At 27.3% G+C, this 122,640-nt stretch overlaps 2 protein-coding genes across 6 annotated transcripts; both read left to right on the top strand.

The window, feature by feature from the left end:
• The first annotated feature begins 1,708 nt into the window (after nt 1-1,708).
• On the top strand, nt 1,709-101,058 carry LOC119670135 (rho GTPase-activating protein 26). Of its 5 annotated transcripts, XM_038080275.1 has the most exons (13): nt 1,709-1,961; nt 3,504-3,945; nt 77,395-77,552; nt 77,616-77,786; nt 95,119-95,334; nt 95,398-95,469; nt 95,545-95,596; nt 97,782-98,095; nt 98,163-98,493; nt 98,575-98,680; nt 98,740-100,026; nt 100,098-100,177; nt 100,868-101,058. In XM_038080275.1, exons 2-13 carry the CDS (start codon nt 3,645-3,647, stop codon nt 100,966-100,968), a joined length of 3,189 nt encoding a protein of 1,062 aa, XP_037936203.1. In that variant the 5' UTR covers nt 1,709-1,961; nt 3,504-3,644; the 3' UTR covers nt 100,969-101,058. The 5 variants fall into 5 exon arrangements, with proteins under 5 accessions (XP_037936203.1, XP_037936201.1, XP_037936199.1 ...); XM_038080273.1 differs by lacking the exon at nt 1,709-1,961 and having other exon boundaries at nt 3,445-3,945; nt 95,548-95,596; nt 97,809-98,095; XM_038080271.1 differs by lacking the exon at nt 1,709-1,961 and having other exon boundaries at nt 3,445-3,945; nt 95,548-95,596.
• Nucleotides 101,059-104,878: 3,820 nt separating this feature from the next.
• LOC119670133 (glutamine synthetase 1, mitochondrial-like) lies at nt 104,879-106,403 on the top strand. Its single transcript, XM_038080269.1, has one exon. The coding sequence runs from the start codon at nt 105,030-105,032 to the stop codon at nt 106,239-106,241; it is 1,212 nt and encodes a 403-aa protein (XP_037936197.1). The 5' UTR covers nt 104,879-105,029; the 3' UTR covers nt 106,242-106,403.
• Nucleotides 106,404-122,640: the final 16,237 nt, after the last annotated feature.

Below are 122,640 nucleotides of genomic sequence, written 5' to 3'. Positions count from 1 at the left end.
ATTAAATTATTTAACTTCAGTATAAGTAACAACAACTATCTGATACAGTCTAACTGTTAGTTAAGTTTCTATATAGCGAGCTTACTTAAATCTTCCACCTTTAACCTGAGATCTTACATGGGAAGATTATGATACATTTGGGATTTTAATGTTAATATTTTATTGTTTTAATATTCTATTTTTCCATTAAACAGTATTACTTATTTTCTGTTTCCAAAATTAACTTATATAAAACATATTTGTGTTTGAGATTTCCAATAAAACTTTTGCTATCAATATATAGTCTGCTCCTTACCATTACATGTCAAATATAATGTCATTTAAATATTCTTTACGGAATATCGCACAGTAGTGAATCCTTTGAGATCATGATCAATAACTTAATAGCACATAGGTGATAATATCTCGACTATACTTGGATCAATACACGTCTTCAAACTTCAAGGGTTTGAGATAATTTAAATGCTTGTTACTATATAAAACTAATAAAATAATGACGAAAATAGGAAAAATAGTCATTCAAACCCAAAGTTACCCAAACCAATTCTGTCTGTAACTAAATATATGAGATAAGTTTTACTTTAATATATGTATATTGAAAAACGGAATTTAGTGAATTATTTCACATTATAATAGGGTATAAAATTGATCTTAAGGTTGAAATGAAATGCAACCTTTTGAAAATTGGAAAATTTGGTTTTGAAACCCTTACTTTTTATTATAAGCAATTAAATAAATCTTTCCGCTATATCTCACATAAAAATATAAAAAAATTGGTTAAAAAAATTTCAGAATACTGCTAGTGATTTATTTATGGCAAAGTTAGTATGAAGGTTGCTGTCTATTTCATCCTTAAGTAGGAAATAGTGTATAAGAACTTAATTATTTTTTATTTAAAATATAATTGATACTGCTTGGTGATATCTATAAAAAAAAATTTGGTTTTCTGTTTTTATCCTTTTATATTAAGGAAAGATCTCTCTTATTAAGACAGAAAACAAGAATGGTATTATTATTATTATAACACTAGTTAATGTATAGTACTTATAAAGTATTACATATAAATTTTATATATACTAAACCCACAATTTGGATCTCTATCATTGGACATTTTAATCTTAAACTATTATTGTTAAAATTATTATTATCAAAAAAATAATAATTGTATTTTCTTGAAGTTCTATATTAAATTAGTGTTGATTTCATATAATTTTGTCTTATAAATTAATATTAAAAACTATTTGTATATGTATGTATATGTAATTCACAATTCTATTAGCTATGTGAATAATTTTCTAAGGCATTTGAAATTTTTATGTTTTACAACACTGTTTTACTGAGAGCATCGCAAAATTGAGAGAAAACATTCAAAACACCCTTCGCTGCAATAATATTGTGTAATTCCTGAGCTTGAATCATTGCCAATTTTGTGTTTAAATTTACATTTGTTGAAAATACGTTACAGTCATACAAATATTTGAACTATAGAGTAAAAAGGTATTAATTCTTTTATTAACTATTTTGTAATATATAGTTTTTATGTAAAAATAAATAGATTCAAAGCTATGTTCTTTTACTCTTATATATAATATAATTGTGTTCATATTTAAATATTGAACTAAATGTTACCGTGTGTTGCGGTAACTCTAACAACAAAATACCAATACACAACACAAACAACTTCAGTTTCTTTGTTGTCATTCCGCTTGTTGGTTCAGTTGGTGGCGGTAGTTTGTTGCGCGCCGGTATTTTCTCAAGTGTTGTGATAGTAAAATAATTCGAGCGGTTAACATAAGTAGAAAATGTATTAATTGCTTGCAAATATATTTAAAAACGAACAAAACAAAGCAGAAATACTGATTGAAATAAAACTATTAGTGGAAAAATATATAATTTGCCTATTACGGTAGCTCCAGCAACAATTTGTAAACAAATATGTTGATGACGAGCTAGCTGAGAGGGTAATAGAATAAAACAATTTTTACTATTTTAAAAGGTTTTAAATAAAACAGTTAAAGAAATGTAAAAAATATATATTTTATATCAAGAGTTTATAATAAAAAGATAGTTTAATTTTTAAATGTTTGCAAAAATTTAGTGATAAGTAGTGCATAAAAGAATTTGCGAAATTCGTTTCTTGTAAAGTAATCACTCCCTTTTAATAACTCTGGCATATTTTTTATAATTGCCTTAAATCATTTTTTATATTGTTTTTTTGTTTTTTGAATAAATTCCAGTTTTTTAACAATTTCGCTTATGTCGTTTTTCTTCATTTGCTTGCTTATCACAAAATGTCACGAAAAATGTTATATTCTGCATCACTTTCTTACGCCCGAGCTTAAGATCATTTTAATACCAAGATCACCTTTAAAAAGTGTGTGTGTATCTCTTTTGCACTATTTATTTTTCATTACAGCAGCAACAACAACAACAATAAAAGTAACAAGTAACAAAAAAGGCAATAAAAATTGCACATATTTTTGGTTTTCTCTCCCTATAAAGTCCAGATAAATTCCAATACGCCGTCTAATGAATTCGTGTTTAGTGTTTTATCTTAAATTATTAAATTTGTGTTTAGATAATTTAATATATTTGAGTTGCAAAAATATATGAGATGTAAATAGTGGCAAAAGTGTACAAAAGTTCTTAAATGCTTTGTGTTGTAAAAATGTTTTAATTAATTTTCATTTAGTTTTAGAATTGTTTTAAGTTTTATTAATCAGAAATTTGTGTCGCTTTTTTTATTTCAGTTTTATATTTGCATATCATTTTTTTTGTACTTAAAAAAGTGTGAAATTGGCTAAAATAAATTCAAAAATGGTGTGAAACGCCAGTTGAAAAATTCCATAATTGCGAATGCGCAACGACGTTCCGGTAGTGTGAGTGGAATAGCATGATCGCTTATATTGTATGTTGTAAGCTAACTAAAGAGAGTGAAAAGTAAGCAAAAATGCGAGTGGCACAAAACTGAACATAACAAAAAAAAAACATAATAAAAATAAAAAAAATTTGAAAAAAAATCTAACAAGAATGTGCGGTTAAAATCTTACTAAGCAAAACAAACCGAAAAACAAGTTCCATCTTTTTTTGTTTTGTTGTTTTTATTTTTTTTGTTTTATTTAACAAAAAGGAAATTCCAAAGGAATTTTTTTTTTTTTTGACTTGCTATTGCTGCAGTTAAACCAAATAAACAAAATCACGTCCACGAAGAAGTAAAAGAAACTATAAAAAATTTCATCAAGTGCCAACCAAATTGTCCAATTTGCTTTGAATTTTTTGTTAGTCTAAGAATATTTAATAATATTTAATAATAAAAAAAAAGTTTTTGAAAAAAATGAAATTTATTTATATTTAAACAAATTTATTTTTGATAAATAATAAAATTTTTGGTTTTTTAAATTTGTTGTACATATGTGCAAAATTAATTTCGTAAATTCTATTACACATAAAAATTAAAAAAAGTTTTTATTTCCTATCGAAAAATCCTTCTTTAAATTATGAAGAATAATCATGCGAAATACACCAACAACACTAACAATAATGATGAAAAAATTAATAATAATAATTTAAATTACTTCAAATCAAAACAATACAACAAAAACATAAACAGCAACAAAGTGAGCAAAACATTGAATAAACTTTATATGAACAACAATTACAACAGTAGCATTGCCTTGAATAATAATAATCCTCATCCTCACTCGTTCAAATACAATAGCAACAGCAGCAAGGGAAATATCAGAAAGCAAATCAAGAGCCGCATAAGGATGGGCGGCACAAAGGTTGAACGTCGCGGTCTCGAACCCTTAGAGTTCGAAGAGTGCATTGTTGATAGTCCAGAATTTCGTGATAATTTAAACCGTCACGAAAAGGAACTAGATCACACTAGTCATCAAATTAAACGCATCATAAAGGAAGTTAAAGATTTAATGGGAGCCGCAAAAGGTAAGTCGAAGTCGAGTATAAATAAATTTAATTCGAATAAAATTTAAAATATTACAATATGTATAATTTCAAATAAATATTCTTTAATATTTAAATTTCATAGATAATATTGTTTTTTGACAACATCTATCTCGGAATATGAATATTGAAAATATACCAGACTTCCCATTCGATTATTTTCGTTTCTTAGACCAAGCAAGCATCTTCTTAATTTATGTGATTTTGTTAGTAAACGTCCTGTATACAATACAAATAAAATTTATTTTTTTGTTTTGTCAGATTTACTTCAAAAATTTATAATTGCATTGATACTTATTACTTTTTTTGGAAATTTACCATAATATTTTTACACGTCCCGCAGTAGCCGGTAGTTTTTTTGCTGTTCTTCTTCTTATTGCTCTTGTCATTTATACATTTAAGTTGAGTTGAGATCATCTGTTGCTGTAGAATTCTTATTGATATAGCGAATTTTAGTGAAGGACATTGAGTGACAAAACAGCAAAATTCATTGCAAAATCGGTTTTCGCTTTTTAGTATGTATTTTTTCTAGTTGTTCAATACTTTTTTTAATAAAATGAATTATAATCACTTAAATTTCATATGCGTAGTCCGAATATATGTATATATCATGCTCGTTATTTTTTGAATGAAACATAACTTATGGTCAATATTAATATGTAATTTCGTTTTAATTTTTGAATTAAATATCAAAGTTAACTGAGAAAATAATTTAGTATTTTTTTTTTGTTTTATATATTTAATTTTAATATTTTAATTTTAGTATTTTTTAATTTTAATTTAGTAGTATAAAAAAAATTAGTTTTAACAAAAATAATAAAATATGAAATAATAAAAAACAAAAACGTAAAAAAATATTTTTTTTTTAAATATTACAGTAGAAGCTCACAAATCATAACAACTTGGTTTTTCGGGTAGTTCGAATTTGCGAAAAGTTCTAATTTCTGAACATTTTTTATTTCTATAAAAAATTAACAAAAAATTAACACTCTACATAAACACTTTATTTTACAGTTGAAATCAATCCTTATTAAGTGTTTTTCTATAAAATGTTTTTTAAATTTAGTCAAATTTTTTACAATAATATCATTACGGAGAGTTAAAAGATTGGTCATGTGATCTGCATGAAATGAGTTATTCTTTTTGCACCAATTTATTAAGATAATGATGCATTCAATCTCTTTAGAATGAGACACATTTGGTGTGGGATTGGGAACGTCATCTTCAATGAAACTCATATTCAGATTCGTTTTGAACTTGCATTTTTGAATGCGTTTTATTTAAGTGCGCATTTTGGGAATTCCCCGCTTTATAAAACTTAAAAAAAAAGTAAGGAGAACTCGATCAAAAATTAGAACCAAAAGTTCTAATTTTAGAGCTTTTGATGTATACAATGTATTAAAATTTTTTGGTTCTAATTTCTGGACAATTCGAATTTGTGAGAGTTCTAATTTGTGAGCTCCTACTGTGGTAACTAATTTTAACAATTGAATTTTAATTAATTAATTAAATTATATTTATTATATATTAATTATAATTAATTACATATTAAATTATAATAATTAATTATATTATTTGTTATAAAAAAATTATATATGTGTATATTTTTAACTTGCTGACTATTCTCCAAATGCGAAACCTTTATACTTGATGCTCTCACCACTTAAAATTGTTCTTGATACATATTGTACTTTTAATAAATTTCCTACTATTTACTTTAATTTTTTTAGGATTTCGTTTGTCAAGTGTTTTGACTTGACAATATTTTCATTGTCAGTTTCTTTGCTTGCTGCCTGCATTAGTCATAATTCAGCTTCTTATATATTGAATTACAAAATCCATCTTATACCAACAATGTCAAGCTAACACAGCTAAGCAACAACAACAAGTAGAAGACTAACGCTAATTCCAAAAGCTTTAAAAAAAAAACAAAAAAAACAAGTCAAAGAAAAATATAAAAACCAAAAAGTATAAAAAAGAACTGAATAAGAAATGGTTTAACTGGCAGCCTCAAGAATTATTTTTTCTAAACAATTACAATTTGCCTGACTTGGCGGTTACAAATAACAAAAACAGAAACTAAGAAAAAAAAACAAAAACATCAATAATAGCAGCAACGGCAGCAGCAACAATGACTACAATAACAACTACAAAACAAACATAATAATCATAACTTTAGGCCAACATAAAATAGCAATAGCAACAACTACAATTACCAAACACAAACACCAATACAAAGACAAAGACGAAGACAAAAACAACAAGTGGTTGGCATTGACGGACACACATTACTTTCGATATTAAAAGACAATGCATTCATTATGAAGCCTGATTCACTTGCTGCTGCTGCAGAGCTTTTTTGCAGTTTGTGTTGTGTGCTAATAAGAACAACAAGAATATCAATACCAACAATAAAGAGAATAACAATAACAACAAAAGAGTGCACTTTAAAAATAGCAAAACATTTTATATGCTTTTATACCAATCTTACACTTGTTGGACAAGCAACTAGCTGGCATGCTACCTTCGTCTACTGTTTCAAGTGTTTCAGAATTTATTAGCTACTGCGTGCATATGTGTCGCTATTTAGCACTATGGTAACGCAAAGGCCCTGCTTGTTTTGCTTGGTTTGCTTGCTTGCTTGCTTGCTTGCACCCTATATTCCACATGCTGCAGTTCTTTGACATATTGCTTATTGTAGTTTTAAATCCAAAATGTTTTCACATGTGTTATGCAGTAAACACTGTTGCCACAGCTACACTGTGTAATTGAGCACTGCTTGTGTTTTTTTTTCTGTTGCTTTTTATGCAAGCACAATTCTTCTGCTACTTCTGATTGTTATTATTGTTGTTATTTGCTTTTGTTGTTGCCGTTTTAGTTGGTTTTCCTCTGTGATATTTGTTTTTGTGTTAATTTTATACCGCACAGCTGCTTCGATGTTGTTTTTTTTTTTGTTTGTATATTTTTTTTTTTAAGTTCTCAAGCTGGAAAATATATTTGAACGTTTGCAGCCGTGCCATTGTCTTTAGTTGATCAACGTCAACTAGCGCTGCCACTGCTGATATTTCAATTGCCTTCATTATCGAAAACGTTTCTGTTGCAAGCGTTGCCGCTTAATTTGTTTCTGCTTTTGCTACTGTTAAATTTTATTGCTGCATTTAGTAATTTTCTTGTTTCTTCTTGAAATTAAACGTATTTGAATTTTTTTTTTATTCACGATACCCTTTATTTGTGTTTCTAAAAGGTATATAAAGTTTATCATGATGTTTGGGAAATTTATAAATTATATAAGCATTTCCGGTGGTTGTTGCTCAGTAGAGAGGATTCTTTTTTGGGATGTCTTATGAGAAGAAGGTTAGGCCTGGTAAACTTATTTACTTACTTAGTTGGGCATTACAGGCGTTATTCGTCCTTGGCCGTGTTTATTACTCTTCGCCACCCATGCCGATCAATGTTTTGCTGGCGTCAGTTGATAGTACCGAATACCTTCATATCGTTAGTCACCTGTTACTTCCATGGGGTACCGATTTAAATACCTTTCTAGCCGGAGAACTTTCTTACATTCACACGACAACTAAATCACTGAAGTTTTATGCCCTTAACTATGCCAATACGGCGGTATAATGCGGCACCATAGATCTTCCAAAGAATTTTTTTTCTCGAATGCTCCTAATCTCTTCACGGTTGGTTAATGTCTTAATTTCTGCACTGTACAGTGAGACAAACACGATAAGAAACTTGTAGATTATAACATAGAGGGATTTATATCCCAATTGCCTATTAGACTGAAGTAACATTTGTTAGCAAGAGGGATTTGTTGACTTCATTATTGGTTTATGACGCTGATTCCCAAGTAAATTGGAATTCGTTTTGAATTCTCCATATTACTGTCATTAGTGATATGGCTCTAAGAGGTCTTCTCTATAAAATCAGCTTTGTTGATTACTGCAGTTCTTTTGGGAATCCTTCTGGTCTGCGTATGAGACCATACCACGCTAATTCGTGGTATAATAACGGCCCATTATTTAAGCTGAAGTGGGCTTTTGGGTCGCCATTCCAAGTTAACGTAACTAAGCTCTCTATTAAGTGAATTAAATTATTTTTTTTTTGATTGCGAAATGCTTAATTGGTATAATTTTTACAGAGAAGAAAACATTGTGTACTTGGCTGTGTTCGTATAAGCGTAATAACTTCTTTGGTATATGGAACCTGGTTTTTCTTATGGAAATCCATGAAATCTCGTTCTTGGAAGTAATAAGTCTTTACTTACAGCTCGTTTTTCAGTTTCCGTTGCTTGATAATTATCGATGTATCTAGTTGTGTAGCCTAGTATGTTTCGGTGTGATGCTGATTTCATTTAATTTGAGCTTTAACTTGCTAAAAGATTTCTGTCACATATGAAGTTTGTTAAAACGGTGTATTTTGTAGTTGTGTTCTGTGTGGGGAATATAACAATAGCTTAAGGCTTATCGCCCAAATATAGTGCTATTCCATTGTTAAGTTTATATTTTTTTGTCTGTAAGGGATATTAATAATTATAATTAAAATAAATATGTAATCAGTGTTGCCACCAGTTCCAAAGCTATAGCATTTTGAAGTTGGTAACAGTTCAATTGGGAAACTTTGTATCAGTAGAGGTAGCGGAATAATTTTCAAAAACTTAATAAAAAGTGAAAAAATTGATTGATATAAATTAATAAATTACAATTTTAAAATGTTTGTTTTAACTCTGTTGTAACTGTTGATTTGTCGGCTTTCTGTACTTTAATTATCTGCTGTGTATATGAATTACACTTTGATATAATTAATTATTTTTTTTTTAAATGCTGTTTACATGTAGATTCAATAATAAACACATTAGGTGTATTGATGATTGATGTTTCTATAGGTGCACGAATATAATTCGTGTCTTTTAACACTGACAATAAATAAAATCTAATTAAATAAATAATCTATCTTACTTCAGATCGCAGTTGTAAATCAAATAAATTGAAATAGAAATGTGTTGAGAAAAGAAATAAATGAACGCTACGAACCTAGAACTGGGGCAGCCATAAGATTACTCATAAAATGCATTACATCAGCATTAAGGCAAACAAACCTTTTTTCCACTTTACGGGTAACTTGCATACAAAATACATACAAATAGCAAGTGCAATGTTTAATTTAGATAAGAGACTGCTAAAGTCCATAACGACTACGGTTTCAACCCCGGCATTCGTTTACAAATTATTTTCTTATAAATGATAAATAAAAACTACACTTTTATATTATTAAAAAAATATTCTTTTTAAAAAGTATTTATAAAACATTGAAAATAAAACAATTTCAAGTATAGTTCAGTTCACTAGAAGATTGATAAGAATATTTTAAGCTGAAGTACTTACAGTCATTCATACGTGTGTAGTCATGCATTTACGCGTATCTTACAAATACTTGCACAAGGAACGACTCAACACTTCATTCGTTCCATGACAAATTTTAATTTTTAAATAAATAGCAAAAGATACTTTATCAGCGGGGATAATGTGGTTTTGTTTTTTATTTGTGCAACATTTACTTTTATTTCTGTCTTTTCGCTTTTAGATTTGAAAAGCAAAGCTGATAAGATAAAGTCATTTTATCAGCTTAGTACGGACTTTTTCTTCTTCTGTTACTTTGATAATTTTTTGCAAGGTGTAAATAACTAAGGTCATGTAGGTAGCAATTAAATAAATATTAAAATTTTTTACGATTAAAAACCTTTAAATAAATAATTTTTTTAAATTCGTTGTTAAATGCAAATATGCGATTTGTTTCATTTCCACTAAATTTTAAATCGAATATAGTTGAATTATTAGTTTTGAAATTCCACATTAGCATTTGTTGCTTTCGAAATATTTTGCATATGCGATGTCAGGTGGAAATATTGTAGATACTCGTAACTATGAATAATTGTTGGGTACGCTTTCCGCATATAAATTCCAAATAACTTATTCGTGTATAATCAATTTTTGTTTTCCTAAGATATTTGTTAAGTAAACAAGTTGGTTCAACAGCAACAGTAACAGAAAGACAAACAAATATTTTCAATGATACCAGACACTAGCAATAGCAACAAGTGAAGTTTTTTTCAAAAAAACTAAACATGAATCCATTAGCACATTTTTGCGAATCATAATAAACAAATAAAATGGGGAAAAAATCTGGTAAAAATATACCAAAACAAATTCCATAATATTGATAATAAATTGTCCGAAGAAAAATAATTTTTCATATTTATTCAAACTTTTTAGCTATATATTTTCTATTAAATTTTACTCTTCATTTCATTTTACTATAAAAAACGTTATTGACATTAGCGAAATAACACAAAAGATATTAAATACGTAGTAATTTTACATATACTGCGGGTCTTCAACTTTTTCTATTAATAATTGATTTTTTATAACAAATTTTCTTTTTATTGAATAACAAATCAAATTTTCGTATAAAATTTTATAGAAGAAAGTGTTTCCAATAAAAGCTAATAAAAAAATTAACTAATTGAATTTTCCGTAAACTGGAGTTTTAAGCACAAAGAAAAATATGCAGTTTGTGGTTCAGGGATTGTCATCAAAGAGCACGGTTTTGTAACTATTATATGGTTGTGGCCATGACAGTGACAAAGCTCCAAAAACTGGAGTTTTGAGCACAAAGAAAAATATGCAGATTGATAATGTATGGTATAAAGTGGTAATAAATACATATATTAAATATAATAAATACATATGTTAAGTATAATATATAAGTACAATATATACGATAGAACAAAGAGGTTGACTCAATGATTCTCAAGGTGATTCGAAATATAGAGTATTATAAAAAATATTACACCTTTAATTATTTAACAAGAAGGGACCTGCAGCCAGATAAAAAAATATATTTAAAACCATTTTAATAAACAAATCGAAAAATAAATTTAAAAAACATTTTATAACATAAATACATTTACATAAATCATTATCCGTATATATGTAGAGGACTTTATATAAAAAAAAAACTTTTTATAAATAAATAAAACTACTAATAAACCTTTTCAAAAATACAGAAACATTTAAAAAAATAAGTGAACTCACAATTAGTCTAAATTATCCGATTAGTTCAGATAATCGATCAGAAAAATTTACAAATCCCTCAGTCAACATATGTTTGACGTTGTAGTATTTCCAATTCTTTAATTTCGGGAGATCATGCTTGCAAAAATAACTTAATAACATTATAAATGTTCTGTAAAGGATTATGGTATTCCTATGAATAGTAAACTTTATAGTTGAGTTAATTGGTCAGAAAAGTATACTAATAGCTCAGCTTTTGTAGTATAAAAATATCACAAAAGGTATCCACAGTAAAATAAGCAAAAAGCACTACATAACATATCTTTACATTGTTAGAAACCAGTAACTTGTAAGCTGGTAAAATGAATTGGATAAGATCATTTTCATTACCTAATATATGTGAAATAAGCATTTATTTATTATTATTTTAAACCTTGTTTGATAATAAAATTTCTTGAAATCATCCTATCAAAAATTGTAGGTAATAAATTCAATAGTTCAGTTCCATTGTGGAGCCACGTCTTCTAGTAATTGTAAGAACTAACCAGTTTAAATTCAAATATAGAATTATTTTATGTAATATAAATACTAGGCAGGAATACTAAAATTTTTTTAAAGATTTTTTAACAATTTAAAATTAACTGAAAGCTGCTGAGCAAAAAACTGTAAAAAATTTTGAAATTTAAGATATTATTTGGGTTAGTAACTATAATTTTTTTGAATGATATATAAAGATATTTTAAATACTTTATTCTGTAAATTGATTAGAAGTTATGAGAATAGAATATATCCTTTTTTTAGGGTATTTTTTTATATTTACTATATCCTTTAATGTTTTACCAGAAAAAACCGAAATATATACACATAGCTGATCAAGACGGTACATAATTTCTGTTGGAAAATTTTTTGTATCTGAAACCAGTGAGAATATTTTAAAATAATACAAAATAAAATTTTCTTGCAAGCTTGATTTTAATTACCAAAATCAGAAAAAAATGAGCTATCATTCTTATTTACACTCCCTGTTGGCATACTATGTGAGAGAAAGCTCTTTTATGTAAGAAAAAGGTTTTTAAATATTTTAAATAGTATGGTCCAATTCTATATTTATTCTATGACATAAACTTTTTAGGAACAACATTTTTTATTGAGGGAAAAAATGTTTTTTGTACATTGTAAAGGACAGTATCGTTATACTATTATTTATTACTTCTATAAAAAATAGCAAGTAATCAAAAAAGGATTTTTTAAAATTGTGGAGATGTTGTTTAATCAGCATTTTTAGTTGCCTAATGGTACCGAATTCCTTAGTAGAGCTTTCTAACTACATGAATCAATTATCTCTTTTAGACGAAAAATCAATGCCAAAAAGGTTTTAGTTAAAACTAACTTCTTTGGATCACTGACCGAGTCCAATTTTAAAGTGCTTAAAAACAGAAAATCTATATATTATCTTCTTATTTCTAGCGATATTTTTTTACAGTATTACTTATGTTCTTTGAAGATCTCCATATAAATAATATGCATTTTATAAAAAACGCAATTAATAAGAGTAACCTTGCATATGACTATAATCATAATCTTAAACCTTGTTTATTGTTTATGGTATAATGCAGTCAACAGATTAAAGTGGTTTTTGCTACATTTAAATTTTTATGTAAGAACTGTAAGATACTTTAATTAATTAGCATTTCGGATCATTCAAAGGAAAATACTATGTGTTGTATTGCACAAATTAGTGGAAATTACAAGCCGCCAAGTGAACAAACAAACGAAACAACAAACCAGTTTTAAAATAAATAATGCTGGCTTGGCTATATTATTGCAGTGCATATAAAGATTAAAAATCGAAAACATAATTAAAATTATAAAAATTAATATTCTATAAAATTGCTGTCGACATCATAAAAAACTGGACTCACCAGCTAAACATTGATTGATCGATCGATCGTCTGATAATTTAGTACTTTTTGGAATTGTCTTAATCAACGCATTAAGCAATATTATCTGTAATCATCCATTAGGTAAAATTACATATTATATAAATGCAAATATATAAATATAACATGCATATATATAATTAAAAATTTGTGTATACATATGCGTTTATATAAGAAAATATAATGAACAGAAAAGATGAAGACTTCATCAAAAATATCAACTTAAAAATTGCTGGTCTCAATAATTTCGTTTGAACTCGAACTCGGTTTCAAATATCGGGCAGTCCATTTGTGGTACATAAATAAAAATTGATAAGTTGAATTTGTAGTGCAAAGCAAATATTTTTAACATACAAACCCAGAAAGAAATAATTTTAACATTTCATGCAAACCGAAGTGGCGCTTCAAGTCTAAACATGGAGTGCTAAAGATAGAAATTGAAAAGTAGCAATTTTTTTATTAAAAAAATAGGCAAATAAAGCTTCCCATATAGTTATGTTTGTTATATACTGTCAAATTTATTTAAACAATTTGTTCGTTATATTTTTCTATTTTGCAAATTAAGAGCAATAAACTCATTCTAAAAATTATTTACTCAAAATATTTATACGTTACGGTTAACATAGAGTGAATCCGTAGATACATTTCCTCTCTACACTTGCTGGTTCTTCATAAATTTTAAGTTTGGCTTAACGCCAATGTTGTGTAAAATTATAAAAAGTACCTGGTTTTTACGTATAACTTCACTGAACCATTACACACAATGAATAAATAATAAATCTAATTTAAATAATTTGAATTTGTGCCAAAATAAATCTATTAAAATTATGATCTAATATAGAAATATTTTATAGTTGTTGATAAGCAACTACCAACTTTATTTTTACTATTTATTATTAAGAAAATTTATTTTGTTCTATTTTATTTGTAAGAAATACTTCATGGTCTTATGAAGACGTCGTACTTATCTCTAATTTGTTAACTATAATATTTTTAGTTTGTTTCATACCCAAAAAAGATTTTGAGAATGTTGAAAACAAAATAATATTATTTTGTTTGTTATCATTTCCAACTTAATTGTTTATAATTTTTGCGATCGACCTTCAAATAGTTTTTTTGTTAAACGAAAATATGTTAAAAATTTAATTTATTTCGCATTATGATTTTTTTTTTCTTAAAATTTAGTTTGTTTTCTTTTTGTGTATGAGAAATTTAAGACAATAATAACTATGATACATTGTTTTAAGTCGCATGTTCCATTAGTGACTTGATTTACTTTGGCGCTACTAAGACTGTGAATCAGTTACTTTAAATTATATAAATATTTTTAGTAAGTTATTTGAATTGCTTATAAACACAATTTAAATGTTTTATATATATATATAGTAATATTACATTATTCATATCATATATTATACATTTGATATATTATTTTGCGTGTTGCTAGACAAGTAAACTATAAGCAAGTTCCACACATTTACTGAAAATTGACGAATTTGGAGTTGTGCCTCTTTTGAAGAGGCTGTGCGATATATCACCCAGTTTTAGAATCGTATCTACAGAACAGATGTTTTAAAGTCAAATGTAAATCTCTGTCATTTACTTCTACTTATTTCTTAATAGACGCTGGCGTACCACAAAGAAGTCTTCTTGGCTCTGCCATGTATGTACTTTACACATATGATATCCGAATAAGTAAGTCAGTTGTCATTACAACGCTTCCCGATGGTACCACAATTTTATGCCGAAACAAATACGTTGTGTTAGCTTCAAACCAATTTCAATCTCACTTATTTGGAGAAAAGGTTATCAAAATGACGAATTAAAATTAATGAAGTAAAATGTAGAGACATCATTTTTACATTAAATCGGAGTATATCTCCAACAATTTTACTAAATAACATTCACATACCACAAGCAAATAATATAACGTACTTAGGTATTCACCTAGACAGTCGACTCAGTTGGCGTAAACACATTGTAGCGAAAAATCTACAAATGAAGCTCCAAACTTCTAAGAAGTAGTATTGGCTCATTAATAACAAATACTTCCTGTGCCTAGAGTATAAAGTATTCTTGTCTAACAGCTTCATGTACAGCTATTTCAAAGTATCCAAAGTGCTTAGTCAAAACTATTTACACCATGATATATAAGGAATGAAAGCATCTACCAAGATCTACAAATTCCTTTGCTTAAAGGTGAATTTGACAATATAAGAAACAAATACAATGAGAGGTTGACAGAAAATGTTAACTCTTTAGCTAAGAATCTCACACTTCTACCTACTACCTATTATTTCCCGTCTAAAAAAAGCTAAACGTCCAGCCCACTCTTTACTTAGTGATCTGATAAAGCTGAGTTGTTTTCTTAATAAAACACCTAAAATTCATTCCAATGAAATTTAACTCATTGATTCAAGTGAGGTCCGTAATATAAGGTTTACTTATTTTATTTTATATTATACAATGTATAATTAAAACAAAAATTTTAATATTATATCATTAGTGACTTTCAAACTCATTGTGAGAGTAGATACAATAAATAAATTTATAGGTATTAAAAAAAAAAATATTCAAATAATGTATTATATATATGATAATCTTATTACGTTATTATTATTTATATACGAGGATGGTGAAATGCATTGATGACATATTATTTCAAGATAAGGAAAATATCATTGAAATTCTTTAAAGCAAATGTAAGCATTATTAGTGAATGCAATCACGATTGCAAGTTATTAAATTGCAATAACGTTTAGAAGCGAATAATTTTCAAATACTGAATAATACAAAAGTATTATTCTATAACATAGCAAAAGAAATTACTAATTAGATATTTTTTCTTTCTACTATTAACCTTTTATACTAATTATAAGGAAATTTTGTTTTAATTATAAAAATGTTTTAAACATTGCAGGATACATGAATATCAAAAAAACGAATAGATTTTAAATGAGGGAATGATCTAATATTTCTTTTGCAATCAAATTAAATAGTAAATGGATATTTAAGTATTTTTAATATAATTTAAAAACGTTTTAAAAATGTTGGTTGTTAGTCTTTAAATTCACTAAAATTCATACTATAAAATTTGCATAAAGATTTAAATCTATCAATATAAATTTATTAAAAAATTATTTGATTTTGTTACTTCATTGTTTTGTGGTCTGTTGATAATTATTACTACTATATTTTTTGATCTTTAGATCAAAGTTTTTAACTGAGATGTATATTTCTTAATAATCAATTTTAATTATTAATTTTTTGTTTATTTTTAAATATATCCGACTACCTACTGATGGTAGTAGCCTTCCTCAGAGTAGTAATAAGAAAATAATTGATCTAGCTCATACTTAATATTATCAAAAAGTTGTTGGGGTGGTTTAAAAATTACTTACTCATTTTTATATATAATACTAGGCTTCAGATTTCTTTAGCACATTTACGTATTAAATTGTTTCTAAATCATATAAAAATTACTAAATAAATTAAATTAAAATAATTAATTAAATTGAAAAATATTAAACGGTGTTTAGATTAGGTAAGTCACTTTATTAGGTTACAATTATTATAAATATCAATGAAAATCAAGTCAAAAGGTAAATTATATTACAGTAACAATTATTATTAATTAGAATAATTAAAATTGTTTTGTAGAATTTCTAAATATCTTCACTATTTCACTTTCAATTTTTTATTTTAGAAAAAGATACTTAGGTAAAAGGTTATCAATATTTCTATTTTGTAAATATTAAAATATAAATGACCAATTTTAATCATTTTCATATCTTGAAGTCATCTTGAAATATATGTATATAATAAATATATATTTTACTATATAGCTGGCATTCATATCTTGAGGTGATTTCGTGCTAGTATCTGTGCTTTTATATTGAATAATGTGAAAGTAAGACAACTAAGGATATTATTTTAATTTATTTATTTGCCTTTTTTTTTGTTTTGAAAATAATAAAATTTTAATAACAGTTTAGGCTTTTATTGTCCCATCTTAACCACATCCATATCTTAGTATTTCAAAAATTTATTGATTTTCATTGGTTTTCTGTTAATAATTTCTTAACTTTCTTACATTTTGTTATATTTAGTGTAAGTATTAGAAGATAATTACAAAATCTTATGGTTAATAATTCGTGCAAGTATAAAAAACATATACCATAAAATTTTTCTATTTTATTGCTTACTTTTATCGTTAATATTAGTGTGCGGTATATAATCATCAACAATATTTTATATACCGTAAAAGTCAATATTAAATTGAAGTGTTTTTAATGTTTTGATTGACGTCATTATTCACATAAAAAAATTTAAAATAATACTCGTAAAGCACAAGCTATTATTAATTTTGTGCTTTTTTTATAGTTTATTTGATAATAATGACAAACAAATAGTTATACATATTAATAATAAATTAATCAAAGCGGTACTTTAGGTTTTATAGACCTTCATTTACTCTGGAATTATGTATTAAATGTGGACCTACTAAAATCCAACAGTATTAGTGTAGTTTCCAAGTATTTTACATTTACATTGTGAAATTTTTTTTGAAAATTTCATGCATTTGATAAAACCACAAAAAAATAATATGCAAAATAAAAATATATAAATTATTTTTTATTTAAAAAAATATTTTGTAATTTATTTAAAAATAAAATATTTGTAATTATACAATTTTTGTGTAAAAATTAAATAAATTGAACATTTAACACAGTTAAAAAAGTGTATTTTTTTTTATATATTTTAAAAAACATTTTTATAAACTTTTGTGTTGAATAAACGTCCTAAGCCCGGTAAAAATATAAAAAACTAATTAAATATCGGTCTTAACACCAATTTACTATTATATGTTATTGTTAATTATATTATTTAATTTTATTAATATTAAGGTTAATGCAACTATATTGTAGAATGTAGTAATATACCTTATAGACAACACGATTTAAATAATATGAGAATTATAATTATTAAAATATTAGTATCTATTTTAATGCATATTATTTATTAAATTTTATCTCCATGAAATATAAGAATGATTGAATAATAATAAAAATCATCTACGTTTAGTAAAGAGATATATTATACAATATCTAGAGAGAGAACATAAATATGTTATTGTTTCAAAACGAGACGAGTGTGACTAATAAGTATGAAAAACTAATAACAATAAATTACAGATGAATAAAAGACAAACAATTTATTACATATATAGCACTTTATGAAATTTGGTACTTAACAAATATTTCAGAATTCTTTTCTAGACAAAAAATGTGCTACTGTACGGGTACGTTTTAGGTTACAATGAACATATAACTTATGTTAAATATTTCACATTTTCCAGTCGTCGGTCCAATGAAGATAAGATCAAATATTTTGAATAACTATAAGTATAAAATCATGTTAACACGCAGGTTAATTTAATTATATTACTACTTGTAGATATATTACTTATAGAAGATAAGATTTAAATAAAATAAGAATTGTAATTTTTAAAATATAAGAATTGAACTTAGTACCATTAATCCATTATTAATAAATGGATCGTTAAAATGAATAAGTTATAACCAAAACCAAAATTTAAAATAAAAGTTTTAAGTATTATTACACCTTATATATATGTTGACGGAAACACATTTTATGTCTGTTAATATTAATTTTAATTTAACTTAGTTAATTTAATTTTAATTTACTAATTTTTATATAATTAATGAAAAGTAAATATGTAATATTAATTGATAATTTATTGTTAATAATCTTGAATAATATTTTTTATTGTTAATCTCATTTCCAAATCATATTAAAATTGATTGGATTTAGCATAAATATAGTAATATGCAGTATTTTAATATAATTTATTACTGTTACAATAACATTGCTTTTTCCGTATTTATAATTATTAGAAATTGTAACACATATAGTTTATTGAATTAAAGTTCAAGAGGTTAAATTAATTACCGCTTTGTAACTATATAAGCTTTTTAACAAAAGATCATGAGGTCTTTTCTGTAAGAAATTTTCATTTTACTTATTTCTATCATCATAAACAAACTTATTAATTAAATTATGCAATGTTTAGATATATAGATATGTCAGTTTAAATTAATTAAATTTTTCAAAAGCTAAAACAAATTAAATAATGTTTCTGCTTTAAGCTTAATAGATCAAATTTAATTATAATAATTAATCTTATTTTTTTGTGCATGTTATATTTAGTTATATTTAGATCTAGCGCACATTAGCCGCAAAACGGATCCCGGTACTGCAACCCTACCGCTTGAGATATTGCGATATACATTAGATCAGTGTTTCTTAACTTTTTTTGTGCTACGTTCCACCTAAGAAGTTTCGTTGTTTTATAGCCCGTATGGTTTTTTTGTGTTTTTAAAACAAGCAGTTCATATAACCTATCTTCCTGAACTGGTAGTTGTCGTTAGTAACTTATGGTATAGTTTTGCCATGATAAATATTCATGGAACAGAACATAATTTTGATAATTGTTTATCATTTTTAATTGCCTTCTGAATAAAAATAGTCCAAGGACTCAGTCAAATTGTTCACCTAGAGAGTATGGGTACAATTTTGGGAAACATTATTTTCTATCATATTGTACACACTTTTTATTGGTAACACCTAGTACAGTCATTCAGGCGTTTGAAGGATGTAGTTTGAATTGCATCGAATCGAGTGTTTTGTGCCGCAGACCTAATATTATGCAAACAAATAGATCCTGCTGAAAACGTTACATAAAATAAATATTCTACATGTAGCCTTTCACAGACTCATACTTAAACTTAACCTGTGATTAAGCTATAGAAGCTATAGATTTTCAATTTTTAATTTCAAAATTTTGTTACAATAATCACCCTTAATTCTCATTTTATTGCGTGTGTGATCTTCAAACCTGCTTCATAGTTCAACATTGATATAGTCATTTCTTACTGTAGACAGATATTGGCGTGTCAACTGTTCACGTACTAAGTTGTCAGAGTCTTTTCGTAACTGAAAAGTGAGATACTGAGATTTATGTTAGATAAGCTATAAATAATATGTTACATTGTTATAATATATTTTGTCAACGTCCCTTGTTAGATACTTTTCTGTATATATATCTGCATTGCATTATCATTAGTCGTAAAGTTTTCTTTCAGAGTAGCGGAAAAAATACTCACAACTTACGAAAGAAATAATGTGAAGCAACCACAATTCTCTTAAAATCTTCAGAGTTAGGTTTTACTCGTAAAATTTTTACGTCTTAAGTTTTAGTGCAACCAAATTCAAAAATCAGTGAAAATTCACTGGAAATATGTTGTAAAATTCCAGTCATATGTTAAAATCATATAAGCATTTTATTTGCCAATAAATTCAAATACATAAAGAAATAAATTAATTTATATATATAAGATAAAAATGCTTACCATTGCTCTTCTAATATTCATTATTTATTTCTTTTATTTAAATTAATTGTTTTTCAGAGTTTATAATTTTAATATTTTATATTGAATTTAACATATTAAAAAAGTGATGCCAATTTGTTTTAACCAGACTTAATGTTGTTTTTTTATAACTCTGAAAGAAAAAATTAAGGCTATTATTGCTATTAGTACTACTATATCTCGTCAAAGGTGTTTGTTAGTTTTTTTTCTTTGTATAATATATATCTGTTTCATCATTATTCATGTTTGAGCTTTGACATCATCCTAATTTAATTTTATAAAAAGTAGACAAATAGTACCAGAAATTTGCTATGGATGTCCCATATAATATTTTTATTTTGTTAATATGTATTAACTTATTAATGAAAAATATTTTCTCACAATATATCTATTATTAATCGCATTTGCTCTCCTCAAATAATTTAAATTCTGAACAACGAATTTATTTATAATGTAAAAAAATCAATAAAAAATTATATTAAAAATTCACAAATTAAATATTCTATGCAGTCGTGTTAAAGGCGCCTTTAAAAATAAATTTCACCTTCTTGGTTAGTTTTGTCAACTAAAAATGGTAAAAGTTCAGTTCTATAATGTTTTCTCCACATTTGGCGCGTTCAGCATATAAATCATTAGTTTGTTTTTCTAAATTAAAATTTTTTTCTTATATACTTTAGATTATTTTTATACATAATAATTTGCATAGTATCGCAAGTTCATCAAAATAACAAATGAGCAAAATAACAAACTTAATTATGCATCGCCGATAGTCAATACACCTTGCTTTACCTTATTTACTTTCATACCCCACTAAGAGCTTACACTGCCATACTTTGCCTTATCAAAATAATGGCATTGTAAGTCTGTCTTGTATGGTTTAGTGGCATGAAGAAAAATACTCAGATACATAGATACATAGATAGGTAGATAGATAGATAGACTCATACGCATTATTGTTTGATGTTTTTTTACGCCAATATGGTTTTGCAGCAATGTTTTGCTTTGTGCTTTGGCCAATCGCTCTTAATCAACCTTTACGAATGACCCAATTTGGAAACCACCATTCGCGCACTTGCCTCTTTGTTAACAAAGTGCGTCCAAGTCCAAACGCAGCGGCTTCAAATTGCCCATGTATGATGTCGGTGCGCAATCGAAAGTTAATTTAACCAAAAAAGCGAAAAATTAAAAGTTGAAATTAAATATAAATTAAATACTTTTTGCAGTGTAAACTAATTTTGTACAGCAATTTTATTTAAGCTTATTTGGTGAATTTGAATTTACTTTAATGCTTTTTTGTATTAATGAGTTTTCGTTTATTATTGAACTTTTTTTTTTAATTAACTGAAATGGTTTAAATATTATTTAATTTATGTTTAGTTATAAATGCTGTTCATATATGTATATATATAACTACTTTGTATGGTAAAAGTGCTGTTGGCAGATTAAAGATCGATAAGTTATTTAACTGATAATGGTTTTTAATTTTATATTTAAATTTTATTTTTATTATAGATAATTTACTTTTACTTTTTTATTTATTTTTGTTTACTTATACAAAGATTTATATATTTTTCTTGAGTTACTGTTTTGGTTAATTTTTATAATTAAAAATTAACCTTTCAAATTGATTTAAATTAGGAAATGATTTACAATTAACATAAAATTTCTACCAACTTGTGTTAATGTTTATATTAAAGTTTTAACTAATTTAATCAGTTTTATGGAATTGTATCTGATATTCACAAGTCAACATCAACATTGAAGTTGTGATATGTAAATATGGATGTATGAGATACACGTTTTGACTAAAAATTTTAGAGAACAAAGTGTTAAGACAGATGATTTGGAAAAGAACTGTCCAAGTGAACTCACAAATAGTTTAATAAACTGTGCCGACTATCTAGAAATAAAAAAAACAACTGAAACTCTTTTTACAAACTATAGGGTTAAGGATTAGTAATACAATAATCACAACCTAACTCTATGATTTTAAGATAAAAGAAAGTTGTAATACATAATGAAGTTTTATTTTTAAAAAATTCAAAATAGCTGACTTTTAATATCGTTTGGTGAAAACTTAAGATGCCTAAATCATTAGTCCATAGAGCTATTATATTCGGCTCTAAAGTCCTACATTGATAGATAAATCGTTTTTTATCGTATTTAATTTTCGTTTTAATGGCAATATTCTAAAATATAATATTTTAATATTAGAAATTTGAAATTTAACCTAGAAAGGAGATTCAGAATATAGGTTAATAAATAGTGCATACACCAAGAAAATGCGGCAAAAAAGTGGAGGTCTCTGCATGTAGATGTAAAATCACAACAGTATGGCCTAAAATATCAACATAAAAAAGAACTTTCCCGAAGTAATGTGAAATTGCGAAGGAGAATAAGGCTTACCGAAGGGGGCGTGTTTTACTTAATATATTATATATTAATGTGATAGAGTCGGGCACACCATTCTGACGAAAGTGGTTTGATAGTGTATAAAACATTACACATCCTCACCACCAAAAAAAATCTTTATTTATTAAAAATTAAAATTAGCTAATAAATAAAGTTAATTATTAAATAAATAATGTTAATTATTAAAAAAGAATGTTAATTATTGAATAAATAACATTAAATATTAATTAATAATTGTTTATTATTGTTTATTTAATGTTAATTATTAACTAATGAAAGTTAATTATTGATTACTTTATATTAATTTTTAATTTATTAATTAAAGGAAATTAGTACAGATTAATTAAAAAATAGTATTAAGCATTAAATATACATAATATTTATTATTAATTAATTAAGGTAAGTTAATGCTATTGATTAATTAATGTTAATTATTAATTTATCATTGCTAATAATTAATTAATTAATATATATGATTATTATTCCTCTTCTTATTATTATTCCTGTAAACGTTACATTTTAAATTTTGTGCTTTAACATCAAAAATAAATGTATTATTATATTGTACAAGTAATAAGGAATAAAACCCTTTTTCTATTAAAATACAAATTAAATAAATTTAATTATAGTAGTGAACTATAACAACAAAAATCTTTTTTATATTATTTCAAATTTGTGAATTTTTGGTGAACATATAGCTATTTTGACTGTTGCCAAATACCCATCATCAGTGGTCTTGGAAATATTTATTACATTTAATTATTATATATATTTATATTTATATATATAAAATAATTATAATTTTTTATATATAAAATAATTATATAATTATTTATTTTTTTTAAAGCTGCAAGTACCAAGAGTTGAACTTTTGTTGTTGTAGTTCACTATTTTTCGAAACCTCTCTATCAAATACAATAGTTTCTATTAAGTAAAATAGTTACTACCATTATAACTGACGTTAAATTATAATTTAAGTTCATTTTATAAAATATAAAATACTTGTATCAGTTATTTGTACGATTAATTTATCTCTTTTTACTTAAACATGGTTTGATTCCAAGACAACAAATTTAACTAGCATATAAGAAGTTCTAGAATAGTCAATAGTTCTTTTTTATTAACACTAAATTGTATTTCAAAAAATGTTTTTTTTTAATTTTAACTATAATGAACTCATATGCCTTCATAAAAAGTAATATGTGGTTAATCTATAAATTAACATACAGAGTATCTGGACCTATTTTTTGAAATTTTATTATTACATTTTTACAGTCTAGATAAACTAAATGATTTTTTATGATTTAATGTTTATTACTAAATCCATCGCGTATAAAATCAAGAATTTCACTTTGAATATATATCTTCTCTTAATGCTTTAATAAAACAACTTTTATTGTAAATGACCGTTGAGTAGTGTATATTATCGATTGCACGTCAATAAATTTTACTTTCAATTAATTGCCTCGATAGCATGTTGATTAGAGCATTTGAGTTCCGATCAATTAATTGTTGCTTTTAACGTCATTTTCGATTGTCTCTCGCATTGACGTCCATAGCTTATGTCGTGTCAACTTAACTGATCTCAATACAGAGTCTGTGTTGTCTTCTCAGTAACTATAATTAATTATCTGCAGAAGAAAAACTTTAAACGATTTTAATGTTTATAAACATTTTCAACAGCAAAAAAAAAGAACAAAAATAAATTAATAAAAAATTTATATTGTATAAGCAATTAAAAAAGTAATAAAATTTGTTGGAAAAATTCGTAAAATTCGTAAAATCTAATCGGTGAAGTAGAAAAACGTATCTATAGACGAAACGTGAAAGTGACAAATACAATAAAACAACAATAAAAACAATGCTATTTTTTTTTAACAATACTACGATGTGACCACAATCAAGCCACCATGTGATGGTTTATTTAAGCCATTTACACATTGAATTAGCCGTAAAGTTTATATGAAAACACAAGCTCAAAGCTAAAAGAGAAATTACTAATCGAAACTTCTGCGAAAGCATTTTCCCCTGCTCCCTAAATATGCTTATTGATCATTATTAAAGCCGTGTTTTTGTTTCCTCTATGAATCGTAAGTCACGTTACTCATAGCCGCTATATCGCCGGCTACAAGTCAATCTTGAAAACCAAGTTTATAAATAAACTACAAAAAAAGCTAAGAAAAAAAAAACTAAAATGAAATCAAAATTAAAGACAAAATAAAATGAGATGAGCGAAGAAGAAAGAAGAAAAGCAAATGTCCAAAGAAATAAACTTAATTGACAAACGCATAACGTCAATGTCCGATTGGCGTTAACTTACCGATTTACGCCATCGCATTGTCTGTCTTCACTACCAACATCTTCAACGTAAAAATTAAAAATGCAGATACTTACATACCTATAAGTAGTAGATACTTATAAATATACTTTTATAAATTGTGTCTTTAGCAGAAGAAAACATTAAAAAGATATATAAAAAAGAAATTATTTAAGAGATAAAAGAAATTACCTCGACGAGCAGTAGACGAAAACGCGTCTTTGTTGTCACTGCAGCTTGAAAGACACTTTCAAAGTCTGTAGTCTTTAGTCTGCGCGCCGCTTTGGTGTATAAGAAATATGTGACCACGTCTGCAGGCCACGAGGTCTTCAGAGCCTTTTTGGTGACCTCTCCTCTCTTTTTTGTTGTACGTAAAATAATAATATGTATTTTCTTCTTTGTTCGTTGATAATAATATATATAAAACGATAAATAAATTATAATGTTTAATAATACAACAACAATTTAAGCTTTGATTTTGTTGCGTTTTTAGCTGATGCGGCATTAATTTTTGATAGTTTTTTTTTCATTTAAAAATGCTGGGTTCAATGCACCTCGTCTACAAACAATAAATTTTCCAGTAAGTTTTATTTTATGCTTATATGCGTATATGTGTTATATAAATTTAATTATTTGAATTACGATTTGCAATTACTTAATACCACAAATTTTATGTTTCAATGATTTAATGTTAGTTTTTATGAATAATTGTTTCAAAGTTTTAATTGTGTTACTTTTGGCTATGTGCTTTTTTAAGTGAAGTTTAGAGTTCAAGGAAACTGAAAATTGATTTTTGTATTGTTTATTAAATAGTTATATCTAAAGTTAGTAACATCAAACTTATCTAAATTAAGTATTTAAATTATCTGAGTGCAAATGCAAAACAAAATTAATAAAATATTAATTGTTTTCAAAGGATGTCATTAATGAAAGCTCTTGTGGTATTACTAAGAAGTATTAGTCGCTTAAGAGGATTGAAAAGTCTTCAGCTCGTAGTGTCTTACAGATCCAAAAAAAATCAAAAGTGTGTTAGTGCAAGTATATACGGTTTTAGTATATTGTATTTATTTTAAAATATTCATACAATTTTTTTGAGCACTATAAAATTTTTGAAGCATAGATAATAACCGTAAATATAGTCACATATATGACACTATGAACTCCTTAACGACAACTGCTGACTAGTTCATCTTCTAGTGTCAAACACCACAAAAATAATTCAATAATAAGATTGATAACAAATCACAAAATATTTATGTATTATGTCCTAGTTCACAGAAGAAAAAAAATTGAGTAAAGTTAGAAAATTTTGAATCTGTCTCTAATATTTGATAGTATAATGGCAGAACTGGTTAAGATCGGTTAAAGAGATTGATAAATTTCAAAAACATAAAATGATGAAATCTCAACACAAGAATTGTAATATTATCCTAAAACTATAAAACTCACGTTTTCGCTTGATTGTTACGACTATAACACAATGTTTGGTGGTCTTTACATGCCAACCTTGATTGCATTCTATTACTTCTAGATAAGATTCACATTCATCATTTGCAAAAAAAATTTAGAGTACTGCACTTTTCTGATCAGAATACTCTTTCTTCCAACTTTCATGGTATCTTCAGGGTAAATTTCGAAAAACTAGTTTACCTTTGCAGCGAAAATACTAAATTAATTTTAATTTATTATTATTAAAGTCATTAAAGAATGACTAGTTTTTTAATTTACTAGCAATATAATAGAACTTATGATCGACCGTTACCTTAATGACCAGCCAATCTGGTGTATCTATTTAATTAATAAACTTAATCACAAATATCTTTACTTATAGTTCTCCATAGTTCTTCATAGATCTTATTTTAGTTTAATTAATGTTTGATAAAATTAAACAAAACCCACTGGTTTCTTGACATATCGTCTGGAGATTACAATTAAAATTTGACATTTTCTTAAATTGCTTTTAGATCAGTGTTTCTAGTTTCCAGTCTTACTAGTTTGCGCCCTTATCATTATTGGTCCGTTGAATATTGTATTTGCGTATTTAACGCCTTCATTTTTTTTTTGAGAAGAGTTTAGTACCGGTCCTTATAAAATACATTGAAGTGAATATCTTACCAGTGCTTGACAAAAACATATTGAATTTTTTCCCAGCTCATAGTACATTTAAAGTTAAGAGTCACTGTTTTAATTAATACTACAAATAATTCGCAATTTATGATTTAATTACAGTTTTTAGATGACCTGTATAAAAGTTGTGTATTTTAAGTCTATTATTGTCATAAAGTGATTTATGTTTTTGTAATTTATTTGTAACCTATTAAATCGTTATTGTGCTTTTACTTTTGACTCTTAAATATTGTGGAAATGAAATGCTAAGAAATTAATTAAATTTGTTTGAAAAAAACTTTAGATGTGTATAATGAGAAAATAAATATATGTAAAAAATTCAATATAATTAAATAAATATGAATCCTACCTATAATGTTAGTTCCCATACAAACGTATAAGTTTATAGAAATGAAAAATATTGGTTGTTTGTTTCATTCTGAGTAAGGGTTGCCAAATTTTAAAATTTTTTGTTAATCATAATTTAATTTTAATTTTTTTTAACTTTTATTGTATATAATGACTTTCTTATAATTAGCTCAGTATTATAGATTTTTTTTTTCATTAAATCAGTTCCTCCATGTATTTTCAGAAGTCAAATTCTTCGCTATAATTTTTATATAGCGTACTTTATTTTTAAAGACCGGCACCTTTTAAGTTACAGAATAGTTTAAGTTGTTCTAGTAACATACTACCATAAATATTAACCGACTTTTTGTTTGTCAATCTGGCCGCTCCATCCTGTTATTAAATTTAAACTTTTAACGAACTTTTGATTTTAAGCTGCTAAATTACGACATATGCCAACTTTTTTTTGTTTTTTGTTTATATATTATCGCTATTATTGCTAATTTTGCTTTGTTATTTAATTTTTTATTTTTTTATTTGTATTTAAATGTTATTTTTTAACTTACTTCATAACTCATTTTTAACAATAATGGTTGATTTTTTTTTTAATATATTTTTTCGAAGTGACTCAGGCATTGGTTTATAGTTATCGTTAAATTGAAAATGTTTTGGATACAAGTTCCTAGAATTAAATCATAGAATTTTTTCATAGTATATTTTTTTGTAAAATAAATTTTTTTTATGTTTGCAGTAAATTTGTGCTTCGTTTTGTTTGAAATGAATCAGCTGTATTTTGAAATATTTAATGTTTAATCTTTGAAGATTAAAAGTAAGCTTTTAATTTGTTGAATTTTTTAAGCAGGTAAAAAAGCTAAGGCTTCTTCTTATGTGAAAACTCTTATAATTACTTATAACAAAAATATTCCAAAATATCGCATAAGCTCACGTACAAAACGATATTAGGCGCTTTAAAATAATGTATTTTTTATATTAATGTACCTTTTTTCGTATTAATATCAATATGGTGATAATGGAAAAACGTGATCAAAATAAATAAAACCATAAGAAATAAAGAAAAAAAGTATTGAAATGAAATATATTACTTTGAAAGAATAATTGATAAGGTTAATGACATAAATGGATAGACGTCAATGACAAAATCTCGCTAAAAAAATAATTAATACAAACTTCACTTTGGCATTAACTCTTAGATGATTATAAATAAATTTTCAAGTAAGAAAGTATTTTATAATTATTTCTTGATTTTCTTTACATTAAAGAATCTTATAGTAATAACAAACTATTTCTATATAAAACATAGATTGGTTCATTTTTTATTAAATGGTTGATTAAAATGTTTAATAAACTGTTTAATAAATTGTTTATTAAATAATTTACCAAATTATTTATTAAATTGTTTAATAAATTGTTAAATAAATTATTTATTAGATTGTTTATAAAATTGTTTATTAAACTGTTTAATAAATTGTTTATTAAATTGTTTAATGAATTCTTTATTAAATTGTTTAATATATTGTTTAATAAATTGTATATTAAATTTTTTATAATTTTTATAATCTATTTGATTATAAAATATTGTAAAAACAATTTTTATTTTTTAATTATTTTACATTTTGAACATAAAAATATTATCTATCTGACAATTTCCGTTTAACAACTTCAATGCACGATTTCAATTATTTTTTTATTTTTTTTTTATATATAAATTTTTGCAATTAATTTGCTAACTATTTGTATTAGCGGAAAATGTTTGTAGGTAAGATACAGTAGCAGAGAGTCTGCAATTTACTTACGAGTATTTCGCACAATAGTGTTTCCTTGTGTAAAAACTTAAGGCTAGCATCGAGTCTAAGATTACTACAACCTCAGCTAAAATATAATTTAACGTATTTGTAAGTTTGTTTCATAAGTTGCACTTGTTAGCCATTCAATGCTTAATATGACAAGTTTAAATTTTCTATCCCTCCTCTTATTACTTCAACCACCTCTTCTGTCAGTCTGGTCTGGCCCAGTCTGGTTTATTTACTTGATAAGACCAAGTCTAAGTCTCACGATTTTTGGTTGCGTTCACACTTAAGTTGTTTCAAAGGCGTTTTACTGTCATTGCTAGTTTTGGCACCAACTAACAACAAGTTCAGGATAAAGTTGTAGTTTCTTTCATGTTAGTTATTTAAATTCAATACGCTTTTTTTTTTGTGCAATAAAAAGAGACTTTGGATTTCTGCACAAATCACCTTAAAGTATTTATTAAAATTTGTACTTAATTGTATGACTTGCGTGACACAGCAGGAGTTTTCAGGAAGTGCGGTTCGGTAGTTTATGTAGAAAGTGGTATAGTATTGATTGAAAAATTGTTTAAACTCAAATAAATATCTTCGACAGATTGACAAGTAAAATATGATGTGTATGCCTTCATAAATGTATATCACCTTAATTTTTATACGACCTAATATTAATTATTTATATATTTTATACTCATATAAAACTATTAATATTTTCTCTATTTTCTGTTACAATATAACACTAAAATTATAATGTATTTCAAATATAACGTAAACATGTTCCTTTCTTCCTGGATTTAAAAACCATAAAAATTTTATTATTTATGTAAATTAAAAACTACAATTTATTAAAATATGTATAACATAAATCATATTTTGAAATTTTATTACCTATTTGAAAAAAGTCTTTAAAATAACTGTTACAGTAAATTTAAAAAGTAATTAGTTTCGTGTAGTTTAGTGTTCAAATTAAAATATATAGTATAACTAGACAATACTTTTGTTATAGTTTTAAAAAACAATACTGGTTATTGAAATATTAAAAACTTTTTTAACAGTCAAAACGTTGATATGCCGATACAAGATATTTTTTTTTTTCAATTATACCTATACATTATCGAATCTTTGTAAATTGAATTAACAATAAGTTATATAAAGTGTTAAAAACTAGGTGAGGATACACCTTTTAAACAGATAATGATTTAAGATATTAATCAAAGATTAAACATGGGTTAAGCAGCAGTTTTCTACTAAGATGAAATGCCGGGTTAGTGATAAGGTGTTGTCTGGCTTCGATGCTTGTGTTTTGTAATCTTTGCAGTTTTTCTATATTTGAGTTGCACGTAGTTCCACAAAGCTCTACACCATATATCCAAATTGGTTTAATCATGGCTTTCTTTATACAGCAATTCTCTCTCTCTCCCTCGTTCTGTCTCTCTCTGTCTTTTTATTTTAGGGAATAGGTACAGACTTGGGATTCTTATTGTGTTTTGATCATATTAGCCTTCTAATAAGATAAATGCCTAAGGATTTAACTTTATTGCATTGAGGAATACGGACATTGTTTAACTTAACTGGAGGGCATGTGTGTTTTCGTAGACTGAATGTTATATGTACGTTTTTCGCGTTATTTTGTCTAGCCAGGTTTAAAGAAGGTTAAGATGTGTTGGTTGAGAATAAAGGATATTTCTTTAAGTAGAGAATGACAATATTATCTGCAAAATCGAGACCAGTTTCTATAGATGTTCTATAGTAGTTTCTATATAATGGAAGATATGTAGTGTTGATTGAATAAATAAGTGGTCCAAGGACGCTTCCTTGATGAACCGCAGCAACAATTTCATATTCACTGGTAATAAATGAATTATGCTTAACGTTAAATTTATGGTTAGTCAAATATGTTTTTTCAAGTTTATATACGTTTGTTGGAAAGCACATTTTTGATCTTGTATAAAAGGCCTTCATACTAGACATTATTAAAAGCCTTGGATACGTCTAAGAAAACACTTCCACAGTATTTCTTATCTCAAAAATCGTACATAATTTCTTTTGTTATTCTCTGTACTTACTCTGTTATACCATGTTCTTTGCTGAACCTAGATTGATGGTTCGTTATGATGTTACGGTTTAAAGAATCAGTGGGGATTTATGTTTCTATAAAAATTCATCTATTTTAAAAAAGTATTCAGCATAGTAAAAAAAGATTGAGAAACACATAGATATATAGATAGATAGATATATGCTTTTGTACTTAATACAGCTCTCAAAACTTTAAAGCATAACCTTAAAACCACGAAAATCCATTTTCCTAGGAAAGCACTAGTAAAGATAAACCTTTTCGCGAGATATGTAAATGTAACAACTACACTATTCCAAAATACACCTATCACATTAGTCAGGTTAATGCTAAGACTAATCAAAAGCACTCAAAGTGCCTGTACACTGTTTAGAAGAAGACAACCTTTTTCTGTCAGTTTAAAATGGAATGTTATTAGTCCTTGATTTATTTTGTTATTTAGAGTGATTTAAGTAACAAAATAATTTTTCTGCAGGTCTGTAACAATAAATAACACTTTAATCAATCATTACACATCGGAGTTAATTCATAGTTAGTTGACTAGTCTATGCACTGATTTTGAGTCATCAGTATAGACTTTAGTATTCTAGTAAATATGAACGTGTACATTTTTTATATATATAAAATAATAATTTGACTTTATGTAAAGAGCCAGAAAACTATAAGACCAATAGAAAAATACTCTGCTTGGGATTATTGAAAAGCACTTTCGCTATCACTGGTAAGATTTTCGTAGGTATATGCAAAAACATTTGGTCGAAATGCACAGAAAATTACATTTTTTTAAGACATGGTTTAGCAAAGAGTAAAGATATTACTAGAATCATATGACAGCGAAACTGGCCTGACCTTATTGGTGTTAGTATATTAACAGCTGCCTCTTTATACACTGTAACAAATTTCTATGGAGTTTCACTTTCAAAATAGTAAAAGACAATTGGTAAAGATTTTCATAAAATTAAGTCATGCTTAATTATATGTAATTTCTGAATACTTCGTATTAAAACTTTGTACTTTCATTGATTTTTGAAAAACATCTAAAATATTAAGTGTTATGAGCAGAAATATACCATAACTTAAGTTGTAAATTTTAATTTTTACATAAAAAAAAATTGTGTATATAATACTTAATTTAAAGCCTGAAGGTGTAAATAATGATTAATTTTAATATTTATTTAATAACAATTTTTACAGTATACCTTACATAATTTTTAGAATTGCTAACACGCTTCATAGATAATTTCACGTAGTTAACCTCTTAATACTAATAAATATATATATATATATATATTATTAATATACTTAGTAAAATATTAAATTGCATTTGTCTGAAATATAGTATTTTAAAAATAAGTAGATAAGAAATTTAAGTATTTGCATTTACTAAATAATTTGATAAAATTTATGAACATTTGTATAATACATATAACAATATGTTAACGAATTAATGTAAGAATAAATACAATAATATATTAAAATTTATAAGAAAATAAATATAAAACTATGTTAACAAAACAAATAAGCTGGTCGGAGTTTCAAGGTGCATGGGAGAGAACTTCAACTATGAACAGACCCATTTTGATCAGCACGGTATCTAACATATTTACATGAGTGCTCAAATCGATTTGAGTAATTTTTTTTTCCAGAATTTTAAATAGTTAAGGATTACGTTGTCAAACATTTTCTGAATACCTAAAAATATTCAAATAATGCCTAATACAAGTAACTTGAAGTGATACATACACCTTCTTCACGCCAGATGACAAGTTTATTATTTTTTTAATTTTTATTTATATTAGAATTTGCAATATTCAAATCTAATATCTCTAAAACTCAGCTATATATACTCGTATAGCGTTATGAAAAATTATTTGGAATTGTAGGTTTAATCAAAATCTGTCGTCAAACTGACTCGCTTAGAAAATGGTATTGGTATTTGTAATTGTAATGGATAATTGCTACCTAAAGATTAATTCTACCAAAATTTTTGCTATATGGCCTGCACAACAACTAGCATTGGGCACGCTAGTATAAATATAACGTTGTGAAAAAGTTACTTGAAATTGTGATTGTCAAAATCAGTCGTCAATCTGCCTCACCTAGAACACGATAATCGTCTCTGTAATTGTTATTGTTACGGTTTCAAATCGTCTCCAGCTAACTGATGTACTCAATATTTCTCATATTTATTTATTATAATATGTATAGTTGTTCCCTAAAAATTAATTTTACCAAAATATCCTAATCTTAGCCTACTGTACCGTTTTTCTGGTTACTTAAGAATTATTATTATAATTTTAAGATTAAATGAATCTTTCAAAACATACTTCAAATCTAAAATGTTTGTGTTTCTAAATTCGGTATCATTGCGGTTTAAGATTTGAGATTTTAATCAAAAAGCCAAAAATGATGACTAATGATTGAAAGTAATTTACCCGCACTTGGTGATGTTACACCTAAACAAATCTTCAAACGATTGTGCTGTTTTGTTTTTTTAATTTGTAAAAAATTATCGAGTTTTTAATGACAAAAATTAAATAAAAAAATTTAATTGTAGAAAGATGGGTGCTCTATGAATTTTATGAAGGCGTAATATTGCAGTTATTCGCAATAAAAACAATTTTAAATTTAAAAATGGCATAAGACGTTGTTTTTTTTTGTTTTTGTTTTTTGGTAATAGATATATAAAAATTCTTCAATAAAGGAGAAGTAAACTATAAAATTTTATGATAAATGAACGACCAACCTAACACTTTAACCTAACCTAGTATTTCACGATTTTTAAATTTTTTTCCCCATTATTTTATTTTGAAGACACAAAATCATTTAATTATACCAGTTTAATACTTTGGACTTTGACAGTGAACAGTCGCCGAATCATTAGAATTTTTATTTGTCCACATTTTTGCAGTTATTTTATTTGCTTTTAATTTAAAATGAGGTTAAAAGGTAAAACGTAAATAAAGAGATACACGTATATATATATATATATATTGTGGTTAAGTATCTTTGCCACCAGTTGTATAACTGCATTAGTGGCTTATTTTTTCTAAGTTAAGTTCTTAACCGAACGGCCTTGATACAATTTTTAAACTTTTTAATACGAGTACATACGTCGTACGTACTTAACCACGTAAAAAGTATTTTCATTGCGCAAAGTGTCTTTAACTTACTGAACAGTAACTGTAGAAAATATAAATAAAAGATACATTCGCCATCGTAGTCGTCGTCGTCGTCGTTGTCTAGTAATATGAATGTAATATGAAAAGTTGCTCTAATGACTGTCTCTGCCTTCGTTTTTGTCTCTCCATTACTAAATCTAAAAACCGACTCTGACGGTGACTACTTGTTTCCTAAGTTGGCAGTTGTGTCAGGCGTTTGTCAAATAATATATGAGAAATTCATTAGTTTATAAAATCCAGTTCTTAATATTGCACAATTCATTCTAGTTAGCGTTTATAAAAAACAATATTAATAAAAAAGAAAAATAAAATTATTTAAAATTAATTATTATTGAATTTAGTTTATTGGTGGCGGCGGTATCAACGGTCAATATACAAGTTCAATACACCAGCTGAAAATTAAATGACTTTAGCCTTAATTTTTTAGTTCAATACATTTTAAGTATTTCGCCTTGATCAATAATTATTTTAAGTCACACTTTTTTTATATTAAAAATCTCGATTTAGTAATAACAATTCTAAATAACTTTTTTTAATAATATAATTTATATATAATTATTTACGTCTGCCAGAGCAATATTGCAGGGTTTTTTCTTAAACAATAACTTTTAGTCATATGTTCTCCTATCAAAACCGGATGACAAAAATTTTAAATAGTGAAAAAAATTGTGTTATTAAAAAATATATAAAAATTTAAATGCATTATGTATATATATGTATATGCACATATTTTTGTTATTTATTTCATTTATATTTTAAAATGAAATGGTCTTATCATCGATTCAAAGTGCAACTTATCGAAAAATATTAAGAAACAAAAACCTTAACTATATTTCAGAATTTTTATATTTAACCGTTAAATTTTTTTTTAATAAAAAAAAAAGATAACAAACATTTTCCCCTTCAACTTCAATAAAGATATAATTTGTTTATAGACCTTAAAAATAATGTTCGGCTTTCAAAATTTTTATTGATTTAAAGTTTTACGATTTTAACTAATACATTTAACTAAGAATAGAAGATCTAAATATTTTTTAAATTTAATAAAAGATTGTAGAATATTGATAAAAATGTCTTAAATATAAATTCTAAAATACTCTGAATACAAAATAATTAACATAAAAGGTTTACTATCTTCTATTGGCAAAAAATTGTATCTTAAGCGGAAAATCTATGCGTTTATATAAAAACTTTTGTAAGGCACAATTGAAAATTTGTTATAGAATAAAAATCAACAGCAAAATGATCATGTGGATAGAGGGCGGTGCAACATCATTGCCTATAGGCCAACAACTCTCTTGTGACCTGCAAAAGAGTAACGTTTTCCTAATTTTGAGGAAAGAAGAAGAATGAAGAAGATTATATGAAGTTAGTCTAGATAGTTAATTCAAACTATTAATTGGTAATTAACACTATTTTAATTGCACTTGGGTTTATTAACCAATGTCAAAGAAAATATTGTAGTTTAAAGTACTATTAAAGCTACCATTTAAACATAGTCAGACTTATCTGAAATAGTATCTGGTATTGCAAAGAAAAGAAGGTTACTGTGCACCTTGTGCTGGGAATATTGTACCCTGTACTGATGCATAAACTAACACAACTCCTAGGTAAATATATTTATTTGACTTCAGAAACTGAGTTTTGAACTTAGACAAATACTATTTATTGAGAAGGCTGAACTCTAGGAGTCATTGTTAGTTAATGAAGGGGAAAAAATAAACCTTAAGGATGTCTTAAAATATAAAAATAAGACAAAAATATAAATAAAAATATTTATAATATATATAATTTGTTAAATTTATTTTTATTTTTATTCTTCGGTCTATCTCTCTTTATATATTGTTATATATAAAAACATAATCTTGTGTAAGTTTTGTTTTCATAGTACAATAAAATATATGAGTAAAGAGTAAATTATCTCAATGATTTTTATAGATATTTTATAAACTGTTAGTTTTGTCTGCTTCTCAGTATAAGATAAAAAATAAATAAATAGTACCTTACATACACTCGCAAATAATTTCTACAAAAATAAAACTATATACAAATATTGAACCTTCACCTATCGTCATCATCTTGGGTGTAGTGCTTTGAAATTAATTTTTTTGAAAATCGCTTACTATAGGGATTTGAAGTGTATTCTTCGTGGGCACCCTTCTGTCGTGTGTATTGTGTATGATGTGATGCGGACGTGCGGTTGCACATTAATCACAGATGTTTGCCATACAACTGCTGCCTGCTGCATGCAATTTGCTGATTATTCCTTAAATGTATGCATAAATTTTGTTTTCCTTACATTTTTGTTGTATTTACAATCTTTTGGCTGCCTTTGCTTACCGTGTTAAATTATTTTTTATGTCTTTTATAAGAATGGCCACATAAAAATAAAACCTCACAATTTATGATTTAATACTACTTTATGACTTACAGTTGGTGTCGTTGTGCTTTAATTAATTTATGATTAATGGCTGCTAAAGTAAAGGTTAACGCGAGGCGAACAGTGCAGTTTATGTATAATTTAAGAAGTATCACTTCATTTTTAAAAGTAAATTATTTTCTTATGCTTAATTGGAACAAAACTTAACTGAAGGTATATATTTAATGAAAATGAAATATAAATATTTGTATTTATTTTTTAAATATTCGTGTATACTTTTTTTATTTAATTATTATGTTGAGGCTAGTTGAGTCAGTGCATCTGAGCACTTTTACTCTCTATTAACTGCGAGGTTTCTTCAAAACCACTCTCTTTGCACCTTGACTAGATTATTGTTTATTACTTCATCACACTAAGCAATAATTTACCTCAGATGTGCATACCACCTCGAGGAGTCTGTAACCATTCCTAGATTTGATAACGCGTTGTTGGTAAGTCTGTCAGATTTCGCAAATAATTTCAGGGCTCTATCTTTTATGTATTTTTTGATGGGATCAATCTTGATGTTCCTGTGGATGTCATTCGTCCTAATGTACCATGGAACTTTGAAAAGTCTTCTCAGAGCCTGACTTTGTGCAATTTCTAGCTGGTGAATAGTAGAGTTTGAAGGTTTGCTAAACGCTACACAACCATATAGAAGTGACGGACGAATTATTTGGTTATATATCAGTTTCCTGTTCTTAGCATTGAGATTTTTATTTCTAAATAGCGGTTGGAGGTAATGAAGAATTTTGGGACAGCTAATTCTTTTCAGTTGAACATGTTTAAGCCATGTGAATCGTTATTTACAATTTAATAGGTAATTAAATTTTCAGGTTCTTAAAAAAAAACTAAAATTCGTTTCTTATTTTTTAACTCGTGTCTCATTTTGTAGGTGTTAGATTTCTTAATATCTGCACAATAATGACATATTGACTCTATACTATACATATGCTTACAAAAATTTCATCCAAATTTAGCAAGTTTATAATGTATCTACCAAGTTTTATGTTTAATATCTCCTCAAGTGTGACATCACATTCATGCCCATATTTAAGCAGTATTTGCGCCTACATTTCTTTAAAGTATCTACATACTCGTATCTGCGCTGAACAGAAAAATTGGTTTCTAATATTGTAAAAATAAAAAGACTCTAAGCACATTTTAGCTGCTGCGAACCAGTTTGCAAGTAAAAACAATACTTTTAAAAATGCTTATCTTTCAGTTAAAATTCTTCTTCTTTGTTTATATAAACAGGAAAGCAGCGGAGATACTAAGGCGGGAAGCAATTTGAAAAAAAATTTGAAAAACGGTTCTTCCATGCATGCATAAACCACCAAATTTATTTATTTTCTGTAGAATACATTTTTGTATAATTTTTTTTTTTTTTTGGATGATTTGAAAATTGTGCTCTATGTTTGTTGAACTAAAACATTTGGTCAGTACATTCCGCTTTGCAGGAAACCATAAACTTGTATCTCGTATAGTGTGTACTTTGGTGGGTAAAGCAGAAAACCAAGAAATAGTCTAAAATTCAGTATAAATTGTAAATAAATGTTTATTGTTTTCATTGTTTGTTTGCTCTGAATTAAGTGCTAATTGCTGCTACTTAAATTAGAGCAATTAAAGGTTAAACGCACCGTTTTCTTCAGTTGCGGTCTTTACATTTTCTAGGAATTAGTGTTACAACACTAAATGAACGAAACACTGGTTTAGCTTTTAGGTATCAACAACTCTGTTTTTATGTGTTTAGACTATTGCTATTTCATTAGATTCCTGTAATTAATATATGATAACTTTAAGTAATAAACAACAACCGATTGTTCAACACCCTTTATTTACTAATTGGTTTTTTTTTATTTTTATTTTTTTGTTTTACTTACTATATGTATATAGTTTTTGAAAGTTATTATCTGTTTATGTCATTTATAGTGCATCCTTCATATATTGTATATAAATTTATGACTACAACAGAAACTGATATAAAAATTTTTATTGTTAATTTGTTGTTAATATCTCTAGATTTATTTCATATGTTCATTATAATTTCAAGTATTCAATATACTTATATATATACCTGTATTTGTGTAAAATGGTTGACTCACTCCATTGACAAGGAAATAACAGACTTTAAAAAATTAAAACATTTATGAGTTTTGTTTTAACTGTTGACTTATGAACAAATTAAATTATAAATTTTTATTAAATAAATATTAAGTTATAAATATTTGTTTCTAAGTCGATAATAACAGCCACCAAGTTGTCATGTGACCAAGAATTAAAACAATTTCCTAGTACCTTGTTTTAAATTTTTGGCAGATAAATAATAAAATCGCACAAAATTTAATGTCTATGACTAATAGTACGTTTCCACTGGGTTCGTTAGACCAATTAATTTACTTGAGATTTAAGTAATACAAGCAATCTCAAATAAGTTAATTGAGCTAAAGAAACCAGTGGAAACATACTATAAGATATCCGGTACAGCTATCCACTTCTAACTGTCTTAGTTACTTAAATATGCTATTTTATTGGTTTAAAAGCTTAAGTATATTCTAAGATTTTTATAGACTAATGTATTTTACATGCTATGAAATATATCCATTGAGTACCTATTATTATTTTTGCAATATTATGTCCCACGACATTTATGTCATATACCTGCTCTGTGATAAAATATCTATATTGCAGGTTGTAGGCAGTTTGGTGAAACAGATGACAACATATGACTAATAATAATTAACACGATCCACAGAAAACATAAAAAAGATCAAATTCTGTTGCATATAATTCTTTTGGCCAATATCCCGCAAGTGATTACCAATTATTGAAAACCCTTTTTTATAACTATAAGTTAAATAGGCAGTTATTATTGTGAACCACCTTTGATAAATGGTTCAAATTTAATGAGTAAAAAAAATTTACCCATGAATTGTGTTAGCTGATCTAAAATATGCAATAATAAGTATATATCCCGAAGACTTTGTTGAGAAGATATTTTTTCCTGTCAGCTTATTTGTCTATTTATTTCCAATATTTTAAAACCATTTTAAATTGAGTATAGAACAATCGGTTTATTTATTGCGAAAATAAAATTATTAGTTTCTCTATGTGTTTAATGGATAGCTTAAATTTAAGGTAGATATTTCAAATAGGAACCTAACTACCTAGAAGCATTTATATAACATTTTATTATAAGTAAATAACAAGGAAATATTTCGATAAGATTGTACGATGAGATAGCACTGTACGGTTCTGCTTCAAAACTTTTATTAAACAATAAAAATAATTTATAAAATAATACTAATTTTAATAGAGTCGTATTTAAACAAGTTTATTTTTAGTCTTAATTTTTTTATAACGACGCTAATGATTTTGGAGAAAAATTTTTAAAAGTCTTAAGGTATTTAATTCTGTATAATTTCTGTCTTCAATTAATTTTACTCTACTCAAATATGTAGTTAGTATTATAAAAAATTAATCAAAAAAAAAAAAAATTGGCAAACTAAGTTAGCGTTGTTGAGACTTAATCGAGAGATATATAGTAATTCATAGTAGTAGCTTTATAGTAATTCTCAGTAAACATTTCTAGTCTATGGTAGCGGTAGCAAGTAAATGCGGTAGCCACTAAGTGTCAATCCCCTTAAAAACTTATAATTATATAAAAATTTAATTGCTTGATATTTTAATTAATTAATAGAATTAATTAATAGAAGTTATATCTAAATAATATCCCTGACTAGTTTGTCTTTTGATTTCAAATGAAAGTATATCAAAGTATGTATTTCAAATAGCCATATTGTTCTTCTTTGTCAACTACTGAATTGTTAAATTGTGTTTAAATTAAGTTATTGATATAATCCAGTGCCTTTAATAGTAAATTTATATTTATTAATATAATTAATATTTTATATGGTATTAATATTTTAATGTCGTAGGATCATCTCCTAGAATTAATATTAATTAAAATATACAATGATGGTATTCACGATCTGCAGTAACAGGGTCAGTAGCTGAGAAACGTAGTAGCAGCAACAAAAATAAAAATACTCTTTGAGTAAAGGCATTGCCGCTTTGCACTGTTACTATGTTACTCGGTAAACGAGTTTGTGATACCGTGAACACACCTACTACACTTAAGTAACAAAAATACTTAAATGTTTTAAACAAAATATATATGTTTATAGGATATATGTATATAAACTCCAGTCTCTCTATTTTTTTTAATTGTTAATGGTAAACTACAATTGTTTATATATATAACTCTTTATATATCTTTATAGTTTTTATTTTAATATAAATATTATTTTATTACTAATTAAAAAAAAATTATGATTAATTTCTGTAATAACAATTGTTTTCTTTTACTTTTTTTTAGGTAAGTGTTATATCAACATAAAACAAATCTACGTATCTGGTAAGATTAATTTCATACAATTAAATAAAGAAAATTGACATAATTTTTATACTTTAACAGGATCAATAGTATCTCTCAGATAATACAATGCAATTTTACCAGTTTCACTTGTGTCAGTCATAAGCGCACTTCAGGCTTTGTCCATAAAAAACTCCATTTGTATCTTAAACAATTTGGTGTGCATACTTAAAGTATATTTTTATCTGATTTTATGTCATATATGAGTACTACGAGTACATGGCCAAATACACTTCCTTGAAATAATTAAGCCACTTAAGAGATACTCAAAAGATACCAAAAATAAAACTGCAAATACTCGGTAAAAAGTTAATTGTTTACTATAAGTACACTTTTTCATACTATTTTCATACGTTTTGTGTGCTCTTTCATTTCTGTAAATATTATTACGTCCTCATCTTTGTTTACACACTTTTTTCTTTCTCCAGTCGCACATTCATTACGTCTGAATGAGCTCATTTGTCACACGTCGCATCAAAAGTAGGAGGAAACGAATTGTTTTGTTAGATTGTTGGGCTCTTAGATTGTTGACTGTTAGGTACTATGAGTATCTGGCAGGAAAAGCTCAGAAAAAAGTGAAACAATAAATGTCAAATTAACTGCTTTGGTAATTTCGTAATGAGGCTTATAAATTGTGCCACGTCTGAGTCAGTCTTTGCAAATTATTTATTTTGCCTAATTTAGATATTTGCTATTGTTTTCCTGTTTTGCAAAAAGACGTACGTGAAGCTACTCATGTGTAAATTGTTTACGTACAAAATAAATGAATCTTAGAAAAAATAAGGCAATCCAAATCAATCATATGCATGATTAATTAGTAAAAATAATATTAAAACATTTTTAGTATTAATTGCAAAAAATATACTAAGAAAGATATATTTGTGGTTTCATAAATTTATATGTCTAAAGATAAATTCATGTTGTGACATTTCTGGTGATGACGGAGGAAGAAAAAAATGCAACTGCACAGCTCTAGCCAAAATCATAGCGAACTTCTTTCACAATTGTTTTTACTTCTACAGAAATCTCTAGCGCAAAGATGAAAGACATCCTCCCCTTTAATAAGTTTTCGAAATGGTTCCTCAAATAGTTTAGGTGTCGTGGTAGGTAGTGGTATCAGATTCACTTTACAGGGTAAAAGTGAGTTGTCAATTTGTCGTTCCAGCCAATTCAATTTTAAAATCAATTCATGTCACAATTTCATAATTTCAATTTCCATCTTGACTGTTAACAGACAATTAAAACTATAAACTATCATAGTTTATTCTTATTTACAAACTAATAATTAAAAATTATTTGGGATTGGCACTTTCCTTAGTATTTTTTATTTTTTTCAATTATTTTAAATTACATAGCTTAAGTTTTCAAACATAATACACTGATGCCAAGTTAACTGTGTCAATATATTGTCAGTTTCTCTATGGACTACCAAATATAATATCTGTTACTTTACCGGATTTCCTTTCAACATATATTTTACACCCAACTCTCAATAATAATTATGATTAAATAAGTTTTGCTTTTACTCAATTGTCACCTATTGTATAATGCATTTATTGAAAAAGTCTGTCTCCCTTAATGCTTTCTATCAGATTCATTTATATTTCAATTGTATTTTTGCATTGTGCAAACTATGTATTGACAAATATTTTTTGACATAAATATTATGTATTTTTCACTTCTTATTTTATTACACAATATTTGATGTTTAAAAAAAATTTTATTTTTATTGCTTTCTCTGTGATAAATTCTTTAATTTCCTTTTATATCATTTTTATTGCTGAGTTTTTTAATATCTTATTGAATTTAATTTTGCTGGAACGTCTCACGTTAGTCAGATAACGAACGTCTCAAATATTTATTTAATAGAACTTGAATGTGTGTTATCAACACATTTTTACTTCATATTTAATTAGTTGTAATTGCAAATATTTTTTAATTAAAATATAACAATGTTTATTAAATTTTGAACTTATTTTATCTTTTCGTGTTATGTGTTATGACTTTTTTTATTTTTTATCTTTAAACTTCTAGTGTTGCGATTTTTCTTAATTTCTTATAAAGAGGTTTTCGAAAAGTAGTGAACTACAACAACAAAAATTCAATTTTAATTTCTTATGTTTAAACTTTTAGTGTACAAGATAATTCTGGCAACGATTTTTAAGTTCACCACACTCAAAAATCTTGCGAAATAACGTTTGAAAGATCTTTCGCATTATGGGATCGGGTTTTTGCCAGACTTAAAGCTCTATTCGGTCTTTGTAAAGACCAAATGAAAGATTTGCTACTGCTACTGCTCAATTGTCAGGGAAGATTTTGTTTATGCTTTTCGTGTATAAACTTTTTTTATATAAAATAAAATAAAAAAGAATAATTAATTAATGAATTCAAATTTGTAAAAATGAAACAATTATTTCTAACTTGTGTTGATATACCATACAGTCTTTATAAAAATTTTAAAATATATATAAATATAAATATATATATATAAACCATACAATTTTTGACTTTAAATAATTTTTCCATTACCTATATGATTTTGTACATTTTAACATGTACGATAGCCAAACTATATAATTTTTGACTTTAAATAATTTTTCCATAACTCATATGATTTTATACGTTTTAACATGTATGTATATACTTTTTATATTTTATAATTCTAATATTTATTTAACATTGATTTATTCATCTATTTATTTATTTATATATATTTAAGCTATGATTTTAACACGAAACGAGAATATTCATGCTAAAAATAGTTATCTTACAAACTGATATTTCATAATCATTTTATCCTCTATCTTATGTGCTGTCATATTAAAATCTTCTTAAATTTTTAATAGCTTATAAATTATATAAGCGTGAATAAAAAATGTATAACAGATCTGACCAGTATCATTATATATTATATTATATATATGTTATTTTTCTTATGTAATATATATAAAGATTTAGCATATATTATATATTACATTATACAGTAATCCCTTCTATAACGCGGTACCCTTATAATGCGTTGTTATTTTGCGCGGTTTCAATCCCCCGTATAACACGGGATTCCCCCATACAACACGGGGATTTCTACAGTTCATAATAAGCTTCACGTACCTTTGCACATGTGTATATGGGATATACGGGAGTACCTCTATAACGCGTTTTCCTATAAAGGAGAGATTACTGTATATATGTTATTTTTATTATATAACCTATATAAAGATTTTATCATATAAATAAGATTTCAATGTTGTTTCAAAATTCTGTGTAAAGGGTATCTAAGCTCCGACAAAACTATATCTAACATCTTGTATATTTCCTGTTATTTTATTAGTTTTATTTAAAAAATAAAGAAATTTACACTTTTAAAACATTATTCTAAATCGTTTCTTTCTCTAATTATTGATTTTCTTGCATGATTAAATTTATCTCAAAATTTAGCAAACTCGTGATATGTCAAGATACTTCATTCTAAAATCACGTTTATGCAAATGTATTTTTGATGTGTCCGATGCTGAAAGACACTTGTTATTTAAGTTTTTTTTTAGTGCTCCTGTATTAAAAAAAAAAGATAATAAAATAAACAAAGTAAAGTGTAAAATATGTAGAAAATGTTTAAAGTGCAAGTATGATGAAGTTATGTGTTATAGGGTTGACCCTTAAATATTCAGCACGCATCAGTAATATAACGCGGTTCCCAAATACTCCATTCACACAGCTAGTAACTTCCCATGTGAACCTCCCATTTCTTGTAGTTTTCTTTGAAATTAACGTACTTAAGTAAGCACGTAATTACGCATGCGTCTGCGTCACTTACCAACTTACCAGCGACGCATTTCAGCTGATTCAGACTCGGTTCCCTTTGCGCCTAAAATATTCATCGTCGATGTCTCTTAATTATGTCGTAATTTCTACAGCCAGGCAGGCATGCAGGCAAAGCTATTAAATCTTGCGCCTTTTTCAATTGCTGTTAAATTTTTTGTAAGTTTTTTTCATTGCTTTTATTACTCATTTTAAGGCTTGTCAATGAAATTAATTTTTACGAAATTATAATTTCAAATTAAATATGCACAATCAGTTGCATTACCTGCACTTATGCGTTTAAATTTTTTCACTTAATTTTATGGCTGCGATATTAAATTTAGCAATTTGAAGTTCAAAGCACATCTAAAGTAGGTATTTAAATTGAAATAAAAGTAACAATAAATGTGTTTGTATAAAACTGTTAATTACGTAAAGAAAAAATAACAAATAAAAAGTGTCAAAAGCTTTCCGCATTGTTTTGAACAAAACAAATGCATAAAATCTTGCAACATTTTTTAACAAACCTAAAAAAAACTGCTAAGTTGCAATTCGGCAGCAAAAACTCAAGTTGAATTATTTTTACGTGACAAATCAACTGCAACGCAACCTAAAGTACTCATCTACACATTGTATCTTCACTTTAACAGCATAAAACAATACAAGTTATAGTAACGCATCTTAGGTTCGAGACACGCATACACCCAGACTCACCCACAGTCTTATCTGGATTGCCTTCGGTGTACTCACCTTAGTATGAATTAGAAAATAAAAAAAAATTTATATATAAGTTAAGAAGAGGTGTAAAAGTTGTTGGTATTGTTGGTATTGTTTTCCAAAAATAGCGGGTGAGGCTCTTACCGATTTCTGTCGTGCCCTCAGAGTCAAATTTTCATGAAAGCAATGGCTTTGTATAGAGAACTGTGCTTGCCTGCCTATAGATTGTGTATATGGATTGCTGCGAACAAGTAAGAGTACGAGTGCCAGCAATTAAATTGCTCATATTACATGCTCTACCGTTTCTTTTCTTGGCCCCATCAATATAAATAACTTACATACGAATAATATGTGAGCGTTTTGTTATTTACATACCTGCATTTAATTGCATTAACCTTAAAGGGAAAAAAGCATATAAAAAGTTGAGTGAAAGCGAGTATGTTCGTCTGTCAATCTGTCAGCTAGTCAGTTTGTTTACTGTTTTGTGCCTTTTTTGTTTACAATCTTGTACACATTGAGATACTTTTTGTGGTAGGTTTCATTTTCTACATAAAAGAGAGTTTATGCAATTTCAAGATAAGATTTATAAAACCATAGTTATCTTTCCTCAATCAGACTTGCGTTATGAGAAGCTTCCTCTTTTACGAATTGTATAAATTTACCTAGAATTGAATACAATGTATGATTATATGAAAATGTAACAAATTATGCATGTATATGGAACGTTTTAGTTTGAATTTAAATCTAGATTACGAGAAAGAAGTTGTTAAATAATGATAAACTATATTGTAATCGATATAAAATATCTTCTTTTGTTTATAAAATATGGGTGTTTTATCGATAATAAATAATCAAGCCAGTTTTACAATAAATAAAATAAAGTATTAAACAATTGATTAACAGAGTTTTTCTTTTTTCAACGAAAAAAAAAATTAAAAAAATTGTTGATCAAAAAAATATGAAAATTGAGGGCGATTAATGCTTTTTTTCAATATTAACTGAGATATTAGATATGAAAGAAACCAACTCAAAATAAATTCAGATACTTAAACTTAAGTATCTCAGAAATGCAAACTTCGATATAAATAATGCATTAAATACCTATGAATCTGATGTTTTATTTCAATGGACTTAGAAATTATATATATTCCAAAAAAATTTTGTTTTGGCATTATAATTTGTAATATTTTTAGACGACTTAAAGGTATGCAATTTCGAACAAAGATCTTTTATGAAATGAATATTTGAAATATTTCTAATATATGTGTCAGTGATAAATGGTTTTAGTGCAAAAAACTAAACTGCTCAGTTTTGACTATCTTCCTTTAAACTAAACTGCTCAGTTTTGACTATCTTCCTTTATTGTAAATACATTGATGACTGATAAAATAAATCTCTACAATATTATTTTACCTAGCTTTATTCCATTTCGATTAGAAAGGTCGTTAAACGACAATGAATACTATACTAAACAATAGCTATAATTTTTCTAATGAAATGTGAAAGAATAACGGTTGCTGCCGATAACTTTATAGGTATTATGATTGCTATCTAAGTTTATTTTAGAAGTACTTTAGTACTTATATAACATCTTTACTTAATTGCAATTTTAATGATATCAAATGTTACTTCTTTGTTAATAGCATATATTTAAACTCGTATATTATTCTATTTGCCAATTTTTTTAAAATTTATTTAATAAATAAATATAATTTATACATTTTTATATAATAAACGTGTTCTTCTGTAAATGTGTGCCATGTTCCATCTACTGAACCTGTTAATATATACTATTATTAATATCTAATAAAAGCTTTACACCACAGTTCTTGGAAGTATGCTTCAACCATCTTAATTTTTTCTAGTTACACCTACAAAACAAAGTCCTCAAAATAATTTACTTAACCAAATAAACTAACTATACATTAAAGTTGCTATATATGATTTAACGTACTGGATTGAATTCATTACGATTCTATTAGAAAGCAAGCCCTTCACTTACCTATACTTTTAAATTTATATAACTTTATTTATAAAATATTCAAATCCACAAAACTTCAAGACCCAATTAACAGTATCAAAAACAAAAAAAATAAAATAAATGAATAGAACAAAAAGTGCTTTATAATTGCATTAAAAAGTGCAGAGAAAATTATAGGTATTGTAAAAAGTTCTCCGTACAAACATTTTTAAATATTAAGAATTAAAAATTAGAGAAATTATAAAACATGATAAGATGAATATATTATGAATATATTATGTAGAAAATAAGTTCGTAATGAAGTCAAGATAAAATTGATTCTAGATTTCTAATTGTGCTTCAAAAATAAACTATTAGTAATTGGTACTATGCGACTGCATTATGTAGTATGTATATCCAAATATAACAAAAGAAATTTTAAACAAAAAATTACAAAAAAATTCTAGAATTACGAAGATCAGTACAACAGCACGCAAATAAAATTTAATTTTGATATAAAATTAAGCATCATTATGCCTTACTAAGAATGCATGTTATGATAATCATGTTAATAAATTTTCGAACTCACGTGATTTATATAAATTTTTAAAGTTTTATTCAAAATTAGCAAAATAATAGCTAATACCTATTTTATTATGTACTTACGAATATACCAAATAACAGGCGGAGTGAAGATAGTCTCAAGTGATTTCTGCTATAGAATCATTTTATGAGTTCATATATTGTAACGTTGCATGTGTGTAAGTTAAAAGCTTGAAATTAATGCTTCAAATAAAAATCAGTTCGACTGAATTGCGCTGAGTCTTTCAATTAAAAATGTCTAAAGCAGCAAATAATATAAAGTAAAATAAAATAGAACTGACGTAAATACTTGAATTGATTGTGCGGTATTTACGGTGCGGCGGTTTACTTTACGTAACCACAAAACCACATAAATTCACTCTCATATCATTTTATATAAATATAGGCCCACTAATCGATTCATGCGCCATACATAACTGAATAAGGATGCATATGCATTAATCAGAATCTTGTTTTTCCAAATTTATTTATATTATTTAAATTTGTACACATTCAATGATAAAGTTCTGGAATTTCTAGCTGCGTGTTATTTTTTTGTATATATAATGTGGTTTAATGGTTTATGTTGGAAATTTTCTAAATTCTCTAAATTCTTTCAAAGGTCAATAAATCCATCTAAAGAAAAATTATTTGTTTTACGTTTTCATACCAATAAACTGGCATAAACAAATAATTCACAAATAAAATGTTAAAAAACGGTGATTTCCTTACTGTGATTACGTTTAAATCTATTAGGATCTATTAGAACGTGATCGAATCTATATGTTCCAGACATTCCCCTTAAACGACGACCAATTCCATTTCAATACTTTCGTTAAATATTCTTCATTCGCAGTTAGTGAAATATCTTAATTTGTATACTATTTTTCAGACTCTTAATAGTTTCAAAATTTAAAGAGATTTAGATTTTTCAATATTGAATGTATGTGATTTTATAAAAGCCAATAAATATTGGTTCTCGCCCGTGCGACTAGTGGAGTAACATTAGCATGACTTTCTCAGCATTACGTTCCTAGATTAGGTTCTATACATAAGAAAGAACAAATCATGCAACAAATAATGCCTCTACGAATAGAATAGTTTTCAAATTTAGCAATCAAAAATAAAAAATATAATTAATTAATTAATTCAATTATTCTACAGCTGGTTTATGATTTCGTTCTGAATATATAAATACAGCAATTAAAATTGTTAATAAAAACTTTCATAGCAAAAGTAACAAAACTCCAGCAAAATATGCGAACATAAAAAGTCAAGTACGGCTTTGGATCAGTTGGTTAAGGTGCGCTGATTCTGAGCTTCATATTTAGCAGGACCCGAGTTCGATTCCTGGTACTTGCAGTCTCAAAAATAATTATTTACGAATAATAAAATATAAGAATTATTCCCAAGACCACTGATGAAGGGTATTTGGCAATACTTGAAACAGCTGTATGGTCAGCCAAAAATTCAATTAATTAAAATAATTTAAAAAATAAATTTTTGTTGTTGTTTCACTTCTGTTCGAAAACCTCTTATTAAAAGTTTATATAAATATAATGATCAAAAAATAGTAAAAAATAATTTGATAATGATTTGATGTGGAATTCGAACCATATTTTTATTTTCTTTAGACTTTTGAATTATTATTCAATATTACTAATATTTATTCTTCTTGAGAAGTATTAAAAATAATTAAACTCGTTATGCAGTGGGCCATAGATGTACCACATGTCTGAAATTATATTATTAATTTCTACTATATCAATCACGGTAGTCTATACTCATGCATTCATCCATAGCTCTGATATTAATCTACATAATCATAAGTGGGAATTTTTACTCTTGATCAACAACATTAGTACTCATGTGTGAAAGTCTAACTATAGACTACCCATTATGATGAGTAAGAATCTGTGAATTCTAAAACATTTTTATTGTACACATAGTAACATTTCGATTGATTAATCAACTTTTGTTAAAGCTCAGACCATACTAGATGTTTTTTAATCTTAATATAGTCATACTAAACCAATGTAACTAGGAATAAAAGAGCCTATCTTCAGAAAACAAGGAAAAAAACTTGAAATTAATTGATTCACATATGAAACATTTGTTAATTAAAGAATTTGATTGTTAATAGGAGATTTTGTTTCGTTAGTATTAAGACTAATAATTAAGAGCGTACGATGTTTTTTCAAACTTTACATAGTCATTCCAATCTAAGATAACTTAGATCAATAAAAGAGTCAATTCTCAGAAGACAAGAAAAACTAAAATCGATAGATCTACATTTAAAGCATTCGTTGGTTCAAGAATTTTATTGTTAATAGGAGATTCTTTGTAAGTGTTATGAATTGATAAATATATATTATTAAAACTAATAAATTCATAACTTATTGTACATAAGTTAATTTTGGTGCACACGGCTGCCACTCCATCCTAGTATAACCTAAAGAGAAATAACTTATTAGAAAATAAGGAATATAAATTCTGTTTGCTTCAAAGTTAAATTTTAGGACCTTAAAATATCCTATAAAAATTATAAAGATAAATTTATTCTATAACAATAAATAAACAACATTTTTTTAATTAGTATAGTAGTAGAGAATAATGTGATGGAAGAACTGCAGCAGCTATAGACATAGGTCTTAGAACCGTGTATGTTTTACAATACTTTTTAAAGAGAAATAACCAATTACTGTAACTTGAAATTTAGCTTATGTTTGAACAAATATGAGTGTAATGGATTAGATGAATGCATTATAACTTTAAGTAATCATGTGCATAACTCTGAACAATGTTCATGTTATAAAAATTATTACTAAAAAATTAATATTTTAAGAAGTTCTTGTGCTTTAAAGATATTTAAAACCGCACAAATTCTCTGGTTCAAGAAAAATAATAGATTTTTATATCTTATCACACTACTACCTATGTATACTATTAACAATAAAATTGCTATTCGCCAAATAAATTTTTTATTATATATCTAAAAATTCGTAGAAAAATTGCATATATATTAAAAACAAAAAAAAAAAATAAAATAAAAATTGTATATAAAGATTTACTAATTTAAAATTGTAAATGAATTACGTAAACAACAAAAAAAAACTAATTTCTGTAATTTTCTAAAGAATTGTACATCTGATGTGCGCCTCATTGAGATAATTGCAATAATTTCAGATTACAACAATAGCAATTAACTGCCAGCGAATGCAGCAAGCAATCAAAATTACTAATTTAAACTCGAAACGAATTAAATTTAAACACATTACAACTGCACTTTTCTCATTAAACTTGTATTTGCGATGTATTTAATAGCAATTTTATGTATACATTGTTTTTTAAAGGAAAAATGTTGCTTTCAAGTTCATTGTCAAATATTTCCTTGAGTTTTTTATGTTGAAAATATAAACATTTTCTAGATACAAAAAATGCCAAGCACCTCACTTACACACTTGACGTGTGTGTACTTAAAATGACTACGAATGGAATTTTAAGCATTTGAGTCCTTTTCTTCTATTCTTTTAGTCTTTTATTCTTTTAAATAGAATTTAAAAAAATTCCTATTTATTTATAAACCAGATGGTTTTTATTGCTATTTATTACATGTATACATACGAATCTGTATGGGTTCGTATATTCATATAAAAATAGTATCTAACAGATACATATATATGTAAGGTTGACAATGTTTGTAAGTTTGTAAACTTACATGACCACAGACAAAATTCCATTACTTAAAATCTTTTGTCATGTAAAATGACATTATAAGTCGTAACTATTATCGCTTGTTGGCAAGCAACCATTGCTATAAATTTTGTCAAGTAAACTAAATTTTATGCAATTTTTTTTTGGTTTTTGGCATGGTTTTTTACTGTTTTGTCTTTTTTTAAACAAAAATATACAATAAATTTTAAATGCTTAAAAAGTTTAAAATTATGCGATAATAAATATTTTTACATATGTGTGTTGAGATGATCTTTTTTTAAAATTTGTAAAATTGCCATGTTAACGTACGCGTGTATCTGTAATTATTATCAGATAATATTGACCAAATTTATTATACATTTCCCCCTGAAAATGTATCTAAATAGTAGCAATGTCATTTAAATTCGACTATAGTAGTCAACCAACTTCACGAACAATTTTTTAAGCAGTCAATTCGTTAGAAAAATATATATCTTTTAGTGGTTAAATTATAAAATTTTAAAAGTATTTTGAATAAAGAAAAACCGCTTAGTGTAGCTTTTATTGATTTTTTTCATTGTTTCCCCTGGTAGGAAGCATAAAATCAGGATTTTAGTGTAATGTACATTATTTTCTATAAACCACTGTATAGATAGAGCCTTAACTGTTTGACTCCATTACTGTGGCACATTTTATCTATTATTTTAACAAGAGTTTCCCTTTCATTTTTATACTTTTTTTTTTGTCACACCTTCATATGTCTGTGTTTCAGAAATCAGTTTCTTATTTGAGTGAAATGCATTTTCCCCGAAGTATCTTTTTGAACTTTGCTAGTTACTAAGAGAGTGAATTTAAAAAAAAAATGCCAAATGGAGGCAAAATTGAAAGTGCAATTTGTATAATTGCACCGTTGTTAGAAACCTTACTTTCATCTATTTATGACCCAAACAAAACCCTATTTTGTTGGAAGAAGATTTTCTTCTTATTCATTTAATGAAGTTTAGTTAACATTTTTTTTCTCAAATGCAATATTATCGAAATATAACTTGCGCTTTTCAAGATTTTTGTCTTGAAATTTATAAAGTAAATGTCAAAGTAATTGCTAATTATTAGATCTTTTGCCTCCTAAAAATGATAACGCTTTAGAAGTTACCAATTGTAACGACACGGATTTTTCGTTTCGTTAGAATTATTGCTGTGATGTCCTCAACCGTTGTCCAGAGTTGTTGCAATAAATATTTATTCGATGGGACAGAACTTCTCAAATGAATGTTATGTTCAATTTTTAAAAAGAGTATTTATTTAAAATAATATTATTTCATGTAAATTAAAATGGTATTTTAAAATAATATAATTAAATGTAATAAATAAAAATGTGAGATTATTTTCTGGTTGGGGTGTAACGATGATGACTTGAGATTGTATGAGATTGGGTGCAACACTGGTGTCGTATATCGGTCTCTTAAATGTTTATGGCGATTGCTTTGTGATTTACCTGTTTGGAAAAATAGGGTTAATAAGATGAATATATATTTTTATTTATTGAATATATATACATATATATATATAATGTTCCTCAGTGTGTTGGGTTAAAACCGTCGTTGCACTAGAAAATCACTATATATATGTTACATATGTTTCTTATCAATTTTATACACTGTGGCTTAAAACCGCCGTTGTGTCGGATAAAATTTTATATTATTATATATCTTTTGACGTACTAAACCACGAAGTGATCATAAAAAACACAAAGAAACTACTAAAGACATGTCTATAGTCATTTTTAAACAATATATGTTTTCAGAGTGTAATAATGATGCTATAAGTAAGAATAAAACTTTGAATTATTTTATTCGATTTTAACTAAACTCCTTTCTATAAAAAAAAATTACTATATAATTTTAATTAATTATTATTTTATTGTTACTTAATTTTTGTTTTTATTTTCATACCAGTTTATAAAATCACATATAATAAGGCATTGTGCTTGATTCCTTCTCTAAGATAAGACAATTAAAATCAACTTGTCTGCTACTGTTTTTTTCTTAGTTGTGCTCTATCTGTCTGAAATATAATATCTAATAACTAATTTGAAAATTTAATTATGAGCTTTTATTAAAATACTGTTATAAGAAATATGGGATGCAAAAGTGTAATTATCATAATAAAATAATTTCTTCCTCCTATAAAGTTAAAAACAAATAATAGTGCAGTCGTTGTTCGGGTAGATGTGATTGTATCGCGTGCAAAATTGTGGAATGACGTTTAGTGTTAAACCAGACGCTTTTTCTTCTCTGTGGCCTCTGGCAAAATTTTTGCTAATATCAAATAAAAGCATATATTTTTAAAAATTTTTTTTTAACTTGTCTGTTTTCGTAACAAAGTCATGCTGGTTTTACATGCCAAATCAGGTATATAGTTTTTTGCTATGTTTAACACTGCAGTTGACTTTGAAAAGTAAAATAAATGATAGTACCAAATATTGCTAATAGAAAAAGACATTGAGATACACTTTATACCGAATAAAGATGTAGATATATTTATGAGATCTTAAATTAAATAGCTAAATTAAATAGTAGTATAATGCATATAAATATATATGGTAGATAGTAAAATATAGATACATAATCATATTTATATGAATAAAGAAGTAATGATTTTTATTTAAGTGGAGTTGCCTCATCATCAAAAAGAGTTGAAAATTTCGATAGTATTTGTTTCATTTTCATAAAAAAATCTTGCGGTTATAAAATGTATAACGTTTTCTATTAATTACGAGTACCTTAAAAAAATTAGACGATTTATAGGGTAAACAACCTCCTGTATAGGCGCATACCAACAAGATGTGTCTAGGTGAATTCAATATCGTAAAGTTTAAAATTGCCTTGTTTTATAAACAGAACGACTCAGTATTCACTCCTGCTGTATATGTGGTATGTGCATATGCATATATTTGGGCTGTGAAGTACTCTATGGTAATGCTTATTAGTTTTTTTTGTAGTTTGCTCCTGTAAAATACACACAAGCATCTATCCTACGTATTCCCAGAAAACAAAAACTTTGTAAACGGAGAGAGTTTCTAATCATCATTTTTCCAAAGTTAACTATGGAGTCAATTTACTTATAATTTTAAATTGCCTAGTTTAACAATCAATTTGTCTTCCAATGGAGCGTATGCCACACGTTGAGAAACTTTGTTCTGTAGCAATTATGTATCGGGAAAAAAGTTGTTCGCTGTGTTCTGTAAATATTAATGTAAAAAATATTCTTGTTTTAATCGGTCTATATCTACTCATATACAAAAATCAATTAAATCATGAGTATGACTAAAAAGATAACTTTACCGAAGATTAAATACAATACTCACTTAAGTAAATTGTATGAAGTAATCATAAAAAAGCTCAATGATTGGATTCTCTTTAAATTAAGTGAAAACCTAATTAATGAACATAAATCTGATCTGGAACCGCTGGTGAATCAGAACTAAATCACGCCATTACATTTGATCAGAAAAAAACCAAGCTTCAGAAACGGCGGCAATATTGAAATTAATAACAAGGATGGATTGTGTTGCTCGATGTTTGGTAGAATTGCCAGTATATCAACTAGTTAGTAGGATTGATCAAAAAGAAGGCTTTTTGTGTCACCATGCAATATTAATGCTACTCTTTTGTTATCCAACTAAAATTGGAAGATCTTTGTTGGGAAGTTTTTGTGTAACCAATATATTGTTTTAAATTTGCACCGCCAGACTATCATTTCTTTTGACATCTGTAATATTCCTTGCTTCCATAATATTGTTGACGTTATTTTTTAAATTTATTTTATTTCCTTACCTAATATCATGTTTAAAAATGAATGTATAAATATTTATTTTATATATACTATAAAGAAGAAATTGAATCATCTTTTAAATAAAAATTTATTTGCATTAGGTTATATTTTATTTGATAATTTTCTTATCTACTGTTGTAAGCTTTTATATATATCTAATTACTAATTGAATACTCTTCATATATGAAAAAGAATATATAAATATTTATTTTTGTTATGATATTAAAATGTTATAAAAGTATCTATATTATAATATTTATTTGAATAAAAATTCATATAAAAATTTTATATGTATTAATTCTTATAATTATTTAATATTTATTTTAATTGTGGTTATATGTTATTTAAAACATATTTACATATAAAAATTAAATTAAAATGTCATATAACATTATAATTTATTAATATTTTAGTGATATTATTTATATGCTATTGTTAGTTTGGTTCTTATTTTTTATATTAGATAGTGAAATATTTTAAATAATACTTTTAAAAATAATTGTATAAATAATTTTTTTTAATATCATCTATATATTTAATTTAATTATGTATTTTATCTTCATATATTATTTTCTTTATTTATTATATGTTTATATATTATTTAAATTTATTTATTATATCTTTATATATTATTTTATTTATTTATTGTATATTTATATATTTATATTATATCTTTCTGTTATATTAACAATTTAGTTTCTTTCATTATAAAGAATTTTAGAAATCAATTTATTTTTTACTAAAAAATTATTATTGCACATTTATATATATAATTATTTAGTTTTTATATTAATAATAGTTATGTATTCACGTCTCAAAATATTATTTTTATATAAAGTATTAAAAAAAAATCTGACATAATTATTTATTTATACGAATTGAATTTTTATTTTACTTGATAATTTTCTTTTATTTATTTTGCAATTATAATGAGTTTTTTTATTTATTTAACTACTTATTTAAATATTTTTGTAGATGTTAATAAGTATATAAATATTGTAATGCTCGTTTATTTGCTTACCTGACAATTATTTCTATTAATTCATAAACATACCTCGAAATTTCTTACAAATTATTATTATAAATAATAATTTTTCTATATTTGGAAAATATTTTTTATTGACTTAACCATTAATATTCTTGCCAATCATTTTCTTGACCTTAAGCGCCAACAAATAGCTAAAAAATTTTCTACTCCTATACTCGTGTATATAGATTTTTAATGTTAAAATAATAACAATCAAATTATGCAAATTGTGTTAAACAAAAAGCTTCACAAATTTAAAAAAAGTGAAATTCAAAGAATTATCAAATAAGTTAACAAACAATGGTTTTACAAATAGACAGATAGTAAAAGTGAAAAAATGTTGTCAACATTTTATTGTTAAGCCGCGGCTAAGCTTTATTCAAAACCGACAGCTGAAAAGTGAAAATACCTTTTTCACATTTGAACCGTTCGCAGATGGAATTTTTTGTAGTCATTTTATGTTTTTTTTTATTATTCGTTTTTGATACAAATGAAATTTAAATTTATGAGATTTTAAACAAAATATTTCAATAATAATTTAATTAAGCCGGCATCCACGAGGTGCTGCTGTTGTTTCTGCTGCTATACATTCATTATAATGCAAAATAAGAGAAATGCCGCATACAAGATTCAAAATCACATCACCTTGAGTTTTTGACATTGTTGTCATTTTTTAAAAATATTTTCATGTCACAGCACTGAAATTGACACAGTACACACCACATCATACCTGTCTATATAATAAATATATATAACAAAGTTATTAGTCTTACGGTATTTTTTATCTCTACAGGCTTTTGCTATTAAATTAATTTTTAATTGCCTCTTCACACGACATATTTTCACATAATCTTAAAGGCGGTCTATACTATAAACTAATCTACAGAAAAGTCAACTAAGTTAACTACAATAAGAAATGGCGGACTTGTATAGATAAATTTTCTGCCTATTAAAACCTCATAGTGTTTTAAATTTGATTTAAATTCTTTGCTTTGAAAATTGCCTGTAATTCATTGTAAGGGAACATAAGAACGAGAATATTGATTGATTTTGACTCAATATAAAGAATGAAAAAATCGATATAATTATTGTACATAGAAGTACATACTCTATTATAATTTTCTTATATCAATTATTATTACTAATTCGAGTAAGAGCTTTCAACTTATACAAATAAGTTTTATATGAATGAAATGAAAAAATATAAGTTTTTTACTAAACAACTGGGAGAATTACTTTAGCGCTGACACATACAAATAGTTTCAGCTAAGAGTAAATCAAGAAGTTATTATAGTAAACCATTTTAAAGACATAGATTTAGGTTATACTTAGATTATAAGATTTAACTTTTACAAAATGCTATTGTAAGATTCTCAATTAGTATCAACATTACACAATATATTTTGAAACGCATTATTTGAAAACATATTCTAATCATTGTATAAATCTTTCAAGGGTTTCGCATTAAAGAGTATTATAATAAATAATTTCGCTCTAGGTGTGTTTACTTTTACAAACCTAACTGTTATTACTGAAGTGAAGCCAAATAATTTCGTTAAACAAGTGTATATTCTCTAGATCTTTGCACTAAGAAGATTGAAATAATTTATTATTCGAAAAATTTTCTTATATCCATCTATTTTTTTTTTCTTTCTGTTTGTCTTTCTTTTATTATTTTATTTCATTTTGATTTTGCTCTTTCTGGCTCTCATTTATATCTTTCTGTCGCTCTTCATCTTTCTTTTGAAGAGATTCTCTCAGTGAGAATCTCCTCTGCCAATCTCCCAATATTTCTTAGTGTCTATCTCGTATATTTCTTTCTATTTCACTCTCTTTCTCACTGTTCTTTCTCTTTCTCCTACTATTTCCATTTATCTGTTATGTCGAAAGCATTCCTACAACTATCATTGAAGTTCATGATTTTTGACAGCGACTCCACAATGACATTCACTAGCTGCTGGAGCCAGCGATTGTATCTTAGCCATGCATTGTAGACATAAGTTCGGTATTTTTCTTCTTTCTTACGTTCTATTTTATCACTTTTCCTTGCTCTTTTTATTACCTTTCTACATTTTTCTTAAATATACTCTCATTTTTTTCTCTCTCTCTCTTTTCTTTTTCTCCCTCTCTATTTTCTTTCTCTCTCTCTCTATTTTGCTTCTCTCTCTCTCTATTTTGCTTCTCTCTCTCTATTTTGCTTCTCTCTCTCTCCATTTTTTTTCTCTCTCCTCTCTATTTTCTCTCTCCTCTCTATTTTCTTTCTCTCTCTATTTTCTTTCTCTCTCTATTTTCTTTCTCTCTCTCTCTATTTTCTTTCTCTCTCTCTCTCTCTCTTTTTTTTTCTCTCTATTTTCTTTCTCTCTCTCTCTATTTTCTTTCTCTCTCTCTCTATTTTCTTTCTCTCTCTCTATTTTCTTTCTCTCTCTCTCTATTTTCTTTCTCTCTCTCTCTATTTTCTTTCTCTCTCTCTCTATTTTCTTTCTCTCTCTCTCTATTTTCTTTCTCTCTCTCTCTATTTTCTTTCTCTCTCTCTCTATTTTCTTTCTCTCTCTCTCTATTTTCTTTCTCTCTCTCTCTATTTTCTTTTTCTCTCTCTCTATTTTCTTTCTCTCTCTCTATTTTCTTTCTCTCTCTCTCTCTATTTTCTTTCTCTCTCTCTCTATTTTCTTTCTCTCTCTCTCTATTTTCTTTCTCTCTCTCTCTCTATTTTCTTTCTCTCTCTCTCTATTTTCTTTCTCTCTCTCTCTCTCTCTCTCTCTCTCTCTCTCTCTCTCTCTCTCTGTATTTTCTTTCTCTTGTTTTCTATTTTTATTTTTGCTATTTATTCTGTTCATCTCTACTTTTTTTCTCTTTACCTTTTCCTCTCTCTTCACAACTCTCCTCCATCCTTTACCTAACTCTCCCTTTTTCTATTTTTTTTCTCTTTTACTCTTGGTTTATCTATCTATTTTTCAGAATATTCAATCATATTAAATTCTTTAAATATTATATATCCTGTTTTGTGAAGATAACTAGCAACTATGTTTTAGTACATAATCATTAATTTGATTAGAAATTAATGATGAAAAATTATTATTTGACTATTTAATAATTTTTATCTGAGTAAATTTAATATTTTATTACAAAACAGTAAATATTGTATTTCAAACGAGTTAATAAAGTATTGGATAACTGCTCTGCATTAGCAGGATCCATAACATTAATTGCACTAAGTAAATATGATGGAGATAATTTCCTGTAATTGGTTATAAATTATTATTGAAATAGTATTTTATGTGGATGTTATTTGCACTAACACGCTTATGTGTTGTGCATCTATTATTGCAATACAATTTCCGTCATATATTGCAAATTGAAAATGTATCACTTTTCAAATAAGACTGTTGGAATGTTTCACTTAAGTATTATTGCAGCAGAAAAGTTTACAACATAATTAACAATTTTTTATTACATTTTAAGCTGCTTCGTTCTAAATCCAGAAACGCCCGATATATATTGCGTATCTGTGAACATTTTGCAAAGGACACACCTTTTATTTGTGGTCGATAAATATTTACATTTTTTCCTAAGTTGATTATGTGGTAATTTCCGTTGACAAAGAAATAAATTACATTACTTTATGAACTTAAGTGTCCCTTCACATATTAAAAATAGTTTCAATACTTGCTAATAATATAAATTAATATTAAATGATAATATAATTTTTTCTTTTTTTTTCAGGTAAATAATTAATTTATTATTATTGTGAGTGCAATGCTGGAATGGTAAGCCAATATTTATAGAGAAGTGACTTTATACTATTCATTCGTAAAGTTAAATTTTTAAAATTAGTATAGGTGTCAGATAAGAAAATCTCTAAATGAAGCGAAAGTGTAAATTTATTTTTGCAATTAACTGCTTAAATGCTTTATACGAGTATTTAAACGCACTTCTTCCACAAATGATAAGATTAAATAAATAAAAAAAGTTAATCCAAACAAATTGCAACAAGTAAGCTCGATGAATAAAGCAGGAAAAACAAATAATGGAGTTTATTTGAATGCAAAAATAATATAAACTTTGTTAAGCTTAAAATCCATTTAAAATGCCAGACAATTCGACTCTTGGATAGACAAGCAGGCAAACAGATTGACAGACCGAGAGCTAGACAAATATGTACGAGTATTTAATGAAAACGTATATGGCGAGGAGCAACTTCGTTACCAGTACAAATGTAGTCAGTCGTGGCATTTTTACTTCTTTCTGTAAAACTGTGTTTCAAAAAGTCCATTCATTGTAGATACACTTTAAAGTGAATGAATTTAATCGAGTGTGGACGAATGTCAAAGCCACTGAAGCGCATTTTCTAGTACACACTCTCTCGCGGTTGGGTAATGTGTAAATTTGCGAAAAGTTGCAAGCGAGTAGGCGCTTCATTTGGCAAATTTAGGTAGGATTATGTCCGGAAGGTTTTCAAATATGTTAACAAATTTCAGAAATGCAACAGGGTACACACCCACTTCTGACTTCACACACGAATTTAACTTTTACAAAAGCGCATTTAGACAACACAACGGCATTTAAAAAAATCCATTTAAGTAGTCGTCAACAATCAACAATAAAAAACAAAAATAAAATTACTTTTTTAAATCGTAAAGTCACATATACATATTTGATTTATTTTATTCTTTTTTTTTCTATTTTGCGACATTTGTAAACTCTGTATAAAATATATATAATCGAATGAAAAATAACATAATTACAAAGTTTACGTTTGATTCATGCATTTATTCATTCATGAAAAAGCATCTAACTGGGTACCTGCACTTTTATGTTAACATCGTTGTTAGTCTGTTTTGTTTGGGAAAAGTCTCTTTGACTCTATATGGTGTTGTCTAAGTTGCTTTTAGTATGGCTGTTTTCTCAAATGCAACAACCGTAAAAATCTATAATCAAGCATGTGTGAATGCGCCTCAATAAACTGTAGCGAAAATCATACAATTTTTTTAAATGAACTTAGTTTTGAATTGAAGTTTATACAGCTACTAATTTACAAGGTTCTTCATTACATTTCATTTATACGCGGTATTGTTATTGTTTTTGAAAAGCATCATAATTTAAATCTTTGTAATACCTACTTCCGTATTGACAAAATCACATTAGAGACGAGACAGTGGAACAAATAAATTTAATATTTCGTTTAGAAATATTTTATATATCAAATAATATCATTCAGATTTAGGGACTCCCTTTCATGAGGATCTTAATCAATTACAAGATCTCCTACTAAACAGCATTCTAAGCTTCGTCAAAGGTTTTAGGTGGCTTTAAACCTTGAGTTTCTTCACTACATGTTAACACAATGGGCTAACAGGCCTATGTGGATCCCCTAGGTATCGCAGGTATTACTTAATCTATCATTTAAATTACAATAATTAAGAAACATATGTAACATATAGGTTAATCTAGCTTGAAGTGAACTGAAAATTAAAGTATTGAGAATTGAATAAAAGTAAAATATTTTCTATAAAACTAATGTGATAACGCAATGGACCTATAGGAGGCCTACATGAGTTATGTCGTAACACATTCGGCATATTCTTTTGTTCACACTAACGGCGTTTTCAATTGGTAAATCTGGGGCAAAATGTATAATCCAGAGTAGCAAAATTACCCTGAAATAAACAGCTGTTTTATATGATTAGACATATAAAGTGTGATTTGATTTGATATATAATATATGTATTTGTGGAAAATATAAATGCTACACTAATTAAAAAAATGTTAGATTATTCTAAAAATGTTTGGTTGGACAACAAAAGTTGACAGATCGAGATTGAATTTAAATTGAATCCAGAACCCCTAAAATATCAGTTGAAAACGCCATACCAAGTATGTTTGTCACGATAAAAAAGATAACGCTTTTTCCCAGCGAACTGCAATATTTATTAGTTTTAAGGGCGGTAATTATGTATACATTTAATTCCCTTAAGACTTACTTTATATGGTTTATATTATTACACTTTTATTATTTTAAGCGATTGCAAACTATTATGATTGCTTATTCAATAAAATTCTAGTTGAACCCAGACGCTATAGTCTATATAGTACATATATAGTAGTGTTAAATGCTTGTAGAAGATTAGAGTTTTCGTGTTCTGAAGAAAAATTTAATACTATATTAGTACTGCTTACTTATTCCTGTGCAACATTATTCAAGTTTTATCCATTGATATACATTAGTCTAATATTTCTTATTCATTATTGTTTGTAATGAACTGAAATCACCAACATAGATATTCCAAATCATAGTGAAATGTTAAAGAGAATGTTTTAATAGCACTATCAATGCTGTTGTTAGGGACGGCTACTACAAAGTTCAAAACTTTAAATATCTTTCGATGTTATGACGTATGTTACACAAAAATTTCATATCTAGATCAAAGTTTTATGTACGAAACATGAAATGAAGTGCATTTCAATAACCAAAGTCTTGGATAATGTTTATAATGTTTAATTTAAAACATATCAAGAATGTTTTTAAAGTTATTTTATATTCTCTTATAAATAAACCATATTTTTATTATTGAGCTGAAACCATTGTAAAAACCGATCGGATTTGAATTGAAAAATTCTAGAAAATATTACATATCTTATGCACTGTTACTTAAAAGCAGTTTCGTTTTAATGGTTTCATTAAAAATTATATTAATTCTTTCACTGACTTTTATTAGAATGCTTTTTAAGAATTATTCTTATTGAAAATTAAAAGGTAGCACATATGCCAATTTGCAAAAAACCATATAAAGACATTTTTTTTCTATGTTTTGAAAGAAATAATGGCTTCAGGATACCGAAGCACTCATCCAAAAATTGTTTTGACAGTTCACAGTCCCAATTTATTATTAATCTGTGCTATTGTACTTCGTATCGAACTGACAAATTATAATATATAAACCTTTTCTTGAACAGTGAAGAAATATCACTAATATTCTCGTATTAAAATTGGCATGTTCAATATACTAATATACAATATACTAATTCCATTCCTCATCCTTCAAATAATGTACGGCTTTCTCTTTTGTTTCACGTGTAACTACTTTCTATAGAAACTTAAATCGAATACCTTCACTAGATTAATATTTCTTAATAAATTATTAAACTTTTAACTCATTAATCATTTACTTAAGTAAGAAAATTCCTTAAGGTGACAGAAAATATGAATAAATATAATTATATTAGATATTTTATTAATTTTTAGAATATTTTCTTGGGAAACAAAAATCGTCGAAATCGTTTTCTGACATAATTAAGTCAGATATTGCAAATGCCTCAGGTTCCACAATAGAAAATATGTAAAATTAGCCCAGAACTGAATTTAAAATACATTTTAAATGAGTTAAAATATGAGTTATTAATAATTAGGTGTAAGTTATGTTATATTATATGCCATTACAAAATGCTACTTGCTTTAAATTTTTTTAACACAAAAGAAAAATATATTCTGATATAATATAAAAACTTTGCCATAGATGACAGTAGCCGATAAGACTAAACACTAAAAAGTTTATTATTCTTACATATTATCTACATTACTTTAAAATAATATTATTATTTTTTTTTTTTCTTACACAAGAAGTAACTTAAACATGTTAGTTGCATATTCAAAAGATTAAAATTACGCGTTAACTGGTATTTACACACACTCATTAACTAAATGACTTATTTGTAATAAGTAATTTAAATTATTTAATATATAACGCCTATTGCATTATATTTTTTTTTAATTTTGTGCTTCTAATAAATTATTTAATGTTCACTGTTCCCCACTGTGTGACGTGCGTCATTTAAATTATTTTTTTACGCTAACTTAATTAATCCAATCAAGAAACCTTAAAAGGTAGAAATGCAAAAAGAAACTCGGCTTGTACTTAATTGTATCTGTTTCTTTGCTTGAGAAATCGCATCGCATTGCAAAATTTTCTTAATATAATTTAATGATGACGCTTAGCCGCCAAGAGCAGCCAAAGCCAAAGCCAAAGCAGCACCGAAGAAAAGAGCCAAATGCAGTGCCTGTCGCACTTTACAAATCTGCGGATACTGCGCAAATGGTTCGGTAGATAAACAGATATACCGCCAGACAGACAGACATACAGACAAATGCATATAGAAAATAAAGTTTTTCCATTTAAGTACGTTTTTAATATAATACGACTTACGACTATACACTTAATATGGGCGTAAATGCCAGAGAGACTGACGCACATACAGATAGGTAGACAGACGGATGGATGACAGCGAAATGAAAGTTATTGTGACAGAAAAAGATCAACAACAGCGAACATAAAAGGGAACAAATTTGAAAACGGTTAATGGCGTGACGACATGGTAATTGGTTATTAGGTCATTCTGTAGGTAGTCGCTTAAACGACTGAATTTGTTTATGCAATTTGGTATGTAGGTTATTTGTATGTTTATTGTTGCAGTTAATCATCCATCCTTTGTGCAATTAGTTTTAATCTTTATAATGTAATACTTAGGAGTTTATGGTAATTCAAGTTGTATATATCAATATGCATTTTTAACTTAGCGTTAAAAAACTAAAAAGTATGTAGGGTGTATAGATAGTTATATTAAATGCTGTCTTTAAGAATATTTTAAAGACAAACAAAATTCCAGTTATAATACTGGGATTAGATGAAATGGGGTAAATAAACGTTTCCATTTATACATATATATTATTCTTACACGATCTATTTTAAGGTAACCACAATCTTGAAGAAATATTGTCTACTTTTACAAGTTAATTGAAAATTTAAGGTTTGATAAAACTAATACATAGAACTAGAAGAAGAGCATTACTCACATATATTTTAAAAAGAAGTTAAATATCATTGTTGATAAGAAAGTATTTTGACGATACCTTGATGCGTTATAAACATGCCTGTTTCTTAGCTATCAAATATTTTTCTAAAATGCACATATGTTATTAACTGGAACGATATCCTATAAATTCAACTATCATATAGCAAAACCACACTTGTAATCATTTTATTGTAATGCTGCCTAAAATCAGATATTGATTATGCTAAAGGCTTAATTTTTTGAGCATCTAAGCCAGCTCCAATACCTCCCACTAAATAGCATTTTAAAGTTTTCGAAGGGTTTAAGGTAGTTTTTAAACCTTCAAGTAGGTTGTCGCTAGTATAGGTTAGATTAGGTTATACTAGCGATCCCAAGGGATCCACTTAGGCCCACAGGCTTATTGTGTTACCGTATAGTTAAAACGTCACTGATATAATTTAACCTAAACTAACCTTTCTAAAATGAGTACACATAAGAGGCTGCTTTACTGTTTCGGATTATATAGTTTCTATCTGATTATTGTTATCTCTACCACCACTTAATCGAAACTGAGCTAAATGATTTCAAATCAATCTTGATAACTCTGTCATATTTAAGAGGTTCACCTGCGATCTTTCTTATTTTCCTTTTTTTCCTTTTAAAAATTAAATATTTTTAAAAGCAGTTTCTTAAATTTAATTTTTTACGTAAGATCAAAATTTCTGTCTTCTAATAGATCGCATCAAATAAATGTTATGATGTAACCATTAATCACATATTTTTAAAGTAACCGCCATTTATATATAAAATTATTCTTTTAATAATAATTAAAATTTTGTTACAGGAATGCTAAGGATAGGTCGATATAATATATATTATAATATATTTTACATTTTAATTATGGGCAAAAAAACTAATATATATATTATGATTATTCTTCTGAAAGTGAAATCTCCAATTTTAGAACTCTAAACTTGATTTAAGTTAATTATTTTTCGTTTTTTTACATACATAGCTTCCTATATATACTTTTTAAATTACAATTATGGATTATCAAATGCAAGGTGTATAACTTTCTTACGTTTCTCTGTATAAGTCGCAGCTACACTTTTTAAATCAGAAATATCGATTATTAGTATTCACTACAGACAAACCTTTTTTTCATTTGTACCTACAGTAATATTCTTTTATGAATATCTGAAGGTTATCATTTTTCTTTAAGACATACTTTTCTTAATCCACTAAAATAGACACCATTGTTTTGTAATAACTGGACAAATCCCCTAAGTATATTCTGTGACACAACTTAATGTATTTTTAGTCTGCCACTGTTATTGTACTTAACAGTCTTTGAGTTTTTAGCTCATAATTTTTTTAAGAGAATGGGTATTTAGGCAACAATGTTTCTATCTTTTAGCTAAATCTGTAGATAATTTTCTTCTATCAATTTAACTAAGTTATCGCTATCAAGAGAACCATATTTAAGTCTATTATATCTATTATATGAGCACAGGCCCTTTAACGGGAACTGTACTTTAGTGAGAGGTTGTATTTTGAAACAAATCATTTACAAACAAATTTTATTTTATTCAACAAGCATAATGCATTAGTAAAAAATTTATAAATATATAATATAATATAATGCATAATATAATATAAAATATAATATAATATTTAATAAAATATATAATATAATATATTATATAAAACTATAATATATATGTTCAAAATCTTTTGATTCATTTTTGGTTAAGTGCTTCAGTCCCTAAAACCCTCCTGGCTATGTGCCTACTATTATAGCTTTTAGTAAAATAACATAAAATTGTATGTATCTATAATATTAATTAATCCAAATTAAAATATATGTCTAATGTAGTGCATTCGTGAAATCAATTAAGAAAAGTGAAATTTTTTTCAAAGAATTTGTGTAGAGACCAGCTTAACACAATTCCTACGATTGATTATAGATACACGTACAATTAAGTTCAAAATTTTCTAAGCCCTTAATAGAGCAAATAGTCAATTTAACATAAATACAATTTCAATCGATAAAACATAATCGATAAACAATAAGTTTGAAACATTGGCCGGTGGTGATTTTCGAAACTTAATTACCGTTAATGTAAGCAGATTAAAAAAACCGCCATGATTAGGTAGCCGGTCATAAACAACAACAACAATGGTTGGGAATAACTACTACAACTACAGTAACATGACACTACAAAGGTCTAAATCAGTTGAAATTGGTGTCAATTTACACACGCGTGTAATAAATTGAGTAAATAAAATTACGAATAAAGCGATTTTAAATTAATTGTGGTCACTGCAATGGCATAACAAGCAGAGAGTAGTGGAGTGGAGTGGAAGTAAGTAACTGAAGTGAGCGGTAAATTGTAGCTACTTATAAATAAATAAAAAAAATTGTACACAAAAATGACAAGTCACAAAATTGGACAAGTGCACTTCTTCTATAACTTGACACTTTAAGTGTTTATAGGCTTGGAAAAGTTCAAAAGAAATTCTTCTGAATAAATTTATATGTGTACTGCACAGATACTCGTACCGTACCGTACACTACGGAGAAGTAGCAGAAGAACTAATAAAATATTGATTCAGAAGTTCAATGAAACTTTTTATTTACTACATCAATAAAATGTAGAAAAAAAAAAGTATTTTTAATGTTTATATATTGTTTATAATGGGGAAATACGTACATATGTTGTATATACCATGGGCAAATATGTTATCATGTACTCGAAATATGGGGCTACTCATGATATGTTCACTCACTGTTGACAGCTAAAAAATCACTTAAAATTGGGTTAGTGGAAAACACCAAATTTGGTGATGAGTTTTTTTTTTTACCAACGTTTTGGGGTCTCTTTTGTTTTACTAAAGTAAAGATGATTTTTTAATATTTATAACAATTAAGTGGGCGTTCTATATGACTTGTTTTTTAATTTGATTAAAGTATCTGACAAAAAAATAAATTGCGCTAATTTCATATGCAAGTAAATATTAAAAAGACGCTTTTTTTAAAATAATTTTTAAATTGTTCAAGCTAAAATCCTAAGGGAATTTTACTTATGACAATAAAATACAATTTTTTTTCTGGTTGTGGAAATTTAATATTAATGTTTAACCTAATTTTTTTTGAGGCGTATTTTATGCATTAAGTTTCTCTTTTATTTGCTTTATAAGCCGATTTTTTTATTTAAATTTTTTTTGCGTTTAATTTGACAAATGACAATTGCACCGGTATATTGTATCTTTTTTTTTGTATTTTATTTAGTTTTATTGTAAACATGCAAAACTGTTTTACTCCATTTCAATGGCGGCAGAATTGTTGTAATGTTTGTTTGCTGACTCTGGCAACATCATCATTGCTCAGCGTAACGTAAACAAACAATAAAAATTAAAATAATAAAAATTACAAATATAAACAGCGGCGTATTACAATTAAACTGCATTAAAATTGGGATAAAAATGAAAATAAAATTTACAACAGATACGTATTAAGTAAATAAATGGGTAATTCGCAACGGCATCTGAGATGCATAAAAATGCAGTTTTAAGATGAGACGCCCTCAATAATTGTTACTGTATCATTCTGTTGTTGTTATTGTGTATCTGCACACATTTTTAAAATTTTTATTATTTATTTTTATTTTATTAAAAAATGATTAATGTTGGCAACTGACTTGACTGACTGACTACGTATGCTTATATAAGTATATGCTGCCCATAATTCATTTTGAAATTAAAATACAATAAAACAATAAATATTATAATTATTTAATATATAAAAACTGTTATTGAATTAATTTTGCATTGTAATATGCAATGCTAAATGATTTATCTACAGTCAACAGATAAACCCCGCATTAAATATGAAAAAAGTATTTGTCTTGTACTAAATAATGCTGAAGTATGTAAGAGTACTTTTAATCTTTTGTCAACTTACACAAGTACAGTTAAATTAATTAATATTCTTAAGTACTTCACTTCCTCATACAATTCCGAGTGCTTCATTATAAATATTTTACTTTTTATAATTTTTTGTTTTTGTCACAGTAGAGAATTAAAAAGTTATTGTATTTTTCTTACACATTTTGTGATTGTTCATTTTATATATTTATACAGGGTATTTTCCTTAAAAAATTTATATACTCGCGTAATCGTAGGTTAGGTTAATTTGATTAGTCGTAAGTCAAACATAGATCTCATGATTCCTAACAATACCAGACAGAGCAGAACAACTATGTAGATTCGTAGTAACCAGAATGTTTATGGTTTTTATGATTTGATCTCATGATTCTTAGCAATACCAGATAGAGCAGAACATCTATTTAGATTCGTAGTAACCAGAATTTGAATGAGTGTTTAAAACGAAGACCATATACAGATTCTCCTTTGAGAGAAGATTTTGGACTAATTCATGATTCATATAAAAACATTTAATTTAAAAAAATGAATTATATATGGTACAAAATAGTCCGAAATATTTTAAAAGGTGGTGATGTTGGCGTTTAAAACTTCAACCTCAGCTTAAATATGCGACTACTACATATTGCATTCTTTTGAGATCTCCAACTAATAGATTTCCTAAGCATTTTTAGTGTTCATCAGGTGTTTCGAAATCTACTTCAATTCTAGCTTTCTGCATTTTTTGGGTTCGTAACTATTGAATCGTATGAGCATACCTATGAAAGTAATGCAATCTTTCCGTTTATGTAATTATAAAATGGTACATAAAAGAAATAAAATTAGATACAACTATAGTATCTAATCTGAAATGAAAGCACTAGCTTCGATCTCATCGGTTATTACATTACTAAACACACTTCAATTTCATTTTCAACCTATTATTTTGTTTCTTTATTAAGTGTGACAAAGATAAGATATTGACAGGGTTCCTGGTGGGTCACATTGGCATGTATCTCAAAAGGATGAGACTATCAGACGTAAGAGTATGTCGCCTCCATCTGAATGCGGATAGAGATTCTTGATACATTTTATATGACAGCTCAGGCTAGGAGTAAGATTTTGGGACTTTGATTCTTGACTTTGTTAATAATAAAAGACATTCCAGTCTTAATTCTTTTTGCCGCACTGAAAAAAGTTTTTTTTTTTTGATGCTATATAAGTAGACATTCTTCTTCAATCATATTATGTGCTGGATTACCATGTGTTTTGGCATTTGATTATACTTTTGATTTTGCCTGTTATATAGAATTCTATATTTATTTAATTTCATCTAATTCGAAATAAGTCAATATTTGTATTGGATTAATATATAGGTTTCTTAAATCTTAAGTTCATATATGAGCAATTAGATGTCATGACCCCATTTTTATTTTTAGACTTTTCATTTATGGATTAAAATGTGTCTAATAAGGATTTTCGTATTTTTTGCTCTCATAACATAATTTTGATTGTGCCTCAATTAAAATATTTTTCTATAATAATATCTTATCATTTTAGGTATACTTTTTTAGTCTAATATTTTCTACGTATGGTATTTTCTAGTTAATTAAAACTAAATACATAAATTTTAATTAAAATTATAGATTAAAACTTGCTTTCCTTAATGTTGCCTTACTTCAGTAAATTGCAGTGTTCTGTTTCAATAGAAAACTCTGTTACCCTCAATATATTATAATGATCACATATGAAATAACATTTGTATTGTTTCTGTAATAATATATTTAAAAAAAAACCCTGTATATTAATTGTTGTAAACTCCGTATGTACTTTTGCTAAGTAATTTCCAAGAATTTGTGTCCATGTAATTTACTTTCTTAGTCAGCATTTTATGTTAGTAATGATACATTTGAGTACAGTTTTCTAGTGAATAAAATTAATTAATATTTAAATATTTTGTTTTTTGAAGTTAGTATAATTAGTTTTATACTTATCCAAACTATAGTTATTGATAAAACTATCAATATAGTATGATAGTACCAAATCAACACCATCATTAATATATAGATAAATATTGTGAAGACAATTATCATGAATCTTTCCGATAATACATTATTTCCTATTACTTATTTCAAATAATTAAATATTTCAAATAATTAATTATTTCAAATAATTAATTATTTCAACATTGTAGTACTTAATAGTCATGTTCTGAACCTAAATTATTATGAGCGTTTGTTGCCTCAACTCCATATTTTAATTTTGTCTGCGTTAATCTAATTCCGTTTAGTTCTTGGGAATTGTTGTCGATCACTAACTTTCTTATAAAGCAATGTCGTCACCAAAGGGCTAACACCTGTGATCAAAAATTATAGTTCTGCTTTAAAAATTTATGTTTTTTAAAACCTTTTCTAAAGCAAATGTGAACAGTACTGTTCTGAGTTCACTGCCTTAGGAGCGCGTGATCTTATACTTTTTATAATAATGTAATGTTTTTATAGTTATATACTGGCAGCCATTGTGTACTTTTAACCACTAAAAGTTTTATAACTGGAAGATTCTGAATGTTTTTTTAGTTTTTCTTATAAATAATTTCGTTGACTTTGAACTAAATATACTAAAACTAAGCAGACTGCATTCAGTTACGGTCTCTAAAAGCGGTTCAAGAGTGTAATTAAATAAAAATTAATCGACGTTTTATTTCGAGTATATAAATTATAGCGTAAACTTGCTTCGATCATGCCGAATAAAGAACGTTTTACTTATGGAGAATTGATATAATATTTTAACAAATGTAAGGTATACATTATCTTTGTTTTTTCCGTTTATTTAATTATTAATGTATGTAACTCAGATGTTCGAGAATAACACAAATAAACGCTCGACTGATGAAAATCAAAACTACTACATTTGCGAGATACTGGAAATAATGAATACAGCTTTTCAGAGAAGTGCGAAGAGGTTATGATTATATATTATATCTATTCTCATTTGTTATGAAGATTATTTGTTGTAAAAATGACCTTGAATTAGTTTAAAATGCTGTAGCTAATTTTAGAATTACCTGTGGATTGAAAACCTATAAAACTGCAAATAATTAATTGAATTTTTTTATGTATCTGTGATTTCTATGAATTTCATAACTACAAATGTAAACAAACTAGTAATTATAGTTACGAAATTAGAATTAAAGTAGAATAAATTGAAAATTGTATAATTATAATAATTTTATTAGTGAAGGTGCAATTTATTTGTTTATTTATGTGAGCTTTTCATTTTATAACTATTTTTATATAAGCCTTATATGGTTGAATATTTAAAAATAATATAACTTTAATAGAAATTAAAATTTCTGTTTATAAAAAAAAAACGAAAGAAATATAAATTTCTTTGTGAAAATTGTTATTTTTAATTAAGTATTTTAAGCCAATTATTTTTTTTTATTCTCTCCGGTCCTTTTGCGAAATGTTTTAAATACTAAAATAAAAGTGGAATTATATTTCAAATCTGCTATTCCAAGAATTAAGACTTTCACTTTACTAATACACGTAAACGTGTTCTCTCTTCTTTCCAAACATAAAAATTTTTTTAGATGTATAAAAAAAATTAATTTAATTTTTTATTAGTTTGAAAGACTGTCTTGCTTATCTATAAAATATTTTATTTCTAATAAACTTTATTCATAAACCATTTTCGCAAAAGCGTACATCTTACAAAAACCCTTGCGCTAAGACCCCAAAAAATAATTAAGAATAAAAATATCAAAACAGAAACACCAAATTAGGTCAACAACATCACCAGCTGGTCTAAAGTAATATCAGTCTTTGAGATTTTTATATACTTTTTTGTTGTGTTTATTTGTTTGTTTTTTTTGTTCGATTTTATAACGAATCTTGTGTACGAGATACTTTAGTCATATGATAAAAAAAAGTCGATTACGCATGCGCACCGTCGTCCAATTCAAACTAACGAATTTTTGATTTTTATTTTTTTATGGCAACGTCTGTAGCATTTATTATGGCAGTAAATGCCAAAAAATTGTATTTGTATCTAGGTTTGTTATATGATATGTGTATAATATCTCTTAATGTTTTTAGTGTATTTTTTTAATCAATTTTTTTTCTATCTTACTTTGCATGGTTAAGGTCATTTCTCTTGAGTTGTCTGATTATATTTTATTGCAAAAATGCTTTTTTATAAACCCACCACATTTGCTCATAAAAATTTAGTTTTGTATTCATGACATCACTTAAATTAGATAAAATTTTTAAAGATACTTTTATATATTTATCTCAATATATTTCTCCATAAATTTACCTTAAGTGGCAATTATTAATTATGCCCACCTATTTTTTGACGCTAACACAAATTAAACTTATAAGCTTAAGTTTTTTAGTACTTATTTTTAATTGGTTCGGCATTGATGGTAAATGAAAAAAATACATACCCGTACGTGTATATAATAGCTATGAAAAATTAGCATTTCATTATTATTAACGATATTTTCACAAACCTAGACAATTAAAAAAATTAATACTTTCTCAGTATTTAATTATACGGTTGAGTAATTCATTTTAATTTTATTTAGCTAAAATTCTTTATTTTTCATTATTTTGTATTTCAATCAAATAATTTAAAAATTTCCAATTTATTTTAAGTTATCAGATTATAAATAAATGTTAATGGGTATTATAAAAATATTTGATATCTCCTAAAATACATAAACTTTCTAGATAATAAGGAAAGTTATATTAGCTTAAACTGGTTCGATGTAGTATAGATATTGAGCCCCAACTTTGTTAGTGATATCAGATAAAGATATGGTGCAATTAAATTTTAATAAAACGTTAAAAATTAGAATTTCAATACGATTACAGTAAAAATATCAATAAAACTTAAAAGAAAGTAAAAGAATAACAAGTTTTCATTTTTATTTTACTTCTGTTTGTCAAAAACTCATATTGACTGTCACATGCATGTAGGGTATTTATATCAATCACATGTAGACTAAGTTACGATATGTACATCATTAAATGATTAGAACTGTTCAATATAAATATTTAACATTGTTAAATCTAATTTGTATTTTTTAAATAAAAAATAACAAAATGTGAATAATGCTTTCAATAAGATACATATTTTCATACCCTACCTAAACATAGTGTGTAAAGGGTAGCTTCTCAAAGACTTATAAAATTTTTATATAAACTTCAACGTAATCTTTATATAAACTTCAATATAGTGATATCTGTTTATAACACTTTAAAGGTTATACAGATTATCTCCAATCCTATAAAGATTTATGTTTGTGATAAAGTACACATATCTGTTTATCTGTTTTTGCACAAACTGATTTCTTAGTTTGGAAATAGGACTTATACCGATGCTTAACGGTTATTGAACAGATTAGTATTTTAGTTTTTTTTTAAATAGATCAATGAAATTATAAACATTTGTTACATTAATGCCTATCCTTCATTTTTCAAGTCATTTTATATTACCAGATTTTTTTTTAATCTTTGAAATATGGCAATACTACAAGTTTCTATAGAAAATTATAATTAATATTCATATATGCAATAGACTGTGTGAAAATGGGGTCTATACAGACGTCTAACTAAATTTGTAAGAAAGACCAAAGTCGGATGTATCATTCGTCCAAAATAGTATGTTATTTCAATATTTACAGGCTTCATCACTAGATTTTATATAGACCTATCTGTATAGTCTATATATTATATAGACCTATACCTATCTATTATCTATAAAAAGACGCATTGAGAATGTATATTAGCTGGAATAATTATTATAGAAGTTACGATGATAGTTAGAAAGAGGAGATCATCAAATATCTTCCATGTTTATATTCTTTGCTGTTTGTTAGTAAAAACATTAGGCAGTTATCTGCCTAAACCTGCTAGTGCGGATTGTTTACTCGGTGTTAGAAGAAAGAACGCCGTGTTAATTTGGAATGTACCAAAATTTCAATCCGTTTTAATTTTGTATTGCTTCCATATAAACTAATGATCCAGATATGTATTTTTAGGAGGATTTATTGTATTCATTTAATTAATACTTGTTTATATTTTTTGTTAATTATTTGTATACATGTTTTTTTATTTTTTATATTTCTGTTTTTAATTTTTTTTATTTTTTATATATTAATTTTTTATATTTTAATTTTTTATATATTAATTTTTTATAATGTAATTTTTTTATGTTTCTGTTTTTAATTCTTTTAATTTTTTATATTTCTGTTTTTAAGTCTTTTATTTTTTATATTTTTGTTTTTAATTTTTTTTTTATTTATTTACTTTTTTTATTTTATTTACCTTTTTTATATTATTTACTTTTTTATTTTATTTATTTTTTTTCTTCAATTTTATTTAAATTTTTTTATTTTATTAATTTAAAATTTTATTTATTTATTTATTTTTTATATGCTTTGTTTTTAATTTTTTTATTTTATTTGTTTTTATTTTTTTTTATTATGTTTTAAATTTTTTTAATTTATTTATTTTTAATTTTTTTGTTTTTAATTTTTTTATTTTATTTATTTTTAATTTTTTTTTTTATTTATTTTTAGTTTTTTTATTTTATTTAGTTTTAATTTTTTTATATTATTTATTTTTTACTTTAATAATTTATTATTTTATAATATGCATGTCTGTATAAAACAAAATTAAATGAAAAATAATTGGATATAAATGTCACATAGACTGAAACGTTAATAAAAATTTCTAATTAAAGAAAGAAGTGGAAACAGATTAAAGTTTATCGATATTTGTATCTAAAAGACTCCCTTTCAACTTATTAAATTAAAATTTTAGAATTATATGTATAGTTACTTAATTTGATACCTCAAATTTTCTTCCTTAATAACCATCTTACACTTAATTACTAATAAAAATAGATCATAAATATTTGTAATTAATATCTTTTTAATTTAAATACAATATGAAAAATATCTATGACAAACATGTATTCAAATTAAAAAAAAAAGACGTTGTATCTAAGATACTTTAAGTAACCTAAACTGTAATTTATTTGAAATTCAAGTCTTGAAATTCCACAAGCCAATGAATGTCTTCTGCGAATATTTTGTAGCATTTACTCGGTAACTTTATGGAAAAGTATAATGTCAATACAGTTCTGTTTCTATGAAACTTAATACCTGTAACCTGTCATCGTTTGCTGGTTTACGTATTTAAAGTCAGACGTCATTTTCTAAGCCATTCGCATAATATTAATTTAATTTATGACTGTTTAAACAATAAATCATTAACAAACGACAATAAATTAAATTAAACTTTGGTATTTATGGTTTCGAATTCACTTTTGTGCGCCTTGAAGTGATAAATTACAAATGAAATACCATTATAAACATTCCACATTAAATTTGTATTTTTGTATTTATTTTTTAAATTAAATTTGAAATCAAGCGCAAATTTGATATCTATTTGAGAATTAATATCTTATAACTATTTTGATTTTTTTTATCATTGCAGTTTTATCGAGTCGTATGAAGCAATTGGCCACATTACTAACGGATTTCAATTTCGAGTGCATTGGCACAGCTCAAACTGATGATGAACATGTCATTTGTGAAAGCTTAAAGCATTTTGGTACCATAATTGGCACAATCGAAGAGGAAAGGGAAAAAATGGTATTGCTATATAAATGAAATTTTTATATTACATCTGCAATTCATTGTATATTGTTCTATTAGCTTACCTTATCAGATAAACATATCGAGTCATTGGAGGAGTTTAGGAAAAAACAAATTGGTGGTGTAAAAGAAAATAAGAAAAAATTTGACAAAAAAACAGAAAAATTTTGCCAATCGCAGGAAAGATTTCTGAATATGTCAACAAAAAAACCAGAAAACACCGTACAAGAAGTGAGTATTAGCAAAGATGATATAACTAATTTTTCAATATTTTTTTATATAAAATTTTAAAATTTTTCACTGTAAATATATGTAAGAAAAAAGTGTGTTTTTCTCAAACTTATGTTAATGCTTAAAATTGCCATCAGCTGCATTTTACTTAAGCTTTGCACGTAATACAAAATTTATTACTTTCTAAAACTATTTTTTTTTTCACTTGTGGAACAAATTTTCCTCTACAAAATTACATCAAAATAGTAAAAAGTTCCATGACCTACCACAATGTTACACTTATACAGTTGCAATACTTTATGTACTCTATATACCAGTATGAAACAGAGTATTACAACTCTTTCCCATAAAAGTACTCCCATAATCCCTTTACATACATTTTGCTTACCAGTGAATGCGATGTCCGTACATAATGTACGCCCAACTATTTTTAACCCACAAAATACACAGAATCATTTCATTATTTACTGTAAATACCACTCGGTAAATATGCATTTAACCGAAGAGACGGAGAGAATATATCCTCACACTCCTTATTTCGCAAAGCAAACAAAACTATTCCCGCTCGTACTCGTGCTCGTGCTCGTTTAAAATAGATGCAGCCGTTTGCCGGCATTTTATAGGAGTAGTTTGACTGGAAGCGCACTATTCAAACATTGCAACAATATAAATGTGTGGCAGCACAACACTTCCACCATCAGAAGGGAATTCAATCTAATACTCGTAGTAAAATGTTAGACTTGTCTAGGATAAAGTTTTGTGCTATGCATTACCAACACTGCCAGCTTGTGGTGCGGTTGTGGGTGTACTATGGGCGCTTTGCGACTGACAACCGACAACCGACCAGCAAAAACATTGATGGCATTGCTGGAAGAGAAAAGTATTTTACACATTCTCGTATTCACATACATCGTTTATGTATATATATGTAGAATATATATATGTATATATATGTATAAATATATAAATGCATAAAAGCACTATCTATGAAAGTTTCTGCAACTATCTTTCTTACATTGGTTTGCTTTTCAGCTATTATATTTTATTTTAAATCTGTTGCCGGTATCTCATTTAGAGTTTCCGGCATACTGTAAGCTACCTTTATCCTTCTTAGTTTATTTGCATGACTATTTATTTTATGCAACAATATAAAACTGTTTCAATATTACTTAAAAATTGAAAGAAATTTCCAAGTGCATCTTGAAAAAGCATTCCTAACACATTGTGTCTACGAGTACGAATAGCACGGAAAGTATGGAAAATAGTTTGCTCTTCAACTTTTCCGTTTGGTGGCATTAAGTAAAATTCTTTGTTATAAAATAAATTTATACATCTCAGACAGACATTTTGATCTGTCAGGATAAAGAAAATCATTTAAATTCAATTATTAAACAACAAAATCTTTTGCTTTCGACAGATATTTAATAAAAGATATCGATAGTTTTATTTATTGACTGTCTGGTAAAAAACTGTACTTTAAAGATTTTGTAACATTGATTTTTTTATGAAGACTTAGATCAAGAGTAAAAATGAATATATTTACACAAGTTCTCAAAATTTTGTTTCAAAGGCAGTTTAAATTATTAGTTAGTTTAATAAACTTTAACTTTAATTACTTCTTTTATTTTATTTTATTGTATTTTTTATTTTTATTTTAATTCTTTAAATTAGCTTTAAGATACTGCAATAAAAAGGGTTGTCCCTTAATGCATTTAAATAAATAAATAAATAAAATAAAATACTTTTATATGTGTAATGTAAAAGATAATTACAGTAAAGTCTTTTATACTATAAGATGATGTGAGATAATAAGAAGCGGTAATATTTCACCTTTCTACGGTATCTTTATATTACTACTTTTTTAAAATACATTTTAAATGTTCAGTCAAACATAACATTTATTATATCAATCGATTTCGTGATCTTCTCTCTCTTAAGCAAGTTTCTGGAATTTATTAGAACGAAAGTTCCGTTAGCTCCTAAACACTTTAACCACATTTCTGAGGTCCTACCCAACCCTCCAATCTCTTATCCTGTCAAATAATGTCATTAGTAGTATTTTGTGAGCTTGAATATTGGCATATATTATTCTATCCTAGCTCTATCTATATTAGCGAAGAATTTCTTTCACTTTAGCTGTATTTAAAAAAGTTCTAATTTTTTCCATATCGATGTTTTGGATCAATTCTTTGTAAAATATTATACTCGTATCTTACATTTTTTATAAGAGCAAGATATATTTTATTTTTCAAGAATGTTTCTGTGTCTTCTATACATAGTCTGCATCGTCGGTTGTTCTAAGTCAGCATAATGCTTATTAAGAAAGCAGTGACCGGTTATTATTTTAATCTTTGATTTTAAATCTGATCTAATCCGATCTTAGATAAGAGATATATATGAGATATTTGGTTTTATTCTCTGAATAGCTTGGGAAGAAAAGTATTTTAGAGTTAGATTCTTCATAGGTAAACCACTTCTGGTTAGTTTGAGAAAAAGTATGTTGTAGACTTAGAACCTTTCTAGGTAAACTACTCTACTACTGATGAAGTCTTTTTTTAGACTTAAAAGTGATTTTTGCTGAGTTCAAGTATTAATTTCAGCCCATATGGTTGACTTGAATTGGCTTCCTCAGCCAATTCGGCCGCTGCTTTATTGCCAACAGTTTCGCATCCAGTTTTGTATCACTTGATTTTTAGCTGCCAGGTTGTGTAAGACATTATCTGTTTGCCAAATCCGTGCGGTCGAGCCTAAAGTTTCAATTTCTTTCAAACATTAAGATTATCGTTTTGTGACTTAGGTTATCCTGACAGTCGATATCTATCACATATATTAATCCTATCTAGCTTTTCATACAATCTCCTGACTATTCCCATAATGATGAGTCTGTTTTTCTAAGAGAAAGTGTAACTGTCACAGTGTGAAATATATGATATAAAGGACGAGTATATATCTTTTCTTCGATTTATAATTATGGTCTTTAATTTTTCTCTTTTACATAGATTGGTTTTTGTTTCTTCTGTTTCTGGATTCTGTAAATATTAATGTATATGCTTCATTTAATTCAATTTTCTTATCATAAATTTTGTAATAAACGTTTATGCAGTAAAGTAATAAATTTTCGGTATCGAAAAAGTATATACAATTTTAAATTTTACACGAGTAATTTACTTCCATAAACATAATGTTCTATATACTGTTATCTCGTTTGAGTCGAAAGGTTTCTCAACTGTTTTATCGTTAAACAAAGTACAGAAAACTTCACATCATATGAATAATCTTTCCTACAAATTTTTATCCGGAAGTCAGCTTAAAACTTGAATTGAATAATTTTTTACAAAAAACTTTACAAAATTGTAGTTTGTATTCGGAGTGTTATTAAATATTGTAATAATTTCATGAATTTTGTTTTAAAAGATTGAATGAAGTAAACGATACCAGAAATCAAAGAACTCGCATTCGCTTTTCACATTTACTGTAGGGAATTAATATTTTATGTTTTTCATTTGTTATCAATTTTACCGCCCAAAAATTTATGTATGAAACTTGAACTTGATTGATATGACGCCGAAACGATTTCATGCGTCTTAACATGAAATTTATTTTCCAATAATTTATTGCCTTGCCTCATGATGGAGTGGATGAAGTAGATGGAGTGTACCTGTGCGCAACATACAGTTTAAGTTCGAATTTAACCAACTGCTTAGATACATCACACTACAAGATACTTACTGCTGCTGCTGCTGCTTGGTTGTTCGACTTGGTATACGTAGTTGCCGTATTTATTGTTATTTCAATTGATTTTTGATTACATTTGAATTGTTAGACAACAACAACAACCGCCACAACAACAACAATTGACTACAACGTATGAAACAGCAAATAACTTAGTTTTTATTGTTGTACTGTTGTCTGTTGTCGACTGCAATTGATTGTGGCTTCTTCTTTTTAAATGCTCAAGTCTGTATTTTTCGATGTTATATTAGATACAATTTTGTACATCAAAAAATAATTTTTACCAATATTTCTTTATGTTTTACAATGTTTATAGTAGTTACATACAAACGGTAAAAAGGTTAATATTCTTACCGTTGCCATTACTTTCTGCTGCATCTGCCAGTATCTGCTGTTGTTACTAGATACGATGGATGTGTATTGTGTATGTGTTGTTGTTGTGTGTTTGCATCTGAAATACTTTAAATTGTTCTGCCTGTTTTGAAAAACTTAAAAATAATGAATGACGCAGCATAGTTTAGCAGTTCTGGTACTGGTAGCTTCATTATATTTTATTTTTATTTTTTTATATCTTTTCACTAATTTACAAGGAAATGAGTTTTACGTGAAAATGCACAAAATTGCAGTTGTTCAAAATTGAAATATTTTAAAGATATGTGCGTGCAATATATGATTCGATTGTATTGTATTTAAGGAATTTTGTATTTTGTTAAAAAAATTAATCAGAGAAAATCAAATTGGGTCAGTGGACTAAAACAATCTTTCGGCTGTTCTTGTTTTCTGCTCCAAAATGTAAAAGAAATGTTCATTACTGTTTCATATAATGCGATTATTGCAATTATTTCATATTTAGTTTTCAAACCTTATTTATTAATGTTATTTGTATGCGTAAATTGACTTATTTTCGTAAAAGAGACAGCTTTCTAATAATTATTATGTTGAAGTTGTTTTGAGCTAGTGCACTTAAGCACTTTTACTCTTTCTGAACTCGAGGTATTTTCAAAACCCCTCTTTACACCTTGACTAGATTATTGTTTATCACTTCATCAGACTAAGCAATAATTGATCTCAGATCTGCATACCTCCCTAAGGAGCCTGTAACCGTTTTAAGATTTGATAACGCGGTGTCAGTTTTCGCAAATAGTTTCAGGGGTCTATCCTTTATGTATTTTTTAATGGGATCAATCTTGTTGTCCCTGAGGATGTCATTCGTCCTAATAAGTGAACATAAATTTATATTACTCTTAACGCTAGTGTAAGGTAGTTATTATAGATTATACTTAAAAATGAAATGAAAGAGATACCAGGTCAAGAAATTCATTATTTTACCACATATGGAATATGTTTTCTAGTGAAAACAAACCGTTTGAAACAGAAAAATAACTCTCCCAAGAATGATCGAGAAAATCATTCTGTTTTCAAAATCAGACTCGAAATCTTTTGTTTCAATATAACTTTCGGTTTTCCACCGTCTTTACCGCATGGGAAACTTACAAAACAATGACCAACACTATGCAAGTATGATTTTCGATAATGATTTAGAGTATTTATAATTACTGAATCCTTTTCAGTATTACTTTCTCCGACACCGTCATTAATCAATCACTCCTTCAGCCATTTAGCTGTATCTTTTCTGTTGAAAATATAGCAAATTCAAACGCCGTACACTTAGATTCCGTAGTTTCAATAAATGCAATTAATAACAGTTTTAATACAAACTTAAATTCCCGAAATTACTTATTGTTTGGGTTTCGAGTCATTGCCTAATAACAGGAAACGAAAAAGCAGATAGTGCGGTCAAAAATGCCGTAAAACCCCATTCTATACGCTCACACTATAACATATCTGACGCTCTTAAGTTCATCAAAATTTTCTTTGATGAAATGTAAATTGATCTGGGACCTCTTCAATCCAACAAACATGTTTTTGACAATTCACTTTCATCCAGACATCAGTTTTGTAACACAGAGCCTTCTACGTCAATTATCCATATCCTTTTCACTTGTTCTCACTTCTCCCATTATAGCCACAAAAATTTATTTACGATCAAATATAACAATTCTGCATCATATTTATAATAATATTATTATAATTTACAATTAGTATATAATATAAACTTAGAACTTAGAAAGCATATAAATTATAAATTTATAATTTTAAGATTTCTATTAATTTGATCTTTTTTGGACCACTAAGTTCATTTAGGAAGTGTCATGGTAGACAAGTTGAGCTACCTTAATTCGTCCTTTTTTAGATAATTAAGTGTATTTAGAAAGTATATAAAGAAAGACAAATCAGGCTGTGACATACATTAGCCAGAAACTGACGGAATAGATGTGGTACCCTCTTAATTTTTATTGTTCTCACAATATGCGACATGAATTATAGGTATAATGTATAATCTGTCCATAACCTTACAATTCATTTCACTGCGTTAAAGGGTTTTAGGTTAATTTAAAACAACTCACAACTTATGTGACAATAGGCGATCACTGACATTAAAGAAGACACAAAAAGCAACTTTTACGGATATCTCTGAAGCAGATAATATTATAGTGAAGTTCTTTAAATAGTTTAAGTATATATCTCCATTTAAGTGCTTTGCGATACCTATATTAGAAGGTATACATTAATATATAATTCTTTAAAATTCAATTAAACTTTATGGGTACATAACATTATTATTTAAATACATAATTAATTGCAGTTTTATAATGCAAACATATGAAAATAATTAAGAATTTTAATAAATAACTTTAAGTTAATTGGATTAATTTTAGAAATCTTGTAAACCTTATAGATTATCTATAATTTTTGTTTTTACAAACGATTTTTAATATATTTCTTAACAATGTTGTTGTAAGTTTTAATTCTAAAAACATGTTTTGTGTTTAAACCTTTACTAATCATTAGTATGAGCATCAGTGATATTGATTATTGATTTTTATGAATATATCAAGATTCGAAAATTGTTTACTTGTTGTAATTCAAATAGATTTCTATCTTGTTAAAAAGAAATGTTAAAAAAACACATCAAAGCCTGTCACTTTCAATTTTGACAGATTTATTTATAGTGCTGTTAAATTATTTATATACTATATTGAAAAGTTTAAAAGGATAAGTGACTAATTAGTAATAGTTTAATTGAAAAGATAATTTCTTTCACTTTTATATATTATTTTCGAAACAGCTGTATGGTCAGCCAAAAATTCAATTAATTAAAATAATATATAAAAAAAATAAATAAAATTTTTGTTGTTGTAGTTCACTACGGTTCGAAAAAACCTCTTTATATTATTTTCCAGTATTATTTCTTTAAAAAAAAACTCAATAATTATGGCTGTACGTTTATTCAGTAAGGACAGATCCTCACTACAACCATTTTAAATAATAATAAAATGTTTTCTTTTTATAAAATTAACTTCCATTTTAATTATATAATTTTATGATGTATTTACTTTCTATACATTTTTTTTTTCATCATATAAAAAACATTTTATTAAATTTCTTCGCCTAGGTTTTTATTTAAACGTATAAATAAATTGCTAAAAAAATTTAATAACTTAAAAGCAATAAATTATTAAGTACACAAATTATTTTCAAGCAAAAGACACCTTATAAATATTTTATTACCGATTTTACGGCCTTTTAAGTGGTAAACATATTATTAAGTTATTTTATGTTTGTTGGCAGAAATTTAATGACACATTAGCATATTTGCAAATAAATTAAAATAAAAAAATAAAAAAAATACAATATATTCGATTTTTTCGCACTGTGTGTTATGAGGTGGGAAATGCAAACACTCGATTTAAAATTGCATTAAAATGGTCATTGACTTCTTCATAATTGCAAATGGGAATGGTAAATTCGATATTGCAGAAGTGAAATAAAACTGCAAGTTATTGTGTGTAATAAATTTCTTAGTAGCTTCAAGCTTTACGAGCAATTAAAATCTCATTCACGCCTACTTTTACTTCAGTGCAAAGGGTTTTTTTTTTCACTGCAGTTGCATTTTAGTATATAATTTTAAAATTATATATATTTTTTTTTTATATCTATTTATTATTGTATTTAATTATTGTGAATATTAATGGTTTTTCTTGAACCTTGACACTCATACTCTATTTTCCAAGCATTTTTTTTCTTATATTTGAATTTAAAGTATTACTGAAATGCATGGAAATGCATAATAATAATGTGCTTAGTTAAAAGCAAATTATCTTAACCGAAGCACGTTAGAATTCATAATTTCCATGAAAACCACCCTCACCACTCGCTCTCTCCAACCCATCCATCCACCCATCCAATCTCTATGCATACACTCTATGTATATGCACTTGTGCGTTTTAGCAACAACCTGTCACCAAACAATGCGATACAGCGGTAGCGGTGTGCTGCGAGCATATCGATTTTCTCGCCCGGCATAATATAGGCATTTTCCGGTCTTCCGACCCACCACCAACCAACCCCGTAAATGCTGTACAATTTGGTGTTGTTTTGTTATTTTACTGTTTTTCTGCTGTAAAGATACACTTTTGTGTAGATATTTTGCGTGTAGGTGTATCTTAAAATACTCTTTTTCGTGGGTGAAATGACTTTACTTTGGTTCTTTTTATCATTTACTCATGCCAGTTTAGGTCGTTAGTGAAACGTTTTGTTTACCCGGCACTTTTTTTTTGCTGTCACTTTAATGTCGGAAAATCAGTTGTATAATATCACAGAACAAGATTTACTGAAGTTGGTGGGATGTTGGTGTCAACTTGGATATAATACTCGTACATTTGAAAAACCTTTTGCTAAGATTAAAAACTGAAATTGCGTCTTCCAGTTGCATCTTCCAAATGAAGATGGTAAAAGGTGAAGTGTTCGAGTGTAAAAGTTGTAGTCGCGTTGCAAAATGTTACTCTTCTTAAAGCTGATATCTTAATAAACTGAATCATTTTTGTTTGCAGCAATTTTTTACTTAAAGCCTTTAAGCATCTCCTAAACGTTGGTAGTAAATTATGTGCAAGAAGTATCTTAAATTTATTATTTTTTTTTACTTTCTTTTACCTTATTTAAAATATACATATAGAATAAAATTTATCGTAAGATAAAAATACCTTATGAATAACTTATTTTGTTTTATGAATATTTTAATATTTATTTTAAATGCAAAAATTAAACTAAAATATTAGAGCTATAGCTATTTAACTTTACTTTGAGTTACAAACAAAAAAAAAAAAATTAAATATTACAAAAACAACAATAAAACATTATAGATGGCTATTCAATTGAAATATCAGTCATTTAATTTAAAATTTTATGATTTACCTTTTTTTTATGGCTTTTAGACTATAGATATTGAATTTAGGATATTTTGGTACTTCGTCTACAGCACAGGGATGTGCAAATCACGTCACATGGGCCTTCTCCGGTCCCCGGTTAATATTTGTGTCCCGCGGCATATTTCTAATCTACCACAATTAAGTAAATTTTTCTTTGTTATATTTTAGTAACATCACATTATTTTATTTTTATGGTTTCCCCAATAAATGAATAAAAATTTTTTCAATAATTTATCACACTTCAGGTTAATTTACTTGACAAAAACTTTTGTATATATTTCTTGGCATATATAATTTACGTATTGCAATCTTATAGAATTGTAAAAGATAAATGAATGAACAATTAATAAAACTAAATTTAACATTATTGCCGTATTTTTATTTTTCTCCAGAAAAATTATGAACGTATGTATTTCTGCGGCCCTTCAACCTATTCCGAGACTTGTATTGGCTCGTGATTTTATCTGATCTGGACAGTCCTTATATAAGGATAGCATATACTTAAAGATTTGCTTCATTGAAGTTTATATGAATTATGAAGTTTGAGTATTAAATTAACTGAAAATTTTAGGCCTTCGTCTAAAGGTAGAATATACTAAATAATTCTAAAAAAATAAATTTCAGTTAATGTAATTAAATCTAAATTTTAATATCACCCAAGTAAATATCGTAACAATCAAATTATGTTCTGGATATTTCAGTAACAAATAGAAAAACATCAATAGTTTATAAGCACCAGTACACGACCTAGTCTACGGTTTTTTTTAAACTTTAATTCTTTTTGTTTCTAAAAGTATGAACTTAATTAAATATATTAGAGTTAGGTGTTTTTGCTTCTCTTACATATGTACTATAATAAATAATAAATGATTACTGGAACTAAATATAAAAATAAAATAAAAATATATGAATTGTATATATGTAGTATAAAAATAAATAAGTAAATATAAATAAAATAATAAATTTATAAAGAGTTGTTTTCGAACAGTAGTGAACTACAACAACAAAAATTTTATTTTTTTTGTTTATATTATTTTAATTAATTTAATTTTTGACTGACCATACAGCTGTTTCGAGTATTGCCAAATACCCATCATCAGTGGTCTTGGAAATAATTCTTGTATTTAATTATTCGTAAATAATTATTTTTGAATCGAACTTGGAATCGAACTCGGGTCCTGCCAAATAAATTTAAATTTATAAATAAATTTATAAATAATTTTTAAATAATAAATAGAAGTAAATAGAAATAAATTATGTTTTTCACCAAAAAATAATTAATAAAAAATATAAAATATTTTTTTAACTAAAAATATCATATATTTGATATCATACTGTAGGAACTGAACTATGTAATTTAATTTTTAATTGCTACAAAACATTTAAAATTCACACTGCTAATGCATGTTGTCCTTTTGGCCTCATTTTTTGCATTTCGCAAATTGTATTTCCTTAACACACTTGAAATGTGTCAAAATGTCATTTAGTGAAATCTAAAATTCTTACGTCAATATTAAATATAGCAACCGCCTATGCTCACTAAAAATAGTCATTCGAATGATAGGAAGGAAATTTTTCAGGCCAACAGTAAATGCAAACAAAACGCGTACATTCCTTCCTTATTGTCCTTAAATCGTAACTAGGTTGATTGCTATCCGCGTTTTAAATATTCATTTATGTACTGTATGAAGCTGGCATAAGGCATAGAGCCGCTGTTAGCTTAATTTTTTATACTAACAGAGCACATATGAATAAGGAGGTCAGCATACATTTAAAATGTAATCAGTGATTGGTATCCTGATATCCTGCCAGGCCAGCGGTATCAATAAATAATTACCATTATTCTAAATATTAGTCTATAACGACGTCAATATGAATTAAAATAATTAAATTCAAAAAACAAAAATATTCTAAGGCAATTTTGTGTGGGTTGTTAATATGAAGGCGGTTAAATTACTGTGAAATCAAATTTCATTGAAAATAAATACAATAAGGATTATCCTTAGATGGGAGGTGTGTTCTTTTTTTATTTCTAATATTTAAATTATAACTGTTATACTGTTATAATTTATAGCAAGATATAAGCTTTTTATAGATACATGTATGAACTAAAAAAGTTGAAAAACTTTACTATTAGCTTTAAAGTTTTTTAGCTTACTTTCTCAATATCCTTTATTTACGAAAAGCTTTTATCTATAGAAGCTACACTTTTTTTAGCTTCCTTGTTTAGAATATTATAAGGAAAATGCTTTATTTTTAATAAAAAAAGAAAATAGAAAACTATTGGCATGCATGACCTAAAATTCTATTTTGAAAATACAACTACGAATAACGTAGACGTTGCACATATTCTAAGAAATAATGAGTTTAAATAAGGAGTTGCCATATCATTTGTTTTTATTTTATAATTGGTGGAAAATAATTTTACAAAAATCACATCATAACCATATATAATTCAAATTGTACAATATTTCTAGAGTTGACATTATCGTAAGTTAAAGTACTTATTCTCAATAGTTTATTAAAAGAGTTTGGTCTTATAATTGATTATTTATTGTGCTTTTCCAGAATCATGGAATTTTTAATTTCAATAGTTAATGTATAATTTACTATATTAATGTACTACAGCAGATAGAAAACATATTTTGTATAATGTATAAGAGACGGGAATGACGACAGAACTGAGCCCTCACATCAAATTATAATAGTGATATGTAGTCTTTAAATCTACATGTTCCATTTTTAGGAATTTCTGAAAACTTAAATAATATTTCTTTTTATAAACCTGATTTTTTGTATCGACATGCTTTACCTTCGAATGACTTTTCATACTCTGACAAAAAAAAAAAAATATAGGAGTGTGTTTTTAATATTTATCGAGATTCTAGAAATTTTCGAGAAGTCAACCTGAAATACATGAAGTTATGAAACGCTTAGTGTATTAAAAATAATGCGTTTAATTAACATAAGTATTTTACTCTTTTTGGTTAACTAAATACACTTTAGAAGGGTTCAAACAGAAATGAAGAAAGAACAACTACAAAAATTTGATTAATTTATTGAAATTTTTCTGGCCATACAACGCTGTAACCCTATTTTTCACAGAATTTTTGTTAAATTTTTTTTTTTTGGTAATTTATTATTTATTACTATTATCTTATTATAATTAGATAATATTTTTTGTGGATGAATTTTTTTTATCACTTACAGTTTTTGTGCAATCGTCCTTTGAAGCACGTTACCAACTGCTGCTCAATAAATAATAAGTGTTTAAGACATCATTCTATTTTCTTAGTGAAGCACCATGTTAACTCTTATGATGCTATTATCCTTCGAAAACTTAATGTGGCAATACTTAACCCATGACAATAAATATCATGATTGTCCTTTTGTTATTGTTTCTAATACGAAGTGTAAAGTTCAAATTGTGGTAATATATATATATATAAATAGAAAACAACAAAGAACCAGCTGGAAAATATGTTGCAAGTATATAAAAATTGCAAAAATGACATGAAAAGCAGAAACTGAAGTTTATAGAGTAAAAGCTCTCTCTCTCTCTCTGGACTAACAAGTTATAAGGACTATAGCTTTTTTGGTTTTGTGTAGTAGGTCTATTTAAATTACTGGTCATTATTATTAGTTTTCTAATAAATAAAAACCAAATAATATTTAATATTAAACACAGTATAAAGCATTTAATTTATTTTAAACGGGTTGACTTAAATTAATATTTTTAAAGTATAATTAATGACTTTGCTTACTTTCGAACTTTCGGAAACTTTGCTCTATTTTTAAAGCTTTTACTGGTACAATTGTTTTGTACATGTTATGATTTATAAATTTTAGAACTACAATTTGAAATTGTAATATTAGTTTATTGTGCAATGTATATCTATTGTATATATTACAATATTGTTTATTATTATTTAATATTACTTATTTGATACATAATTTTTTAATTATTTGTTTAGAGACTACACAAACTATATATAAATATATATGTATAAATGATCGTAAATGATACGCAAAATATTGCATAAGTAAAGTTAAATAATTTAATTTAATTATGTCATTGAAAATATGTTATAAGACAAGATTATTATTCAAAATATAACTATTATTAGATAGTGATATTATATTATTGCTATTATCAGATGCTTAACTAAATACGTATTTCTACGTATTTAATACTAATACTAAATACTAAAATCATATTTCTAAATGGAAAATAATAGACAGAATTGAATTTGAGGACTTCCTTTTATTCTCTCCATTAATACGAATGTTTATTACAGAACTTATACGCTCCAGACCGTATTATATCGATAATGTTTGCATATATTTAATATCTTACCAATTGCGTTTATAGAAAAAAAATATGAAATTCAAAGTGAGAAACTTTATTTTATCTAATAATTAGTAATCCCAGTAAAAATTCGTAAACAAATTATTATAATACTTAAGTATCTCTTTTGCTTCTTCATTGATGCTTTAGGCAAAGTACAGCTTTGGTTTCTATTATAACACTCTTCCAGTCCATATGACTTGTTACAAATATTCCATAGATTCCTCAACTTTCTAATTCGATTGAGTATTTACAAGCACAATTTACGTTTTAATAGTTTGGTTGCTTTGCATGTTACATGGTTAACCCATCCTGACGACAGATTCTTCAGAACTAATCTCTGGAGACTATAGGATTTGTATTTCATATCTCTTAACAAATTCCCTATCTCATTTTTTGTTCTTATTCAATAATGTCCTGCTACCACTTTTACGTAAGCAGTTATTCTTCTAATAAGCTTTCATTTTGGCCACGTATAAGCGATCGCATTCATTCTACTTTAAGATTTTGACTTTCCATCTAACCAGATAATAATAGGTAGATAATAGCCTTGTATATCCATATTTTCAGTACTCTCGAAACGACTTTTGATTTGAGATTATTTTGCTTAGCAATGACTTGTTCATGGATGTCTAACTTATTTTTACTTTACTTTAGTTTCAGTATTCCATTATTATTCTTTAGATTTATTATGAATGTTATTCTATAGTTAAAGATGGACAATGTAGTGTAGTGTAGTGTAATTGTCATAAATGCTTATAAGTGTATATGTAGAGCTTTTCATTTGTTGTGACTATGACATTTTCGACCCTTAAAAAGTCAACCTACTACGACTAAAAGCTTTGAACTCTCAGTAAATACTTTTCACCTTTTTTCGATTCTCTTCAAAACACTTATTTTTGTTGTTGATTTTTATGCTTCTTTTTTACTTTGTATTTCATTTCATGTACGTTTATGTTGTCTTCACTGTGTTTGTGAAGTTTATTCATTCATAGTAAAAATTCCGTGAGCAGATACAAATACACGGGCTTCGGGCTTCAAGCATTCGAAGTCGTAATAAGGAGTTACTTTTAATAATTCATTTTAATCCATAATAAATTATAAATTAATTGAAATCAAATATTATTTGTTCAAATGAATATTAAGTACAATATTTAAAAATAATAATTTAATAAAATACCTATCCAATACATCTAAAGAAATAAAACAAGCTATGCATACGAGTATATATGTTGAAAAATATTTTTAAAGTGTCAAAGTGTAACATAATTACTTAATCCGAAGACAGAGAAAAATATTTCTATTTATGCAAAAAAGTGTTCGTTAGTGCTGTGTTATTTGTTAATGTTTTTAAAAAATAAAAAAATTTTCAAACTTAAGATACTTTCACTTTTTATCTACTTGCTGCATAGCAGTTGACAAAAAAGAATCCTTTTTCATTTCAAGGATTCCTACCACACATACTTCGACTAATTCTGCTGTCAGTCACCACTTAACTTATTTAACGTCAGTTGTTGTTATTATTGTTGTTGTTGTTATCACTAATCGCTTCGTGTATTTGTCAAACGAATTTTAGATATCGATAGTATTGTCCATATTTCTAATATATTTTGTAAGACAAAATGATGACATTTATTAAATTTACAACAATTTAAAAGTATTATTATTCTTAAAATGGTGGATTCAAATATGTAAGTTTAAAAAAATTTTTTATTTACATTATTATAAAATATATAGGCTCAAATAAAATAAATTTTTATATATTTATTATTTATATATAATAATAATTTAATAATAATAATAATTTAATAATAATACTAATTAAATAATAGTGATAATTAATAATAATAATAATAATTTAATAATAATAATAATAATTTAATAATAATAATTTAATAATAATAATAATTTAATAATAATAATAATAATAATTTAATAATAATAATTTAATAATAATAATAATTAAATAATAATAATAATTTAATAATAGTAATAATTTAAAAATAATAATAATTTATGAGTAATAATTTAACCATAATGATAATAATAATTAATATCAAAAAATTAAAATAAGCCTTTTAATGATAAACAATAAGTGTATTATTTATTAAATTGTTATAGTGCGCTGACTCTAAGCTTCAATTTTGGCAGGACACAAGTTCGATTTCTGGCAGTCTAAAAAAAATTATTTACAAATAATTAAACACAAGAATTATTTCCAAGACCACTGATGATGGGTATTTGGCAGTACTCGAAACAGCCAAAAATTTAATTTATAAAATTAATATAAAATAAATTTTTGTTGTTGTAGTTCACTACTGTTCGAAAAAACTTTAAACATTCCAATTAGACTTTTAGTAATAAATAATACGTGTATGATTAATTAATTACTTGTTATTTTTAATTTATATAGGTATAATATAAATAATAAGACTTTCAGTAATATAATAAATATATCAATTAATAATTAGTTGTTATTTTTAATCAATATAAAGTATACATAATAAGCCATCTAGTAATAAATAATAAACATATCAATTAATAATTGATTTCTATTTTTAATAATTATTTTAAATAATTACTAATTACTTATATTATTTTTATTATTTTTAATTCAATAATTTTTTAATTCAATAATTTTTTAAAAATATTTGTTTTCCTAAGATTTTAATGAAATAGAGTTACTTTTTGTTCAAATTCATTACCAACTAAAATATATCTTTTATATAAGTTACCCATTCTTAAAATAAATTATAGCTTAAAAAACTAATAATTAGTATTTTAACATCAGTTATGACAGTGGTACCCTATTTTACTTAATAGAAACTATTGTATTTTGTTAGAGAGGTTTCGAGAAGTAGTGAACTACAACAACAAAAATTAATTTTTATTTTATTTTAATATATTCATTTAGTCGGATTTATGAGAATATAAAGAAACAATGACGTGAATGGTGGTAATTGAGAGGAGGAGGTTGAAATATTTCGAACCCGCATCTTAATTCAGAACAAGTAAATTTCTTGTGGTGAAATAATGTGAGGCTAGGACTTATAGGTGATCCTTACAAAACTACAAATAATAAAGACAGTTTAGGGGCTTGTGGGAGTTATTTCTAATGCCGATTTTAGATTAAATGGCATAGACATGACTGATTGGTATTGTGCCTACCACTTTAGGTGGGTACTATTATTTTTTTTTTTTGTTTGTTTGTAATTTTATAACTCTCTTGGTATTTCTGTTAGTTTTTTTGTTTTAATATCAATTTTGTTTCCTTGAGCACCCTTAAATCTGATATTAAAGAATATCAATGCTCTCTAATATTATCTCTACATTCACAATTTCTGCATATATGCATATCAGTATCAGTATATAGAACTTGTCTATTAAAAATCAAGTATTTGTAGTTATTACACTTTGTAATTGAATGTCCTGAAAATAATAATGTCATTTGACAACTCTCCTATTCGAACCTTTCTAGCTTATTTTGACAAAAAAAAAAAAAATGAAGGACTTGAAAACTAGCATATTACAGTAGGTGAAAGGTATCTGTAATATAAAATTTATCAATCAAATTTCTTCTCCATTTGTTATTCTTAGAAAGATTCATGCCAAAATTAATTTCCTTGTTAAACAAAAGTCCAATTAAAACTTTCAAATAATACGAAGTATTCGTTAATTAATTTGTTTCATCTCATTTTCTGTTATGATGGACTCATGCTGGTGCTGCTCATATTGTTGTCAAAACTCAATTTCCTGGAAAAACTACTTCTTCTAGACAATCACCAAATTATTGTCATCACTGTTGCAAAATGATGTGACATTTGACTTTTTAAAGTTCAAAATTTCAAATTTGCTTTCAAAATTTGATAAAATTGGTTTTGTTGTTTTCTTTGTTAATTTTTAATTATTTTAACCTTTTCAGGCCGATGCGAGTTTGGGCATGCATCATCGTGAATATGTGAAGGAGTCATTAAGTTACGTTCTACGCATACAGGAAGTGCAAGAGCGCATTAAATTCGAGTTTGTTGAAATTTTACTGGGTTTCATATCTGGTTGGCTTGTCTTCTATCACACGGCACACGAGCAAGCTGAAGATAATCACGATTATTTACAGGATTTGCGGCATAAAGTGCAAAAAGTTAGTCATTTCATAATGATAATTAATTAATTTTTTATTTTAATTAAATATTAAAACTTTTAGACACGTGAAAATTTCAACGAAGCCAGAGAAAAAGTGAATGAATTAAAAACAAAGTATATGGAAAAGCATACGGTATGTATTGTTCCAAAGAAAAAGTTTTATGTTTTGTGTCTTCTAGAAAATAAAAAGATTAACCCTTTGTTTCAGAAGCCAGAAGAAAATTACACCAAACGTGGTTATCTGTTTTTAATGGAAAAAAGTAAGTAAATGTTTTATTTGATTTTTTTTTTATAATTTATGAATAGAATAATTCAAATTAGTTGCGTAAAATTCCCTTCGCTTTTAGCTTTATTTGCTTTTTGAGAAATATTGCAGTTCGAGTTTATTTGTTTTTTTCTTTAAAAGAGTTCAAGATAATAACGCCGATCGTTAAAAATTCGTTTAAACATTTCTTTTACTAATTCGATAATAGCTTTTACAGATAAGTTGGGATATACTGCCACAACCAGTATAACCCAACCAGTATATAATCCAAATTAGACACCTTCTGATTCCGGTATTTCAAATCTATCTTAAGATTACTTATTCCGCTATCTACAAATGTTTTAGACGGCAAAACTAAAACCCTTGCTTTATATTATTACTATTATTAAATAATAGGTTATACGCCTAAAGGCCCAACTAAAAGAATCCTAGACTATAAATCTTGTAATTGCTGTGGGCTTGATTTTAACTGTTTGACTAAGACCTGATTAGTCCCAAGATTGATTTGGGACTAAGATCCCGCTTCTAGTCAAGTCTACGTCTTGCCGCCGCTAGGCAGTTGCATAGAATATGTGTTGACGTTTCCTTCTCCTCATGACAGAGTCGACAGCAATCACTTTCTACCGCACCTATAATTTTGATGTGGTAATTAAGGCTACAGTGTCTTGTAAGAAGTTCAGTGTAGATTTTAATATCGTTTCTGCTAAGGTTAAGGATAGCGTCAACTTTGATGTGTTCATATCTATAATTTTCATGCGGTAATTAAGTCTACAGTGTCTTGTAAGGAGTTCAGTGTAGATTTTAATATCGTTTCTGCTAAGGTTAAGGATAGCGTCAACTTTGATGTGTTCAGGATCAGTGAAATTTCTTGACTGCCGGATGCCTGTTTCGGCTCTCCAGTGTTCAAGTAGATTTTGTTTTTCCCGTTCACATTATAAGTTATTTGTGAAGCTATTTGTTACCTCGCAGACCAATGAAAGGAGTAAATGCACCCTTCTTTGCTAGAGAGTCTGCTATTTCATTGCCCTCATGCCTTTTATGTCCCGGTACCCAAATAAGAGTAACACAGTTCCTCGATGCTAAAGTGTTGAGAAGTTGAAAGCATTTTCAGACCAACTTTGAAACCATTGCTTTAAATGAGGAAGGTAAAAATTATCTGAATCAGTTTTCTTTTCATCTGTAAAAACCTAAAATAAGTAAAAATTATTTTATTGGCAAAAAGATGACAAAAAGTAGTGAACCAAAGTAGATATTATTCAATCCAATTATTTTTTTATTTTAAGAAAATTATTTTTCCGAAAAGACAAAATTATTTTTCAGACAAACTAATAAAATAAATTCTTCATAAAAACGAAGAGTGTCAAATGGAAAAAGAAACATATATGTTGTTTTATTGGTAACCCATGAAGATTTGCTGGTAAAGTCCCATTTGGTACGGGTAATTGGCGTTTGGTCCTCAAAATGACAATTAGCTGTGAGACGTAGACCCAGTCGTTTTTGAAACCAAAATATATTCGAATTAAACTCTTAAATTTGTTCAGTTATAGGTTTTAAGTGATAAATGAATCGATGGTGCTAATCGGAAGTCACTTTGGTTATGACAGAGTAAGATTAATTCGGCGATTCTACTCAATATAAATTTTAAAAGTTCTTGATATGACTTTTTGTTGCTGAAGATGAAGCTGGTGACGAATACTCTTTTGTTTTCAGTTTCAGCATTTGTTCCCGCCCTTGACTGATTTGAAATATGTCTTTATATGTATTATAACAATATATATATATAGATCCTTATGAAGGTCTCATTAATGATCGATTCTATATCACTAAAACACTTGTTATTAGTTTTTGGCAGTTTGATTAGCTGTTATACAACCTTTTCAAAAATAAAAAATTTAGTAAATAATAATTTTTTTTTAAATAATCTTAATGAAAACTATCTTAAAAATTTTTTCTTGGAATTTAAAACTGCAATTGTTTATTAATTCTCTACCCTGCATATTATATTTTCTCCAATGTAGTTATTTTAATGCTAAAAGTATTATTGTTTGTGCTTTTATTATTTACTTATTATAACTAATTTGTATATGGTCAATATATTTAAATTAATATATTATTTTTTTAATTTTTATATTTTTCCCCCTGTATCTGGATGTGGTCTCATTTATTAACTCCTTAAATAGGTTCCCTATTGAAAATTTCTCTTCCAGAGCCATTTAAAGCAACATGGACGAAATACTATTGTACTTACAAAAAACAAAAGAAGGATTTCACAATGCTGCAATTCAATCAAATGAATCACAGTTCATCGAAACCTGAATTACGTGAAGAGGAAAAACTGACTTTGGTTTCATGCCAACGACGTGCCACTGAGTTTGAGAAACGTTTCTGTTTTGATTTAACATTCAAAGAGAGACCTGGTCAAGTCTATACATTTCAAGCTTTAAGCGAAGAAGATCGCAAAGCGTGGTTAAATGCAATGGATGGAACAGAGCCGGTAGGTTTATACAATAAAAATAATTATATGTGATAATATTTTAATTCTACATCATAATATCTTACAGACATATCTGGCGCCAGGTAAAGTGAAAGCAGGAGAGGAATATCAATTAGATGAAACGGGCTTCGCTTTTGTACGAAAATGTATAGATGTTCTTGAAAGTCGTGGCCTTGAAGATGAGGGCATATATCGTAAGAGTGGTGTTGGTACTAAGATATCAAAGTTGTTAGCATTAGGAATGGATCGTAAAAAGACCGAGTCAATATTTAGTGATGAACAATATAGAGATCTCATGGAGAGCAATACAATAGCTAGTGCTTTAAAAACATATTTACGCAATTTAACCGAACCACTCATGACTTATCGCTATCATAGTGATTTTATTGAGGCAGCCAGTAAGTATTTGAATTAAGTTTACATACTTTTTTTTAACAATACGTACTAACTGTACTTATTTTTTTTTTAAAAATTTGCAGAAAAAGAAAGTCTTAGTCAGCGGGTTTATGAGGTACATAAACTTGTCTATAAACTGCCTGACTCAAATTTTAAAATGTTAGATTTGGTTATATGTCATTTAACTGAGTAAGTAACTTTCTTCTATTAATTATACAATAAAAACTAATGAAAATGTTTTCTTACAGAGTATCGCGCAAATATGAAAAGAACAAAATGTCAGTTTTTAATTTGGGTGTAGTATTCGGCCCAACACTATTACGTCCACTGGAAGAAACGGTGGCAGCCATTTTAGATATAAAATTCAATAATATTGTCATCAATATTTTAATAGAAAACTATGAACGCATTTTCAAAATGGATCCTAGTACTGCAGTTGTTAAAATTGCAGCAAAAACAAGTCCACCCATACGTTCGCAACGTGCAAATCAAAGTAGCAATAATGCTGCGGGGCCTGGTAACGGTAGTGTGAGTACTGGTGGACGAACATCAATGTATTCACCACAACAGCAAGTTTATAGATCAATGAGTAAATCAAATTTCGCCGACTCACAAATGTCGACAAGTTTGCAAAATATTCCTAATGGTATAATGTACGCACATGGCGTAAACAGTAATAACAGTGCATCGAATGGTCTTAATGGTGGACACAGCTCTAATGGCGGTGGTAGTATATCTTCAAAAGGAAATGCACTTGGTCTGAGTGGTAATATGGGCAGTGTTAAAAATTTGCATTTAATGTCACAGTCGGACATGAATTCACGTCGCCCTGCTGGTGGTTCTGAAAGCATTTACTCAATGGTTACACAAAATGTAATTGGTGCTGGTACTAATGGTTCCGGGCTGACAGCGCATCATGCTACTCCTGCAAATGCAACAAACTTAAGACATGACTTTCTAATGGCGACTGCTACACCTGCCAATAGTTCGGGTGGAAATCACATTTATTCCAATATGACGACTAATAGTCTAAATAGTATCAATAGCAGTGGCCGGCATAATGTCAACAATGTCTCACCGCCTACACTAGCTATGCGCACCGAGGCAATTTATGGTACATCTTCAGTACTTAAAAGTAATGTGCAACCACGTGGACTGAATGCATGTGCGCAGCCAAAACACTACTCACCTGGTGTAGCTGCATCAACATCCAGTTCAAATGAGAGCGTTTGTGATTCGCTGTCATCTAATAATGGTGGTAGTAGTGCTAGTGTTGGCAATTCAGCAATTACAAATTCATCAAATCGTTTGATTGGACCACGAAATTCAATAGATTATGCCTCAATGTCAGCACAAACTTCACCATTAACTACTTTACTTGGTTCGACTTGTGATGACGTAGTTACAGCTACAGCTGCTCCTTCACTGATTAGCACTGGAACTTCACCAAATGAACCAAGTGATTATGCACCGCAAAAAATGCATCGAAACAAAGATGTTAATCAGATCAAACGTGATTTATCTGCGGGAACTGCGTAAGCTCTTAGTTATTTACTAAAATGATATTGTTATAATAATATTTTTTATTGTATGTTGTGTATTGCAGATGTGTGCGTACATTGTATGCTTGTATGGGTGAAAGTGAAGGTGAACTATCATTTGAACCAAATCAAATTATCACACACGGTAATTAAATAAATTTTATAAAATAAATATATGAGCGAGCAAAATTATAGAATACTAAAGCATATTTACATAAATTAAATTATTTTGTCTCCAGTATAAGAAATGTTTTATAAAAAACCATGATTTAATTCCAATAAAAGTGCGAGGCTGTAAATAAGTTTAATCGACACCGCGATTTAAACAATATTTTTTAGTTAATGAAAGAAAAATAATAATCTGTACTTTTCATAGAAAAAATAAATACTATTTCCTCTGTATGGTTAAACATATCCACCTATCCTTTTCCTCTTTACCTTCCCTTACACTGATCTGTTGCTATATTATTGTTCTTCCACCTGAGTTGTCATACTAATCTCTCCTGATAACCTGCTCTTTTAAAGTAGAGTATAGCTACCTTAGATAAATCTTTAATAAGATTTAATAATCTTGGCGAGCTAGCAAAAGTTGATATTAACGAACTTTAGAGATTTCTAAACCGAATAGACTAACGAGGATAGGACAATATACCGTCGTAAAAGCTTTAGTTTACACTAAAGAACAGTCACCACCTAAACCAAAAATAACATACTCCATCTCTTATTAAGTTTTATTAGCTCATTATTGCGTTAACTCACTCTGAAAATAAGATACAACTTAATCATATTCTCTCTTACTTGCAAATAAATTAATCAACTTTCATTTTTATTTTAGTACGGTTTTCGCATGAGCCTGGTTGGCTGCAAGGGACTTTAAATGGAAAAACAGGACTTATACCAGAGAATTATGTGGAACACTTAAAACCATACCATTAATTATATATTGAAATTCCTTAAGTTTGAAAGAGAAAATTGCAGTTTTGAATAACGAACTGCGCAAGATGTTTTAAATTCGTTCTTTATTTAGTAACATTCCTTTTTGTTAATTAAATTAATTAATGTTTTAATATAAATTTTTATATTTGAAATTATGTTAATGTAAATATTTATATTAAAACGAATCTTAATTTAATTAATAATTACAAAAGTTGCTAATTAGCAAAAAAGTGCATTTGATGTTTGTATTCAAATGTAGGATAAGAGTAAAAATAAACATTAATTGTATGTGATTGTAGTTGATGAAATAATTCAAATTATTAAAAGTAACTAAATTTATGTAAAAATTATATAAATAATATAATGTTTGTAATATGTGTAAACATGCATAATAAAATATTCAGCACATATGAAATTAGTTTAGGAAAAAAGCACAAGCAAACTTTTGCTCTATAAAATATTAAAAAATTATAAAAAAATAAAAGAACTGAGAATGTAAAAATTAATTTAGATATATCGCTTGATATAGATTTGTGCTTATTTTTTGTTTGTTTTTGTATTAAAAACCACCAGATTACTTTTGAAATACAATTCATTAAATATTTGATTTTATTTATTTTCTAATTTAATATTTTTTGTACATAATATTTTCTGCAAATATTTATTGTTTTTTACTAGTTCCAATGGAGTAGCTAGAAACTCCGAACATCTATTCTCCCATGTACCCGGTTTTTATAAAAAATAATATATTAAACACAAATATAAAATGGGTTCTAGCTATGAAATCCTAGCTATGTCCATAACTGGTTCTTTATTTTTAGTTGTTTCAAATATCTACTTTTGAATGTTATTTCTATCTGTTGGGATTAAAATGCAGTAGGGAAATATTTATTATTTACAATATTTGAGTATTTCTAAGTACTATCTTTTTTAATTGTCAATATATAAATTAAAATATAAAAAACTAAATCATTTAATCAACACCAATTTTTTTATTTTTATTTCATTTAATTAACTTGTCAATTATGAGTACTGTAATAATTAAAAGATTAAAAGATTTCAATCATAGAAGATTTCGATACCTATTTATCAATTATAGGAACTGTAATAATTGTGAAATAAATATGCAAACACAAAAAAAATTCTGTCAAGTAAAAATAATAAATAATCTGTATACATATATTTGTATTATCGATGTTAACTAAATGCTTATAATGCTTCAGTTACATATAATACTTATTTATTGTCTATTTTAAATATGTAGCATTATTTTTATATATGGTTGTGCCGATTTAAGTTAAACAATCATTTTGTTACTTGTATAGACAGATATATATATCTATCGAAAACATTCCATCTTTATATATTATTTTTCCTAAACTTTTATAAATACCAACTACTGTAAAAGAATATTACAATTATTATATAACTGTCCAAAATATATACTGTCTATGGCAGGATCTTTCTTATGAACCATTGCATTATTAATACATTCAACTGAAACCACCTAACAAAACATATGAACATATATAAACTATATTACCTTTTGAAATAATGTAAAATTAATATGTATATTTTAATATATTTTACATAAACACTATAACCTACCATTCATAGTACTATAAAATTTATTATAAATTAATTTTTGAAATTTTATTTATTGGAAGTACTCAAGAAAAAGTTTATTACTAATAAAAATGTTCAATATCTAGAAATAATTTACTGCCTTCTGTAAATTATTTAAATAAAAACTGCGCCAAAAAATTTATAATTCTTTAAAAATTCATATTTACTTCCATAGATAAATTCAAATACATATTCAATATATTCTTTTTATTTATTTTTAGTTTTTTAATTATTTCATATATATCTACTTATTTTTTTTTTCTGACAAAACATTCCATTTTATAAAGTTTTTGTTGCTTAAAATGATCTGTTTAACCTATATAAATATTGATATTTTTATATATTCTTAATATTTATAAAATAAAAAAAAATTGGTGGTCTTAATGTAAAATTATTTATATCCTTTAAACCCCAAAAAATTTCATTAATGAAATCTATTATAAAAATATTTGTGTATAATAAATTTCTATATTGTTATATATTAACAATTAATAAAAATATTGAAATTGTAAATAACCTAGTTATTATTAAGTAATATAAAAAAATAAAAAAAATATTTCTAATGTATGTGAATATAAATTATATATTAATAAATCACTTAATTATGGAATAATTTATTGTTTAGTTTAATATACTAAACAAATATCACTTTTTTAAAAGTTTACACACCACTTATTTAGTTTATGCATATAACTATCTATATATATATATATATATTTTGTATATTAAATATGCAAAATAAATATACACAAAACATTAGCCAATTGTGTAAAAATTTTACTAAAATATACTTACTGCGGAATTGTTTTTTTTTTTTTATAAATATTATTGTATGAAACTGTATCTAAATTGTTAAAAATAATTTATAATTATTAAATTGATTACTATATTATTTTTTATTATAAGCTTTGTAATTATTTCTATATATTTATATATATACATATACATACGTATATATATATTATTTTTGTTGTTTTGTTGAGAAATGCCACTTTAAATTATAAGCAAAATTTATATATATTAATAAGAAATAAATAAATATAAATGTAATATTAAAAAGATTGATCTAGTTATTGTATATTGCAATATAATAAACAAAAAAAAATTTATTTTGATGTTTTAATGGATTTTTTATATACTTAAAATATATATATTAAAAATTTACATTAAGAAAATGCTGCAAAAATTGTACAAATCTAGTTTTTTTAAACTAATCCGTTGCTTAGACAAATTTACTAAAACTCGACACAAATACCAAGCTTCGTAAAAAAGCCGTATAAAATCCATACAAAAATATGTTAAGCAGTTTCGATAAGTCGAAGTGTGACCATATGATGTTATTTAAAAATTGTATATTACTAATAAACAATTTTAAAATTGATCAATTTGTGAGCTAAGCCCTCTTTTCACTTTGTATCTATCGTTGTCAGTTTTCTAATCATAAATACATTGATATATATTGCAATGGAGTTAATATCAGTAAGCCCATGTACCAATATCGACCATACCGATATCGTAGTTGTTTTTGTAACCTGCCGCGATCTGTTTGTGTAGTCCGTTTGGGAGTGCTAAACGGCACTTAGTTGTGGAGGTCGGCGAGTGGTTCCAGAACGTTGACCCGGTCGCTTTTCCAGATCATGTTACACACCTATAAACAAGCCCCCAATTCATTGTACTAAAGAAGAAACATGTATTTCACATGCAGCATTAGCTGCCCTACTCTAAGATCAGGGCATAACTAGATCCTAAGCAGGTAATTGTCACACATAGAAGTGTCAACTTCAAACGTATTTTCTAAATACAACTATACTTTACAAAGTGTTGGGCATCTGTTCTTATAATCTAATGCATACATTTATTTGAGCCCTATGGATGTTTGACTCCAATCGTTTGAAATGACGAGATTTTTTCACCTCAACCAAGATTAGTTTCAAAGAAGCTCCGCGCAGTCCCTCATTACGTTGCTGTGTTACATGAAATACAAGCCGTAGTTAATCTCTGATGATCACAAGTGGTCGTCGGACGTAGAATCGATTGCTCTTAGCCTTACCGCCATTATTACTGCTTTAATTTCTCATGCATCCTAATTTTAAATTTCATATAGAAACATTTTCCAAAGAAGAAGAAAAATAACACTTGACGTTTATAGATATATGCAAACCCTATTCTAGACTTCATCAGTCTCTGATTATCATGAAAAAAGAATAACATTTTGATTAACATAGTAATCCAATGTTTTAATACTATTTCGACATTTAACTATATAATAAAGTTTTGGATTTTCAGTTTTAAACATTTTAAAACATTTTTTGGCACAAAATTTAAACCTCTAATATGATTTTTTGGCACAAAATTATGTAAAACTAAGACTAAATGCGGAATTTCTAAATAAATTCTGTTTTGCTTCTACTTAACACATCGAAACAATACAGAGAATGCAAAATATAGGATTGAGATCTACATTAAATGGCTTTGCTAGTTGTATTGTAAAACATTTTTTAAAGATTAGCCAATCAAATCAGTCCTACTTCTTAGTACGGAATGCTTCCTTCCTTAAACATTCTCCGAATGTCGTGCTCGACAAATCGATCAGGAATCGATTTAAAAATTTACCAAGAAAAGGAGATGCATATCAAGCCACTTATCTTTGGATTGATGGTACTGGTGAAAATTTACGCCTGAAAGATCGAGTACTCAAGAAACCAGTAAAGTGTCCTTCCGAATTACCAAGTTGGCAATATGATGGTAGTTCTACATATCAAGCAGCAGGTGAGGATTCGGATACAACATTAATACCACGCGCCATATATCCAGATCCGTTTAAAACAAAAAAAGACATAATCGTTATGTGTGATACTTATTCAGCTAATGGCGAACCCACGCAATCAAATAAACGCGCAGCATGTCAATGTGCCTATGATGAGTGTGCAGATCAAGAACCGTGGTTTGGTATTGAACAAGAATATAGTATGTTAGATGTAACAGGTCACCCATTTGGTTGGCCTCAACATGGTTTTCCTGCACCTCAAGGGCCTTACTACTGTTCAGTTGGTGCAGACCGTGCGTTTGGACGTGATATAGTAGAAGCACATATAAGTGCCTGCCTATATGTTGGCATTGATTTTTTTGGCACAAATGGTGAGGTAAAACCAGCACAATGGGAATTTCAGATTGGACCAACAGAAGGCATAAAAGCGGCTGATGATTTGTGGGTATCACGCTATTTACTGCACCGCATAGCTGAGATATATGGTGTTGTTATTACTTTTGATCCGAAGCCAGTATTGGGGCCTTGGAATGGTGCCGGTGCACATACTAATGTGTCAACAAAGGCAATGCGTGAAGAGGGTGGTATGGAAGAAATTGTAAAGGCAGTTAAAAAACTGAGTAAAAAACAAAAAAGGCATATAGAAGCTTATGATCCAAAAGGAGGAGAAGATAATAAAAGACGTCTATTAGAACGATTGGAAACATCAAATATTGAGAAATTCAGTTGGGGTGTTGCAAATCGTGGTGTTAGTGTGCGCATACCTCGAAGTGTGGAACAAAATGGTAAGGGTTATTTTGAAGATAGAAGACCAGCTGCGAATTGTGATCCGTATTCGGTATTAAATGTTTTAATGCGAACTTGCTTTTTGGATGAATAAGACTGGTCGTCAGTAACAAAATAACATATATCATGTTTATATTCACTTCAAAAATATTATTTATTTAATAATTGTTAGATTGTGATATCAGCATGCGAAATGATGGAACTGTTAAACTTCCAATTATAGTGGAAAATCCTTTATTGTTTTGTTGTGTGTTATTTCCATATTGTTTAAATAATATTTTATTATATATAAAACAATTTTCTGTAATAAAATGTACTGTTTTAGTAATGTTTCACAAAAAATTTTAATCGATTATATATGATTGTAGAAATTACGACAAAACCCGTATAGCCTATTTTCCTTACGATCGGATTATGTACATATTTGCAAATTGCATTTGTATCATACCTATAGTGCCCACCTGTGTTGTGTCCTGTGTTGACGCTGATTAGGACTCTGAGATTCTACCTTAACCTTTCTACATCTTAGGGATTACTAAAAGGTAGTTACTGTGTATTAAGAAGTCCAACAACTATAACAGTAACAGCATTACTTGAATTTTACAGCAAAATTTTTATATTGATATGACTTTAAATAACTTTAATGGAAAAATACAAACAAAAAAAAACACTTCTTTAAGAATATGATATTTTATATAATGCAATTAATCGAGTATATATAATTGCAGATCAACACAAAAAAAGGACCTATAGCCGAATTAAAAAATATATAAAACCATTACAAAAAAATAGGTCGATAAACAAATTCAAAAAATTTTGTATTTGTTTTATTAATTTAGCATTTTTTTTAATTTATTTATTAATTTATATTTATACTTTTTTTATATTTATATTTAAAATTTATTTATTTTTCATATAAAAGTAGATGTCCTCATTTTTTATAATAATAAATTTTAGTTTTTAAACTAACACACAGCGCCATCTCTTATATTTTTTCTAACATATTATTATTTAAGATTTCGCTTAAAACAGCTAAAAAGAAGAAAATATCATTTGAAAACTTACTATTGGCAGTGCTGTAGACAGTGTCTGTTCACAGTACAAATGTCGTGAGAGTCAAATTCTTATTAAAAGTGAGAGTAAACGCAGTGCTCCAATAAGAATGCAATCAGAATAAACAAACTGATAAATCACCCGCTGCAGTTTGTAAACAAGCGCTTGCGCGAGTGGTTAAAATGCTTGGAGCGCAACTTGTTTTCGGTTTAGAAATAAAATAAAAACAATAATAAAAAAATTTAAAAACCGTTTTAGTGAATGAATAACCGAAAAATATTTAAAAAAAATTAATACTTTTATTTGTAAATTAATAATAAAAATTGTTTCAATTACAATTGTTTAAGTTCATTTAAAAAAAAAAACTGTTTATGCATTCATGTTTAGTGCACACAAAAAAAAAAAATTAATAAATAAATGAAAGAAATTTTAATAGAATTTTTATTGTTGTTGTTGCTTTAAGTGAATTAAAATTGTGTTAGGCTTTGAATTGTGTTGTTATTAAACGATTAACGGTTTTCTTTTTGTTTGTCATTCTGCATTATTAGTTTATTCTTTACTCCATTTAAATAAAATAGAGAATATGTAAATAGAATAAATAAAAAAAATATTGTGTTAATGAATTTGAATTAAAAATGAATTTGAAAAAATATAAAAAAAAAAAAACTAAAGTGTCACTGAATGAATTTTTTTTATTTTTTTTTTTTGTGTTGTGTTTTTCTAACCGTGACGGCAACTTCATTGTCTTCCGAAGAATGTGAAGAACTTGTCTTGAGAATTGTTCTAAAAAGTGGTTAATTACAAAAAAAAAAAAATATTATATGACGTAAAATTTTAGTCAAAAAGGCTATTTTAAATGTTTTTAAAAATTTTAAGAAAACCCAATGTAATCAAACACCAAAACGGATTAATTACTGAGAGGGACCCCAAAGAGGTAAGAAAAGATCAATGAGAATATATAAATAATATCAAATTTAATTTTGATATAAATAATTTATTTAAATATTATGTACTTTTTATTGTTATATTAATAATTTTAATATATCTAAAAAGTAAAAAAAGTACTAATAAAATAAAAATAAATGGTTAATCAAATGTAACCATAGGTCAGCTAGCAATTTTTAATATCACAATGAAAATATAACTGTACCCTCTTGGTAAATTAGACAATTATGATTCAAGGATTGTAAGAATTACTGAAATCTTTGGATTATTAAAAGGTACTTATTCTTATTCTTATACAGAGCTCAGTAGGTTAAAGTATCACCTTATACATTGTTCTGTGCCTTAGAAAGAGGTAATATGTTTTTACCCATTCAGACAGAAGAGGAAAAACGGAGAAGGCTATACTGAAACCGCTTATGGGGACATTCAAGTTTGTATTCAACTAAGCAAAAATAATTTAAGAATAGTGCAGATTAAACTATCACTATACACACTGGTCTGTGCCTTAAAAAGAAGAAGAAGAAGATGAGAAGCAAACAAACTTATACTAGGATAATTTACAAGGGCTTTCTATTTAGGTTGAACTGGTTTATTATTATTATTATTATGTTGAAGCTATTTGAGCCAGTGGACTTGAGCACTTTAACTCTTTATTAACTCGAGGTATCTTCAAAACCCCTCTTCATCAGACTAAACAATAATTGACCTCAGATCTGCACACCTCCCCGAAGAGCCTGTAACCAAGTCTGTCAGTTTTCGTAAATAATTTCAGGGGTCTAGCCTTTATGCATTTTTTGATCGGATCAATCTTGAGGTCTCTGAGGATGTCATTCGTCCTAATGTACCATATAACTTTAAACCATTCCAAGATTATATACATTAAAGTTATAATAAATTAAGAATCATTGTAGAAGTTCTGCAGGATATTCTACGTTAAATTATCACCTTACAGACGGTATTGCTGCTTGGGAAGAGATAGTTTGTTTTTATGAATTCAGAAAGAAGTTGAGAAATAAACGAAGTTGTACTAGAATAATCTATCAGGGCTATCTATTACAATCGAAATTATTTATAAGGGTAATCAATTTTAAACAAATGAAAGATTGTATGTAACTAACTAATAATAATTTAGGAATCATTACGGAAGTTCTGACTAAGCACTGTAGATTGAATTATCATTTTAAAAAACTGGAAATTTACTCTAATGAAATTTATAGGTTTTATAGGGATGAGAATGAGAACTCAATACACATGCTAGGAGTTTATCAGGCACTGATGTATAAATGTAAGAAGTAACTAGTTAAGCAACTCATAACGGACGAAGAAATAAAACTCTATAATGTAGGTTTAATACTATAATTTCTAAAGGAAATTGGATTTTGAAAAATACTTTAAGTTAATGAAGGGATATAATTGATCTCTAGGTCTCTAGGTCAGTTCCTAAAACAAAATAATAATGAGGTTTTTATTTTCACTAATAATGTAATAACCTACAGTATATATGTAGACCCTTACCCAAAAATATACTGCGGGGGAGTGTTTTAAGATAACTTCAGTAAAATAAATTTAATTTATGTTAAGATAAAAACTTATCTAAGATAACAATTTTGTCTTATGAAGTACTTATGATGCATAAAGAAACAATATGTCAATATGTAAAGTCTTAATCTTTTTAAGTTTGATGATTCACCACTCTGATTCATAGATCAATTCATTGCGAAAAATTTTTCTCCTGTAATATATAAGAGCTGAGTATTCCACACGGTTATATATGGATGTTCTTGTATCTTCTACACATTGTTTGCACTCCTCGCAAAAACGAGTACTCGGGTACTCCTTAGATTTTCTGAAGAATGGTTTCTTTAAATAATTACTCATATTGTATATAATATTAAAATTTCACAAATATGATCTTTGATAGATTGTTAATTTTATTTTTAAGTCTTTTAAGAAGAAATTTATTTGGCACTCATTTTTAAAATTTAAAATACAACATACAATAAGAAAATATGACTTACTTTTAACAATGTACCCATATATTCACCTAATTTCCTATTATATTTTGACAAGTATTTGATTTATTTTTCAATAATTTACTTGTAATTGAAAAAATAATCTCAATTGCAACTTTCTTTCCTGTTTTGGTGACATGAGACCTTTCAAGTCATGCACTGGAGTTTTAAATATATCGATATACAAAAAAAAAAAACGAACCTTGCGTGAGAGATGCAATTTAACCTGCCAGAAACACTCAACCGGATTTCAATTAAAGTCTATACAGAACATACTATGTGCAACCCACAGCCAATCGCAAACTAAGTCTATCTAATGGCTAAATAATTATTCACAAAATCTGGGTCAAGCGTCTGCCAGAAGTCGAACAAGAATAAGAAAAACAGACTCAATGAAGATAGATAAAATCTAGTTTTATCTTTTTTCTTACATTTGCACGAAATGAAGTGCTTAGATACTTCCCAGAGTGCATTCAATTCGCACTTTCTGCCAATGCTTAGAAGGTTTATTGACTTTGACAATTCTTCGCTGCCTTCTTTGGTAGTCGTCTTCGAAAGTCTTTGATCGCAGAGGAATTTGCTGTATTTGCAGGTTCTTCTATATTTTTTAAAGGTGTTTTGCTTTAATTAATTTCACATTCAATGAAATTCACATTCGGCTTCCGTTGAAATATTTTAAAAATATTTTTGAAATTTTTTAATTTAATTTTTTCTGAAATTCCTAATATACACTGCTTGCTTCACTTTTGTTTGTTTATATTTAATTTGGTTGGTTTGTTATTTGTTGTGCTATGTTGTTGCCTTTGTTGTTTGAGTTGTTGTTGTTGTTGGTTTGTGGTATATTTTCATTACACTTCATTATATTTTCCACTCACGCAAACTTGTTGAATTCAATTTGAGCGTCTGGGAAACACCAGCGTCATAAACTAAGAGTGTACCAGTGTACGAGTGCATACAGGTTCACTATTCATGGGAATAGGCATGGCAAGTTACGAGCATGGAGAAGCAATTCTTTTCTTGGAACATAACAGCAACATTGCATTTTTACATTTTTACATTCGCGGTTGATTCCTGTGGTTTCAGATTTATCAGAAAACTACATATAATAACAACATATTTAGAATATAGAGAATTTTTTCTAATTAGGACTATTAAAGAAAGTTCTCTAAGTTCAGGAACTTTATATAAAATTGGATGATAAGAAGCACTGTAGTTATATTTCGACAAAATTACTACTGTCGTTTCTGGTTACTTGTAGAAACTGTTGTAAATCGTTTGTAAGTCTTAATTCTATTCAATATCAATTGTTTCCTCAACCCTCAACCGGGCACTTTTAAATCAGAATTAGCAATCCCAACAATTATTCAGATTTTGACAAGTAACCCTATTGTAAAATTTAAAAACTACAGCAAAACCTGCATAATGCTTTACATCTATAATACAAGTTTCTTTTTGTCCGGTCGATAAACTCTAATTTTATATTATATATATAAAAAAAAAATATTCCTAACATTCCTTGAGCTATTGGTGATGAAGCAAAAAAGTTCAGGGAAGGTTTAGAGCGATAAAAACTATTATATTCTACTCAATTAATTCGGATTCCGTCAAAAATGTCTTAATGTAAGACTTAAAGATTATTGGATACACGCAATAGTTTTCATCCATAGTATTGATTTCTTGCATTCCGATAAAAGACTTCAATTTAAGCATATAATAATAAAAAAATATTAATGATATTCCATAATCTATTAGCAATAAAGAAAAAATTGGGAACAGATTTATAGTTGGAGTAATTTTTATATCCTTCTCAATTATTAAATTGCTGGATCCACACAATATTTCATATCAATATCACTAGATCATAGACCTTCAGTCAATAAGCTCTATTTTTTATAATACCTATACATAAAAAAAAGTGCACAATATTATTGAATTTATTGGTAATTAAGAAAAAAATTCAAGGCTGGTTTATAGTTGGAGAAATTCCTTTAGGGTATTCAATTAATCAGGTTTCGATAAAAATATCTCAATTTGAGATTTAAAAATTATTAAATCCACACAATTCTTTACATCTAAAATACTAGTCCTTTGTTCTTTAGACAATAAACTTTAATTTAATAGTACTTATATTCTAACAAAAAAATCATCTATTGAACTTGATCTATTAGTAATGAAAGAAGAAATTCAGAACATGTTTCCAGTTGAAAAAATTTCTGTGTTCTACTTCAAACCAATCATGTTGGATATTATATTACATCCAGAAAAAATTATTTCCTAACATTTATATAAAAAATATATTATAGTTCTAGATGAAATCATGTCAATGGTTAGCTATTGTGAGTATTGTACAACCACTTTTACTGTTGGTAAGATGTAAATGTCACTTTACTCTTCTCTCAGATCTCTTGATGTTTAGATCGGAGTTTATCATTGCTTCATAGAGTACCTTTTAGTCAGGACACAATATTTAAATACTATTTAAATATTTACAATAAAGATTGAATTATTTGTAATAAAGAAATCAGCTGTTATTCTATCTTATGAAACAATAAATTGAATTATTCGCGCCAAACCAAGAAGGAAACGTACCAATCAATCTTATATTAATCTTATATCAGCTGATATAAAATAAAGCAATTGCATTGGATTTCTATGTGTGAGAAATATTTGGTGATCGGATTGAACTTGTGTTGTTTGTGTTTTTATGCTGTTTTTCTGTGTAAACGCTGTGATATCTTATAAGTTATTTTGCGCTCTGTAGTTAATATTTTCTATTTTCATTACGTCTACAATAAGTAATTCAGTTTTAAGGTCTGACGCATTATCTTATTAAGTACGTATAATGCAGAATTGAAATAGGATCCCCTGTTTTTATTGTAATAATCTCATTGCAGTATAATGATTGAACTGCAACCTTTAATGCATAACGTTTTTTTACTCAGATCATAGGATCTGAACACGGTTTTTTATAATATAACCAATGCGATATAGTCCTTAAATATATTTTAAGACAAAAACGTTACTTTTCAGTGACTTTATTGGTATTTATATATTTCTTTTCAGATGAAAAGTTTGAAATAACCTTAGAAATTGATATAAAAATTTATATTATTGGTTTTAAACCACATGTGATAAAGCTATATAACATGAAAAATCTATGCCTAATATGACTAAAATGGCGTGATAGTATTGCCAGTAACTAGACGACTTTTTATGTCAATATTTTGAAAATAACTAGTAGTTGTAGTTATACATGCTTATTATTTATAGAAGTATTGAAAGTCAAAATTCTGTCTGTGAACTGGTTTCTGGTAAGGAGATTTGCGATAAAGCAGTTTACATGAATATGGAATTTCATTCCAGAGGAAATGTTATGTTTCCATTCTTGCTAGAATTGGATTGAAAAAATGGCACTTGTGGTTTGGAACCAAAATAGATCGATCAAAAAACGATTACAACAGCATCCAAACGAGATAGTCAACCATCTGTCTAATACATCTGGCCTATTGAGGAGACTTAAACGAACAAAGACTTCAGATCTACTCCCGAATTAGTAGTCTAATAATAATTTAGATTACTACTATTAACACTAAGTCTTTGATAACTTGACAATTCTAATAAGTATTCTGAAATGTAACAAAACTGCTTGATAGTTCTTTGTATGAACTAGTCGTAGTCAAATGAAACATGTGTTTATATTATTGTACATATTGTGTTTCAAATAATCAAAAAAAAAAAAAACATGATGCAGTAACGCATCGGAGACTGAAATACGAGTTGATTGAGAAGTCGAATTTATCAAAGCAATCAAATCATTGTCCTTTTAAAAATCCTCTTCCAGAGTTTTGACAAACTGTTACGACGTGCTTTGGAATTGTCAAGTAAAACCAGGGTTGTCATTACCCCTCAATGTTCTTGCGCACAATTTTATATGGATTCAATCAGGCATTTAATTTTCTGAACCGAAGCCTTATTGTAGAAGAAGTTGGTCCACAACCCAGTTTAGAAATTATGGAAATTAGAAATTATACTTAACAGAAGTTTGTCGCTATACTTTGGGTAACTGCTTGTCTAAACCTTTAGTGCGTTCTTAAAACATCGGTCCTTTCTCAATATAAGAGAAAGGCGAGTTCATTCTCGGTATAAGATAAAGATGGATGTATCTACTAAATGTATCTATTCGAAGAGCTATAATAACAGCTCTGTTTGTCCTCTAGACTTATTTTGTATAACTAAGCGTTCTGCTAGGTTAGTAAAAGTAAACTAAAATAAAAACTTTTAATCTCGTCCGATGTAAGAAAATTTTTAACAAGTGGAGTTCCGGTTCTTATTGGAAGAGATTATTTTTGTTAATTTGGGTCGATTTATGGCATTAAAAATTTCTATTCTGTTCTATCCGTATATAGCATTTGAACTATTTTTAAGCTATATATTATCTTTTATTCTATATACAATCTATTAACTATTAATAAAAATCGAATTGCAATTATTATTTAAGGGTTTGTGAAATCGGACTGAATTTATTTAATATATCTTTCAAGGAACTACCGCAGTAATTTATCAATATACTAAACGTAGCGCAACAAAATGTTCTCATATGTTCAACTCATTTACAAGATTCCCTTCAGTACGTACAATCCAACTCAGTCAAGTGTAAGCGTGAGCATGTATAGATATGCATTTTTTTTTGACTTGTTCACAATTGGTGGTTGGTGCAATGACTCTGATATCTGTAGTTGCACAAATAATATATTTCATGGCACTTAATTATGTTGTTCCCGTCTTCCCAATGGGCAATGAATTTGGAGTACTCACACATATTAAGCCGCAAAATCAACTTTAGTTTGCTTTGTAAATAAATCGTAAATAATTCAGAAATTCTTATTGCTTGTCCAGATCAAAAGGTAGAATATTTGGTATTACCATATTGGCTCATACTAAACAAAATATATATGTCGATGTATATATCACTTACTGGATATATCACATTTATTTTTATCACTTTTTGTTTGTTAATTCATGCTTTATAGTTTTTAGATAAATATTGACTTTATCTGTAACTTTGATTTACTGAATTTTTGCTGTGATTCAATTAATCATAATTCGATCGCGTGTTTATTTTGTAGTTTAATAGGAAGTGAATGGTTTTTAAAGTTTTATGATTGAAATTAAGATGAAGAGAAAATAAATATTAGTCTTTATTTCATATTTCACAGACTTTTTTATATATAATCTTAATGTATCTCATTAATTTTGGTAACCAAAAATATAAAATAATTGTTGACTATTGCAGTTTCAAGTTTATCTGACATCTGTGGTCATAAATATTATAAAAATAATTAAATCATTTTCAATACTGTATCTAAAGTTATTAATACAACAATGATTAAGTGCAAAAAATTAAGAAATCCTTTATATAATTTACTTAAAGATATGTTATTATTATTATGACCTTATGTTGAGACCCTATGCTCCACTGGGAGAAAAGGACTGCAGTAAGTAAGTATATATTATTTTATGTTATATTTTAGTATTATATTATTATTAAATTTTTTTATATTAATAAAATAAAATTTTTTAAAATAAATTTCAAAGTAAACTTCTTCACTTGACTTTTACATATAGTAAGTGTTAAACTTAACTCAAATTCATATAACATAATATATTAAAATCGGCTAAACTGCAACTTAACAGCAGTGAAAGAAAGGGAAAAGTAGGAAAATATATGGAATATATATAGAATATTATCAATATTTATTATATAATTACTAGTAGTCTCCCATTATAGATTATTGCATTATATAGATTATTTGAGAAAATACTTTGAAATTGAAATTATAATAGAATTTGAACTTAAATGTAAACTTTAATAAAAATGGAAATAATAGTTCCACTTAGCCTTCACAACATATACCGATTCAAGTTTTGATACCTCAATCATATTGAAACAGTGTTCCTAGAGTAGTCTCTTAAGTTTAGGGAAAGGCACATGAAAGCCAGAAGACACATGATGCTAAATCAGTCAAATACGATATTTGTGCAACGATATGAGTTCAATTTTTGGCAAATTGATCTATTATTGTGTTAAAAAAATCAAGTAGTGTCCGTCCATAATTTCAAACTTTTTTGCGAATAGCTTTTCTTGTTAACAATTTGACCCAGCATAAGAAAGTCTAATGCGTCGTAACACGCTAATTGTAGAAATATGTCTATTTTGCAAATAGTTTTCCCTGTCAACAATTTAGCCCAGTAAAAGGAATCATCCCGATAATCGAAAAAAAACTGTTAATAAGACGTTGCGAACTGTTTTTAACGACGTTGCGCGATCTTCTTGGTGTGGGCTTATCTTCTACATTCTGGTCTACTTCTGGTCGTATGCATAGATATATATATTGTGGGACTTTGGAACAGCGCACTGTCCAACAAGTGGCCCCACTGAAATGAAGGATTACTCGAAGTAGACCACGAAACTGCTTGGGTCCTTCTTCGTCTTTCGATTCTTGGATGTTATTTATGAGTTAAAGCTGGGGTGGCTTCCGTTCGCATAACTACATCTTTTGTTAATGCAAGCAGCTCATTTAGCTTGAGGTTTCCTGCCAAGTCATCACCAACCCAATGGTGTCCCAAGACAGTCTTCCTCCAATGCTGGGCATTGGCACAATATATGCACCGCTGTTTCCTATTCTTCTAGACATAGTCTGCAAGTGTCTTCCTCAGCAAGAGTTATCTTTTTGAGGTGATACTTGAAGTTGCCATGTCCAATAATTAGTGAGGTCAGCCAGCTTAGAGTGTTCCGCGAATAGGTAAGCACTTTTATCACTTCCCTGGCCCACGGTTTCGGCAACATGAGTTTGGTCTGTCTACAAGTGCTTAACTCTCTCCATCTATTAAGATGAAGTGAGGTTATCTACTTATAGACATAGGCTGCCGTCATGTTGTAACTTAGTGGTATTCTGGGCTCTGGTTTGCAAGTTCAAGTTCTAGTTATCATACATTATATCTTAACTAGATAGTCAAAAAGTATTCTTTGACAAACTTTAAAACGACGTTGTTATTTTCTACTATCAGTATTCTGTAGGACACTTCTGTCCCATAAACTCTTCTCATAGTTTTTCACTACTAAATAATAGCTATCTTTTTACAGACGTGAGTCATCTTTGGCCGCGTCGAGTACAATTTACTTATATCTGTTCTATACTTTACTCTATACTTATACACTCTATGATATATACAGTAGTTCAAATCCACTTAACAAGGTATTTTGCTTGACACGTTGTTAAACATCAATTGCTCTAATCTGTTTAATTTGTACCGTCAGTTTGGGAAATTTTAATTTTATAATTTGAAAAATATTATTTTTAAATTTGTCATACTCACAAAACTAAATTAAATTTCTATCGAAATAAATTAAATACTCTACTTCATATCCACACTTTCCATTATTTTGTGTATTATTGCTTTTAATCTAAAGAAGTTCAAATACTCTTCCTCTTCACTTTAATTAATAAATTATTTTTATAAATCGCTCGATGTCAATAAGCGTTTATTAGCTTACATTTGTACGATTGCTATTATTAATTTAGAACCACCAAGAACGGTTGACGTACCAGCATAATTCATTAAATCGGAACCCAAAGCGTTCGGAATGTGTCAAATTAAGCTCAAGTGTAAGCGATAGCATAGCTGAGGCATGCATCATGTCGCAAGCAGCAAAATGCTCCCGCATTATTGGCATTCCACTGACAGAGTATCTCAGCGCACAAAGCAATTTTCCCGATGTTCCATCATTCGATACTCCGCCATTCACAATTACAACATGTGGCATGCCAAAGCCATTTTCGGTTGCCCTGCATTAATAAATGAGTTTCTTCAACTTCAACTTCAACCCTGCCACGTTGCCAATGAAAACAAAACTAAAGCAATTTCTGTTTAATAAATTTTTTTTTACTTTAACAAAAAATATTTATTCGATTTTGCACGGCTTTAAAATTTATACCCCCACAACAGCATAAACCTCCAGCCACATCAGCTATGGTACGTTCGAACGTATTTAGCATTCCAGGCCACATGTGCATTTCTGCGTTGTGCTTGCAAAATCCAAAGCCTCACACAAATTGAAAATAGCAGCGGGCGAAGAGATTGCTGGGTTGGCGGGCAGGTTGGTGGGCAGGTTGGCAGGTTGGCATATGTTGGTACTCGTGGTGGCACTTATGTATCGACGCACCACATATTTGCATAGACATGTTGATTCGTAAGACACCCATTTTGGCGGATACGTATTAGGTGTCTTTGGCCTTGCTGCACTTTACTCTTGCTTCAGCTGCTGCAGCCGGTTCTGTAGTCTTCTATGCTCCAATCCTTAGTGTGGCGCGTTCTTTGGGATGTCTCTTCGTTTTCTTCAACTTTTTGCCTATATCGATATTTTTCCTCGTTCTATTTGCTATGCGTTTTGCGTGATTTCAATGCAGCGAAATTTTTTCATGTTCGCAAATTGCAAATCGCATAAAATTTGAAAATTCTTCAATCCAATTTACGAGCGTTTGCGGATTCCGAATGTGGAGTTGCAAATTGATCCACTATTTGTTCCAAGTTTACATGTTTAGTCGTCGTTCTCGTTCTCGTTTTCATTTTATTTGAATTTGTTTATTGTGATTCGTGTTTATGTTAAATTATTCATTGAATTTGAGCTTCCATGGAGAAACATAAAAAATACTCGTCTTAAAATGTGAAATTTAAAGTTCAAACATGAAATTCATTTCTTTCACAAAGACCCACAGATATAAATATCAAGTCACAGACAGTTAGACAGACAGACAGTCCAACTAACAATGTTGTTGCACTTCTCCAATTATTTTCCATAAATTTTTCTATAAACTTAAATTACTTAAACTTCTTTTGAGTGCACTTATGACTATGAATCATCCATCGCCTTTATCATCAAAATCATAAAGAGACATAAAGACACACAATAATAAGTACGTCCATCACAACAGTTCTTATTAATGCCTTAAGTATCTCACTGATCTGTTTAATTTACAGTGGCGCGAATTGCTAAGTCGTCACTTAAAAGCGGAACTGGGTTGCGACGCATAATTAGAAGATAAGAAACGTAATTAGGTTTCATCAGTGCTTGTAATTCTTTATGAAGTAGACAGTCGCAGATTGATTATATCGAAAGTGGGAAAAGCTTAAATTTAAATGAAAATGTATATAAAATTAGAAAAATATTACGCGATATAAAAATCTTTCATAGTCTTAAAAGCTTTGACATAAAGACAGAGAAATGGTTGGTTGGGGAGCAGGTCATCACGTAACTTTTCAATTACCTCAATTAGCGATTTTTTGATATATTGCTACTACATTACTAGCAAGAAACCTTAAGATAGAAGCATACAGACTAATCCCGTCCCGACGGTTTTAGATAATAGGTCTTTCGTCAGAGTATTACCAGCAGATAATAAAAACATTCAAATTGAAATAGATAAAAATTTCTAACAAAAGTAGATAAACATAAGTGCTAAACACATAATGCTTTCACGACGATACACTGAATCACTTAGTCTATCTAATAGTTTAAAAAAAATTTAAGTAATTTATATATAGAGTATAGGTCAGGTTAAGTTGAGAGAACAAGTGCTGATACAAATGTCTCAGTTACAACTGCAGTTGTGTAAAACAAAAGTCCAGAGTTATTAAACGTGATTACCTGCAGTAAAGGCTTAACAGCACGGTGCTCTTAACAAACGTATCGACATATTGCTCCGATAATCACCTCATTGGAACTCCAAGGTATTCCGACGGTGCACTTACAAAATATTTCCCAGATCAAAATATTTTTACTCGACGTATTCAACTTTTTTACCACATTAGGTAAAATTTTTTTAACAAATTGATTAAGCTCATTTAACTAGTACATGGTTAGAGCATATTTTTCTAAGTGTATCAGTTGAAACAGTTACTTCCTTGGTAAAGAGAGATCCCTATCTTATAGATCAGCTGGTCTTTAGGCCATAGGAGCAGGTTGGAAGATGCAACTCCACATCGAATAAAAGTTAATGACCCAACCTCTATTGATTAGGACAGCCGAAGATGAAGACCCTGGCTTTCTTGGTACCAGATTTACACCTCCGATTGGGTGTGTTGTGTCACAAACATGGAGACATCTATAGCCCAGTGTTTTAAAGTTTCATGGGATATTATAATTGTTAAATCATGTGCTTTACCAGTTAAAGCTGAGAAGATCCAACAACTATGTGTACTACGCCACAATCCGGCGCCCCGGAAGGTGAGTGCCCGACTCGCACGGCTTAAACCACTGCCCCTCATTCCTCGTTAGTATTACTTCGAGGTAGGGTCCCTATTAGTCATTTAAGACTTCCATCGGTGTGTCCTACGTCCAGGCCCCGCTACTGTTGCAGATAATAAATCTTGCCCTATAGTCTACTTTTTTCGATCTTGGAGTATGTGTTCCGGCTCTCACTCCTGCTCTTCGTTTTAGATTAGATTGCGTCCAGATCTTTCTTCTTTTCCCTTAAAACATTTTTGATGAATTGCGTGATTTTGTTCCAATTTTCTGCTCGTTCTATCATTTTTTCTATAATATTATCGACTGTGATATGATTTTGGATTCAAGAAAATTAAGGGTACTCAAATATTTCCACAATTTCGAAGTGGACTTAATCAATAGTGGCCTTTAAACTAAATTAAAGGTATAATAATAAAGGTATAATGAAACTAAAATGTAATAAAAAAATATATTGAGTAGAATTATTAACTTCTTTAAGCATCAAAATAATATAAAAACTGCTTAATCCTTAGAAAGCAAATTTGATTACAATAAAATTTGACTATATTTTATTTCTTAAAAATAACTAAAAATAATTTCTGCTTTTATTTCTTTTATTTTTCAGACTGCCATCGTATTTCTTGCCACAACTGTAAATACTTTTGTTTTCAAATAAGCAGCCCGAAAGTATGCTACATTAACCGTCAACATGACAACCGACGAAGTAATTTTACGGTAAGTTTGTCACACAAACGAAACAAAACACAACCAAATATTACAATTCCATAAAGCATTAGAGGTAAATCTTATAAAGGAATTTCTTTCAAGGATTACGAAGACATATGTGCTTATGTCCGAGCACAAGGTAGCCTAATCCTTTATCAATTGAAAAGCATATAAATGAATGAGATTTTCTTATAATTTTATTACGCTGTGGTTTTCAATACAAATTCACTTCTACATACGAAGAACATTTCAATTAATAGATACGCACACAACAACGACTTAGCTTCATAAGTAGATTGAGATACTCTAAGCTAAGATAAGGAAATTTAATTATGTTGCAAAGTTCTTCATACACTAAACTACATGCAGTTGCCAACATTTGGTATTAGAAGCGCGTGTTGCGGCGCTGATATCCACGATAAGCAAGAGCATCACCCTTAAGTTGTGTCTTTACAGTTGTTAAGCTGCCTTTGCCTTGGCCTTTGCTTCTAGTAACAGCATTTAAATCTCTACGTCTACGTTTGCCTACTGCAACCGCCGGACCAACACCAGATACAGTACCCAATTGCAATAGTAAAGGATTACTGACCAAAGCTGCGGCTATGCCAAGCACTGCTGCACTTGCGAGTGGGATTAGAAAACTTTTGGCCAGCAATGCTTTTTGTGACCAATCATGCTCTTTGTGTGCTGCTGGCTCATGTGAATCGGGATATGTGTATGAATATTCTCCACCAGCACCAGCATAATGACCCTTTCCACCGTAAACATCGAATGGTATACCTTCTCCACTGCTGCCGCCATAATACCCACTACCACCGTGAGATGTGCTAGGGTAATGAACAGCATTTGTATGTCCATAATCGACATGCTGACTGCCTGTATAGGAACCATAATTACCACCACCGTTACTGGTGTAGACATGTGAAGCACCACCTCCACCATGTTCAGGATTTCCATAGTGACCTAATGCAGTGTATGAGAAGTGTATGGGAAGTGTGTGGGAAGAAAGAGTTATTAAAAATAAAAATTGAAAGTTTTGAATTTTGTTGAGTTTCTGGTGCTTACCCACACTGATGCGATCTTGTGCGCCATTCGTTCCCAATCCCAGTGTGGCGCCTTTAAACTGTTGCCATTTGTTGTAAGCATTCGCTATGTATTTGTTGTCTAAGCCAAATTTATTGCGTTCACTGGTATCTGGAAATGCGAAAGGTTTTGATAGGAATGCTGTGGTTGGAGGATACGCTGGGGACGTTGCTGTAATACCTGTTGAACCAGGACCTCTGTGAAGTAAAGTATTTGTTTTACAATATTTGAAATTAATTTCTTTTTATATTTTTCTATTTCTATGGCAATCAGTCTTTATTAATTTATTTTGCAATAAAACTTTTTAATGCGAATTTATTTGACCAAAAGGTCTTTGAATTTATGTTTGACAGGTGCGAACTTTTTATAATTTATTTATTACTCTTCCG

The sequence above is a fragment of the Teleopsis dalmanni genome, chromosome 1, assembly GCF_002237135.1.
Source record: "Teleopsis dalmanni isolate 2A chromosome 1, ASM223713v2, whole genome shotgun sequence".
Taxonomy (NCBI): domain Eukaryota; kingdom Metazoa; phylum Arthropoda; class Insecta; order Diptera; family Diopsidae; genus Teleopsis; species Teleopsis dalmanni.
The sequence above is the reverse complement of the archived record's forward strand: the minus strand, read 5'-3'. Positions and strand labels throughout refer to the sequence as shown.

Coding starts and splice junctions, on each gene's coding strand:
- LOC119670135 (XM_038080270.1), top strand. CDS start 3,498: ATGAAGAATAATCATGCGAAATACACCAACAACACTAACAATAATGAT. Junction 77,787..95,118: donor CAGAAAACACCGTACAAGAA/GTGAGTATTAGC, acceptor TAACCTTTTCAG/GCCGATGCGAGTTTGGGCAT. Junction 98,096..98,162: donor CAATGGATGGAACAGAGCCG/GTAGGTTTATAC, acceptor AATATCTTACAG/ACATATCTGGCGCCAGGTAA.
- LOC119670133 (XM_038080269.1), top strand. CDS start 105,030: ATGCAAAATATAGGATTGAGATCTACATTAAATGGCTTTGCTAGTTGT.